General features: G+C 38.0%; 1 protein-coding gene and 1 pseudogene across 3 annotated transcripts; one reads left to right on the forward strand and one right to left on the reverse strand.

The window, feature by feature from the left end:
• Positions 1–4,405: 4,405 nt before the first annotated feature.
• LOC149748551 (large ribosomal subunit protein eL31 pseudogene) lies at positions 4,406–7,870 on the forward strand (annotated as a pseudogene).
• A 19,496-nt stretch (positions 7,871–27,366) lies between these two features.
• On the reverse strand, positions 27,367–68,348 carry ZC3H15 (zinc finger CCCH-type containing 15). 3 transcript variants are annotated; one of them, XR_016394098.1, is made up of 12 exons: positions 68,135–68,348; positions 60,072–60,173; positions 55,467–55,578; positions 54,660–54,812; positions 54,119–54,210; positions 52,840–53,022; positions 51,334–51,480; positions 51,067–51,168; positions 50,199–50,322; positions 47,999–48,374; positions 44,423–44,463; positions 27,367–34,866 (listed from the first exon to the last, which is right to left on the reverse strand). XR_016394098.1 is itself a non-coding variant. In XM_022567210.3 (10 exons), exons 1-10 carry the CDS (start codon positions 68,207–68,209, stop codon positions 48,184–48,186), a joined length of 1,281 nt encoding a protein of 426 aa, XP_022422918.1. In that variant the 5' UTR covers positions 68,210–68,348; the 3' UTR covers positions 47,562–48,183. The 3 variants fall into 3 exon arrangements, 1 of the variants encoding a protein (XP_022422918.1); XR_016394097.1 differs by lacking the exon at positions 27,367–34,866 and having other exon boundaries at positions 44,048–44,463; XM_022567210.3 differs by lacking the exons at positions 27,367–34,866; positions 44,423–44,463 and having other exon boundaries at positions 47,562–48,374.
• Positions 68,349–144,179: the final 75,831 nt, after the last annotated feature.

Here is a 144,179-nt window from a genome sequence, read left to right on the forward strand (position 1 = left end):
TCTTTTAGTCAACTAATGGAAAACATGCTATTACAAGCCCTTGAATTTGCTGCTGCCTCAAGTTAAAGTGTTTTATATATTGTACTGTATTTAACATTTACTTTGGAAATCTTTTTCTTTTGGTTTAGGCTGAAGGAAAAGTTTGCCAAGTTTTATGTCTTCCTGAATCAGCAAGTAAATTTCCCATTACTCTCCCAGTTGGGTGAGTCATCAGTCCAGTTTAGGGATGTCACAGTCCTGGCTGTCTGGGCAGGATGAGAAACAACATTACAGTCAATCAGTCTAGACAGCCACTTGGCCATTTATGGTATCATTTCCCCTTTATTACTGAGAGCCTAGAGAGCAAAGAGACGCTCCTGGGAATATATGTAGGGTTACCAGATTTAGCAAATAAAAATACAGGATGCCCGGTTAAATTTGGAATTCAGATAAACAATGAATACTTTTTTTAGTATATGTATATTCCATGCAATATTCGTAACCCACTTTCACTTGAAAAAAAAACTTTGCTTATCTGAAAGTCACGTTTAACTAGGCATCCTATATTTTATCTGGCAACCCTACAAACATGGATCTTACTTCATATCATCCACATTTTATTATCTGCAGAATGTCAGAGATATGAAAGTCTGTTTCCTGAGTTTTTGAAAAGAAAAGTTGAACCATTTTTCTTTCATCTTTTATTAATCATGTAATTACTGTCTAACATTATAGAAAGAAAAAAATTATCAAAGACAAGAATTCCTTCGAGCATTGATTCTCAGACTTTAATGTACATTTAGGCCATGTGGGGATCTTGGCAAAATTCAGATTCTAGTTCAGCAGCCTGAGGTGGGCCTGACGTTCTGCATTTCTAACAAGCTCCCAGATGATAGCAATGCTGCTGGTCCCTGGGCCCACAGTGGCAAAGTTTTCAGTGTTTCTCAAACTTTGCTGCACATTAGAATCAGCTGAGGAGATTTTAAAACTCTTGATGCCCAAACTGTATCCCATCCAAGTTAAATCCGAATTGTGGGTGGTGGGAGCCATGTGTCAGTATTTTTTAAAGCTCCTCAGTTGCTTCCAGTGTGCAGCCAGTGTTGAGAACCACTGTCTTTGATGCATCCACTTTGATGTTGGTTAATGTTTATTATCAACTACCTGGGAGGCAAAGCTTTTTTTTGTTTTAAATTGACATGGTGCTTTATTACACATTAACTGTAATCTTGAGAGACTGATGTGTGGAAGGATTGTCACCACAGTCTTTTCAATGTGTCCACTTTCAATTATGCTTTCTAAGCAACTGAGGAGAGCAATAGATTTTATTATTTTAACTATTAGATCACCAAATATTTTCCAAATTTGGAAATTTTATATCTGTAACACACATTTTCCCATGAGTCCAAAATAATTTATTTCTCTTAATGTTTCTAATGGAAACCAAACAGCCACCACCTCAGAGTCAGTCTGGCTTGGAAAAAACTGTAATTTACAGTCCATTACTCTTTGTGAGGCTTGGCTAGAGTCAGGAAATGTGACTTAGGGAAGAAAATCAAATCTTTAAGTTCTTGTTGTTTTTCACACAAAGATGTCAACAAAAATAAAAGCATGCCTTCAAAGCTACTACTAAGAATATAGCATGCATATAACACATGTTTACACAAAACAGACAGGTGCTGACATAACGTTAGCTGTGGGAAATGTCTATAAAAAGCCTTGCTTCTTAACCAAACACCCCCCTCTTTTTTCTTCTAATTATGTCATTTTAGTGTCATCAATTTTTATGCCATCTTCCTTAAATCACGGCCTTTTCTGCAGTATTGTTTAGCTCCAAGAATGCTTTTTGGGTTTCTTGTACCTTACACTGAATTTTTTACTGAAAGATTTTTTTTTTCTTTTTAAAACTTTATCCTGGTGGGTTTTTTTGTTTTTGTTTTTGCTTTTTGTTGCTGTTGTTGGGTTTTTTTGGTCCACTTGATTCATCATGCATTCTTTTCTCTTGTTCATGCCGAGCTTACACCCTCCATCACTTCTCTGCTCCATTCCTTCCCTTGGGCCCAAACATTCTAGAATCTGTGAACAGACCTTTAATTGACCTGCATCCCTCACCAGCTCCAGCAGTCATCACCATGCCCTGGGAAACAACCTTAAGAAGCCCACACATGCCCATTACCCTGGGTGGGCCCATTTGCCAAGATGAAAAGTTGGCTCAGAAGAAGTACAACAAGACAGTTATCGGGTGGGTGGCAAATTGCTGTGCAAACATTTAACTGTGGGTTCTTGGTGTGCCCTTTCAGAGAACTTTTGCCTGGGGAGGGAAAGGTAGAAAGTGGCTCTTAGGCAGCAGAAGTCTCCCATGAAGAGGAGGAAGTTAACCTGATCTGTCCTGCATACAAAGTAGCTACCTAAAAATGTATTTGTTCTAAATTATGGTAATTTACTCTTCCTGCCATGAAAGGCTTATATACATTTTCTTACAGAGCCCACAGTATAGCATTGCACTGTACAATATAATAATAACTAAGCTAACATTTATTAAGCACTCACTATGTGTTTTTATATGCATTAGACCTTTAAAGCTTTGTAACCACCCCAACAAATACTATCACTACTCCAATTTTAAAGATAAAGAAACTGAAGCTTAGAGAACAATGACTTGTCCATGGTCACACAGATAATTGGTAGTAAAGCCAGGATATGAAGCCAAACAAATCAAATTAGAGGTGAAACCCTGCATATACCTTAGCTACCATGTATTTAAATATATCCAGGGACTCCACTATGTGATACTGCCTCTTATGTGATACTTGCAGGGAATAATAGAATCCTAAAGGACCTTAATTTTAAGTATTAATGGTAGTAAATGCATTCACTGTAGTAGTTTTCTCCAAACTAAACCAATGGTTAAAGAGGTTATTTGAAGTGTTAGCTAAGTGAATCACAGTAAGAATTTTACTCCCTTTTCAATTTTCTTTGAGTCTTTCTGATTGTAACAAAAGTTAAGTCTCAGATTGGTGCTAATTTGTATTAATCTTCCTTTATTAACAAAGAAGGCAGGCCTTGGACTAGGGGAGACAACAGTATCTACTGAGAATTTAGTAACATTGCTTTGTATTCATTTCTAATGTTGCCTTCTACTTATGGCAAGTGATTCTGTTTTCTTTCCTTTTGTTTTCCATTTATGGTAGGGATATATATCCTCTTAAAATAAAATTTAAATACTTTTATAAAAAAGTACGTAGGGGGCTTCCCTGGTGACGCAGTGGTTGGGAGTCCGCCTGCCGATGCAGGGGACACCGGTTCGTGCCCCGGTCCGGGAAGATCCCACATGCCGCGGAGCAGCTAGGCCCGTGAGCCATGGCCACTGGGCCTGCACGTCCGGAGCCTGTGCTCCGTGGCAGGAGAAGCCACAGCAGTGAGAGGCCCGCGTACTGCAAAAAAAAAAAAAAAAAAAGTACGTAGTAGAGTTGATATGCAAATATGTCAAAAATCATGGCATTAGTACTGTGATGGCTAAAGTCTAGAATACTTTAAACAAAACAAGAAAAAAACCAAAAAGACTCTGCAGTCTTATTTCCATTAGCTGCATGAAAATGTCTGAATTAAGGAAGAAATGAAAAGTCTAACCCTAAAGAAAACAATGTTAACTGCTTTTGAATTCCCCTAGGCTCTAGATTCTAGAGTTCCAGACTATGGAAAAATTAATTATTCCTCATTCCATGCTATGAGGGTGTATTATATTGTAGAAAGAGCTCTTGATTCACTTTCAGAGGCTCCTGGTTGGATCCAACCTCTGCCATTCACCTTATGCAGGTCCTAATACCTTCCTTGAATTCAGTTTCTCCATCAAGAAATAAAAGATCAAATTAAGTTGTTTCTTCTAGCTCTTTTATTCTAGCTTTCTTCAATGTATCTGAAATGGTCTGCACATTTATTTGCCTTTCTTCCAAAGTGCTTATCTAGGTGAAGCTTTGTGTAGCCTGTACAACTCACATGTTTTTTGAGAGAATATAAGCCATGTTAATGCTTTATTTTGTAAAGCTTCTGTTTTTGTTACGAAAGGTTACCTAACTTAAAGGCTCATTTGGGGGTGGGGGGGAGGGCACTATTACAGGTCAGCTGCCTGTTACAACTTGATATCATTCTGGAAGAAATCAGGCTTCCACTTCCTTTGCACCATTTAAAGAAACTATTCTGAATTCCAAGAATGCCCGTGGCATTTACCAGATACTGCGCTTTCTCCTGTATGTGTCTATTTTTACACTGGGCACAAAGTACAATTAATTACCACTGGTCACTGGAATAGAATGTAATTATGGCCCGAAAGGGTGACCAAACTGTCTTCTCTAGTTGATGACTAACTTCAGACATTCTTCCAGAGCTGCTTATCTGTGTGATCAGCTTCACGCTGACGGCCCAGCTTAAGCTAGTGCCCTTGACTCTCCCAGGTCTGGTTCCCTGACAAAAAGTAAAATCAAATCACACACTCAAAACACAAAAAGCAGAAAACGCAAGGCCAGTCCTTGTTAGCTGTGTAAGATCACTTAAACCCCTAGGTGCATAATTCAGATTTTAATAAACACCTTTTCAGAGGTTCTAGCATATTTGGAAGAGAGGAGACACAATTTGCCCTGTAATCAGGATTAGTTAGAAAGACAGATATAGCGCGTTCATTTCACTACAGTTTAACATATGGCATCAACCACATAACTCTCACATTCTATTCTTCTTTGTGTTTGCTGACATTTTAAGCACTTTATGCATGAGATGGCTTTCATGAGACATAAGAAAAAGTGGGGAAGGAACAATATGAGTATAGCTGCATTGAGATCCTGGGAATGCAGAGATAAATACCTGCAAAATAATGCTAATCTATAAGAAGGGCAAAATGATAAGTTTTTATTAACAATAACCTTTATAGGTCCTTACACTGGAGACTGTATTACCGGAAGACAATGAAGTATTTGTTAAATGTCCAATACAACAAACCTCATAAGAGAAGTTTGATATAAAAAAATCTAGCTCCTTGACCTGGATATGGCACAGAGTAACAGTGTTTCCGTAATCTGGTTAGGGACAGTCCTCTAGAGCAATAAACCTGAGCAAACTCTCAGTTGTCATTGTTGTTCAGTTTGGGGTAATCATCTATAAAGAGCCTGTTTGTCAGGATTGGTGGAATAGTTAGGGAGAAGAAGAAGAGAGCCGACTGTAGCAGAATCTGAATAATGTAAACCTTTATTGGCTGAATGCTATCACTGGTATTGTCAGGATTCACCTGGGATTGATCTCTGACATGACCGTTGACACTTCATGACAGCAACAATTTGACAGGACTACTGCAAATCACCAAATTACCTTGGTGATTCTCTCCCTGCTAGATGCAATAGCAGCTTTGGTTGTCATGGTTGGCTCCTAGCAAACTAGAGAGACCCAGGGGTTGGGATCTACCAATATACCTCTCCCCCATAAAGGTGGCAAATTGACAGCAAGGAAGCTAATCCTAAGGGAAGGAGGGGAATTAGTAAAAAGCTAGCAAGATGGGTGGTAAACTAGGACAGGTTTTCAGTTTCCAGGATAAAGGGTCAAATATCATAGGCTAAATTTGGATATTGCAAATTCAGTCTCATGAAGCCCGGGTATGCAAAGTCCAAATCAAAGTCATAGTTTAGGGGAATGGAAAGAAGCTTTCAAAGTACAGAGCATAAATGATGGTCAAATAGGACACAGAGTCCAAATATTCTAGAAATGTCATCTGGAAACAAGGCAAAGCAGAGTGTGAAAAGAGGCCAGCCCCTGGAATGTAGTTTTGAGCAACCAGAACAAGTAGAATATGGCTCTGCAGCCAATAGGAAAACAGTGAAACTATCCCCCAAATATCATGCTTGGTGTCAAAGGCCTGAGAGTCTGGAAAATTCAAGTATGGGAGACACTTGAACAAAATTCATCCAAGTAAGTAAAACATACTACAGGAGTTCTCAGGGAGATTACCTGATGTTACACCTGGAATGGCCCATGTTGGACACAGGAGTGGGCTGAGACTGGCACCCAGGCTGTAGGAAATGCAGCAGACAGAGATACAGCCTCTAATGGAAAATGAAAATCCAGGCAGATAGTGCAAATGAGGTGTCATCAGAAGAGATCTGGCAAATAGACAAAACCTAGTCATCAAGCAAAAGTCTGGAATCAGGAATACTAGAGCAGAAGTTTTGAAATAGCAGCCGGGTAGTAGATCACAGAGAGGTGCACTGAGTGGCTGTTGGAGTAGAATGCAGTTGCTTTTAATAGGGTACCCAAGTTCTCATCCCTTAGCAGGTGGAGAGGGCGCCTCTCAGTGCCCTACATTTATTCAGTCCCAATTTAACTTTCTTCATGAAATAGCCTGGTGTGACAAAACTGAAAACATGAAAACTGTGAGTATTGGTAGGTTATGACATGTGTAATAATCATACTTGAATGTAGGATACTTTTCTAAGTATGGATTAGAATGGCAAGTAGATGAAAGAAAAAGTTGTGAACATCTGAAAATGGGCCCCTGTATATTTAAATCATGCTGCACCTATGCAATGAACTATGATGCTGGCATTAACAACAATAATCACAAAGAGTTTTCAATAACTTAAAAATGTTTTCCCTCTCCCACAATACCTCACTCTCTTCCTTTCCAACCTGCGCCTGGAGAATGGCTCAGGCAAAGAAGAATGGTTCTGCCATCAAGGAGGTAGAGACCAGAAGATATATCCTTGACATTCACCAGCTCATCCACGAAGTGGGTTTCAAGAAGTGGGGCCCTCAGGCACTCAGAGAGATCTGGAAATTTGCCATGAAGGAGATGGGAACTCCAGATGTGCACTTTCACACCAGGCTCAACAAAGCTGTCTGGGCCAAAGGAATAGGAATGTCCCATACTGTTTCCATGTGTGGTTGTCCAGAAAGTGTAACGAGGATGAAGATTCACCAAACAAGCAAGCTCTATATGTTGGTTATCTACGTACCTATCACTACTGTCAAAGATCTACAGCCAATGTGGATGAGGGCTAACAGCTGATTATAAAATAAAGTTGTAAAACCACAAAAAAGAAAGCTTTTAACCATTATTCAAAAAGACACATGCACCCCAATGTTCATTGCAGCGCTATTTACAATAGCCAGGACATGGAAACAACCTAAATGGCCATCAACAGATGAATGGATAAAGAAGATGTGGTACATATATACAATGGAATATTACTCAGCCATAAAAAGGAACAAAACTGGGTCAGTTGTGGAGATGTGGTAGGACATAGAGACTGCCACACAGAGTGAAGTAAGTCAGAAAGAGAAAAACAAATATCGTATATTAACGCATACATGTGGAATCTAGAAAAATGGTACAGATGAGCCTGTTTGCAAGGAAGAAATAGAGACACAGACATAGGGAACAAACATATGGACACCAAGGCGGTAAAGGTGGGTGGGATGAATTGGGAGATTGGGATTGACATATATACACTACTATGTATAAAATAGATAACTGATGAGAACTTGCTGTATAGCACAGGGAACTCTACTTAATGCTCTGTGGTGAACTAAATGGGAAGGAAATCCAAAAAAGAGGGGATATATGTATACACATAGCTGATTCACTTTGCTGTACAGCAGAAACTAACACAACATAAGCAACTATATCCCAGTTAAAAAAAATAGACATTAAAAAAAAAAAAGGAAATGAAAGCTTTTGCTGTGTTAGGTGGATACAGGAGATTCTTTATAGAATTGCAGATTTTATGTTATAAATTGTATTCAGCTGCTAGAGTACTAAAGAACTGAAATACTAGTGCTCAAGCAAGAGAGAATTTTGTATTCCTCTCACAGAAAATAAGTCCAGAGCTGGCAAGGCAGTTCCAGTCATCAGGCACCCTGTCTCTTTCTATTTATCATCTTCAGAGTTGGCTAAAATAGCTGCCAATGCTTTGGCTCTGGTGTCCACGTTCCAGGCAAGAAGTAGAAGTAAAGAAGAGCAAAAAAGCTGCATGCTAACGATATGTCCTCTTTTAAGGGGTATTCCTAGAAGTGTAACAGATGTGCATAACAACAGTGGCTTAAACATGATCAGAGTTTTTTTCCTTAGGGAGCTACACAGCCTAAGGTCATTACGGCAACCCTGCTCCAAAACACCCTCAAAAATTCAGTCTCCTTTTTTTCTTGTTGGATATCTCCTAGCGACTTCCATTCCAAGATCACCTCAAGGATCAAAATAGCTGCTCAAGCTCCAGCCACCATGTGATATTGTGATTCATAATAAGAAATATATATATTTGGTCTTCTTCCTGGTTTATGGCACAGAGCTCCTAAACCTTTGGAATTTCCTAAGTGATCAGAGAGATAAAGGTATCTTTGGTTATTCATAACAAGCACCTTTCAACTACATCAGAGTTTATATTAACGAGGTGACTTTGGAAAACCCATAACGATGGAAGCTGGTTGCCAGGGTAACCAACCCTGACTAGGTGCTGGGAGAGTGGCCTTTCCAGAGAAGGCATGGAAGCTCTTCGCCCCTTCCCACATACCTGTCCTGTGTATCTCTTCCACCTGGCTGTTCCTGCAGTGTTTCCGTTTATAATAAACTGATAATTTAGTAGTATACTGTTTGTCTGAGTTCTGTGAGTCACCCTAGAAAATTAATTGAACGCATGGAGGGGGTTGTGGGAACCTCTGATTTATAGCTGTCTGTCAGAAGCACAGATGACAACCTGGGCTTGCGACTGGCATCAGTGGGGGTGTGGGAGTGGCAGTCTGTGGGACTGAACCCTTAACCTGTGGGATGTGACGCTATCTCCAGGTAGTGTCAGAATTGAGTTATATTTTAGAACACACAGCTGGTGTCACAGAACCGATCGGCATGTGGAAAACCCACACATCTGGTGTTACAAGTGTTAAGTGTTCCTAAGTAGAGCATTGAGAGTTGAGAGACACAGAAAGAGTAATTAGGAGTGTGTTTTTTCAAAAACTTTACTTACTGTATCAATAATCTAGCCAGCTAAAAAAGAGAAAGAGATAGGAAAGAAGGAGAGGCAAAACAGCCTACACTTGCTGCCTTTTCAGGATGTCTTCTGGGAGCTTTCATGTAACCTTTCTGCTTATATCTCCTTTGCTAGAACTTAGTCGTATGGCCACACCTAGTTTCAAGGGAGGTTGAGAAATACAGTATTTTCAGGTAGGCACATTAATAAATCAAATAAAGTAAAAATCCTAATACTAAAGAAGCAGGGATCAGCAAACATTGGCCAGGCAGTTGGCAGCCTTTGCCACATCTGTACAATGATTTTAAAACATAACCACATGATTTTAAAACAGAAAAAGCCTTGGGGAATGGGACAAAGACATAAGGCATACATTTTGATTGGGACCAAGGTTGGAGACTTGGAGCTTGAGAAAGGGTATGGAAAGGCAGGCACTGTGAGTGTGGGGTTGTGGGAAAGTGTGGACATTCAGTGCAGAGGATGTAAAAGTGTTAAGAAGTTAAGGATAAGATGGGCTTCCCTGGTGGCGCAGTGGTTGAGAGTCTGCAGGGGACACGGGTTCGTGCCCCGGTCCGGGAAGATCCCACATGCCGTGGAGCGGCTGGGCCCGTGAGCCATGGCCGCTGAGCCTGCGCGTCCGGAGCCTGTGCTCCGCAACAGGAGAGGCCACAATAGTGAGAGGTCCACGTACCAAAAAAAAAAAAAAAAGAAGTTAAGGATAAGAAAGAAAATAATGAAGGGGAGTGTCTCAACTGAAACCAACGTGAGGACTAAGAGCCTGAACAAATGTCCTCCAAATATATATCTTTTATTTTTTTCTTTCTCTTTTGCTTGGCCTCCTTCACTGGGCACATCTCCTATCCTAGGCTCTCGTAGTTGTGACCATCTGTCTCTCTTTCGTAAGCTTACACCTATTTGTATAATATATAGATTGACAGTGTAGCTCCATTAACTCAGGCACACTAACCCTTTTTTGCCAGAGATTGTATCCCCATGCCTGGCGTGGTGCCTGGTACGTAATAAACAAGCAACAAACATTTGCTGAGTTGGAATAAATATGTAAAGATGCAGTGATAGGAAAAGAATGTTGATAGAGCACATAACAAGATAAGGTTTCCAGAAAGGTGCCTTTCAAAGATAAAAGATACATGAATTTGTGAGGCATCACATCTTTCCAGAATAGTCTTTGCTATGAACAATTACAAATTGGAAGTTATTCCATTATTATTGAAATGTTATTTCCATTATTATTCTGTTCTTTTCCACCCCAGATATATCTTACATATATTCTTTTACTTTATCTCTACTTAATTGAATCATCTTGTCTCTGCCTGACCCTGGGCTCCTTCTCCCACATCCCCTTCCAGTCCTGTGACGTACATGAATTACCAGTATCTGGGTGGAGTCCAGAAAAGCACACCAAGATTCACAAGAGGATGTGATATTCCTTCCCATTTTATGCTTACTGGTTGTGTGACCTTGCAAAATTTATTTAACTGATCTATGCCTCCACTTGCTGACCTGTAAAGTGGGAATAATAAACTGACAGGTCAGGGTTGGTGAAAGGATTATGTAAAACTTTTAGCAGTCATGGTCTCTAATGTGCATTCAACATATGTTAACAATTACTACTTGTCCACAGAACAGAATGTTAGGAGATGATGCTCACATTTTCCATGGGGAGGCAAGACACTTCCTCAACAATCAGTGCTGAGAGGAAGGACTCCAGCAGGGGTGGCAGTGAGAGAGGAGAAGGGGGAGGCAAAGAGAGGGTTTTCCAAGGTCCCACAACAAGTAAGGGGCAGTACCATGAGGTGGGAAGGTGGGAGAAGGTGATAGAATCCCAACTATACTGGCTCTTGGGGAACTTCCAAGGTCAGGTGGGTGGTAAAGAAAATCTGACTTGAAATTTCCTCTCAGGGGGAGCAACAACCTTGGCTGCAGCCATGTGAGTCATGGGTTCTGGAGAAGAAACAGCACTGACTCAGTGGATTTGAGACAAAGGGAGTTTCCTTAAGGACTAGCTCCTGAATCAGCCACTGTTTGCCTAAGAGAAAATAAACCACACTTGCCAGTTGCATTAGGTAAAACCAAAACACAATATTCTCAAACACAAACTAACTAAGAAAGGAGTTTACTGGCTTGCATAACTGAAAAACCCAGGAGAAGGAAGCTCTTGGCTTCTGTCTTTTTAATCTCCATATGAAGATTCATGTGTGACATGGTCATGCTCCATTCTAAGTCTCCCCTTGGTGACAAGAGAGCTGCAGCAGCCCCAGTCTCACAATGCTTCTGGTTGGGGTCCAGCAGGAAAGAAGAAGTCTGCCACCTTGATGGCTCCAACAAAAGTCCTGGAGTCTCATTAGCATGATTGACCTGCTTGTGAATTAGTAACTTGGCTCAGGCCAAGTATGGGTCACGTAACACCCTCCAGAGTTGAAAGTGGAATTATCTGCACGGGAACCACATGGACTGAGCGGGGAGGGGAGGTCAATCCCCAAACATAAATTGTGGGCTGTTACCAGAAGTAGGGTAAATAGATGTGCATAGCCAGAAAAAAATGTTTACTACACTACCCATTATTTTCTCTTGCCATGTGTTGTAGGCACTGTTGAAATGCTACTGTATTATACACAGTGGGAACCCTGAGAAACATACCCTTGCTTTGGCATTAAGTGTGAAACTTCCTTAGAGGCTAAAGGGCACTAGTAATTGTTCCACACTCCAGTTTAGAGAGTCTTAGCAGTACTGAGTGATCCTACTCATTGGATATAATTCAAACTACTTTTTAGTGTCAATGATGTTGTTCATATCAGCGCATTTGTCTCCCCGTTACCCCGCAAGCTGCTAGAAGGCAGGGGTCTAGCTGATTGCCCCACATAATGTCAGTATTAATAAATGATTTATTTACTGATTCATTCACTTAAGGGCTCTGTTTCCAGTCAGATCCGAAACAGTCAGAAGCGTTTGAGCTTCCACTGGCTTCAAAACAGGAATTATAATTCTTTTTGGCAAGTGTGAAATCATTGTAACTCGTGTTCTTTAGAAACACATTTGAACAACATCCTGCTGACTGGAAAAATGTATACAATCCTTCAACAGAACAATTGCTCATTCACCACTCCCATTTTAAATAGAAACAAAATTTCTAGTAATTAATTTTAATCATTTACCAGTCTGTTTTTTAGCAGATAGGCCCATACTATTATTCTTTTGGGCACAGACAATTTTTTCCAGAGAAGGACAGAGAATTTTTTTCCCTTTCAATTAGAACTAAGGTGTAAAGTCATCAATTTAAAGGTTGAGAAGTATCCATTTAAATCTGAGGCACTGAACTTGAGCTCTGATCCTCTGGCAGGAGCCTGTGTGTGTATTTGAGAGACAGAGAGATAGAGATGGAGGGACATATGGAAATTGACCAATTGTCTGGGAAACATGGAGGTCAGGGTGATAAAGACAATGCCAGGAAGCAAAATCAGAGTCCAGGGGCTTTCCTGGTGGCGCAGTGGTTGAGAGTCCACCTGCCAATGCAGGGGACGCAGGTTCATGCCCCGGTCCGGGAGGATCCCACATGCCACGGAGCGGCTGGGCCCGTGAGCCATGGCCGCTGAGCCTGCGCGTCCGGAGCCTGTGCTCCGCAACGGGAGAGGCCGCAACAGTGAGAGGCCCGTGTACCGCAAAAAAAAAAAAAAAAAAAAAAAATCAGAGTCCAAACAAGATATAAATCTAAGAGGAATAAGCAGAGAAGCTGAATTCTCTGAAGCTTGAATAGGCAAGAAGCAATAGGAAATAATAATAATAATAATAATAATAAATATCAGTGTAGCACTGACTATGAGGTAAGGACTAAGTGCTTTACACAGGAATGTGCATTCCCCTCTAGTCTAGACTACAGATTTCATGAAGGTAGGGACTGTGTTATTTTATTTCCTTCCTTGCTCAATAAATATTGTTGAATACTAATGACACTGTATATGCCAAAACAAAGCCAGTGGGATAAAGCATGGAAGGTTGGAGGCAGATACTGAGACATTCCCTAAGCAGCTAAGTGAAACCGTCACTCTTCCTAAGGGGTGTCCAAGGCCTCGACTATGGTTTAGGAAGGGCTGTTCAAAGACAGTGGGGCATATCAGTTTCTACCCAGCTTTTGTCTACGTTCCAAAGATAATTTAAACCTTGCTTTTCATTAAAGCAGCCATCAAAAGGCAATGCAATGACTGTGGCACTATAAAAATCAGTCCAGGGGCTTCCCTGGTGGCACAGTGGTTGAGAGTCCGCCTGCCGATGCAGGGGACACGGGTTCGTGCCCCGGTCCGGGAAGATCCCACATGCCGTGGAGCGGCTGGGCCCGTGAGCCATGGCCGCTGAGCCTGTGCGTCCAGAGCCTGTGCTCCGCAACGGGAGAGGCCACAGCAGTGAGAGGCCCGGGTACTGAAAAAAAAAAAAAAATCAGTCCAGGTGTGTTGCTCTCTTCACCTTACCCTGATTCCCCTCCCTACCCCATCCTACTCAGGCATCCTAGGGTATTCTGGGACTTCTCAAGTGGAGGCAGTCACATCCCTGCTTGCAGTAATGCTGGGCACAGTTTGTTATCTGGTGTTAGGCTTGTGTGCCAGTGTCTTTCTGGAGTTTCATACTGGTTGCAGCATAGGAGGCAACTGACCTCAATAACTGGGAGCTGTGGATACCTACTTCTTTTCATAGCACATTGCTCTTGAGTAGTGCTAACTCAGCAAGTCCCAAGAGACAATCAGTCTAGCCTGTCAGGTCTGCATGTAATCAGCAAGGAATTTTTCATTCCCAGGCTAATGCCTACATGCCACACAGTCTCTATCATGTGTTCTTAGTTAAGCGAAGTATCTTAGTAAACTGAACTTCTAAAAACCCAACACATTCATGTGCTGGAGAATGGGAGTGAGAGTAAAGAGGAGGCATCTCCAGACAAGAGATTTTATCACTTAAAGACACATTTTACAATGGAAAACCAGGGCAGTAAAAAAATAGAATGACTGGAGGATGCCTTTTGCTACTTGAAGGGCATCTAGATTCTGGAAAGCAATCTGGGGTTTCTTTATTGATGTAACCGTTTAACGGTCTGATCACACAATAACAGACATTCTTCATTTGCAGACTCCCAAACCAATGATAACCTAACTGTGACAAAGAGAAACTTCGAGTTATTGGAATTGCTGGGGGTAGGGAAGTGGCGTATGAGCTGGGGAGGTTTAGGTAGCACAGCAATATGAAAAGCGTCGTTAATATTTCTCGGCTTATAAACAGTTGGGTTCTAGAGGGAGACTGTGTTTGAATCCCAGCTTTACCACTTACTGGATGTGTGAGCTTGGACGAATTTTTAAACCTCTCTATATCCCAGTTTCTTTGTCTGTAGAGGGGAGATAACATTAGTACATTCTTTATAGAGGAATATTAGTACATTCTTTCTAGAGGCTTGGAACAATGTCCTAACTCATTGTAAAATTCAGCATATATTGCCCCCCAGCCCTCTCATTATTATTACTTTCATGTACCTCTCTAAGTTTCTCTATATTAAATCATTTTTCTTCTATTCCTTATTCCATAAATCTGGTTAATCTGGTTGGGTGTTAGTTGAAGATAGACTGTCCTTTCAGTTTTCATCGTTTCCTCAAGGCCAATCCTCAAGTTGTCATGTGGAGGGACTTCAACTGCCAAATACCTCAGGTCGCTGCCTTGTCACTCACTTCTCACCCTAGAGGGCTTGGGAGAAGGACCTGGGCTGTGTGGTCAGTGGATCTGTCATTGTGCCGACCAGATACATTCTGGTGTGGCTCTCCACCAACAGTCAGGCCTGGCCCTGTGGGGAAGATCTGAGTTTGTCTAGCTCTTCCATGACAAGGTAGATGATAAGTGTACTATTTTAGAGCTATGATATCCGTTATTTGGACCTATTTTCCAATCTACTTTTTAGCAGTAACAAAGCTTATATTTCTCCACCATATGACTAGGATGTCTTTTTCTCAGTTGGTTTTGACTCAGAGGGAGAATAATATTTTATTTATTGGGTCCCCAAATTCTCAAAACCTACTATGTGTAAGGTTCGCAGAAGTTTCTGTAGGTGATACATTAATGTCTAAGATAACTTTTTTTCCTCGGGGAGCTTGAAATCTAGTAAAAAGAATGATAACTTTTCATAAGTAACTATAACACAGGATGAATAATTAAAATAAGAAAAGCAAATTGTGGGGACTTCCCTGGTGGTGCAGTGGTTAAGAATCGCCTGCCAATGGCAGGGGCCACGGATTTGATCCCTGGTCTGGGAAGATCCCACATGCCACGGAGCAACTAAGCCCGTGCACCACAACTACTGAGCCCATATGCCACAACTACTGAAGCCCACACGCCTAGAGACCGTGATCCGCAACGAGAAGCCAATGCAATGAGAAGCCCGCGCACGGCAACGAAGAGTAGCCCCCACTCGCCACAACTAGAGAAAGCTCGCATGCAGCAGCGAAGACTCAATGCAGCCCAAAATAAATAAATAAATACATAAAATAAAAAAGAAAAGCAAATTTTGTGGGCAATTCAAAGGAGGGAGAAATCACTTCCTTCTGGAGGCATCAGGAAAAAAAAAACTCATGGAAGAGATAGTATTTAATGTGGTTATTACTTTGACAGATTGAATGGGGGAGGGAGAGAGCATTTTAAACACACAGCAATACCATAAAGGCAGAAAAGCATGAGTATGTGTGTCAGGAGAGGAAGGGTGGCAAGGAGATATCTGTGGAGAAACAACAAGTAATTCATTCTGGCTGAAACTTAGAGTATAAGTAAGTTGGGGAAGAGGCTGGACAGGCTTTGACCATACTGTGGAAACACATGGAAAATTTTTGAACAAGGTACTCACTTTAGAGTTGCTTTTAAAGAAGATGAATCAGGCAGTGATACATAAGGCAGTTTCAATTCAGAGATAAGGGAATGGGAATAACTGAGATGGAATTGAGATTCAATTCCCTATTTGTATGATTCTAAGCCTTGACTTATCTGATTAAAGCACATAAAAAAAGATTTGTGTTAGAAGGATAAAACAATGAGCTCAGACTTAGATACTAAGTTTGAGATGTTACTGGGACATTCAAGTGAATAACTCTAGTCACTTCTGGCTCCATTCTGTCCTTCAACTGGTAGGGAAATAGACTCCACCTCCAATTCTGCAAAGAATTTGTTGCCACCTTGAATGTACTACACCAATTTTACAATGTATTAGCCCTGTAACCTAGGGCTTTTACCTTAATCCTTCTCAGCCTTAGTTTCCTAACATTGCAAAAGGAAAACCTATGTCATAGACTTCCGAAGTTAGATAACATATGTACCTACCTTGCACAGGTCCTAACATGTAGTTGGTGCTAAGAAACGATAGCGATCACCATCATCATCACCCTTACAGAGTCAGGTCCAAATACTGGCTCTGTCATTTACTAGCTGTGTGATTAATCTTTTTAAACCTTCGTTTGCTCATCTTTAAAATGGGGGATAATAAGAATAACTACAACTATGGTTGTTGTAAAGACTTATGAGATGATCTATGCATAGAACTTCTTAAGAGGATAGCACTTGTAGCTCCCAAACAGAGCTCTTGTGAAGATTCAACAAGTTCTTGAATGTATTCAACATACAGTCAAGATTCTAAATGTTAGGTATTATTATTACAATTACATTGCTACTACTAATACTACTACTACAACTACATTGCATTAGGTAGATATTTGGTTGTTACCTCTCTATTAATTGTGGGTTCTTTAAAGAATTTTCTCAATATGTAGTTTACTTAGAAAATAGATAAGATAGATGGATGTTTTAAAATATAAATTGAAGATATCTAGAGGGCACTTTGCTCTGTTTATTGGGAATTTAGGATTTGGGGCCTTAAGGTATGGATTTTAGAATACATGCATAGAGACAATAATTGAGAACCTTGAGAGAGTATAGGGAATAAGGAGGCCTGATGAACCTTACCAGGTGTTTGCTCATTGAAGATGGGAGGAGGAAGAGAGGCCAGGAAGGGATTCATAAGAAAAGATGAGTGATGCAGAAGTAGAATGATAGCCGTCACAGTCCCAAGAAAGGAGGACACTGCAGGAAGGACAGGGATGTTCAACATTGCTAAATGGTACATAAAAGCTTGAGAAAAACTGTAGGCTTTGCCAATTATGGGGTAATTGGTGACCTTGAGAGAACAGTTTTAGAAAGAGAATCAAGAGTAGAAACCAGGGCTTCCCTGGTGGCGCAGTGGTTGAGAGTCCGCCTGCCGATGCAGGGGACGCGGGTTCGTGCCCCGGTCCAGGAGGATCCCACATGCCACGGAGTGGCTGGCCCGGTGAGCCATGGCCGCTGAGCCTGTGCGTCTGGAGCCTGTGCTCCACAACGGGAGAGGCCACAACAGTGAGAGGCCCGCGTACCACAAAAAAAAAAAAAAAAAAAAAGAGAGGTCCTTGGTGGAATAGGGACCCAGAGGAAACAGGGAAGAATGGGAATAGAGGCTAGGTTGAACTTTGTAAAAGCAGAGACATGAGCCTCTCTTGGAGGCCAGAGTAAAGCAAAGGAGTAGGCAGATTAAAATTACCAAGAGATACTAAGATGGAGCAAATGGAATTGCAAGAGGTCTCCATCAGCTATCTTGGATCTTACTGGTAAACAAGAAAGTGACTACAGTGTTCTGAGAGATTGCCAGAAGTGGGTGGGAACTGAAGGACAAGGAAAGCCGTATGGAAAGGCTGCTGTGCAGAGCTGACTGTAGCTGAATTCAATAACTTCTGGGGCAGTAGAGAGCTTAGCTGAAATTAGATAATTAGTTTAGTGCCATTGGTTTAATGATATCCTGTAGACCCAATCTATTGACTTTCCCTAGAAATGATCAATCTTCAGGAGGAAGAGTAGGGAAAGCATATTTTGCATTATATTAAACTTGATAATGCTGAGGCAGAAATGAGGGAACATAAAAATGGCAAGGGATGCCATGTGGTAATTAACAGTAAGTTACTAACATGGCTTGGTATATACCTGACATAACAAATGAACCCAGAACAGGGAGAATATATTGAAGAAAAGAAAGAGTTCAAGACACATATGGATACCATTAGGATTAAAAACAGGTTAGGTGATCATGAAGATATGGAAGGAATTGAAGTTGAGATTAGAATGTGGATTCTCAGGGGTTTTAAGATCTTAGAAGTGGAGCAACACCAAGTGAGATGAAGTCTAGAGGGGCCGTGTCAGGGGGGTCACCTCGTGAAGTGGAGCTCAGCTTCCAAAGTCCAGAAAGCAGTGAGGAAAGGTTGTGTAGGAATACGATCCAGTGGGTCAGTCAGAGTGGTCTGGGTTCTAAGCCCCAGCTCTATCACTCTTCAGTTGGGTGACCCTGTGCAAGTTACTAAACCTTTCCACATCTCTTTTCTCATCTGTCAAATGGAGGTCATATTGGTTCCCAACTTTTAGAATTGTTGGGAGGACTAAATGGGATAATATATGTAAAGTATCTCACATCTGACACCTGATAAGGGCTCAGAACATACTCTTATTAGTATTTAGTGTTAGCTTTCAGTATTTTCATGAATCGTACCTTAGTGTCTATCCTTGGGAGGATGACAGAGCTTAAAGTGGAGAGGAAGACTGTGGATGGAACACTAAAGTCAGTGAAAAAGATACTGTACCAGGTTTTAGAGGTTAGTGGATGATTGGGTAAGGACTGTTAGAAAGCCTAACTAAAAATGCCTTCAACAATACTGACTACCTCAAAACAACAAATCCCCAGGTAGAACTGCTCCAAAGTTTAGTGCCATTGGCTTAATGATATCTTGAAAGACCCAGATGCTTTCTCTGCTTGTTGGCTTGTCCCCTTGGACTATTTCTCAACATGGCCCCAATATCATGGCTGAAGCTTCAGGTACTGTTAGGCACTGAGTTTGACGGATCCTTAGTGGATCTCTCTACAGTGTGAGACGGCTAGCACCTACTGATTTCAGTTTGGGGAATAAGACAACAGAGAAATACCATTTAACATTTTGTTGCACAAATGATGCTGCAATGAGCACGCTTGTAGATGCCTCATTAGGCATATGTGAAGTATTTTGTAGGATGAATAGGGAGATGTGAAATTGTTTCCACAGAGGGCAACTTTTAAGTGTTGCAGAATCTTACAAATGCCATTACCACTTTACACACTCATTAGTAGTACAAAAAAAAATTTCCTTACTTCCTATCCAAAGTTTGATAAGATTAAACTTTTAAATATTTGTTAATCTGGCAGATGAAAAACTTATCACATTGCTTTTTCAGTGTGCATTTTCTTGGTTACAAATGAAGTTGACTAGCTTCTCAAATGTTTGAATTATTTGCACTAAATTTTCTATGAGTTTCCTGTTTACAACTTTTGCTTGCTTTTCTATTAGGTTGTTCATGTTTTCTTCACTTATAGAAATTCCTCATATAGTCTAGATACTATATAACAATCCTTTGATTGCCATTTATGTCTATCTTTTGTCTTTTAGCTTTGTTTAAGGTGTCTATTGTAGGAAGCAACTTTTAATTTGCACAGATTTTTTGTACTCTTAAGGTTCTTAGGTTGTTCTGCTGGCAGTAACTACGCAGTTGTTTAATCTCCAGGTCAACCCTGCCCAAAGTCAAGTACAGGAAGCCGTCTACACAGTGTCATTTAAATGATAAGGAGAGAAAGGCTCAACTGCTCAAATATATTTCAATCCATGAGTCTGATGCCATGTCTGAATTTTCCCACCTGAGTCATTCCCAAGGGACTTTCTGGGAACTTGGATTTTAACTGTGTGAAGGATGTTATTATCTTGTTGAGACAGGATATTAGCCTATTAACAATAACTGTGCTCTCTGATTAAATTTTGCCTTTTTTTTTTTTTTTTTTTTGCAGTACGCGGGTCTCTCACTGTTGTGGCCTCCCACGTTGCAGAGCACAGGCTCCGGACGTGCAGGCTCAGCGGCCATGGCTCACGGGCCTAGCCGCTCCGTGGCACGTGGGATCTTCCCGGACCGGGGCATGAACCCGTGTCCCCTGCATCAGCAGGCGGACTCTCAACCACTGCGCCACCAGGGAAGCCCGCCATTTATTTTTATCAGAGGGAATGAGATGTACAGGGAAAGTAAAGAATGTTTGAAACAGTGCATGGCTCATGTGCTTGAAGAAATTTTATGGAAGGATTCGGGTAGCAAGGAGGTAGCTTCAAGACAACTTTTCTCTTTCTCAGGAAGGAAGAAAAGAGAAAGACAAAAAGGGAATACTCTCAAAACAAACCTTGATTTTTTTTTTCTCCCCTTAGGCTAAAGTCCTCTAACAGTTGGGTTACTTGCTAGGTCAATATCAAAATGTGATAACTTTCCACTGAAAGTAGATGCTACTTTGATTATTTCCTTAATTAAAGCAAACTTAAATAAGCAGTTCCACAGTTATGATTCAATAAATCCTTTCAAACATTCCTCACGAAAGAGTCCTGTGATAAAGTCATTTCAGATGGAAAACAAGGGAATTAAAAAAGAAAAATGGCATAAAAGACTTCTCTTTTGTCATGTGTTAAGTTGGGGGAATTTTTTCTATCCTTGTAAGCGGTTTTTAGTCTCTGAGGAAAAAAACACTTAAAGAAAGCAGATGTTGATGAGTCACATTTAAGCTCTTATAGTTTGAAACATATTTTTTATTTGTATATGAAGCTGTGGTCTGGAAGATAACTGGCTAAAGTCCTTGACTTTAGGGTTTTAACCCTATGTTGTCAATACCAAAGAAGTTGGACTAGAAAATCTCTACGAATACTCCCAACTCTTGTATCCCACACTTTTTAATGAACTTTATGCTTTTTTTGCCTTTGCCCCAATTATGTAGCCACAAGATGATATAGCCCCCAGCCCCTTTTCTCCTCTGGCTATTTCTTTAAGTCACTGTCCAAGAATGAACAGTGAAGGAATTAGGAAGGAGGAGAAAACTTTCAAAGTGTGAGAATGGGAGCAGCGGTCAGTCACTGTTCAGTAGATTTTTACAGATTGCAACCCCAAGTAGACAGACTAGCCAAATGATCACAAGCGTGATTACAGCTGAAGATAAGTTTCTTTATAACAAAGGACTGAAGACCTAACTGAGAAGTCAAAAAAACCCACTTCTCTCAGGAAGAACCAACACCTGAGCAGAGATCTGAAGGAGGAAGAGGGGTGACAAAGTGAAAGAGGGGTGGGTTGCCTGTGGTAAGAGCATGCCAGGCAGAAACAACTAGCACCTACAGGGTCCTGCAGCAGGGGGCACAGTGTGTTCAGGGAAGTTGGAGGTAAGGGGATGTATCCCCAAGGTAGTTAAGGGAAAACAGACAGGATTTAGAATTGATTTGGATCACTGGAGCTAGTTCTCCCTCAGAGTCCTTGCTACTCTCTTCCTCCTCTTTCTCTCCTAGCAGATAAAAAAACACTTGAGCTAGGCATTGTTTTAAGCACTTTACACATATGAACTCAACTCTAACTGAACAATAACCCAATGAGTATATGGTAGAATATATGAACTCATGATCCTACCTGAAAATCTCTGCTTCACCTTTTTCTTCCATATATATATATCTTTAAGATAGCAGACTTTTTTTTTTGCTAGGGACAAGCTCGGGGTTATTTGAGAAAAGAAAACAAAAAACAATAAAAGGATGGGAGTATTCAAATGCGGTTTGGACATGCTCAATCCCAAGGCATGGGACTTAAGAAGAAAATTACAGAAAACTGCAGTCCATTCCTGTGTAATTTATTTAATTGAAATATATAATATCTATTGAGTGCATATTGCATCAAATACTACTCTGAACATTTTATATATTAGTTTATTTTATCTTCACACCTAACTCTATTGTGATGCCCATTTTACAAATGAGAACACCAAGGGAAATCTCCAAGAATGTACAGCTGATAGTAGTGAAAAGAGGTGGGTGCTGATCCTGGGCAGTCCGTCTTCAGAGGCCACACTCTTAAGCACTAAACATCACTTGCTCATCTGTATGAGTGCCCAATGCCTTGCTACCTCCTAAAATGGTTCTCTTCTTTCTTCTCCACTAGACTCCCTTATGATATATTAGGAAACAAAGGTCCTCACGACAAACATGATATAGTCACTGAATTAACAGAAAATAAAGAAACTGGTGGAACTCTATAAGGACAACTACCAAGACTGCTTTTTCTTCAACAAATGAGAATACGGAAATTATTTTGTGGCCAATGAACATGAAATACTTAAGATATGAGGCAAGCCGCCATGTAACTCTAGATTCCTGAAACTGGTAGTATAAAAACTGCTCTAAGGCTGCTTTTGAGCAGGGATTATAGTCAATCCTACACCACTAAAGTAATTACAGCAGAAAAAAGAAAGACCATTTTCAACAAAGCTGCAGAATTTCTCTGATTTGCATTAAGAATTTGTCATTTTCTTGGCACATGTTTCTCCTTTCATTATTGAACTCTATGAGAGATCATGTGTTTCAAGTCTGCCTCACTTTCATTTAGGCTCAAATCAAATTCCAGAATGTTCTTTTGGATGAAGGGGTTTCCCTAAAGCTAACTGGAGTTTCCTGCACTTTTGTTGAGATCTAAACTAGCAAGATTTCAGTACCTCAGTCGTCACTCATCACTTTAATCGTTCAGTTGTATATATCCTCAGCTTTCTTGCTACTTTATTCCTCCATCTTACCCTCTTAGAAGATAATAAAGCACTTCTGTTGTGTTTTCTCTGTGCCCTTCCCCTCTCCTCCCCTCCCTTCCCCTTGTCTCCTCTTCTTTCAGTGCTTAGAACTGTCCATCTATTCAATCAACAACACCCTCTGAGTATACGGCAGAGTACGTGGGCCCAGATGCAGGTAGGTTGAGAGACAGGGTGGTGGAAGCATGTAAAAGATCTCCTCTAAATGCTCCTAGTTTCTCTGTAAATGGGAAACAGACTATACTCATTTTACAGGTGAGGAATCTGAAGCACAGAGAGAGTAAGCAGTTTGTTCAAGACCACCTAGCTTCCAAGTGGCCGAACCATGATTTAAATCTAATCAGTCTGACTCCAGAGTGTATACTCTTCGCCTTCATGCACTGCTGCCAAACTCCTCTCTGGTTAAATTCAACTCTGTACTTCCCTGCCTGACCCACCAGGGTCCTTCTGACACTGCTCTAACAGCACTCCTCTGCACTCCCACCTGACACACTAGGTGCTATAGGCGCTAATTCAAGGAATTTCCTAACTTCTTGCTTCTTTCTGAAAGACAAACAGTTGGTAACTTTTGTGAATTAGGCTGTAACTACTTTATAACTAACATGTCCTGCCCATCATCTGTCAGCTGCAAGGTACTCTGGTGAGCCACCACTTGAGAGCTTTACATTTTAACAGATTTCATTGGCATAGCTCTGGGTGGCAATCCAGTTTTTTGAAAATGTGCTCAGCCATAAAGGCCCAAGTCCACGCAGCTGTGGCAAAGTTACAGTTCTGTGGTTTCATGTTAGTTACCTTATAGTTACTGTGTAATTAGTGCCGCTTAATGTATGTTACCAAAATAAATATATCTACCCCAGGAAAAAAAAAAAAAGCTGAACATAGCTGAAGACTAATGACCATGCTGATTATTCTCCCTTCAGATTCATGCTTTGGCACAGCCCTGAAAGCCTACTCTACTTTCCCAGTCAGTTCATTTCTTAATTACTTTACCTCTTACCTCTTTTCAAACTTTTGTTGCCACTTCTCCAGTCTTCACTCTGTAATGACTTGTTTCCCATTTCATTGAGAAAATGGAAGCAGTCAGAAGAGAACTTCCACATACTCCCCACACCACATCTACTGACCTACTTGCATTGGGCCCCATGTACTCTGCCTGACCTTTCACCATGGATGAATGTCTGTGTGCTTATCTAAATCCAGTAGCTCCTTATTGAGCACTGGATCCCATCCCCTCACCTTCTCCAGGATCTCTCTCTTTCAAATATACCCTCTCTTCTGTATCATCAATTTTCCTACCCCCACAAATCATTTCCCATCAGTAGACACATATTCTGTAATATTCCTATCTTAAAAACAAAAACAGACTTCTGGTTTCTGATCTGGCCTGTAAGGAGCTTGGCAATTGTCATTCTGTCTTGACAGCAAGTAAAAAGCTGAACAAATCGAAAAATCAACAATTTTTCTTAGCTCCATCAGAGAAGTGAGGTCATGGGCAAACCACTACCTCCCAAACTGGAGAGACAGGTAAATACAGAGAATCACAACTTACTGGAGCAGAAACCTTCATGAGAACGGGTGCTGGGATATGAAAACCTGAACTGTAATTGACAAATTGCTGGAGGCTCAGTGTGCACAAGCCTGAGAGTTAAAGACTCCAGGGGGACCCAGTCATCAGCAGGTCCCCACAATTTTGTGAGTTTTATCTCCAGGAGCTTGACCTGGTTCTTGCAGTGAATATCAGAGGAAAATTCGCTTGGGTTTCTGGAAGGAGGAGGAGAAAAGAAATCATTTTGAAATACATAAGAGCATTTTTTTCTTAACAAGTCCTGCCCATAAGAGAAACTATTTTACAGAGCCTAAACTACTGAGATTTTATCAGAAGGGAAATACCCAAGTCTAGCCCATTCTAGCTTTCCACGTGGGAGAAAGGAAATACCCAATCCCAATCCCTTTTAGCCTTCCATGTGAGAGAAGGGAAGTAGCTAACTCCATCTCCCTCTAGCCATTCTGTCCCACCTGGGGGAAAACACTGAGACACACTTGTGAAGTTCACAGTTCAGAGGCACAGGCTCTCTGAAAGACTGAGACCTGAGAACACTTTCCCTTCCCCCACACCTTACTACCACTTTACTAAAGGTCTATTTACCACAGTGCCTTTTAACCAATATATTATGTCTGGTTATAAAGGCAAAACATGCAGTTTGAAGAGACAGCAAGCACTAGAACTAGACTCAGATATTGCAGGGATGTTGGAATAATCAGACCAGGAATTTAAAACAACTATGATTAATATGCTAATTAAGGGCTCTAACAAATAAAGTAGACAGCATGCAAGAACAGATGGACAATGTAAGCAGAGAGATGGAAATTCTAAGAAAGAATAAAAAGGAAATACTAGACATAAAAAAGCTGTAATGGAAATGAGGAGTGCCTTTGATGGGCTTATGGGTAGACAGGACACAGCTCAGAAAAGGATCTCTGTGCTTGAGCATATGTTAATAGAAATCTCCAAAACTGAAAAGGAAACAGAAGACTTTAAAAAAAAGACAAAAAACCCCAGAACAGAATATCCAAGAACTGTGGGACAATGATAAAAGGGGTAACATACACATAATGGGAATACTAGGAGGAGAAGCAAGAAAGAATTGAAAGAAGGGACATCACAAAATATCCCATGAACATTTTAAGGATAATTATGCCCTTCACAAAAATTAATTCAAAATGTATCATATAGAAATGTAAAATATAAAAATTATAAAACTCCTAGAAGATAACATAGCAGAAAAGCTAGATGACCTCTGATATGGCAATTACTTTTTAGATGTAACACCAAAGGCATGATCCATGAAAGAAAGAATTATAAGGTAGAGTTCATTAAAATTAAAAACTTCTGCTCTGCAAAAGACAATGTCAAGAAAATGAGAAGACAAGCCTTAGAGTGGGAGAAAATATTTCCAAAAGACATATCTATAAAGGACGGTTTTCCAAAATATACAAAGAACTCTTAAAACTCAACAATAAGAAAATCAACAACTACATTGAAAAATGAGCCAAAGACCTGAACAGACACTCTATCAAAGAATACATACAAATGGCAAATAAGCATATAAAAAGATGCTCAACATCATATGTCATATGTCATTAGAGAAGTGCAAATTAAAATAACAATGAGATACCACTATACACCTATTAGTTGGGGCCAAAATCCAAAACACTAACAACAGCAAATGCTAGTGAAGATGTGGAGCAATAGGAACTGTCATTGCTGGTGGGAATGCAATATGGTACAGCCACTTTGGCAGACAGTTTGGCAATTTCTGTCAAAACTAAACATGTCTCACCATAAGATCCAACAATTGCACTCCTTGGTATTTACTCAAATGAATTGAAGAGTTGTATCCACACAAAACCTTGCACATAAAGATGTTTACAGCAGCTTGATTCATAGTTGCCAAAACATGGAAGCAACCAAGATGTCCTTCAGTAAGTGAATGGATAAATAAACTGTGGTACATTCAGACAATTGACTATATTCAGTGCTAAAAAGAAATAAATTATCAAGCCGTGAAAAGACATGGAGGAATCTTAAATGCATATTACTAAGTGAAAGAAGCCAATCTGAAAAGGCTACATATTGTATGATTCTAACTATATGCCATTCTAGAATAGGCAAAACTATAGAGACCATAAAAAGATCAGTTGTTGCAAGGGTGGGGTGGGGGTGAGGATATGAATAGGCAGAGCACTGAGGAGTTTTAGAGAATTTGGTTCTGGAAAAGGCAAAACTATGGAGAAGGTAAAAGGATCAGTGGTGCTAGGGTTTGGGGGAGAGAGGGATGAATAGGTGGAACACAGGATTTTTAGGGCAGTGAAACTACTAGGTATAATACTATAGTGGTAGATACATATTATACATATGTCAAAACCCAAAGAATGTAAAACACCAAGAGTGAACCCTAATGTAAACTACAGACTTTGGGTGATACTGATCTGTCAATATAGGTTCATCGATTGTAACAAATACAGCACTCTTGTGTGGGACTTTGATGGTGGGCAAGGCTGTATATACATGTATCCTCAGTAGACATGTGGGAAACGTCTCTATCTTCTGCTCAATTCTGCTGTGCACTAAAACTGCTCTAAAAATAAAGTCAATTTAAAATCAAAACAAAACAAAAACAAAATAAAAAAACCTTCCTGGACCTACATTTGCTTCCAGCTGCCACCTTATTTCTCTGCTCCCTTTAGAGAAAAACTCCTCCAAAGAGTTGCCTGTACTCGCTAGGTGTCTCTATTTCCTCTCTTCCCATCTCTCTTGGATCTATTCCCACCAAGCTTTTGCCCTCACTATTCCACTGAAATGTGGTCAATTCTCAGTCCTCATGTTACCTGAAATATGAGCAGCTGTAGACACAGTGATAATTTCATCTTTTTCAATAGACTGACTTCACTTGGTTCCTGGGACGTCCATTTTTAATGTCCCCCTTCTCCCCTGTGGGCCACTCTTCCTTAATCTCCTTCACTGGTTTCCCCTCATATCTCTAAATGCTAAACATTGGAGTGTACTGAGCTCAGTCTTTGTTCTTTGCTGTATCTACACTTACTTTCTTGGTGGTCTCATCCAGACTCATGGCTTTAAATACTATTGATAACCGAGGATGCCTAAAAAAGACAAAAAAAAAACACCAATTCATGGGGTTGTAATGAGGATTAAATGAGTTAATGCACACAGGCACTTAAAACTGTCTAGAACACAGTAAGTACTTTATATAATCAGCTAAAAACATGCTGGCTGTCTATTAGGCATCACAAACATCACGTTTAAAACCAAATTTCCCATTTTTCTCCCTTAAGTTCTCGCTCCTGTAGACCTTCCTAACATCTTTAACTCCTTGCTTCCTATCATATTCCCCATTTAGACTATGAGAAAATCCGGGGGGTTCTACCTTCAAAATATATTCAGAATTCAAACTTTCCCAGTATTTCATCACTATATCCTTGTCCAAGGTACTATTATCTTCTACCTGCTCTATTGAAAATTTGCTTATCTGTCTCCCGGGCTTTCTCTTATTTCCCTTTGGCCTAGTTCAACACAGCAACCAGAGTGAACCTTTTAAAATGTAGGTCAGATCGTGCCATTCCTTTATTCTAAATCCTCCAATGGCTGTGCATCTTACTCAGAGCAAAAGCCAATATCTGTGCAATGGCCTGGGAGGCCCTAGATTAATTGGCTGCTTATTGCTTCTCTGATTTCATCGCTTACCACTCTGTAGTTCACTCTGCTTCAGCACACTAGCTTCCTTGCTCTTTCTCCAGATATACCAAATACACGCCTTTCGCCATTAATTTTGCATTTGATTTCCCTCTGCCTGGAGTGTCCTTCCACCCGGCAACCTGCTCAATGTCTCTGCTCGTCCCCTCTTGCCTTCTCCAGTATCTCTCTCAAAGAATTTCCCTCTCCTGCATCATCAGGGCCACTAGGGGAGGACCTAGCCTGTATATTATGTAAAAACTTCAAAACCAAGTTCTTGATGACATCCTTTGAGCATCTAGATCAAGCCTGGCCTAATGATAGCCCTACTCCTGAGCTGTTATATGAGGCAACCATGCCCTTTAGAGCTTATTACAATATGTGGCAAATAACTTGGAAGGTGTTGTACATAAAAAATATCATCATCATTATTATATATTAATCATAATCTATTGTTCATATTTTAATGTGGTAGAATTGTATAATGAGTATTAGCAGAAGGAAAACTAAATAATTGTCTAAATGAAGGATGGAGAAATGTATTGCTGGATCTTTTCTTCTGGAGTCATTATTATGTTGTACAACATGAAGAGAAGAGAAAAGAGAGGGGAAGGAGCTGACAGTTATAAACTGTCAGGCTTTGTGCTAAGTGCTTCACATGCATTTTATTCTTCAAAAACTCAGCGTCCCCAGGACAAATCTTTTTCTCCACATTTTACAGATGAGGAATGTTAGAAGGTCAGGGTCATCTAGCTATTAAGGGGAATAGTCAGGATTTGTGACTAGGGCTGTGTTACTCCAAAATCTATTCTCTTGCCATTTTCACCATGCTGGGTTTGGTCTTTAAATCTTTCTCCAATAAATAAGTCCTGTTTATTGAGTCAGTGAGTGAAGCCAGAAACCAAGTGGAAAAAAGAATTCTCTTCAGTCTGCAAATGTCAAGGGTGATAATATGTAGCTGTGTTTTTACCATTGAGCTTAAAATCTTGCAACTCAGGCTTTGTAGAAATATGAGGAAGAAATTACCCATCAGCATTTCTAATGAATTAGAGAATGATAAAATGTTACGGCACAAAGTGACAACATCCCACTTATCTCCTGGAACTCATTCAATGATGAAGAAGGATATGAATCAACTATAAATAGAATATATCAGCTCATCTGTTCTTACCGGATGCAGTGAAATTTAATATCTAGGGCAAGGGTTGGTTTAAGGGTGCCTCTGAGCTTGCTTTTCAGTGAGCAAGTTTTTTTTGAATAGCATATGTTTAATAAATTATGATTAGTGGACTTCCCTGGTGGTGCAGTGGTTAAGAATCTGCCTGCCAATGCAGGGGACAGGGGTTCGAGCCCTGGTCCGGGAAGATCCCACATGCGGCGGAGCAACTAAGCCCGTGTGCCACAACTACTGAGCCCACGTGCCACAATTACTGAAGCCCGCACGCCTAGAGCCTGTGCTCTGCAACAAGAGAAGCCACCGCAATGAGAAGCCTGCGCACCACAACAAAGAGTAGCCCCCCGCTCGCCACAACTAGAGAAAGCCTACGTGCAGCAATGAAGACCCAACACAGGCATAAATAAATAAAATTATGATTATTTACTTTTACACTGTGATTTAAATAGTATAACATTAGAAACATTTAAAGAAAGATAATTTGATATTTGTCCCAAAAGAGATTGATTTTAAACTACAGTAAAAAATCTAGTTAATCCATTCAAGTCAACATTATTTATTAAGTGCCTATTTGTGTTCTGAACTCTGCTGGATACTAAGTACAGAGAGCAGGGTGTATTCAAACTAGTCCACAGCCCCTAGAAACCCTTGAGGAATCCTTCTTCTTTTTCTCCTTTGTGAGTTAGCAATGCAAAAGCTATTTGGGATGAGCTATATCCCGGGAACAAAGTAGTCATTTAAATGGTTGGCCAGTTCACCTCCTTCATGGAACAAGGAGAACTGAAATAAGGGCAGGGTATTCTTTGTCAATCCGTTTCATAACCAACCTCCATTTAATCCTTTAGATGTCTTCTAAATTAATCTGTCTCACATATTTTTATTGCTATTCTTTGAATCTATGCCAAAATACGTTACATATTCCCAGTACTGAGATACCGAGAAATGGATACAAAAGTTTTCCAATACTGCTTGTGAATACATATATATTTAAAAACTCTACATTTGGGGTTTTTGTTGGGACCACTGTTCTACCAAGGTTTATGGTTGATATTCTACCTGTATTAATTTGATATCCACTTTCCTTTTAGAGTCAATGTTCAGTTCATTTGTTGCTAAAGATGTCCTCATCCCCATGAGCATTTTACACTGTGCCAATCAAAACAATATTTTAATCTATATAACATTTGTTTGTTTCTGCTCTCCCAACAATTTGCAATAGCAGCCAATCTCCATTTGGGGCCACCAGTGTGTTATCATGCTTTTCCTTCATATAACAAAGAAGTTGTTCATGGTGTTATATCATACAATTAGAAGATTCCAAGAAAAAGTTTATTCAAGTCCAAATCAGCCACACCTTTCAATACACATATACAGCAGTGTCTGTAAACAGATGAGAAAAACACTTGGCAAGCAAGACTCCAGTACAGCTGGGGGAGGAGGAGGGATGACACACTGGCTATGAATTTTTACTTCTGAGGCCAAGAGGGCTCTTGTGCCTACACTTCTGTACTCTTCAACCCACTTTGGGTACAGATTCAAGAAATCCTTACTAGTTCTGGCAACCATGCCTTGCTTACATGGTTTCTGGCCATTGGGTGAGGCATCTGATGCTATGAATGTGCTTAGACATGAGGTAATTTTCAGGGACCCTAAGAAGCAAGGAATCATGACTTCTAGGTAAGCTTCTTCTTTCTTCTTTATCCAGTTTTGGGATATACAACTTTTGTCAGTTTGTGGTCTGTGCATAAGTATGGGGGCCAAGGATGGAGTTATGTAAGGAGAGAGAAACATTTCTTCTTTTTATGTTCAAACGTGGGACTCCAAAACATATGTATAGTAACACCTTCCAATCTGCAGGAAATATTAAGCTCCAATGTATTATTTTGCTATTTTTCAGAAAGAAAAACCTAAGGGAATTGTTGAAAGACTCACACAGTTGACAGAAACTAACTTGAAATTTGGGTAAGCTCTGAAAATAAGATATTTTTTCATTTTAATATTGAATATATGAAGGAATTCAAGAATAAATTTTGTATATTAATACCAGACATGTATAACTTAATCCATTATTTCAAATTTTTCACTTATCACGTTAATTAGAGATTATTTAATTTTTTTTCCTGGGTTATCTAATTAAATAAATATTAGAGAATTTAGTCAATGTAATTAAATCAAATCTAATTTATGCTCTAAATGGTCTAATGTCTACTGAATTATAAACATATTAGACCAAGACATTAATAATAACTATACTTGAAAGTTATTTTTGAGTAATTCATTAAGAACTGGAGGAGACTGGGGTGAGTGGGATATGCAAGTAAGGGGAAAAATCCACCATTTGGAGATCAAAACCTGTCTTTGATGGCATAACATAGTAGAATTAACTCGGCTACTGCTTGGGTTTGATTAAATTGACTGCTAAAGGAGATGACTATCTCTGGTAATATTCAGGACTCAGTACGCAGCAAAAATTTTTCAGCCATTTTAAGAAGCAGGAGGTGATGAGCTCTTTACCGTGCGGGCTCTTTCTCTAACTATCTCAGGTGTAAAGGCTCACTGTAGGCTTCATTCCCCTGCACAAGCCCCCTCAGTACCTCAGGACTTCAAATCTCACTTTCTAGCCTAATCTAAAGGCCAGAAGTACTAGTTTACTTAAGTCATTAAAAGTCTTAGAAGAATCCAAGAATTGAGCCTATAATATTCCCTTACTTTAAGCAATGTTATTATATTTGACTGTAAACTTGCTTTTGGATTTTTAAGATCCTGAATCTTAATTATGGTTTCCTATGCCTAGAATGCTTTCAACCATGAAATGAGAAATCTCCCACGACCCCTTTTCATGTTCCAATTGTACTGAACTATGATCCACGCTTGCTCACACTTCTGTAGATTTAGTTAAAGTATTATTATAAGAAGGTGTCTGTGGGATACCTTCTTGATCTTTCTCTTGAGTTAAGCTCTTCCCTCACAGGCTTCCATAGGGCACATGCCTATCTCTATTACAATGTATTCAATATTAAAATCATCCATTTATTTTCCCATCTTCCCATGATACTGGGGTCTCATGAAGACAGGTGGGTTGTTTTGTTTTGTTTCTACCTCTGGTATCCCCTACACCTAGTGTAGTGTATGCACATAGTAGCTGCATAAGTGTTTGCTGAATAAATGAAAAAGTTGAGATGCTTAACAAAGGCACAGAACTAGAGGGATTTGACTACTTTTTCCCCTCCATATTTGACTGAACTAAAGTCATTGCTAAGAAGACACAGCACCCAAGTGGTCCCTTCTCCTATAATGACTTTAAATGAATTACTCTGTAGCAACAAGTTGTCCATGTGAAGCAAGCACAACAGCTTCACACAGTAAATGCTATGCATAATGACAGCATGTCGTTCTAACTAAAAAGTTGTTATAAGAACTGTTGTGAGGGAAATGCCATGTGGAGAAGAAACGAATGAGGTCCAGGAATGAAATGAATAGATCCATTAAATGGTTAAGCTTTTGCTTCAGGAGTTCACTGGTATCACTGCATGATCATTTGGATCCCAGGGTTCAGTATTTATTCTGAATGGCTCTGCTGTGCCTTGGCCCAATTAATTCATCTTGCAAATCCATTGCCCAGAAGTAAGCCGTTGAATAGACTCAGATATTCTTCTAGTTAAATCATAGTAATGCTGATTTTCATATTGGTGATCACAATAGCCCCACAGTATATCAGCTATGGTTAAGAATAAAGAACTATTCATAAAATAATACCCTTAAAAATGACTAAGCTTTGATTCTGCTTCTGACACTTATTGGCTATTTGACCTTGGGACATTTTCTTAACCTCTCTGGAACTCAATTACCTTTTATGTAACATAGGGATAATAACACCCAGCTCACATGGTTGTTATGAGGAATATATGAGATGACCAATCAAGTTACAGACAATCAAGGGTACAGACATAAAAACAGATATATAGACCAATGGATCAGAATAGAGAGCCCAGAAATAAACCCTTACGTATATGGCCAGACAACTTGTACAAGACTGAAAAAAGGAAAAGGAGAGTCTCTGCAACAACAGTGTTGGGAAAACTGGATATCCACAAGCCAAAAGTGATTTGGAAGCTTACCTTATACCATATTAAAAATTAACTCAAAATGGATGAAAGACCTAAACCATAAGGTCTAAAACTGTAACTCCTATAAGAAAACTAGGGGAAAAGCTTCAGGACATTAAATTTGGCAATGATTTCTTGGATATAACATCAAAAGCACAGGCAAAAAAAGCAAAAATAGACAAATGGGACGATATCAAACTTAAAAATTCTGCACACCAAAGGAAATAATCAAGAGTGAAAAGGCAACCTACAGAATGGGAGAAAATATTTGCAAATCACATATCTGATAAAGGGCTAATATCCAGAATATATAAGGAACTTCTGTAACTCAACAACAAAAAGCAGATAATTTGACTAAAAAGTGGGCAAAGGACTTGAAATGATAATCCTCCAAAGAAGATATACAGATGACCAACAAGCATATGAAAAGATGCTCAATATCAATAATCAATCATAAAAATACAAATCAAAATCACAATGAGATATCATCCACACCCATTAGGATGGCCATTATCAAAAGAACAGAATAACAAATATTGTCAAGGATGCAGAGAAATTGGAACCCTTGTGCACTGTTGGTGGAAATGTAAAATGGTGTGGCCATTATGGAAAACAGTATGGAGTTTCATTAAAAAAAATAAAAATACAATTGCTATATGATTAAGCAATCCCACTTCTGGGTATATATACAAAAGAATTCAAAGCAGGATCTTGAAGAGATATTTATACACCCATGTTCATTGCAGCATTATTCACAATAGCCAAGAGGTGGAAACAACCCAAGTGTCCACTGACAGATGAATGGATAAACAAAACGTGGTATTTACATACAATGGAATATCATGCAGCCTTTAAAAATAAGGAAATCCTGTCCCATGTTGCAACATCAATGGACCTGGAGGACATTATGCTAAGCAAAGTCATCAGTCTCTCTCTCTCTCTCTCTCTCTCTCTCACACACACACACACACACACACACACACAGTATGATTCCACTTATATTAAGCATCTAAAGTCATCAAAATCATAGAAACAAAAAGCAGAAAGGTGGTGGCCCATAGCTTTAGGTAGGGGGAAGGATAAAAGAGGAATTAGTGTTTAATGGGTATAGAGTTTCAGTTTTGCAAGATGAAAAAGTTCTAGAGATCTGTTGCAAAATAACGTGAACATACTTAACACTATAGAACTGACGCTTAAAAATGGTTAAGATGGTAAATTTAATGTTATGTATTTTGTTTTTTCTTTTTTGCCACACACACAGAAAGAAAAAATCTGAAAGTCAAGGGTCTCTGTAATTACATTCCCTTCCTACTACAAACAACTACAAACATACTACATAAACACCATACTACAAAGACAAATATTGTTAACAGGTATACAGTTTTAAAACATTCTTTTTTTTTATTTTAAAGGAATATACAGATACACCCATACATACTTTTCAGTAGAGTTCTCATACTTGCCTTTTTTCTTTTTAAATACTCAATAGAATATCATGGTCATCTTTTCATGTCAGTAAATGGAAAAATCTACTTGATTCTTTTAAACAACTGCATAGTATTTCACTACATGAATGTACCATATTTGGCAAATGTAGTACCATAGTTCTCAGAGGCTTCATACATCCAAAAAAATGAGCCCTTTAATGATAAAAATTTTGAAAATTAACAAATATTCATTGACTAAAAGCACAGCACTGGGGTGTGGGGAAGGCACTATAATGAATGACAGAGTTCCTGTCCTCAAGCAAACAATGCTCTATTATGGAAGCAAAGATACACACACAAATAAACAAGGTGGAAAGACATATATATTAATCATCATGTGAATTTTATACCCCCAGTTTGCGGGGAATCAAAGGTAGTTTCAAGGGAATGCATCTTCGGAACATTCAAGGATAGGAAGGATTTAGGAATGCGGAGATAGGGAGACTAGAGAAGAGGAAGAGAATATTTCACAAAGTAGAAACAGGTAGATAAGACATACAAAACTACAGTATGTAATAATATAATAGCTACCAGTTCCTCAGTGCCTATGTACTAAGTACTTGGCAAGTACTAAATATCTATGTACTAAGCTACATTCTTTACATATAATACCCCTTTCAGCTTTATAACTGAGAAATAAACATTTTGATCCCCATTTTACTAATGAGGTAACTCAGGATCAGAAAAGTTAAGTAAATATTAACATTGTGAGTTACTTGACTAAAGAAATGATAATACTGCAACATGGATGACCTTAAGGGCATTATGCTGAGTGGAATAAGTCAGACAGAGAAAGACAAATACTGTATGATCTCACTTATGTGTGAAATCCAAAAAACCAAAAAAACCCAAACTCACAGAAAAAGAGATTAGATTTGTGTTTGCCAAAGATGGGAGGTGAAAAACTGGATGAAGGTGGGCAGAAGGTACAAACTTCCAGTTATAAGATAAATAAGTACAGAGGGTGTAATGTACAACACAATGACTGTAGTTAACATTGTTGTATGGTATATTTGAAAGTTGTTAAGGGAGTAGATCCTAAGATTTCTCATCACAAGGAAAAAACATTTCCCCCACTTTTTTTGGTATCTATATGAGATGATGGATGTTAACTAACCTTACTGTAATCATCTCACAACATATGTAAGTCAAGTCATTATATTGTACGTCTTTTTTTTTTTTTAATATTCTTTTTGGCCGTGCCACACAGCATGTGGGGATCTTAGTTCCCCAACCAGGGATTGAACCCATGCCCCCTGCATTGGGAACGCAGAGTCTTAACCACTGGACTGCCAAGGAAGTCCCTACACTGTACATCTTAAATGTATATATTGCTGTATGTCAATTACATCTCAATAAAACTGTAAAAGAAATAATAATGTAAGAGAAGGAAGCTGAGATCAGACTAAAGAAGACTTTGAAGAGCATGCCTGAACATTTAGATTCTATTTGGTAGGTAATTTAGAGCCACTGAAGAATTATGAAGGTGGAAGACATGATTAAAACAATGTTCTAAGAAGACAAGTCTGGGGACTAGCAATACTCATATCAGACAAAATAGACTTTAAAACAAAGGCTATAACAAAAGACAAAGAAGGGCATTACATAATGATAAGGGGATCAGTACAAGAAGAGGATATTACACTTGTTAACACACACACACCCAATACAGGATCACCTAAACATATGAACCAAATACTAACAAATATATAGGGAGAAACTGACAATAAGACAATAATAGTAGGAGACTTTAATACCTCACTGATATCAATGACAGATCTCCAGACAGGAAATAAGGCAAGTGGTCTTAAATGACACAGTAGACCAGCTGGACTTAATTGATATCTACAGGACACTACATTCAAAAACAGCAGAATACACATTCTTTTCAAGTGCACGTGGAACATTCTTCAGCGTAGGTCATATACTAGATAACAAAACAAGCCTCAACAAACTTAAGAGGATAGAAATTATATCAAGCATTTTTTCCAACTACAACAGTATGAACTAGAAATCAACTACAGAAAGAAAAACAGGAAAAGAACAAACACATGGAGGCTAAACAACATGCTAATAAAATCTAGTGGATCAACAATGAAATCAAAGAGGGAACCAGAAAATACCTTGAGACAAATGAAACTGAAAACACAACTTTCCAAAATCTATGGGATTCAGAAAAAGCACATCTAAGAGGGAATTTCATAGTGATAAAGGCCTTCCTCAAGAAACAAGAAAAATCTCAAATAAACAACCTAACCTATCACCTAAAAGAACTGGAAAAAGAAGAACAAGCAAAGCCCAAAGTCAGCAGAAGGAGGGAAATAATATAGATCAGAGAGGAAATAAATAGAGTTTAAAGAAAAACAAAAGAAAAGATCATTGAAACCAAAAGCTGTTTTTTAAAATAGATAAACAAAATCAATAAACCTTTAGCCAGGCTCACCAAGAAGAAAAGAGAGGACTTAGATATGAAAGAGCAGAAATAACAACCAATACCACAGAGATACAAAAAACCATACGGGAACACTATGAACAGTTATATGCCAACAAACTGGACAACCTAGAAGAAACGGACAGATTTCTAGAAACATACAGCCTGCCAAGACTGAGTCAAGAAGAAACAGACAATTTGAACAGACCTATCACTAGAAGTGAAATTGAATCTGTAATTTAAAAACTCCCAGTAAACAAAAGTCCACAACTGGACAGCTTCACAGGGGAATTCTACCAAACATATAAAGAAGAACTAATACCTATCCTTCTCAAACTATTCCTAAAAATTGAAGAGGAGGGAATACTCTCAAATTCATTCTACGAGGTCACCATTACCTGATACCAAAACCAAAGACACTACAAAAAAAGAAAATTACAGGCCAATATCTTTGATGAATATAGATGCAAAAGTCCTCAACAAAATATTAGCAAAGCAAATCCAACAATATATAAAAAGGATCACACAACATGATCAACTTGGACTCATTCCAGGGTCACAAGGATGGTTCAACATATGCAAATCAATGTGATACACCACATTAACAAAAGAAAGATAAAAATCACTTGATCATCTCAATAGACACAGAAAAAGAATTTGACAAAATTCAACATCCATTAATGATAAAAATTCTCATCAAAGTGGGTATAGAGGGAACATATCCCAATAATAAAGGCCATTTATGACAAACCCACAGCCAAAATAACAGTGAAAAGCTGAAAGCCTTCCCTCTAAATTCAGGAATAAAACAATGATGCCCATTCTCATTGCTTCAATTTAACATAGTATTGGAAGTCCAGCCACATTAATCAGACAAGAAAAAGAAATAAAATGTATCCAAATTGGAAGGGAAGAGGTAAAACTGTCACTATTTGCAGATGACATGATACTCTATATAGAGAACCCTAAAGTCTCCATCCAAAAAGTATTAGAACTAATAAATGAATTCAGCAAGGTTGCAGGACACAAGATTAATATACAGAAATCTGGTGTGTTTCTATACACTAATAATGAAATATCAGAATGAGAAAAAAATTTTAAATCCCATTAAAAATGCCTAGGAATAAATTTAACTAAGCTGGTGAAAGACCTATGCTCTGAAAACTATAAAATATTGATGAAGGAAATTGAAGATGATTCAAAGAAATGGAAAGATATCTTATGCTCTTGGGTTTGAAGAATTAATATTATTAAAATGGCCATACTATCCAAAGCAAGCAATCTACAGTTTTAATGCAATTGCTATCAAAATACCCAGGACATTTTTCACAGAACTAGAACAAATAACCCTAAAATTTATATGGAACCACAAAAGACCCTGAATTGCCAAAGCAATTCTGAGAAAAAAGCACCAAGTTGGAGGTATAACCCTCCCAGACTTCAGACTATATTACAAAGATACAGTAATCAAAACAATATGGTAATGGTATAAAAACAGACACATAGAACAATGGAACAGAATAGAGAGCCCAGAAATAAACCCATGTACCTATGGTCATTAATCTATGACAAAAGAGGCAAGAATATACAATGAAAAAAAGACAGTCTCTTCAACAAGTGGTGCTGGGAAAACTGGAAAGCCAAATGTAAAACAATAAGATTAGAACATTCCCTCACACCATATAAAAGAATAAACTCAAAACTGTTTGAAGACCTAAATTAAGACCTGAAACCATAAAACTCCTAGAAAAGAACATAGGCAGAACACTCTTAACACAAAGCACAGTAAAATTTACTTGGATCAGTCTCCCAAGGCAAAAGAAATAAAAGCAAAAATAAACAAATAGGACCTAATTAAACTTAAAAGCTTTTGCACAGCAAGGGAAACTATCAACAAAATGAAAAGACAACCTACATAATGGGAGAAAATATTTGCAAATGATGTGACAGACAAGGGCTTAATATCCACAATATACAAACAACTCATACAACTTAATATCAGAAAAACAAACAACCCAATCAAAAAATGGGCAGAAGATCTGAATAGACATTTTCCCAAAGATACACAGATGGCTAACAGGCACATGAGAAGGTGCTCAACTTCGTTAATTATTAGAGAAATGCAAATCAAAACCACGAGGTATCACCTCACAACTGTCAGAATGGCTGTCATCAAAAAGTCTACAAATAAACGTTGGAGTGGATGTGGAAAAAAGGAAACCCTCATATACTGTTGGGGGGAATGTAAATTGGTGCAGCCAATATGGAAAATTGTATGGACAGTCCTTAAAAAACGAAAAGTAGAACTACCATATGATCCAGCAATTCCACTCCTGGGTATATATCTGGAAAAAACAAAAACACTAATTGCACCCCAATGTTCATAGCAGCACCATGTATAATAGCCAAGACATGGAAGCAACCCAAGTGCCCATCAACAGGTGACTGGCTTACAAAAATGTGGCATATATATGCAATGGAATATTACTCAGCCATGAAAAAGAATGAAATACTGCCATTTGCAGCAATGTGAATAGACCTAGAGAATATTATGCTCAGTGAAATAAACTGGACAGAGAAAGACAAATACTGTATGCCAGCACTTATATATGAATCTAAAAAATAATACAAATGAATGTATATGCAAAATAGAAACAGAAAAATAGACATAGGAAACAAACTTGTGGTTAAGAGGAGAGGGGAGCAGGGAAGGCCAAATTAGGGTTATGGGATTAATGGATACAAACTACTATATATAAAATAGATAAGTGGACTTCCCTGGTGGTGCAGTGGTTAAGAATCTGCCTGCCAATGCAGGGGACAAGGGTTCGATCCCTGGTCCAGGAAGATCCCACATGCCAAGGAGCAACTAAGCCCGTGTACCACAACTACTGAGCCTGTGCTCTAGAGCCCGCGAGCCACAACTACTGAGCCCGCGTGCCACAATTACTGAAGCCCATGTGCCTAGGGTCCGTGCTCCTCAATAAGAGAAGCCACCGCAATGAGAAGACCGCACACCACAATGAAGAGAAAGCCCACACGCAGCAACGAAGACTCAACGCAGCCAAAAATAAAGTTCTTAAAAAAACAGATAAGCAACAAGGATATGCTGTATAGCACAGGGAATTATACCCATTATCTTGTAATGACCTATAATGGAGTATAATCTGCAAAAATATTGAATGACTATGGTATACACCTGAAACTAACACAATATTGTAAATCAACTATACTTCAATTTAAAAAAAAGAAGACAAATCTGGTATTGCTGTGGATGGATTTGTTACAGGAAGGAAGGAAATAAATTAATTAACTAGTGTACAGTGATCATATGCCGAAGTTTGCAAGGGACAGTCTGAGTGTATAACAGTTGTCCTAGTATAAGTGTTAAAAGAGCCTTCTTCACTCTCCATAATGTCCCTTTTACACTCCAAAGTGTCCTGGTTTGGAAGAGAAATAACCATGTGACTAAATATGAAGGGAGATGAGAATCTGAGTAATATAGGATAGTGGCAGTGTGAAAAGAAAGGAGGATGGATGTGAGAGAAATCTTGGCATGGTAGAATAATAGGTATTTTTTTAGTTCAAGTGGCCGGGTAAGAAAAAAAAATCTCAAGAATGGGTTAAAAAAGAGATTAAAGAAAAAGGAAGGAGAAAAGAGTTAGGAGAGAAAATGATGACTTTAGTTTGGAATCTGATATACTGGCAGGATATCATGTTGAGCTGTGTGGTAGCTTATTGGAAATGTGAGGCTGGAATACTGTTGTACATATGGAAATTATAACTGAAATCATGAGAGTGAATGAGACTGCCAAGGAATAGAGAATAATCAAAGATGGCAAAGAGGCCTGAAGGACCTCAAGGAATACCTATTTAGAAAAACTCTCATCTTGTAAATACTAAATGAGGTTAATAGACAGTTCTATAATTACTGATCATCTTGAGCCCAGTCAAAATTACCAACTGCCCACGTGGAATGCTGAGTTTGAAAGTAGCTCATCAGGAAACCAAAGGGCACCTTCACAAACTGTTTCCTGCTTTTTATCATTTCATGACATTTTTATCAACTTTTTTCTTTTGATGTGAACTCCTGAGTGTTATGTTATAAATATATTTTTAGCGCAGGACTACAGTGATTGATAAAAGAAGATTAAAAACAGCAGTAAGTGATATGGGCCACTCAAGTATCTACATTCTGTCACTCATTTTCCTGTACATTAATATATGTATAAGAATAATAATGTTATTGTTTCCTACATAACTTGCTGTAGATTGTCAAGCTGAGGGTTCTCCCACCGTTATCAGTGATGACATGAAGACTAAAGAACAGAATTAAGCTCTGTATTATTAGTGCATTCAGAACTATATGTATATTGACAAGTTGCTTAGTGTTCATACAGGAAAGCCCAGGACTTACTCTTTCACTTATATAGAGAGATAAATTTTACCTATGAAAGACCAGGTACACCTTAAAATTACTATACGGCACTGATAAACACATATAAAAGGGCATCTCAGTTTAATTTCAAGGCTGCTTTGACAAGTGAGAAAAAAGGTGCATTTAAAATTTTTACATTTTGAAAGGCAAATTCATATTCTTTTGCCCTTAAAACAAAGCCATATGAAAATACTTCAAATGCAAAACTCTATTTAACTGTCTAGAAAGTTGGAGTTAAACAGCAGGAGTACTGGCATGCTTTTTAAGCTTGTCTCCTTTTAAAAAAACTTTGATGTTTCAATAAGTATCAATAATATACATCATTTACTACAAGTCTAACTGAAAACAGTGACTTTGCAATTATTTAACTATCTTTTCCGTCATTTAACAAAATTCATTTTTGGAGGGAAAACAGTTTTAAAGTAGACCACGTATTTCTCCATCCATACATCTAAAAACAAATGGTACAGTGCACTGGAGTTATATTAAATTTATGGAGGAGAAATAGAGCAGGATAATGAATCTTTTCAAGCAATTTCAATAAATTTCAAACCTTAAACTACTGTCAGAAAGACATAGTGCAGCAACTCTATGATTCTCTGAAAAGTAGACAATGTGTTTTTAATACCTGCTTGGAAGAGAAACATGTATGTATCCAGTTAAAAATTCAGATTCTTTGCCAATATTATGAAATGAATTCAGGCAATATGGGAATCTGCAATATGCAATTTATTACTCATCAGTGCAACCAATTTTTCCAGGTTGGCATTGGGCCTTTCAAATGTAAAACTGATAATTTTTAATATGATCACCATGGGAAGCTTGCTCCTGATGGTAAAGCACATTCAATAATAAGTTGTAAACAGTCACTAAATGACTGGCTAGAATTTCTCTAGACAATACGCTGTTTGACATTATAAATGGATTCATCTTTGTTTTTTGAAAATGGACTGCAATATTCATGTCATTAAAAAAATTCTGTGAGGGACTTCCCTGGTGGTGCAGTGGTTAAGAATCTGCCTGCCAATGCAGGGGACATGGGTTCGAGCCCTGGTCCCTGAAGACCCCACATGCCGCGGAGCAACTAAGCCCATGCACCACAACTACTGAGCCTGCGAGCCACAACTACTGAGCCTGCGCTCTAGAGCCCGTGAGTCACAACTACTGAGCCCGTATGCCACAACTACTGAAGCCCGTGTGCCTAGGGCCCATGCTCTGCAACAAGAGATGTCACCGCAATGAGAAGACCACGCACCACAATGAAGAGTAGCCCCTGCTAGCTGCAACTAGAAGAGGCCCGCGTGCAGCAAGACCCAATGCAGCCAAAAAAAAAAAATTCTGTGACCTGTTTTTGGCAATATGCTTAGTAAATAGCCTGTGCAGATGCTGAGCATCCCAGGATGATTACACGGCTAAATAATTATGTGGATGATACGTACAGAGGTTGAGGTAAAATAAACTGTTATCCTCTATGTTCCCTGAATTTCTAGAGCATAAGTTTTAAAGTTAAGATCTTAAACAGGTTATTGTCACTTAAAATGTTTTCCCCATTTTTAGGGTGCTGTTAGCTTCAGTCTTCATCACCAATATATGGGTAAGTAAATGAACCAAGAAAACAAAAGTGGTCAAATGTATCCAAATATTTCTTGAACCAAGAAATATATATTTCTTTATAGTATATTCACATATAGAGAATTTCTACTCCGATACTTCTGGAACCAAAAGATCCAATTTAAAGCAACAGCTTTTAATTTAAACATATGGAAATGAAAACAAGACATAAAGATATATTTGTATCTTCTCTGAGAAGGTCATCCACTAAATATTTCAGCTTCTATAAAGTTCTATAGTTATTGTGGGTTTTACATAAAAAGCCTTGAGAATGAAAGAACAGTAATTTGGGGGAGTCTTCTTTGTTTCACAGAATCATTTTAAATACTGATATATCTCTTCAACAGTGAATTCAAAGAACTACGTAAAAGTTCATTTTCTCAGACACTTAGTAGACTCCTGAAGTTCTTTCCCTTGAAGTTCTTGACATTTATTTATATTACATCTGAGTTGCTTTCATGAGATTTTAATACTTTATACTATATTCACATATAGAGAATTTCTATTCCAATACTTAATCTTTAAAAAAGAATCTGGAAAACCAGATTTTCTGGGGAATATGAACATTCTTAATATTAGCAAAGCTATTTCTGTCAAGTAGATTTTTATGAGTAGTACTGACTAAAACCATAAGTTACCCAGGTGAACATAGGAAATGTGGTGAAGAATTAACTAGGGGTTTGGTACTTTGTGAACACCCACATTCTTAGCAGATTTTGTAGAGAAAATTAATCAGCTTTCATTTAAATATTTCCTGTATCAAAAAGTGGTGAAAATCTAAATTCAGATTTTACTTCTACTTCTGGCCAAGATGATGCAATGAATCAGATTTACCTCCCGCTTGAAACAATTAAAAAATCAGATGTAATATATAAACAATTGTTTTCAAGATATAAATATCAGACAATAGGCAATGATTTCTAAGAGATGGGAAACAAAAGTGACCCCCATGACTTTTCCAAGCTTACTGCCTGGAGTTTCTAGCCAAAGGATAGGAAGGGGAAACCCAGGAGGAGATGGAGTCTAGGGAAGCCAAGGCAGCTAGAATTTGCAAGGCAAAAGTGCCAGGGATAAGAGCCACACACAAAGTGAACTCTGGAGACACAAAGGGTCCCTCTTGTGTCTTCAACTGAGTACTACTGACTAGCCCATGCATGTTAGGAAACTACTTAAGGCTGGAGAAAAAAACCACTTGACAGTTTTAGAGAGAATAATAATAACAGAAATACCTGTTAATTGAATGAATAAAAGCTAATTCTTTCTTCTTTGCCTATAAACAGAAAGCAATGAACAGTGAAAGGGTAAACATACAACATTAAAATGGGTGGGGAGGGGAGTATTTGGAAATACATTTTGTACTAATGCCATTCAGGTTTATTTCTGAAGATGTCATGAAATTCTGTGGATGTTACTAAATTCTAGTTTAAAGTTAAAATGCTGTGGGCTTCTACTAATTTCAATCTTTGTAGTTTTTACTGAGAAACAAGGTATTATCTTTATTAAGAAAACACTGCTATTACCAATGGGATATGCACCAGAAAAAAGACAAAAACCCAAAACACAAGACTTTGGTAGTCCACCTACCTCTCATACAGTATTCCTTGTGATACATTCATTGCAACACGTATATGAGTTCATACGGTGCGAAGTGTTTTAATACCTGGAAGCTTTAATATAATATGTATCAGAATCACAGACCTGAACTTAATATATAGAGTGAGGAGTAGCCTACAGCTTGTGATCCTGAAAGTTCTTTATACGAAGTTCAATACCCAGAATACAAATGGAACTCATTCAGTAATACTATTAATTATCTGTATTAACTTCTGTCACAAACTCCCTCTGTGTACTTTGTGTGTTAAAACCTGAGGATGGATGCAATGCTTTCTTAATGATGTGCTATACCTAAATGTGTGATCCTGCAGCTTCATTTTTATCACATTCTAAATCACTTAATGATCAGAATGGACTAAAATTCAAATATATGGTACAACAATTACACAATTTGGTATCAGTCCATCCATGGTGGGCCTATTATGAAATCGTTTGTGCAAAAATAAACTAAAATTCATAATTTAATTATTTTGCATTAGAAATATTTTGGCAAACAAGGGATCATTATAGGTTGTAACTGTTATTGAGTACAGGATAAAAGTGTAGGGGTGATGTAATTCCTAGATGTTAACGAGAAAATAAAAAGTTCTTATGTTTTGGAAAATGATCTCATTTACAAATTATATGGAAATAGGTGCAAAGCCACAGTTCTCCTCCTGTAGAAGGCTTACACTGTAAGTTTCTAAATTTCTAAATCACAAATCTTTAAAAATGAAGCTAAGTCATCACATAATTAAAATTAGATTACAGAGACCTACTATGTTTACAATGGAAATTATATAAAAGAGCAATGTGTAAGAAAAAACTATTTAAAGTTATGTGTAAATGAGTTTGAAAAACAAGAGCCAATTTCAGATTTATTGTACTAAGACAGGGTAACTGCACTGTAAACAATATTAGGCATACCTCGGAGATATTGCAGGTTCAGTTCCAGATTACCACAGTAAAGTGCATATTGCAATAAAGTGAGTCACACAAATTTTCTGGCTTCCCAGTACATATAAAAGTTAAGTTTATACTATAGTCTATTAAGTATGCAGTAGTATTACATCTAAAAAAACAAACATTAAAAAACAGCATTAATTTAAAAATAACACTGTTGGAAAAATGGCGCTGATATACTCGCTTGATGCAGGGATGCCACAGATCTTCGTTAAAACTGCAATATCCATATTTTATTGTACTTCGCTGAGCAAGTCTATCGGTGCCATTTTCCAAGAGCATTTGCTGACTTTGTGTCTCTGTGTCACACTTTGGTAATTCTTGCAACATTGCAAACTTTTCCATTATTATAATATTTGTTTTAGTGATATGTGATAGGTGATCTTTGATATTAATGCAATGACGTCCTGAAGGCTGAGATGACAGCATTTTTTAGCTATAGCTTTAAATTAAGGAATGTACATTGTTTTTTGGACATAATGCTATTGCACACTTAATAGACTTCAGTATAGTGTAAATATAACTTTTACATGCACCAGGAAATCAAATAAATTCGTGTACTTGCTTTATTGCAATACTTCGCTGTACTCTGGTGGTCTGAATCAAACCCTCAATATCTCTGAGGTATGCCTGTATATGTTACTTTAGAAGCAAATTTACTTTTGATTTTTTCAGATTTAAACGTTTTGCATTCTCTGAGCATATATTGTTTTTCTAATGAAAGACACTTATAGGCTAGATGAAGAATTGTGGGTTTCAAAAATTACTTCCACAATGTAGCATTTTCCTTTTAACTCACTGATTAAAGAAAATTTGGTTTTCAAAATCACATGCTTACTATAAGGTAGTAATACTTTAAACTGAAAATGTTTCATTATTAAAGCATAAGTAACATTTAAAACTTTTTAATAAAAACAATGAAAAAAATCTTTCATAGAAAGTATTTAAGTATACTTCCACTGTAGATGGGAAACTTGGCTCACGACATTCTACATTTTAAAAATGTCAATTATGTTATAGTACTGAACAGCCAGGAACTCAATTTCTTTACCAACTTTGATGTTATCATTTGACAAAATTTACAGTCACGTTTTCTTAGGTTTTACAATTCAGAAGCACTTTAACTTCTCTATGCAGATGAAGAAACTAAGGTTCAGAGATTTAAAAATCATATAATTTATCTGAGGCAGAAATTAATTAGGGCCCAGGTCACCTGACCTTTTAGTGCTATTATCTTAAAATCCACTTATATTTGCAAATAACAAAACAAGCACTGTATTAATATTTGAAAATATACTTACATAAAAATGATAAAAAGGTATAACTAGTATTAAATGTTACTGGCAAATTATGTCCATTTTAAATGTATCACCCTAATTTTTCAGGGGATCTCAATGTCAAAGGCCCCCAGCCCAGTTTTCTTGTGGATTTGTTTACACTCTCTCAAACAGAGTAATCAAACTTTATCAGGTACTATTATAACACCATGGATCTCCACAATGATGCTTTAGTAGTATCTGGTTCAACTGTAGGTGATACTTAATTAGGTTGATGATCCTCAATTCAGTAATTACCCTTTCATATAACATCACCTATGGTCTCTTTCTGAGGATAAGTATTGGTGTTACTAAGCTCATAGTAGGGCTATCAGCACTCTACACAGTTCTATAATCAGTATTAAGAGACGCCTTTAGGTGTCTGTGCCTTCTGTGATAGTTAACTCTAACAGATATTTAGTTAAAATTCTCAAGCTAGAAATGGTAAGAAAACTTTCATAGAAAAATCTTAAAAAAAAAAAAAAAAGGCCCATACTTGGATTTTAATGTATCATGGTCTTTATTTACAACTTCATTGGCAAAAAAGAAAAGGAATAGTTTAAAACAGTTTAACACAGGGCACTGCAGCTGATCCTGGCAGATTAATGAAGTTTCATTTTAAATGTCCATCTAATTGTCCAACGATATACAATACTGAATCTGCATATGCAGTTTCCTTTATGAAGTACAGGCTCATATCTCAGGCAGTCTTTTAAACATATAAATACAAAGGAAATAAAATCACTCATTAAAAACTGCATTAAATGAAGGGTAATTTACATTTATGTTGTCCTTGTAATAACGCATGCCCAGTGAAAATCAAAAGCTGGAAAAGCAGTTACACTTCCTACTTGAGTGGACAGTTACAACAATCAATCATTTTCTGCAATGACCATTATATTTTTAATTTATCATGAACTACTCTGAACTTACTATGAGATGTAGCCAAAATCAGAAGACAAGATGTAGGGAGAATATTCCTTTTTTGGAGAGTAAGCCCTCCAGAATCAGCATGGGAAACAAACATCCTGTTGAAGAATTCTAGGTGGAAAAAAATTAATGTAGTCAATTTCAACTCATGCTGAGCTGACTTAATTTTTTCATTGACTTCTTTGGTGTCATTCTTCTAAATCAAGTGTGTTTAATTCTTCTTCTAGTTCATCCAAATCTTCCCCAGTAAAAAGATTTTCATCAACAGGAACAGCATCGATGACTCCATTTTCCTGTCCCTCCCCTTCGTTGTCCTCTTCCAAATCACTTCTTTCACCATTTTCAGCCCTACCTCCAGAAGCTTCACTTAATTTGTTTTCTAAAAATAAAAATTGAAATCAGTAAGGCCTAGAAAAAGAAAACACTAGTCCATTAGCAACGGACAGTCACAGACTGATGCACTTCTTTTCCTTTTTCCATGAAAGCCTTCCCTACGATTATTCCAACAAGAACTGCTCTTTTTCTGAGCTTATTTGTATCAATTATCTATACCTACTATAAAATATGTCTTTCACTGTAGACATGTAACTGCTTAACGGTTCATACATTTGAGGGCAAGATTTATCTTATACAACCTTGTGTTCTCTACATGACCCAACAATTAGGTTTTTAAACAGTCAACTTCCACATATTTTGTTTGAATAAATGATTATGGAATAAAAAAAACATTTATGATATAAGCAGCTACTTAGCTTTTGGTTTTACAAATAGCAGTTAAGTCACACTAGTTGTAATGCTGTAAATGAGTGAATGCAGAAATATTTCATCTTGTCATCAAACTGTGGGAAAAAAAAACAACAACCCTGGGGCTATGGAGCTACTTTTCCTTTCAGGCTATAATTATATGACTGAGAAAACAAAAATGCTGCCTTTTCTTGTTCAATGACATCAATACTGAACACACAGAATTTTTAATAGCCTAATTTAAAGTTATTTCAAACATCTCTAATGACAAATTCTTGGGAATTATAACCTCTGAGGTACTTGCAATTGTGCCTATTGTCACCAAAGCCCTACTTTTCAAAGGAGCAAATCAGTCTGCAGATTGGCATTAAGACAGTAGTCTGACAGCATTCTCAAATCTCAGGGGAACAGGCCAATTTTTCAAGTTATAACTTTTATTCCTTTATTGTAAAAACAACGTTTAGCTTTTTTTCCCTCAACTTTTGCATTGATCAGTAGTCTACCTTTTTCTCTCACAGCAACCTTGCCAAACTTTTACTTTTTTCTTCAAATCCTCACTCAAGGCACAATTAGATATAAATTGTATCAGCAATCCTTATTTCCAAATACACCTAGCCAGCCTCTCCTCCATTCTTACTCTTAACTGAACTCATTATTTATACTTCCAGATCTTGCTTCTATACCTGATATTGTTTCATTTTTAATTTTTCATTCTTTCCCAGATCCTTTTTCTCTGGCCAACAGATATATTTAGATTTCCCATATCCTAAAAGGCCCTTCTCATGACCACGTCTCCCCCTGAGAGTTCTTAAGAGTGAGTGATCTGTAGTCATTTTTTTCTCCTCATTCCTCATACCACTGCAGTCCCAATGAAAACTGTGTACCCTATTCCTACAACTCCTTCCCTAATCACAATTAAGGAATTATTTCTAATTCTCATCCTACTTAATCTTCCTGAAATTCTTCTTAATTTTTCTCTGTCCTTCTCAGTGTCTTTCCCAAGCTTTTTCTCTTTTGACTACTCTAAAACATTGATATTTTCTGCAGTCTGTTCTAGAATGTTTTCATCATATGTATCGTGCCTGGGTGTGTTCATTCACTCTCAGCTACCAATGCAGATGACTTTCAAACCTTTTCCTCCTGGTAATGTCTACACAGTATCCTAGACAATGCCACTTTTAATAACCAAAATATCTCATACTCATGAGGTCCTGAAATGAACTCATTAGCTACATCTCCAAACTCATTTTGTCCCCTTCTAGTTTGTTAATGGCTTCAATATCCAACCAGCCACCCATTTCCACAGCCTCCACTGTTTACTACTTTTATATACGGCCAAATCACATGTTTATATGTTACCAGTCAGATACCTGCAGTCATCTAAGTTTGCCAAGCCTGGCCTAACCCCCTTTAGACAGTTTCTGAATTCTCAGAATTACACAAAAGTCAGCATACTTACCATCCTTTTCTGAAGTATATGTGCTGAATCTTTCAAGACTGGCTACAGTAATACCTGTCTCATCTACATCCCTTGGGATGTACAGGCTTAAATCTATGTCATTTATGCTCACTGAATCATCAACCTTTAAAAACACATAGAAAAGAAAGTGTTACTAATAAGTTTTCATAAATTACTTGCCTTTTACCTCTGACATTTATCTTAATGAAATAAATTAATAATGCCAAATGAAAACAAATGACTATTGCCAAAATTCACTTTTCTAAACTTCTTGAAAAAGGAATAGCAATGCCATACTTGAAGCTTCTTCCTCTGACATCATATTTTTACATATATATTTCCATCTTTCAACTCAAAGGCAGAAGTCAGAATTTTATGATAACCGTATGAAAAATGAAAAGCTATTTGCTAATACTAAGTCTCTGTATCACCAAATAATTCTGCTGCTGTCTCCTGTTCCCTTCTCTGTACTTTTTAGTGTCTGTCTCATGATTTTTTTTGTTTAGTATAAAATATTAAACAAAACCCTTTTTTCTTTTAGAGGGAGAATAAAACATATTTTGCAGCTAATACACATAAGCATTTAACTATATATTAGGCACTGCCCTAAGTTCTATAAAGAACTGTAAATAAACATAAACTTATAAACTCATTTAATTCTCACAAGTACTCTGTGATGTAGGGATTATCATTATGTCCGTATTACAGATGGGGGTGGAGGCCTAGCGTGTAACTAATTTCCCAGGTTAGAGTCAGGATGTGAACCAAGGCCCCAAAGTTGGTACTCTTAACTATACTGCTCTACTGTCACTCTCTACTGTTTCTCTCAATCAACATGAGAAGACGAGGTGACAACGCTTCCTCTTACCTCATCACCACCTGTTCCCTGGGTATAATGGGTATCATCTGCTTCTTCATCATCATCATCAACCAATTCAGGACGAAATTCAAACACCTCACGACCACTGATCTATTCAAATACACACATCTATCAACTCAGGACAAAATTCAAACATTTCTTGGTCACTGATTTTAGACATACACATAATTAAATAAGGATAAAATCTTGCATAATACAAAAATTATAAAATGAAAGAAAGAATAGAGAATCTATTTGGGTGAGTTTGGGACATACCACTAATGCTTTCCCTGCTTTGAAGTCTGCTTTCCTTCTTTCCATATCTTGCTCAAGTTTATCAATCTTTTCTTGTCTTTTTCTTTTCTTCCATGCAAGAAAAGATTCTAGAGTGATTTTGGTAACATTTGGACCTAGGGCAGAACGCTGCAAAGATAAAAAAGTTAATTTTCTCCCCCTAAAGTCATCTATGATACTATGATCTAACAGTTTTCTCTTACTTCAATTAAGCCCTTGCCTATGACTGTTATGAAGACATTAAACTTAGAATAAACTGATTTATTTTCACTTTACATGGCAAGGAGCAAAATGCATGTCCAGAGATACAAACATTTCTAAAATATATTATCCTGAGCTAGATGTCTTTTCAAAATTGAAGATGAGTAAAACTTGTCACAAGAAATAGTTTTAAAATAAGTCAATTGCTGAAAACAATAAATACGAAAAGCACCATGACAATATCCAAGTTTCATTTGTGATCCTCAAGAGATGAGAAAACAAACTAAGCAAAAGGCACCATCTGCTTTCCTCAGGGCCAATAATCAAATAATAAATATACAGAAAAATAATACTTGCTGAACATCTGCCAGGTATTCAATGTTAAATACTTCATACACATATGCCAACACATCCATCTCCACAAATAAGCAAACAGAGGGTGATGGAAAATTTACCAAAGGTTATTAGCTAATATGTGGCAGAACCAGGATACAAATAGTAATCTCAAATATATCTGACTCCAAAGTCTACATTTTCTATCACAGTATATTGCCTATGTGAGACACCAAACAGTATGTCCTTTTAAGAACAAATGTATATAATCTCAACATTAGACATGTACACAACACATTTAGATTACCCAAGACAAGGCAAAATGGATACAGTTTGAAGCATACAACCCTAAATCTAGTATTTCCAATAATCTCAACATTTTTCATGTCAAGGCCAAGAGCCTATCTTCTAACTCAGTAACCCTATCTGCTAGCTCAAGAATAAAACTCTTGTGCTGAACCAGAGATGAGCAGCTGAAGAGTCTTTGAGTCCAGGAATGATAATAAAACATATAGCTGAAAAACTGTAGCGGAGTTGTCTGCTTCCACACGTTAAAAACTACTAAATAATTACTAAAATGGCAAAAAAATAAAGACACCAAGGAAAATATCTAAAACGTCAAGTTCAATCACTCTGAATACTGACTAAGCATTTTCACAAACTGATATACCAGTATATCAATCTTATGGAAACAGTTTATTTGATAAGCCAGCTAGTACTTAAAAAAAATTTCATAATCCTAAAATTAATGTCATGCTTGGCTAATGATTATGGCTAGGCTTACAGTTTAGACATACAAGAATAATCAAATAAAAAGTAAGGCAGCTTCGAGAAAAATTCATAATATTTCTTTCCTTTTCATAACAACATGCTATTGCCCCCAAGTGGTAAATATTAGAATTTCACAATAAATACTGCTTTAGTATTTTATGGTAGGAAAAAGATACTAGTTACCTCTCTTTCAATTAGATCTTCTAATGAAATTTCATCTTCTTTTTCTTCTTTCTTTTTATCTTTTTTCAAGACAAACCCAGGAGGAAGTGCATGACGATACATGCAAATATCACCCCCTCCAGGGCATACCCAAAACCAGCCATATTTGTTGTTTTCAATAGCTTCAAGGAAATGCTTGCACACCTATAGAGACAATATTCACAAGCAGTGGCTCAGTGTGGTCCATTTCCAAGGTAAATGCTTAGGTATATGGAACAAGTACACTCAATTCACATCTTTCTTAGGCTAACCACTTACGTACAGAGCACCTTGCGTGCAGAAATGTAAATATAAATTAATCTTAAAATACTTAATACAATGGTAAATTCCCTTTAGAGAGGATCTGTATAAAATTTCTATTTTTGACATTGCTCTAAACTGAATTATACAAAAAGGATTTGCTGCCATTTAGGCTTTGTAAATGTAATCCAGAAGTCTGGTTTTCAAATATGAGAAAATAAAAATGGTTACAAAAAAATAAAACCAATAACTTTGTTTTGATTTGATCTCTCCTAAAAACTAATCACATGCAGTAAAGATACTAACACTATTTGAATTACCTGAAATTATAGGCAATTTCTTACATCTAAGAAAGGAGCAAGGCACAAAAGAAACACAAAGGATAGTGACCCTTTAAAACATGAATGGGTGCAAGATGCAACTGTACTGAAGCCTTAGGTAAACACGCTTTACAAACAAGAAGGAAAAATTAACTAATAAGTATCATTTTTTTCCTGAAAAAATACAATAGAAGTAAGTAAAAACAATACTTAGAATTTTTCTAACACAGCAAGGTTTTTCATGGTAACTATACTACAGAATAAAAATTCATTTTGCAATTCATATGCAACAATATTTTCACCCTTGTGATTTATTAATGTCTCCCTACCATTAAAACAGAATATGTTATGAATTAAGTGGGTTAATTTAATAGTTCTACCTCCATTCATTTTGCGCAAAAAAATAAAGAATTCTACATGTTTGAGAAAGTAAAACCACCTCAGAAAACGGCATTTGAAGGACTTCAGTCACATGGTTTTCAAGTCACTTTTAAACAAGAAACAAATTTTGTATAACTTACACCTGTAAATTCCGAAAACAAAGCTTGATTCACCTAATCTTTATGAAAAGAGGCAATAACTTAAAGAATAATCCAGTAGAAAACAGCAGCAAATACCTTGCCACTTAATTCTCCCTAATGATAAATACCACAGCAACTCAATTCAAGAAAAGGACATACTATTTGAGTTTTTGGTTTTTTCTTTTCCGCCTCACCGTGCTTCTTGTTCACTACTTCTTCCAGTTTTTTCTCATCCCAATTATCCATAGTATCTAAATAAAAAGAGATATGGAGACTAAATACTGTAATTTTATCTACTGTCCCCAAAACACACTGCATATATCCTTACACAGGAAAGCTCTATTTTAAGACTCACGACCAAACACATTTCCTTTAAAACACCAAAGGTAGGAATAACACTGTTGTGAGATTATCCACTAAAATCTAAGTACTTTAGGCAAATGAGACAGTAGTACTGGAAGAATGGGTAAGAGACAAATACAAAATAATCCACTGTTTTTTAAACATCTTCATTTACTTAATCAAAGGGCATAATATGGTAAATTCAGATTTTATGAAAAACAACAACACACAACTATTCTTTAGGACAAACACAGTCCTACTAAGACTGAAATAGTCTTCAAGTTATTAAATATCTTATTGACAACAAACCAAAAGTAATATACATTTACTTTTAAGAGAATATATTAAAAAAAAATACCTTTTTCAAGCTCTTCATCTCTTGCATCAATGTAAACACTTCGTTTTTCACATTTTCTCTCCAGAGTCAAGTCATGAGAGAACTTACATTTATCTCCTTTAGTACACTGTCCTTGCTTGAAGAATGCACATACCACGGATTTGGGATCTGCACCTATGTCAAATAGCATATGGTATTTGTACTATACTCTGCCAGATCACAAAGTAGAGCTTCTATCTGAGACATAATTACTTTTGGTTAACTTGTTATTTTCTATTACTGGTGTGAGAGGAAATGCCATATATAAATGAACATAAGACATTTCTTCTAAGTTCTTTCTATAGCATTTTATATCTATTTTTGTTTCCTTTTTTCTTACCAAGAAGAAGGAGAGCAGGGGTGGGAAACCAAGCAAACACATAGGTTATTCTATCGTCACTTGTCTAGTTGGCGTCAACGAGGCAGGAGGCAAAAGAGAAATATAAATGCAGGTATACTGCCAACAGTTTGGGATTTACAGTTTTTACAACCATAGGTTTGCTTTGCCCACTACCAAAGATTGGATATTATAAATCAACTAGTAGACTGCCCCAAATCCTTAATTTTCCCTTAAGTGAGGGGCTAATGGCTGGTCTTACAGTTGTATGACACAGCTATGCACATGTATAAAGGAACCATAAGAAAGTCACTGACAAAGATAACTTTGACAAAGGGAGTATTATTTTCATAGCATACACAACTGGCTTATAATCTGAAGAAAACATATTAAGAGTGTTAAAATATGAATTACATTTGATAAAAATAACATTTCTGAAATTTAAAGTTTACCTTTACTTATTTTTTGAGCAGCAACTACAGGTTTGAACAACTCATTTAGCTCTTGCAATTCTTTCTTCTTGTCATCTTTCTTCAACTTCTTTTCAGCTTCACTTTGTGCTACCTATAATATTCCCAGGTATAAAATGTAAATTTGATTTCATATAATGAATTCTTTTTACTATACAGTAATATACAATATCACTGACATAAAGACAAGTGCATATTACATGTATATAGTTCTTACTTCTTAATATCAGTGTTACAATGGCCTTCCAGTATATATTAAATGGTGTGGTTAAACTATTAAATGAAATTGCTAAATTTTGTAGCAGCTGACTTTTACAAAAAAAACCCTATAAATGGTACCATGCCAAGTTAAAAGCATATTCAAAAGCTTATAGCAATAGTATTTATTAAGCATATGCTACATGCCCAGCATTTTTAGCAAATGGTTCTCACCTGGGAATTTCTTTTGTGACAACAACCCAGAAACAAGTAGGTGCATTTTGAAGATTAGAGATACAAACATCCTGAAATGCACAGTCCCACACAATAAAGAATTGTACCAACCCAAATACCTATAAGTACCCTCGTGGAAAAACACTGGGCTAGGTCAATGGGGGAGATCAAACAAAACAAAACATGACATATGACATAATTCCAGGCACACAATTTACATACCTAATATTAGAGGATTCATCCAAACATTTATATGTCAGGTCCTATGTTAGATGACAGGGAATACAAAGATGAAAAGACAAAGATGCTTATTTAAAGAAGCTCGGAATCTAGTGGGAAGACAGACATGTCAACAACTATAATATAATACATGGTGCTCTGGGAACAAAGAATGCCAATATGCCTAAGAAAATTAGACTGAGCTAATACTTTACGGATGAATTCTTTTGATGGGCAAGAAATGCAGAGAGTGTCAGTCAGTGCAAAGATATGAAAAAGGTACGAGAGACATCAATGAGAAATTTGGACTGTATCAACAGGTGACAGGATAAGACTCAAGGGTTTAAAGTAAGCCAGTGATACAATCAGATTGTATTTTATAAAGATCACAACTTTGCGAAGGGTGGACTAGAAGGAGCCCAAGAATGAAGGCAATAAAAATTAGGAAGCTAATGAAATTGCTGTACGCAAGAAAGCACAAGAGTTTTAATTTAAATAGGCATTAGTAGCAAGGATGGAGGAAAGGGGAAGGAGAGCTCTTAAGGAGGTAGAACTGTTAGGACTAAGTGACTGGACATGAAGTATAAGGGAGAGGGAGGAGTCTAGGATTATCATTTGCATGGTTAGTGCTGTTAAACAAGACAGGGAATATAGGAGGAACAGGTTTCAGGGCAGGAGGTGGGGATGAGCTCAGTTTTAGACATACTGAGTATGAGATGCTTACAGGGCATCTAGGTGGAGCTATTTAGAAGGCAGCTGGACATGGATCTTGATTCCCGGAGAGAACGTCTGCTTTGAGATAAAGATTTTAGAAATAGCTGCTTACAAATAAGTAAACTTTGGGTGTGTATCAGATTACGCAAGGACAGCATAAAAAAGTGTTAAGAGCAGAGAACAGTTCCCTGAAGAATACCAATATTAAACAAGCCAACAGAACCTAAAAAGCCCGTTAAAGGAACAAAGAAACATCAAAGAAAAAGAAATCCAGGACAAAGATGTATTAAAGGAAGAGGAAATTTTAGGGAAAGATTGGCCAAATACTATAATAGGGTTAAAGGCATTCTAAAGCCTGACTTTGACCACGTGGGTCAGATGTGTTTAAACAGAAAAATGGGAGAAGTTTTCTAAAAAGAAAACATTTAAGTCACTTTATTTTTAATAAAAAGTATTCTTTGCTCATTAGGCCCATCTCAGACATTTGTGGGACCCCAAACAAGAGTTCAGTGGATGCCTACAAATCATCTTTGTAAATATTTATAAATTAGAAATCAAACTAATGTTAAATAAAGTATGGTTTGTACCTAGTATGGTTTGTACCCCTACTTGACAAACATACCTTGTGACCTGGAAGGATAGTTTCAAATTTAAAACGCTTAGGCTCCATGGAGTTCCACACTGGAGCATGGTAGTAAAGTGAGAGTCAACCCCTGGCTCCTCCGCTTCCCACCCTGAGTTTCATCCCACCACATTTGTGCAGGGAGAAAGAAGGTGCAGAGGAGAACATGGAATGGATCAAGGCTCTGTCCATACTCCTAGCACATATCCTGCCTTTGACTACTTCAGGCATATTGGCAGTGTAGTATACCCTAAGATGGACTTGGGGTAACTGACCTTTGCAGGCCCTGAGCTGGTGTGGGGAGAGGTACATCTGGAGGAGACACAGAGTAGGGTCATCCTCGGCATCACAGGGTTTAGGGTGAGGCATCTCTTGCTTGGCTCCAACAGCAAGACTGCTGCTCATTTCCAATGTTAAGTATGGTGGTTAGATAACTCAAGTTCACAGATAAAAGGTCAGGTACCCAAGAAATTATCAAAAATATATTACTAAATGTACCATCAAGCCTAACAACCACAACACATTTTATGGCTTTCTCAGGTCTATAAAATTTGAATACCAGTCAATATACTTCCCACTAGAAGAAAAAACAGGGGGGAGGGAACATGTTTGAAATGAATTCTTATATTATGCCAGATGATTTACATTATCTTCTCTTTTAGTTAAACCACAGAAACCCTACAAGGGTAACTGCCCTTATACTGTAATACAAATTAAAGACCAGTGTCACTAAATAATTTAAGATCATGTAACAAATAAGATAGGGGGATGCATACTCAAGTTGATCTGATTCCAAGGCCTGAGCATGCATTTTTATGAAACCAAGCTATTAAGTCAGCAGTGTGGAAGATCAAGCTTTTGGCTTTAGAGTCAAACTGTGTAAGAGAAACAAAAGTGTTGGAGGCACTAATTTGTAGACAGCATCAGTGACAGAGGTTAACCATCTCACAAATATATATTCTGATATTTTCAGACGGAAAAAAAAAGTGTTTCCAAAGTTGAGGAAAAGGAGATAGGGTGGTGAAAAAAGTACTTTTTAAAATAAAGGTCCATGTCTATAAAATCCTGAACTCAATAAAGTGAAAGATCTATATAAAATGAAGAATTGAGAATACAGAGATGTGAAGAAAATGGAGCTAAATTTTTTTGAATAAAATGGTAAAACTGATGAATGATAAAATAATTTCAAAATTCATATGGAAAAATAAAACGCCTAAGAACAGCCAGGAAAAACAGAAAAGGAGTAACATCTTGGGGGGGGGAAGGACTTGCCTTAATAGCTAACAGAATATGTTACTAGTCACTATAATCAAAATCAATGTGATACTGGTTTAGGGAAAGACAATAAACAGAAAAGAAAAGAGAATCCAGAAATAGATCTGAACATATATGAGACTTTAATATATGTCAATATGGGTATTTCAATTCAGTGAGATGAATGATGCTGGTATAAGTGGCTATTCATTTGAAAAGAAATAAACTTAGTATCATACAAAATAAATTTATATGATAAAATTAGACTGTGCAAATAAAATAATTATAAAAAAATCGAGGAAAAACACACATAATCTCATGGCAGGGGAGACCTTTTAGCCATATAAAAGAAAAACTAGACATATCTGACAATACAAACTGTTGTACAAAATGTAACAGAAACATCACAAATTATCTATAATGTAGACAGAAGGTGTCTCTCATAAATTGACAATAAAAAGACAAATAACCAAAAAAGCAAAGGATTTGAATAGACAAGTCAGAGAAGTACAAACCAAATTAGCCAACAAGCTTATGAAAAGGTACTCAAACTCACTAGGAGTAAGGGAAAGAGTAAAAATGAGGTATCACTTTATACATAATCAGATCGGAAAACATTAAAAAGAGCTTTAGTACCTATAACTCACATACTGCAAATGAAAATCTCAAGTATTACAATCTCTATGGAGAATGATCAGGCAAATTTATTAAAAATTAGAAATCCATTTCCCTTTATTTAGAAATGTGTCACCAGACAATTTATGCTACAGAAATAAAAGCACAAATGCATGTAAAAACACATGTATAAGGATATTTCTTGTACAATTGTTCTTAATGTCAGAAAGCTGGAAACAAAATGATTACTTATAGTGAAATGGATGGATACTGTACATCCGCATCATAGTATGCAGCCATTAGAATAAATTAGAACTATAACAAAATGGTTTGGAGGAATATCTAAAAGGTATTGCTGAGTAACAAAGGCAAGATGCAGGAAAGTTTATAGAGTAGGATTCCATTTTGTTTTTGGTTTTGTTTTTGTTTTTTTGCGGTACGCAGGCCTCTCACTGTTGTGGCCTCTCCCGTTGCGGAGCACAGGCTCCGGACGTGCAGGCTCAGCGGTCATGGCTCACAGAGGGCCCAGCCGCTCCATGGCATGTGGGATCTTCCCGGACCGGGGCACGAACCCGTGTCCCCTGCATCGGCAGGCGGACTCTCAACCACTGCGCCACCAGGGAAGCCCTAGGATTCCATTTTGAAACACAATTACAATATCAAACATTTTTATCTGCAACGATGCTGTACTACATCCATATGAAGAAAATGAAGAAATTTAAGTTATTTACCTGACGTGGATTTTGTTGACCAAATTTAACTTGATGAGTGACAGCCTTGATAAACTTCTGTTGCTTTGCTCCTTTCTTATTCTTTAGACCAAAAGTTTTGTCCTAAATTTGAAAAATTATTGAGATATCTTAGCAATTTATATTAATTTCTTATCTATTTTTTCAGTCATGTCTAAAAATCATTCTTTCATTTATGCATTGGTAAGAAAATTATTCTTTCTTTATGCTATACACAGACATGCAAAACACTACAATGACAAGTCTAGGCAACATATGACCTCAAAACATCACCCAGGATTCTTTAGGATTCAATACATACTTATAACTATCATCAATAAGCTTGTTAGCCTATAATGCTTTTTCTGAATTGTGTTTTCAGAATATCAGTATTACAGGATGTGCAGAGTTGTTACACTAGGATAATTAGTTCAACAGTCAAATAAGTTTAGGAAAATGCTTATTTAACAGGGTTTTTAATTCTCAAGCACAAGATATGTGAGAGCCTTTACCAGAGGAGATACAGTAGGCAGCAATCCCAAATCTTATTTTACCTCAGAAAACATTTTTCTCAGAGTATCCTGAGGGATTATGCACTACCGAACACATTTTAGGGAATACTGCATAAGAAGATACATTAAGTTCTGGATTGGTTTTTTTGGGTAATAGAGCTATCCTCTCAAAACAATTAAATTTATAGAAACCAAACTACTAAAGTATATACACTACTAGCTGTTGCTAAAAAGGAAATATTAAAATTGAAGTATTCCTAACTAAAAAGCAACAATCTAAATTTGGAATATTATTAAATAGTAATTTGGGCAAGTTATTAATACAATAGCAGCTATCACTTATGGTATGCTCATTATGTGCAAGGCACTAACGGTGGTCTTTGACTACTTACTCATATTTAGTAAGTATACAGCACAAAAACATTTAGAAAGCACTGCACAACTGTGTGTGTGTTTGGGGGCTACAGTGGGTTGAATAGGGTCCTCCCCCCAAATTCATGTCTACCCCGACCTCAGAATGTGAGAATTTATTTGGAAATAGGTCTTTGTAGCTGTAATAAATTAAGATGAAGTCACACTGGATTACCGTGAGCCCTAAATCCAATGACTGGTATCTCTATAAGAAGAGGAAAGGACACAAACATAGAGCGAGAAGGCAATTTCGTGAAGAAAGAGGTAGAGAGATTAGAGTGATACAGCTACCAGCCAAGGAATGCCAAGGACTGCCAGAAGCCACCAGAAACCAGGAAAAGGCAAGAAAAGATTCTTCCCTAGAGTCTTCAGAGGGAGCACTGCCCTGCCTGTACCTGATTTCAGATTTCTAGCCTCCACATCTGTGAAAGAATAAATTTCTGTTTCAAGTCACCTGGTTTGTGGTAATTTGTTATGGCAGCCCTAAGAAACTAACACAAGAAGCTAGACTGAGTGAGCTTCACTCTAAGGTAAACGGGTGAAAAGGCTGTCAGGAAACCACCGAACACTGGTATCTGAAGTCTTTTTTCCTGTCTTTTCTGTTTCTCTGGAAAAGAATCTTCTAGCTAGGAGAGCAATAACCCTGGCTAAAGGACTGGAGAAGAGAGCAGGTGGGAGAAGGTGTCTCTTAGTTTACTACACAGACTCCTTCCTTAGTGGCCCTTTTCAGGCTCATATTTTAACCATGCTCCCCACATCCTTTGTGCCTAGTTACAGAAGCAGAGAGGCCTCCTGATTTATCCCCTCCACCCCCTTTCTTGCGAGGGAAATAGGTAAGAGCTATCAGCTACTTCTATACTTTTAACACCCAGTTTTCAGTCACTCGCCTTCTGCATTACCTAGTACCTCCCACTGTCAAGCTTTTGCAGACTTCTTCAGAGCAAACCCACCTGCTTCTCAATCGCACACTCCTAGGTGGGCCCTCAGGCCCAACTGCTCTGCTCTACTAAGCCAGTTAACCAACTCATCCATCTACTATCAATCTTCGTATGCTGAGGTTCAAAAGTACAACACCATCTACATATGTCTCATCAGAGAACAGCGTTTCTGGGGTTCAACTCATGCCCCACATGTAACTACAGAGGAGAAGCAAACTGTGAATAAACAAGGCCAAACGGCAAGGTAGATACTGATATATGAAAACTTAGGAAAGAAAAAAGTCCTCTAAGGGGATGTGGCCAGCTAGAGAAGAAAGTACTCATGACAACAGCTTCTGGTAGAGGTGTATAAGCTCCAGATTCCAGGAGAAAAAGTTTTTCAGGTTTAATTACACTGCTTTAGCACATAATTAACCAGTCTAAAGAGAATGAATGAGTTGTGTCTTGGAAGTCTCTAATTAGGTTAGAACTTGGAAATTGCTATTTTTTTCCAGAGATAAGGGATACTTATTTACCTAGTATTCACTAAACATAAACTTCTGAATATATACTTTATTGAATCCTCTTAACAATCATATGATATACTATTATCTCATTCTGTAAATGTGGATACTGAAACTCAGAAATCTTCAACAATTCTTTTGAAGTAACACTGCTAATAAGGGGCAGGCTGTACAATGTAATGATTCAAGAGTATAAGCTCTGGAGTCAGACTGGCCAAATTCTAATCCCAAACAGGACTGGGCAAATTACCTCCTTTGTCAGTTTTCTTATTTGTAAAGTGGATCTCACTCTAACCTCTTAGGGTTACTACAAAGAGGCGGAACACAGTGGTTAACATCAAGGACTCTGGAGCCAGAATCCTGACTCTGCCACTTGCCGGCTTAATAACCTTGGGCAAGTTATTTAACCTGTTTCTGTTTCCTCAACTGCAAAAAGGTACTTATCTCGGTGAGAGAATTAAAGGAGCTGTGTAAATTTATCACTTATAGATGGCTTGTTTCTTTTCCTTCCTTTCCCCAAAACACTGAGAACTGTGTCTGGCCCAGGTATATCTGACTCCAAGCAAAGCCCTTGTTCTTTCCACCAGGAAAAACTACTTCCCAGAGAAACTAGTTAGGTTATTGGGTCGGTTGGTACACAACGTTTTCTGAATATTACACTGTGGACCTGGGATACTAACAGTACCTCTTGAAAATAGGATAGTTAAAAATTCGGAATACTTCCAAAAGGCTTCCTTTCCCTTTTTCTTGAGTTCAGGACAGACCTTACCTAAAGATTAACCTGGATTTAGGGTCAGGGGATATGAGATGGGAAGACTGGAGGTTATACTCAACCCCAAATCATGGTTAAAATAAAACTAGGGAAACAGTGGTCCTCATTAAGTGATAAGGAAGGAAGAGTGTATGTTTCAGACTTGGGAAATTAAATACGAAGGAGTTTAGAGAACAGGCAGTAATTCTAAGAAAAGGACGACTCCCAGAGGTTCCAAAAGCCTTAACACTCAGTGAACTCCAGACTTCACTTAAAACTGACAGTTTCTCCCCCGTCCACTCTTCAGTAATCCTGCTTCTTTTACAGGACAGCCTCTACTCCTTAAATAAGATGTCTGAATAAAGGAAGGGGGCAGGAGTACAGGTCAATAATGAATAGTACTCCAAGATAACTGGAGTCCTCCTTTTGGGACACTAGTATAAACAAAGGCCAGCACTGTTTTACCTCATTAGTTTCTTCCCCAAATGCACTCCAGTATACTTTTGTTCTCTATCCATGCAATGGATATTCTGCAGCTGGTTAATAGAGCTTCAAGTAATCAACAGTTGACCTTAGCTGAAGTTTTTCACTGGCAACGAGAATCATTTCTTTCTCCATCCTTCACATACCTGGATCCTATCCCTATAGGTCTCCATTACTACTTCCTTGCTGCTACAAGGCCTTAGCTGGACATCCTTTATTTGCTTGCCCTAAACCCAGATTATCCCCCGGTTTCCATTAACAAACCTTCCATTTCCCAAAGCTGACTTCAGTTTATTAAATTTTATCCAAAGAAAGCAAATAGTGCATGCCATTTGAGACAACAGTGTGAATGTTTAACAGAACCATAACCCTTTTTTTTAAATAACCCTTTTTGATATACTCATTTCAGAAAGAAAATACTTATAAATGCAAATGAATTCATGAAATTTTGGGGAGTTTAAACAGGGAAAGAAAAAAAATGAAGGCACCATAAGGAAATTATTTCAAGTGATAGAAAGTAAGCACTGCATGACAGTACAGTTCAGTCTATTTCCCCTAACTAGTTTTTTATATTAATAAATTAACAAATGCCATTAATTTAACATATACCATACGTCAGGTACTTTACATGTCATCCACTGCTCTGTAATATAGGAATTAGCTCCATTTTGCTAATGAGAAACTGAGGTTCAGATAGGTCATGTAACTTGCCTAAAACTACAGAATTTGAAATATATATAAATTTATTTATTTATTCATTCATTTATTTATGGTTTTGTTGGGTCTTGGTTGCCGCGCACGGACTTTCTCTAGTTGTGGCGAGCAGGAGCTACTCTTTGTTGAGGTGCACAGGTTTCTCATTGTGGTGGCTTCTCTTGTTGCAGAGCACGGGCTCTAGGCACACGGGCTTCAGTAGTTGTGGCACGCAGGCTCAGTAGTTGTGGCTCGCAGGCTCTAAAGCACAGGCTCAGTAGTTGTGGCGCACGGGCTTAGTTACTCCGTGGCATGTGGGATCTTCCCAGACCAGGGCTCGAACCCGTTTCCCCTGCATTGGCAGGCAGATTCTTAACCACTGCCACACCAGGGAAGCCTCCAAAATTTGAAATTTTAATGTGAAATATGGGACTCAAATGCAGGTCTATCTCACCCCAAGCCAGTGCTTCTTTCATTAAATTAGGCTGTCTCTCATGCCTCTTTTTACTTCCTTTACTTGGAGTTCTCAAAAGCTACGTGTTGCTGTTGTTCTTCTATCGTGAGTGCCTATGGTGGTGGCAGTGGAAGCAACAGAGGTACAGAAGATGGGACAGGCAAGTAGTGCAACCACTTATTTTAAAATCTCTTCAAAAGTACTGCTTAAAAAGCATATGTTCTACTTAACTGTCAATTTTTGGTAAACTTAGAATTTCGGGTCATAGTCCTATAAAAACCTTCCAAAATTAACCAGACACTTAAATAAGTATTAGCCTTTTACAGGTCAAAGTATAGACTTTAAAGAAATATTTTTTTCCACAAATATTATGGTCATAGAGATAAACAACCAGTATGAGCCAGGTTCCAATTACGTTCATTATAAGTCTGTTGCAGAATATATTTTACATCGCTAAAAACAGAACTACCATATGACCCAGCAATTCCACTCCTGGGTATATATCCAAACCCCCCCCCCAAAAAAACACTAATTTGAAAAGATGCATGCACCCCAATGTTCATAGCAGCATTGTTTACAATTGCCAAGATATGGAAGCAATCTAAGTGTCCATCAACACATGAATGGATAAGGAAGACATGGTACACACACACACACACACACACACACACACACAATGGAATACTACTTAGCCATTAAAAGGAATGAAATTTTGCCATGTGCAGCAACATGGGTGGACTTGGAGGGCATTATACTAAGTTAAATGAGTCAGACAGAGAAAGACAAACACTGTATGATATCACTTATATGTGCACTCTAAAAAACACAACAAAGTAGTGAATGTAACACAAAACAAACTACTAGATACCAGTGGAGGGGGGAATATACAGGTGGAGAAGTGGGAGGTACAAACTATTGGGTGTATATAGGCTCGAGGATGTATTGTACAACACGCGGAATACAGTCAATATTTTGTAATAACTATAAATGGAAAGTAACCTTTAGAAGTTGTATATAAAACTTAAAAAATTAAAAAACATGTAGAATTCTTAAAAATATATTTTTTACTTCATCTTAACTTTTAAAGGCTTTGGTAATAAAAATCCTTTCTAGTATTCGAAATTATGCAAATTATACAAAAATTGATAAAGTGCTGTTCTGGATGAAATCTGATTGAGGAGCTGGGAGCTAAGCCTGCTGTAACTCTCCTCAACCCCTTGCAAGAGCCACTGAGATATGCTAGGGCTTTAGGTAAGTTTAAAAAAAAAAAAAAAGTCACTTATGATATTTAACAAAATGGAATATACTGTTTCCTAACCAGGATGAATATTCTCTATAAGTCTAGTTTCACAAAAAATGATATAACTTAACCTACAACTTAAAATATTGTCATTCCTCTCTGGTGGTAGCAAAGATCTATGCAGCACACTACCATTTAAAACAAAAAACAAAAAAACACACACTCATCATATATGTTAAATGTGAGGAAAAAAGGCTTAATTTCACCATTCTAATACTTTTGGCTAAAGAATACAGCTATTTTGCAATTTTCTTTTGTGAAGTCTTCATTAATGAAACTAAAGTCCTCTTTATCTTAAAAATAACCTTGTAACAAGATGAATGAATCCATAATATAACTACCATTTTTAGTTGATAGGATACTATAAGTAACTTTCATTTACAATTCCTTAAAACAAAAATATTTATTTAAAAACAGAAACAATCATATATAGTTAAAACTTGATAATGTGTAAAGTATACTTAAATTGTCATGTAACATTTAATTTCATGTCTATATGGGAGTTGTACTTGGCATCATGGTCTAACATGTTAATACAACCTCAGTAAAGGAAGTTAACAGGTAAAATGTCATCCCTAAAATGCTCCTGGTTTATTTACACAGCACTGAATGCCATCAGATCTCCATCCCCAGAGATCTACCTAAGTGCCAGGAGTCCAGATTCTTCAAAAAGGTACAGCAGACACAGGTGTGAAGGTGACAATCATTCTGTTTTCAAATCTCTGGTTATGCTACTCATGACAGTTCTAAATAGCACAAACTGGCAATAAGAATACAGGTTCTGTTTCAGTGTTGGAACTTGGCCCAGGCTACTAGAATTCTAAATAAGCATGTTAGTTAAACTCAACCAACAGACTAAAACTTCTGTGAAATTTGACAAAGTTCTGATTAGATTTATACAATGAAACCCTGGGGGCTTTCAATGCTATTTTTCAAGGCTATAAATACTAAATATTAAAAATAATAATCATTTATAAATAAACATCTCATTTCAAAACACGCACAACACGCATTTTGGTCGTGTTCTAATAAAAAGTTAACTATTCCACAAAAGGCTCTGCATTAATTATTCAGATATACCTCATGCAGGAAAAACGGTCATGGCTTTTCCAATTACTTCTAACGTACACGAGGAACTATTTAATTATGAGAAGGATTAATAACAGGAATTGAGGGAAGAAATATCTTGTTGGGGACTACACTACACGTTTATGGAATCTCAAATACGGTCCACTCTCTTAAGGAAACTCATTGATACAGTCGTTGGACTACAAACATAAAACATTTGAGAACGTCAACAACGTTCCTCTGCCATTAAAGGGCAACAGGCTCAGTGCACTAAATGAATATGTATAATATATAACAAATCCAGATACGGCACTGTACACAGCTAGTGACATGAGACCTAATCTCTCTTAAAACGTCACTGGATTTAACGTAACTCAGAATCTGTGACAAGCGCCATGTACAAGACGGTGGTCTACGACATGAAAGAAACCTCCTCTCTTTATGTAACTTCAAACAGTTTAGAGATGGATCGAGACGGCCATGAAGAAGTAATTTGTTGCTCTGAAAGAAGTAACCACTATTCCTAGGTGACGAGTAAAGAAACAAGGAACACAAAGGCTCGTAATGAGTCGGCCTCCCAGAAACAGTCTGGTCCGGGGCAGTTCAGCGTATTTTTTAAAACACTAGACTAAAAACGTCTTCAATTTCGGTGACCAGCGAAGGACACAACATTGTGTGGGCACTGGGGTAGGGGTCGTTTCGCACGCGACCCGGTGAAGACTGCCGTGTGGGCGGAGAAGCAAAGGCTGGGTGCGGGGGCGCCAGCGGCGTCACTACAGCGATGAGAGGCAGTGAGCGTCATCAGGGGGCTGGAGAAGGGGCTGTGGGCACACAGAACCAAAGGGAGGGGCACGTGGCCCCGGAAGACGCGAACAGGAGCCGGGGAGCGAGGAACCGGGAGACTTCTTTCCTGAGGACTCGCGGCGTGAGTGGGGGAGGGGGTGGGTACTCACTTCGATAATCTTCTCTTTCTTTTTCTGCTCCGCCTTTTTGCTGCCCCCGGCCTGAGCCTGTTTCTTGGGGGGCATTGCGGAGATAGGTGGCACCGGCCAGACTTAAGCGTAGCTGGACTCCCTCAGGGACTCTGGCCCCGCGACAGGAGGAGGAGGGAGACGCGCGCAGCCGTTGCCGCCGCACCACACGGAAAGCTAGTCGCTCACTCGCCGCCGAAACGCGGCCTTTGCGACAGTTCGGTGCTGCGGAGCATTGTGGGTAGCGAGGAGCGCGGAAGCGGAGGTGCGCGTGCGCTTCTGCAGCGGCCGGCCAGGATGGGGCAGGGACGGGACGTGGGAAAAAATGACCGGGCGTCACACGTGATGTCACTTACGCGCCTAGCATTTTCTTGGTTGCGGCAGGCCTCATAATGGTTGGGGCGAGCGGGTTGGAACACACTGCGCTTGAGTTCTCCCTGCGCATCCTATTCCGCTGAGGGTGTGCGACTCATGCCCATCTTCGCCTCGGGTGGAGGCTTTTTCTGCCTGCTGGATTAGTGGTCGCCTGTAGCATCCACAGCCTGGGTGATCACCGATTAGCCGCAGCAACTCGGGGATGCTTGAAGGTTCAGGGTACCCAGTTACCTTCTTCACGTGCCCAGGTGGGGCAGGGCCGGTCGGCCGGCGAGTGCAGCGTGCTTCAGGTTATTGTGAAGGTTTACGAAGAAGTAGACTTTGAAACTTTCTGCATAAGATAATGCCAAAGAATCCCGTGTGTGTGTGTGTGTGTGTGTGTGTGTGTGTGTGATGTATTTTACTTCATCTGGGATCCTATCCCTGGTTGATGGGTGGACTCCCCTGTCTTTTACTTATTTATTTACTTTCTTGTTTATCTTTTATTATTTTTGTAGTTCATGTCAGAAGACGGAAGGACCCCACCTTCTTCTCTATTCAGTATTATAATCTTTCTGATTCTTTGAGAATCTTCTCCTTTAAGACTTCCCGTGGGGGTGGAATGTATTTGCCTTGTTTCTCTTTTTAGTGCTCCCAAGGATAGCTTTGGGCCCTTTGATTTTTTGAAGAATTTTATCGGTAATCATTCTTATAAAACTGATGAATTATAAGTAACAAATATGGGGGCATTATAAAGAATCTAGAAACTAAATTATAGTAGTGGCCCCAGGTTCATATGTCTTAATTCCCTTCTACGTACGACCATTACTTTTGTTTCTGCCCCGCAGTTGTGATCCAGGCAGAGAAAAAAGATCCTGTCTTGCCTTAAGTGGAAAATATACATTTTAAAATATAGTACCTCCTCTGATAGCCCTCGTCCCTCATAGTCATTTCTTCATAGATTAGAAATAAGTCTAACTCATTGAATTCACTGTTTTCTGAGATAATTGCTTGTTTGTGGTATCCAGTAGCAAATGAAAGTAGGATTAGGAATTCAATACCTTTTACTCCTTTATAATTTAAACTAAACTTCCACAAAACAAAGTTTAAAGGTGTAGTCCAAGGGTTACAAATTCAAATGCCCCAGAAAGCAGGGATATAAACATGGGTGTCAAGATGAATGAAATACACTAGGGCAGCAGTCCCCAACCCTTTTGGCACCAGGGACCGGTTTCGTGGAAGACAATTTTTCCACGGACTGGGGTCGGGTGGTGGGGGTGGGGGGATGGTTCAGGCGGTAATGCGAGCGATGTAGAGGGATGGGGAGCGTGCTTGCCCACCGCTCACCTCCTGCTGTGTGCACCCCAGTTCCTAACAGGCCGCCGGTCCGAGGCCTGGGGGTTGGGGACCCCTGCACTAAAGAATAGTGGACCATCGTTAAACCTGAGGTAAATGCCCACCATAAAAGAGCTCAAAAAATAAAAAAGTTTAAAAAAATGTTGGTCCTGGCTGATTGATTTGGTAGACAGGCTGTGGATTTATTGCCTTGGATGTAGTCTGTTCCCTTAACTTTACCTCTTTAGAAGGCATCAGAATATATTACTTGGACCTGAGTCTCTAGGGAGTAGGAGATTTGGTACTGAAGAAGAAATTATTTCTTTGCTACCCAGCAGCCAGGTGCTTCCTGACTATAGTTAACAATATGGTAATATAGTATTATGAATCAATTATACTTCAATTTTTAAAAAGATGCATAATAAATTTTAGAATAAATAGTAAAAAACTCAATACTGTATTGTATACTTGAAAGTTGTTGAGAGTAGATTTTAAAAGTTTGCTCACACACGCATACACACACACACACACACAGTAACTTATGTGAGGTGATGGGTGTGTTAACTAACTTGATTGTGGTAATAGTTTCACAACATATACATACGTCAAATCACCATATTGTACACCTTAAGCTTACACAATATTATGTGTTAATTATATCTCAATAAATCTGGGGCGGGGGTAAGAGAAAAGAATAGAGATCTAAGATCCAAAACAAACAAAACCAAAGGTCCTTCCTGTGTGTGTGTGTGTGTGAGAGAGAGAGAGAGAGAGGGATAACCCATTACGTTAAAATTCCCACTTCAGAAACTAAAGGGGCAAGTTTCTCCCTTTCCCTTATCCCACAGAACCAGATTCTAGCTACATAATTTAGGGTTGGGCAGGCAGATCCTTCCTGCCACCTCCCCCCACCCCCATGTCTATGTTTTTTATCTCAAAGGAATGAGACAAGACTCAGGAAGAGTTCTGGAGTCTTTCAGGGCGTTAGAAGAATACACTTTATTACAAATCCAGGTGGTATGTCAGTGGCAGTATCTGCTTCACACTTTAATTACATTCTTTGCTATTATCTCTTGCTCTTTAGGTTTTCCCAGCCTGATTCTCCAGGCTTCTCAAGATTCTGGATATCCTAAGTTTACCAGATTCCTTAGATTCTGTGGGCAACATTTCATATATATATATATATATATATATATATATATATATATTAAATTGGGCTTGATTTTAGTTGTTTGCACCTAAAGACTCTGTTACGGGATGATTTGTGCCTCCCCCCACCCTTCCAAATTCATATGTTGAAGCACTGATCTCTAGTGCCCCAGAATGTGACTGTGTTTACAGGTAAGGACTTTAGAGAGGTGATTAAGTTAAAATGAGGCTTTTAGGTTGGGCTCTAATAGTGATACAATCTAACTGGTGTCCTTATAAGAAGAGGAAATTTCACACAGAAACATTAGGTATGCATGTGCACAAAGGAAATACCACATGAAGACACAGCAAGAAAGTAGCCATCTGCAAGCCAAGGTGAGAGGCCTCAGAAGAAACCAAATCGGCTGACATTTTGATCTTGGACTTCTAGCCTGCAAAACCATAAGAATATAAACTGTTGTTTAAGCCACCAAGTCTGTGATATTTTGTTATCACAGCATACTAATACACTAACTGATAAAGGACCAAACTATGCTGTGGGTGTTGTTACGGTGAGCAGAGGCAAGACTACTAGTTTATGTAAATAAATTCTTGTCATTAAGACAAGACTAATTTGACTGGCCATGTAAATTGCTGATTTATGGATTGAGGCAGTACATATTAGAAAGTATTTTGATTTAAATATTGAGGGCTTCAAAATGCTTCTGACACGTCGGCAGTTTCCTTAAGACATTTTTTCCTCTCCCAAATAATAAACTATTACAAAAGATGTGCCATTGTTTCAGTAGCGCATGTAAAATCTCTTTTAACTTGTCAGTTTGAGTTTCAATTCTATGAACCTTCACTTCAGCCTACGCTGATGTAAAGTTTTCTTAAATGGGTGACTTACATGTGTGACTTATTTGTTTCTATTTGAAATATTTCTTGGTGCCATTCTGATAAAATTATTATGGCATTTGTCAAGAAATCAAGATGTACAATTTCCAAATATTTTTTTGCTTCATTGAAGCTAAAACCATTTCTCATGATTCCCATCAATCACAGCATTTCCCTAGTACTAGCTTTCTGATGGTTTCCCATGTCCATTTGAATTTAATACAAGGGATTCCACTCTTTCCTCCACCCAGTTACGTCTGCTTTTTATCTTTTATTATTTCAGTTTATACTGCCCATTTTAGGCCAACTTTTCCTATCTCTCACCTCCACACCCCACCTATTACTCTCTACTGCCTCAGAGCTTTTCATAAATACAGCAGTCCCCCCTTATCCATCGGGGGTATGTATATTCCAATACCCCCAATGTATGCCTGAAACTGCAGATGGTACCAAACCCTATATATATTATGTTTTCTTTTCCTGTACAGTGCTAACGGGCAGGTAGCATATATAGTACGGGTACGCTGGACAAAGGGATGATTCATGTTCTGGATGGGATGTAGTGGGATAGTATAAGATTTCATCGTGCCACTCAGAACAGCTACTCAGAATGGCACACAATTTAAAACTTACAAATACAGTAAGTCCCCTACATACGAACTTTCGAGTTGCGAACTTTCAAAGAAGCGAACGTGCGTTCCCGTGTCCAGTCACATTAGTTCATGTGTCTGCATCTTCTGCAAGTGGTTGTGCTTTTGTGTACTTTACTGTACAGTACTGTATAGAGTACAGTAGTACAGTATCTTTATTTCAAGCCCAGGATGTCTGGAAGCAAGTGTAAAAGCAGCGGTGATGTAGCTGGTACTGCTAAGAAGCGCCAGGAACTGGAGGCCCAGAGAAAGGATGAAGAGAGACAGGAGGAAGAAGTAACTGAAGAACTGATGAGATTCACGACACGGGAAATGGCAAGAGGATTTTCTTTATTTGAGGAGGCACTGTTAGTGTTTGAGGCACAGGACCTGAATGTAGAATGGTACACGAAATTTGCAGCAGCCATTCAGAATGCAATCCAGTGCTACCGTGTCATCAATGAGAAAAAAAGAGCTACTACCCAGATATCACTGGATCATGTTTACAAGAGGGTAGATAGAATTGAATCCAGCAAGGAACCAGGACTTGTGCCATCATCGTCAGGTGTGAGTGAAATTACAGCTTGCCTTCCGTCTCCTATTGCTGATGATCTTTCAGCTCTACTATCTCCCACTTCCTCTCCCTCCTCCAGTCAGTAACTTTTCTTGCCTGTTCACTCGATGCCGGCCCCTGTATACCAGCTGTTGTACTGTACTACTGTACTTTTCAAGGTACTGTACTGTAAGATTAAAAATGTTTTCTTTACTTTTTGTGTTTTTCTTTGTATTATTTGTGTGAAAAGTATAATAAACCTATTATAGTGCAGTTCTATATAGCTGATTGTGTTAGTTGGGTACCTAGGCTAACTTTGTTGGACTTAAAAACAAATTGGACTAATGAATGCGCTCTTGGAACAGAACTCATTCGTATGTAGGGGATTTACTGTAGTTCATTTCTGGAATTTTCCATTGAATATTTTTGGACCAAAGTTGACCACAAGTAACTAAAACCATGGAAAGCAAAACTGTGGATAAATGGGGACCACTATAGTTTTATGTATATAACCCCAAACAAAAACTGCTATCTACATTCCATCTATTATAAATAGAAACTTTGGTGAGTCATCTTTGATTCCTTCTTCTACCTCCAAATCCAGTCAAGTCCTATTGATTCTCTCTCTTAAATATCTTTCAAATTATGCCCTTCCTACCTCACTACTTTATTTCAGGGCCACATCTCTTGCTTGGGCTACTGCAAGAAACTCTTTCTCTCAATTTCAAAATTTCTCCTTCACATTTGTTCTTTAAAAATGGGCAGGCTGCTAGCATTTTTAGTTAGCAAGTCATAAAACAAATGAACAAAGAAGAAACCAGCAGGAATGGATGGATAAAATATTTCATGTGACTAAAAGTGTTTTTTAGACATTCCAAATAATGTGGAGCTATTTATGTAAAATATAGTCTTATTTTCTGTTAGAAACATTAGATCTAGGTTTTTGGTGAAATTAAAGGTATCATTGTTTTGGTTATTACCCAAATAACACCACAACTTTCAGATGTCTGTTTTCTGAACACATTTCACAATAACTGATTTAATTAATCGAACACCATGTCACCTTCATAGCTGGATTTAGTGCCTGTTATCCCAGAATCTTAAAATCTTTAAAGTGGTACGTTTGTTCCTAGAGAGAACTGTCAAGTTAAATGCTTAATTTTTCTGTTATGAAAGCTAATTTTTTTACCTTTCTATGATATAATGTTTAAAAGATCAGATTTGAGAGTCAGAAATGTGTAGGTTAAATCTCATCCCTTCCACTTCATAGGGGACTTTAGGGAAATTGCTAAAAACCTCTAAGCTTCAGTTTCTTTATATACACAAGAGAAATAATCATACTGTTCATAACTCACAGGGCTATTGGAAGGATGAAATGACATAATGCATGTGAATCATTCAGAATGCATAACATCTGTTAAGCACATAATTAGTTTATGTTACTATAACTCCAGTTCATAGTGTAAAGAAGTAAAGAATTCATTGTTGACTTAATCTGGGGGAACTCATGCCAAGAAATGTTAAGATTGTAAAACTGGGAGATTGGGTGACTGTGTGTGGGAGCTGAGGGGGTAGAAGTCAGGAAATAGGAGAGGACTTCCAGGTGTCAAGCCTTGGCAAATGATCACTGATGGTGCTAGACAGGTTACATAGGCAATGCGTGGAGTATGTGGGCAGGGCAGGGAGTAATGTATCCAGTTTTGGCTCTGTTGAATTTAGAGTGCTAGTGGGACATCCATGTGGAGAAATCCAATGGAATATGGATATTTGACTTGGAAATTCGGGAGAGACTTTGGAACATATGGATGTCAATGGGAATGGAGAATTTTGAGGAGAATTGTACAGAGCAAAAAAAGAGTAGGAATGTAAGGGAAAAACATTTAAAAGGCAAATATAGAAGAAGCAGCTCAGGAAGCAAAGTGACAAGAGACAACTATGATAGGGATGCTTAGGGAGAAGAACCTTTCAAGTCGGAGGTTGTCACCAGGGTAGTTTTGACTCTGGAGTTGGCTTTAAAATGTGGCTACTCATTCAGAAATAGGGTGAGTCATACTGGACATCCGATTTAAGACATAGAAGTCTTAAATTAGTAGATATTTCAAACTATCTTGGCCTATATTTTTTTTCTTGTATATATGGATACTGCCGTCTGCTAATAACATGCATTTTTGTGATTAAGGTACTATATTTCGGGTATGGTCGCCCTTGTTCCCTCTTTAGGGTATATTCTTCTCCCAGATCTCCACATGGTTGGCTTGTTTTCACCCAGAGGTGTCAGCTCAAATGCTATCTCCTCGGAATGGCCAGCCCTGACCATTAGAGCTAAAGGGCCTCCCTCCCCTACTCCCAGTTAATCTCTATCTCATCACTCTCTTCATTTCTTTAATAGCATTTATCACAAGCTTTAATTACTTTGTAATTTTGTTTCTTTATTTCTTAATTGGGTGTCTCTTGCCCCAGCATATAAGCTTCATTGGAGTAGGGATCCTGGGTCTCTTGTGTACTGCTCCATTGATGGCCCCAACACAATCCGTCTCTTAGAAGGATCTCAATACATGTGTCAAAAAATAAGTGATGGGGGCAGAGTCAAGATGGCAGTGTGGCAAGATGTCGAGTTAGCGTCTCCCCACAACTAGGGCACCTGCTGGCCACTGGTGGGGGACGCTGACACCCAAGGAGACAGGAGGAACCTCCAAGTGAACTGGTAGGATGTGGGGGCACTGAGGGAGAAGGAGAAGTGGAGGCCAGACAGGACCGACGCCCCTGAGGCCAGGGGGATCAGGAGAAGCAGGTGGGAGGGACCCTCTGGAAAGAGCGGGAGAGGAGCAGAGGGCAATCTCCTGGCCCACTTGGGCCGGGGAGGCTGCTGAGCTCTCTGGCTAGTCCCCTGACCTCCAAGACACCCCGCCCCCAGCCGCATTGGTTCTGCGGGCATAGGAGGGAGGGCGGGGACAACAGGAGAGACCGGTGGGAAGGGCCCTCCAGGACCAGAGGAGCAAGAGAGGAGAGGAGGACGTTTGCCCCTCCACCTCGAGCCCAGGAAGCCTGCTGGGCTCCCAGGTGAGGTGCCCTGCCCTCTGAGACCAGGGACAGGGGGCATGCCTGGGCCCCTTCTGTTCCTTGAGCCTAAACCCCACCGCCCACAGCCCCCAGGGCCTTTTCCTGCTCTGTGGGTCCTAAGTATAGGCCCCGCCCAACACCCAAACCTCCCCCTTGCTTAGGCCCCACCCTCCCTCCACAGCCAAGGCCTTTCCCCCCCTTTTTTTTTCTTTCTTTTTTTTTTCCTTTTCCCTCCTCTTTTTTACTACTGTGGTACTCTGATGTACCTTCTGGTTGTTCATTCATCTGTATTTTTATTTTTATATTCTTTCTGACATATCTGTTAGTTTCCTAATCTAATTTTATTTTTTACTTTGTTATTGTTCTCTTTTTTTTTTTTTTTTTTGCCACCCCACGTGCCTTGCAGGATCTTGGTTCATGAGCCAGAGGTTGGGCGGAAGCTCCTGCAGTGGGAGCTCCAAGTCCGAACCACTGGACTAACAGAGATCCTCAGACACCAGGGAATATTCATCAGGGTGAGGTCTCACGAAGTTCCTCATCTCAGCACCAAGACCCAGCTCTACCCAACAGCCTACAAACTCCAGTGTTGGACGCCTCAGGCCAAACAACCAGTAAGACAGGAACACAATCCCACTCATTTAAAAAAAAAAAAAGAGACAACAAAAAAAACATTTCACAGATGAAGGAGCAAGGTAAAAACCTAAAGACCAAATAAATGAAGAGGAAATAGGCAATCTACCTGAAAAAGAATTCAGAGTAATGATAGTAAAGATGATCCAGAATCTTGGAAATAGAATGGAGGCACGGATAGAGAAAACACAAGAAATGTTTAACAGAGGTCCAGAAGAACTACAGAACAAACAAACAGAGATGAACAGCACAATAACTGAAAAGAAAAATACACTAGAAGGAATCAATAACAGAATAACTGAGGCAGAAGAATGAATAGTGAGCTGGAGTACAAAATGGTGGAAATAACTGCTGAGGAACAGAAAAAAGAAAAAAGAATGAAAAGAATTGAAGACAATCTCAGAGACCTCTGGGACAACACTAAATGCACCAACATTTAAATTATAGGGGTCCTAGAAGAATAAGAGAAAAAGAAATGGTCTGAGAAAATATTTGAAGAGACTATAGTCGAAAACTTCCTTAATATGGGAAAGGAAGTAGTCACCGAAGTCCAGGAAGCGCAGAGAGTACCATAAAGGATAAACCTTAGGAAAAACACACCAAGACACATATTAATCAAACTAACAAAAATTAAATTCAAAGAAAAAATATTAAAAGCAGCAAGGGAAAAACATAAGAAAAGAAATAACATACAAAGGAATCCCCATAAGGTTATCAGCTAATTTTTCAGCAGAAATTCTGCAGGCCAGAAGGGAGTGGCAGGATATACTTAAAGTGATGAAACAGAAAAACCTACAATCAAGATTACTCTACCCAGTAAGGATCTCATTCAGATTTGATGGAGAAATAAAAAGCTCTTCAGACAAGCAAAAGCTAAGAGAATTCAGCACCACCAAACAAGCTTTACTACAAATGCTAAAGAAACTTCTCTAGGTGGGAAACACAAGAGAAGAAAAAGACCCACAAAAACAAACCCAAAACAATTAAGAAAATGGTAGTAGGAACATACATATTGATAATAACCTTGAATGTAAATGGATTAAATGCTCCAACCAAAAATTACAGACTGGCTGAATGGATACAAAAACAAGACCCATATATATGCTGTCTACAAGAGACCAACTTCAGACCTAGGGACACATACAGACTGAAGGTGAAGTGTTGGAAAAAAGATATTCCATGAAAATGGAAATCAAAAGAAAGCTGCAGTAGCAATACTTGTATCAGGAAAAACAGACTTTAAAATAAAGACTGTTATAAGAGATAAGGAGGAACACTACATAATGATCAAAGGATCAATCCAAGAAGAAGATATAACAATTATAAATGCTTATGTACCCAACATAGGAGCACCTCAGTACATAAGGAAAATGCTAACAACCATGAAAAGAGAAATCGACAGAAATACAATAATAGTAGGGGACTTTAATACGCCACTTACACCAATGGACAGATCATCCAAACAGAAAATAAATAAGGAAACACAAGCTTTAAATGACATAATAGACCAGATAGATTTAATTGATATTATAGAACATTCCACCTCAAAGTGGCAGAATACACTTTCTTCTCAAGTGCACATGGAACATTCTCCAGGATAGATCATATCTTGAGTCACAAATCAAGCCTTGGAAAATTTAAGCATCTTTTCTGACCACAGTGCCATGAGATTGGAAATCAATTACAGGAAAAAAACTGTAAAAAACACAATTACATGGAGGCTAAACAGTGGGCTAATAAATAACCAAGAGATTACTGAAGAAATCAAAGAAGAAATAAAAAGATACATAGAAACAAATGACAATGAAACCCAACGACCCAAAACCTATGGGACACAGCAAATGCAGTTCCAGGAAGGAAGTTTATAGCAATTCAATCTCATCTCAAGAAACAAGAAAACTCTCAAATAAACATCTAACCCTACACTTAAAACAACTAGAAAAAGAAGAACAAAGAAAACCCAAAGTCAGTAGAAGAAATCATAAAGATCAGAACAGAAATAAATCAAATAGAAATGAAGAAAACAATACCAAAGATCAACAAAACTAAAAGCTGGTTCTTGGGCTTCTCTGGTGGCGCAGTGGTTGAGAGTCTGCCTGCCGATGCAGGGGACACGGGTTCGTGCCCTGGTCCGGGAAGGTACCGCATGCCGCGGAGTGGCTGGGCCCGTGAGCCGTGGCTGCTGAGCCTGTGCATCCAGAGCCTGTGCTCTGCAGCGGGAGAGGCCACAACGGTGAGAGGCCCATGTACCGCAAAAAAAAAAAAAGCTGGTTCTTTGAGAAGATAAACAAAATTGATATACCCTTAACCAGACTCATCAAGAAAAAAAGGGAGAGGACTCAAATCAATAAAATTAGAAATGAAAAAGGACAAGTTACAACGGGCACTGCAGAAATACAAAGCATCCTAAGAGACTACTACAAGCAAGTCTATGCCAATAAAATGGACAACCATGAAGAAACAGACAAATTCCTGGAAAGGTACAATTTTCCAAGACTGAACTAGGAAGAATTAGAAAATATAAACAGACCTGTCACAAGTAATGAAATTGAAACCATAATTAAAAATCTTCCAACAAACAGAAGTCCAGGACCAGATGGCTTCACAGGTGAATTCTAGCAAACACTTAGATAACAGCTAACACTGATCCTTCTCAAACTCTTCCAAAAAATTGCAGAGGCAGAAACACTCCCAAATTCGTTCTACAAAGCCACCATCACCCTGATACCAAATCCAGAAAAAGATGTCACAAGAAAAGAAAATTATAGACCAGTATCACTGATGAACATAGATGCAAAAATCCTGAACAAAATACTAGCAAACAGCATCCAACAGCACGTTAAAAGGATCACACACCGTGATCAAGTGGGATTTAACCCAGGGATGCAAGGATTCTTCAATATATGCAAATCAATCAATGTGATACACCACATTAACAAATTAAGGAATAAAAACCATATGATCATCTCAATAGATGCAGGAAAAGCTTTTGACAAAATTCAACACCAATTTATGATAAAAATTCTCCAGAAAATGGGCACAGAGGGAACATACCTCAACATAATAAAGGCCACATATGACAAACCCACAGCAAGCATCATACTCAATGGTGAAGAACTGAAAGCATTTCCACTAAGATCAGGAACAAGACAAGGATGTTCACTCTCGCCACTCTTATTCAACATAGCTTTGGAAGTCCTAGCCATAGCAATCAGAGAAGAAAAAGAAATAAAAGGAGTACAAATTGGAAAAGAAGAAGTAAATCTGTCAGTGTTTGCAGATGACATGATACTATACATATAAAATCTTAAAGATGCCCGCAGAAAACTACTAGAACTAATCAATGAATCTGGTAAGGTTGCAGACTACAAAATTAATGCACAGAAATCTCTGGCATTCCTATACACCAACAACGAAAATTCAGAAAGAGAAATTAAGGAAACACTTCCATTTACTACTGGAACAAAAAGAAAAAAATGCCTAGGAATAAACCTGCCTAAGGAGGTGAAAGACTTGTCCTCAGAAAACTATAAAACACTGATGAAAGAAATCAAAAATGACATAAACAGATGGAGAAATATACCATGTTCTTGGATTGGAAGAATCAACATTGTGAAAATGACTATACTACTCAAAGCAATCTACAGATTCAATGCAATCCCTATCAAACTACCAGTGATATCCTTCACAGAATTAGAACAAAAAATTTTACAACTCGTATGGAAACACAAAAGACCCTGAAAAGCCAAAGCAATCATGAGAAAGAAAAACGAAGTTGGAGGAATCAGGCTCCCTGACTTCAAACAATACCACAAAGCTACAGTAATCAAGGCAGTGTGGTACTGGCACAAAAACAGACATAGATCAATGGTACAGGATAGAATGCCAAGAGATAAACCCATACACAAATGGTCACCTAATTTACGACAAAAGAGGTAAGAACATACAATGGAGAAAAGACAGCCTCTTCAATAAGTGGTGCTGGGAAAACTGGACAGCTACATGTAAAAGAATGAAATTAGAACACTACCTAACACCATACACAAAAATAAACTCCAAATGGATTAAAGACCTAAATGTAAGTCCAGACACTATAAAACTCTTAGAGAAAAATATAGGAAAAACACTCTTTGACATGAACTGCAGCAAGGTCTTTTTTGACCCACCTCCTAGAGTAATGGAAATAAAAACAAAAATAAACAAATGGGACTTAATTAAACTTAAAAGCTTTTGCACAGCAAAGGAAGCCATAAACAAGACAAAAAGACAACCCTCAGAATGCGAGAAAATATTTGCAAATGAAACAACAAAGGATTAATCCCCAAAATATACAAACAGCTCATGGAGCTCAATGTCAAAAATACAAACAATCCAATTAAAAAATGGGTGGAAGACCTAAATAGACATTTCACCAAGGAAGACATACAGATGGCCAAGAGGCACATGAAAAGCTGCTCAACATCACTAATTATTAGAGAAATGCAAATCAAAACAACAATTGAGGTATCACCTCATGCCAGTCAGAATGGCTATTATCAAAAAAATCTAGAAACAGCAAATGCTGGAAAGGGTGTGGTGAAAAGGGAACCCTCCTGCACTGTTGGTGGGAATGTAAATTGATACAACCACTATTGAAAACAGTATGGAGGTTCCTTAAAAAACTAAAACTAGAACTACCATATGACCCAGCAATCCCACTACTGGGCATATACCCTGAGAAAACCATAATTCAAGAGAGACATGTACCACAATGTTCACTGCAGCACTATTTACAATAGTCAGGACATGGAACCAACATAAATGTCCATCAACAGATGAATGGATAAAGAAGATGTGGCACATATATACAATGGAATATTATTCAGCCATATAAAGAAATGAAATTGAGTTATTTGTAGTGAGGTGGATGGACCTAGAGCCTGTCACACGGAGTGAAGTTAAGTCAAAAAGAAAAAAAAATACCGTATTCTAATGCATATATATGGAACCTAAAAAAAAAAAAAAGGTGCTGGTTAACCTAGTTGCAGGGCAGGAATAAAGATGTAGACGTAGAGAATGGACTTGAGGACACGGGGTGGGAGGGGGAAGCTGGGGCGAAGTGAGAGTAGCATCAACGTATATACACTACCGAATGTAAAATAGCTAGTGGGAAGCAGCCGCATAGCACAGGGAGATCAGCTCGGTGGTTTGCGATGACCTAGAGGGGTGGAATAGGGAGGGTGGGAGGGAGGCTCAAGAGGCAGGGGATTTGGGGACATATGTATGCATATGGCTGATTCACTTTGTTGTACAACAGAAACTAACACAGTGTTGTGAAGCAATTATACTCCAATAAAGATCTGTTAAAAAAAAAAAAGTGATGGCCTGGAACTAAGGTGAGAGAGACAAGAGTTCTTTCCCATTTGCTCTGCAAGAGTGTATTTAGCTTTGGTATTTATCTCATCTATTGAATATGAGCTTAATAAAAGCCCCTGTGCCAAGATGTTATGAGGATCCAGATCCAACGGGGGAATTTTCCAGTAATGATGGGGATGCTATATGTCACTAAATGCCAAGATTCCACAAGAACAGGAAAAAATTAATAGATGAGACCTCTGAGGATATACATCTATAATTAGATGTACAGACACATTTATAGGCTTCCCTTCTTTCAGTTCTCCTGATGACATCTCTGCTGCTTATTACGGAATGTGGGTTTTTAATGGTGTGGTGGGGGTTGTGATGAATGGGGAACAGGCAATGTGGAGAAGGATATAAACGTTGGTAAAATATTTACTTGTGCTCTGGGCTTTAAATGATATTTTGCCTTCTTCGATGATGCAAGAGACAGGTAAGCCTCTTCCTGTAATAGGTTATTCTGGAATTCCTAGAGGGGACAAGTAGTGTCACTAGTAATCATATTTTCTGCATTAAAAATGGGAAGCACTCTGATAAATTTATTCATGTTCTTATGAGGACATAAAGATAGAACATTAGAAACTGAAACAGTTCTAAAAACATCCATGACATATAAGTGATGAAGATATGCCATCAGGGGTCTTCCCTGGTGGTCCAATGGCTAAGACTCCACACTCCCAATGCAGGGGGCCCAGGTTCAAATCCCTGGTGAGGGAACTAGATCCCATATGCCACAACTAAAAGATCCCACGTGCTGCAACTAAGACCCGGCGCAGCCATATAAGTAAAATAAAATTTAAAAAAATGATATACCAACAGTATATGCAAGATGATGTGAAGCCATAGTAGCTGAAAATGACTTCTCACCTAGGGAAGTCAGAGGGAGAAGCTTGGAGGAGGTTGTTTGAACTTGAAATATAAGAATTTACCAAGCAGCGTGGAGATAGTGGGTATGCCAGGCAGAGAAAAAGAGCATGTGCAAATATATGAATGTATAAAAGTACATGACATTTTTGGGGAACGGCAATGATTTGGGGAAGATGTGTTGAGACAGTGACAAGAGATGAAGCTAAAAACATATTTGGATCCGATTTTAAAGGGCCTTATATATCATTTTAAATGACTTGGGCTTTAAACTGAAGTTATTAGTGAGCCATTCAAGGTTTTTATAGAGATATATGATTTCAGATACATATTGTAGCCAAGATAAATCTGACAAAAGATAAATTAGAAAAAGGAGAGACTAGACCTAAAGATCAATTATTAAGCTAGTGCAGTAGTCTTAGAGAGAGATGATGACAACCTGTACAAAGATGCTGATGATGGAGAGAGGAAATAAACCGAGAGTTATTTAGGGGGCATAAACAACAAGGATAAATCTATAACAAAGATATAAGAGGCGAGGAGAGGTAGGAATTGAGGATGACTTCATGTTTTCTATCTTGGGTAACTGCATTGAAGATATAGAAGAGCCAAACTGGAAGCAAAGAGAGACGAGGACAAGCATTTGGTTTTGGTTAGGCTAAGCTGGCTTTCTAGGTGACGTGTGATAGGCCGTTGAAAATACAAATATGGGTTTTGGAAGAGAGATGAGGACTAAAATAATGAATCTCAAATAATGATTTGAGATTCAATATAGATGCGTATATTCAACAATATAGATGGCACTTGGAACCATGGGAGTAGTTGAGATCACCCAGGGTGAGTGAATAAAGTGAGATGGTGAAAGGACTGGTAAGATCTCTTAGTAACAATTCAAGAAATGAAATGAAGTAGTCTGTGGTAATTAAGAAATATACCACAAATTGATATATTTCAAGAGGTAGAGCCTAATTCCTCTCTTCTTCAGTGTTGGGATGAACTTATTGGCTAACTTCCAACAGTGGACAGTTTCAGAGAGGAGGGCATAAAAGGTACTGCAGCTTTTCTGTTTGTCTGTTTGTCTGTCCTTCTTTACTTGATCTGGGGGATGTTATCTGTCATGCTGTGAAGACACTTAGGTAGCCCGTGGAGAGACCCATATTGTGAGGAGCTAAGGCTTCTAGCAAACAGCTGGTGAGGAACTGAGACATATAGGACACATAGGAACTGGGGCCTTCTGCCAACAGCCATGTGAGTGAAACTTCATGGAAATGGATCCCCTCTCCCCGTTTGAGCCTTTAGATAATTGCAGCCCCAGTTAATGCCTTGACTGCAACCTCATAAGAGACCCTGAGCCAGAATGTCCCTGTCTCCCCAACCCAAGCTGCTCCTGAATTCCTGACCATCAGATACTTTGAGATAAGTAAAGTTTGTTGTTTTGATGCACTAAGTTTTAGGGTAGCTTCTTACATAGCAATACATAACTAATACAAAGACATTGAAGGAAAAAAGACAAGAAGTTATCAGAGAGGTAGAAGGGAAACAAGGAGAAAGACTAGTGTTGAAAAAGCCAAGAGAAGAAAGTTTTTAGGAGGAGGAGTTGTGTCAAATGCTATACGTAAGCACTTTTTGACCCTGTATTTATTCATCTTATTAATCATTTCCCTTATTTTGCCTATGTGTGCCTTGAGTCTTTGCTTTTCTCTACATGCTTTTTTTTTTTTTTTTCCTAAAGAGATCCTATTCTCTCTCATGGCTTTATGTAATTACTGCCTGTAGGTCGAAAATGATTACATGCAGAATTCTAGGTTTGGTTTCTGGAAGTAGCAGCTTGAACTAAATCAGTGAAATGTGCCAGAGAGTCTTAATGTGCTCAAACTTTATGATCTAGTTCAAATGGCAGTTACTCAGTAAAGCCTTCTCAAATAGAGTTATTTTCTTTTTCATAGTCCCACATGACTTTTTCTTCAATCTCCGCTATAGATATTATATACTATTATTTACCTCATTATCTCCCTCACCAGACTGATTTTCTCGAGTGTAGGGGGCCCACGTGAGATAGTCACATCTGCCTCTCCTTGGTACAATAACTGACACAAAGACATTTAGTATTTATTCACTGAATGAATAAATGAATGTTGAGCAAATGTTGACCACATGTACTTGTTCTCAGTGGCAGCATAATAAATTACCCCAGAATTCAGTGGCTTAACCCAAAAAACATCTATCATCTCACACTTTCTGTTTGTCAGAAATCTGGGCTTGGCTTACTGGGTCCTCAAACTGCAATCAAGGGGTGGCCAGGGCTGTGATCTTATCTGAAGTCTCAACTAGGGAAGGAGCTACTTCCTGCTCACTCAAGTGGTTGATATCCTTGTGGGCTGTTCAACTGAGTGCCTGAGTTTCTCGTGGACTGTGGGCTGGAGATGTCCCTCAGATCCTGACAAGATGGGCCTCTCCATCAGACAGTAACAACATGAAATCTGGCTTCTATCAGAGTGAGCCAGGGAGAGAGGAAGAAAGGGCAAGCAAGTTGGACGCCAAAGTCTTGTTGTAACCTAATCTTGGAAGTGACAGTCTGCCATTTTTGCTGCATTCTATTCGTAAAGCAAACCACGAAGTCCAGCCCACAGTTGGGGGCTGGGGTGGATTACACAAAGTTATGAATACCAGGGCAGGGGTCCTGAGATCATCAAGGGGCATCTTAGAAAGCACCTATCGCACAATCTGTATTGATTAAGAGCAATAATTTCACAGACAAACATGTGGACTGACTCATATTCCCTTCTACTTAATGAGCATGTACTTTTGATTTTACACATTAACGAAGATTAATAATGCTAAGATTTTAGTGTTATCCTTTGACTTGTGTCTGGTATTCTTTATAACACAGTTGCCAGATACTGCAGTGGTAATACAGTAATGGAGAAAGAAGAAAGAGACACTAGCAAAGAGGTGGGACTGAAATTTTTTAATTTGTCAGGTTTTTTTTTCAGCATCCTCTCATTTTTTAAAAAATAAAAACAAAGCCCCAAACAAAAAGGTGTCTAAAACCAGTGCTTAGAATACTACTTAGTACATTATTACAGTAAATGTTATTGTTATTATTTTTTCTATTTTTCTATTTTTCCAGTGATTTCTCCTGATTCTACTTTTCTCCTATTAGTACCACCAATCTTGGACTTGTCTTTTACACCACTTCTGCTGTAGTTCCCCAAAGCTAAGGCATTATTGACATATTTACTTTTCCAATGCCTTTTAAATTATTTTTCCTTTCTTCTATTGTAGCTTTTACTACCCTATGTTCCAGTTTTTCTTACATTATTGTTGAATGATTGCAAATGCCTTCCTACTGGTTTTCCTCTTCTAATCTTTTCTACACAAACTTGATTCTTGCATCCTGCTTAGTCTGGAGGTCTGTTTCTAGGTTAGGACTCATACATAAAGTTGCAGCTATTTGGTACTGAGTTGCCCATTTCTGCCAGGAGATAAGTGGGAGGTGTTTGCCAGTTCCTTAGTTCCCAGTACTTCAGTGCTGTGGATCAGATGTTCTCAAATCAAGGTACATAAACACTGGGGTGGGGGAGGAAGCCTCCAATCCTTTTCAGGGGGTCCATGAGGTCAAAATTATTTTCATAATGAAGTTGAGACTTTATTTGCCTTTCACATGTATTAACATTTGCACTGATGGTGTATAGCAAGGCAGTGGCACCCAACAATATTAGCAGTCTTTGTATTCTTTGTTGCCACTTACAGAAAAAAAGCAAGTTTCACTTTAGAATGTCCTTGATAAAGTAGTGTAAACTATGAAGTTTATTAAAACTTGACCCTTAAATACATCTATGTAGCCTTCTGTGTGGCAAAAATCAGAATTATTTATAAAGCTCTTCTGATGCATACTGAAACACAATGGCTGTCTCAAAGAAGAGCATTTGTGCAACTGTTTGGGTTGGAAGCTGAACCAGTTGCTTTTCTTATGGAACAGAATTTTTATTTAAAAGAGTGACTGATAAACTATGGTTATTTAGACTTGGGTATTTTGCAAATATTTTCTTGAAAAACAACTGAGTGAGACTATCACTTCAAGGAAAATTAATTGTTGCCAATGGTAAAATTCAGCCTTTCAAGCAAAAGTTAGAATTTTGAAAAACTTGTACTTGTCATTATGGGCTTGACAGCTTCATACTGTCTAAAGATTTTTCTGATGACATGGGTGGTGATATTAACAAATGTGATTAAAAAAATAATTTTATAATAAAAATTTGGAAAATCTATATAACTCATTGAACTGATATTTTTCAAAAGACCAATGCATGAGTTAACAGAATTATATGTGGGTAAAAGATCCACTCATAGTGCAAGATGGGTCATTTTATGTAACAGAGTATGAAAATTTATTGATATAATTTTGGATTCCTCATCTCAAAAAGAATTTGTATTACCTGATAGAAAGTAGATACTGCTTGTCAAAGAACTTATTTTCTTAGTTTTTATTTTATAGAGAGACCCGAGCTTCTGAAGAATATTTAGGGCAAAGAAGAGAGTTAAATTCCTTTGAGGGAAGTGAATGAGGAAAGAGAAATTCCCCAACACTGGGCCTGGAGGTTTATGAACTTCAAAAATAGTGGTGATCCACCCTCTATTCCCTGGCAGTACCTTCAGGAACTGGCAAGACATCTGAGTTGATCTGCTGTGTGGTGCTCCTAGAGAGACTGGACCGGGAAATGGGACTCCCAGCTTTGACAGAGATTCCAGTGCTCAGGTTTGACATAGAATGGACAGAGCCATCTGCCTTCAGGAACCAAGAGGCCTTGAAAAATAAGATACTAAAGGGAAATATGATAAAGCTGAGAGGATATCTGTGAACTCTAAAGGACCTAGGTTGAATTTTTTTGCTGGTCTGTGGAATGGGAACTTGGAGTTGGAATTAATTTGGTTTTAAAGAAATAATGGAGTTTAACATTTCCTGCACACTTCTTTGTAGTTGAAAATACAGTATATACCTATTATATCAGTTAGAATTCTGCAAAGAACTTGGGTGTGTTTGTGTGTGTATGAGTGTGCACATGGACATATATGTGTATTTATTTATTATAAGGAATTAGCTCATGTGATTTTGGGAGCTAGCATCCTGAAATTTGTAGGGCAGGCGGGCAGGCTGGATATTCAGGTAAGAGTCAATGTTGCAATCTTGTTACCATATTGAGGTGGCATTCCTTCTTTTCTGGGAAACTCTAGTTTTGCTCCATAAATCTTTTATCTTTACATTTACCTGTATATTTGCTTTTGTCATCATAGACAAAATAAAAAGGATATCAAAATGTCCAGGAAAAAGTAGAGGGAATAAAAATATCAACTTCTTTTTTAGTGCCAATTACAGTTCTAGTGTAAATTAAAATACTTTAAAAACAGATTAATTCTGAGAAATATGCTTCCACAAACACACTTTTTTCTTCTCTGATCTTACAGAAAGCTGTGTGACCATTTCATGTGCAATACATCTGACTTATTTCCATTCCTCTGTTCCTCTAATATTTTTAGAAAATCCTAATAATATTTGGTATTTGAAAAGGCTTCCATCAAACAGAAAAAGACAATTCTTATATATGAGAAGATACACAATTATACTTGGAATGAAGTTGGAAGTAAAAATTACATGAATTAATTGGTATTACAAAGGGACATAAATAGATTGTTTATGGTGCTTTCTTTCTACAGCCCTCCCACGGTCCTTTTGGTCTTCATAATAAGGCAAAAATAAAAGTTTACAAAAATAAAATGAGCTTAGTTCCAAGATAAGATTTAACCTTGGATTTGAATGATTCTATTGATTTGGTTTTATGAACCTGAGGCAGGATTGCATTTAAGGATTGGGTGTACTTTAGTTTAAAATTAGTGCTTCTTAAATTGTTGGCAAATAGACTGCAATTGCCAATAAACGTGGCTGAGACAGGCTCAAGCAATAGCTAAGTTCATACAGAGATAAAAACTGAGATAAATATAGAGTCACAAGATGTTCATTTAAAAAAAAAATTTCTATACTATAATTATCAAAATAAATCTTACCAGTCATGAGAAGTGAAGCTAACCAAAACACCTCAAGGGTACTCATGACCTTCAGTGTGGAAAACTGGAGCGTAGTTTTAATCTTTTTTTCCTATATCCTCCTTTTCACCTCTTCTCATTTTCTTCTTCTTGTACAATCTACAACATCAGCTTCACCTATAAGGAAGTGTCATTTTAAGCAATTTAAAAAATACTTGTTAAAGAAGTTCTGGCTCTGAAATCTTAGATAATGACAATTATCTAGTCACTGGGAACTGGAAGGGGAGGAAACAGTTGCAGTCTCATGCCTATTCCTCCCTCTCCTTTCCCCTCCCCCATTGGCTCAGCCAACTATCACTAATAGTAACCTTCCCATCCCTCTGCTAAAGCAATAAGCAATAAGCAATCAGCTATTGCTTTAGCAGAGGGATGGGAAGGTTACTATTAGTGATAACACAAGTTCATCCTAAATGTTTCATTTAAGCTAAGTTAGATAGTGTATTTTATTTTGTTTTGTTGTCTTTTAGAGATTAACGATGCCAGGTTGAATAAGGCATGGCCCCTGTCCTTAACAATGGTGGATATAGACATGAAGTAGTTACTATACAACTTGGTAAATTCTGTAACAGAAGTCGGCAAAGTATTCTGAAACCATAGTGCCAAGAACAATGAACTTTATATTATGGTGCTAAGAAATGTAATGGGATGTAAAAGTAGGTCTTATAGTATTTTGGAAATGTGTTGACATAGTAAAAATTAATTTAAGAAAAAAGGCCTCTTCCAAAAATCAGAAGTGAAAATACAAGGATAGTGAGAAAACAGACCCCACTGGCCTAATGCCAGCAGGCATTAGGGAGAAATAACAAGGGGACAGGTAGCTCCCTGTATTATAATATGCGAATAGGAAGAGGCATGGGTCTAATGTAATCCCGGGGGGGAGTGGTCAAGAGAGGAAACAAAGGGAGGAGGAGTTTTTGTTTTTTTGTATAAATATGTACACCCAAGCCTGTGCACCTGAGAACTCTTTGGGTACCGCAAACCTACAGTAGCCTCACTCACTGACTCTGATGAAATCAGTGCAGATACTAAACCACAAAATGGCCACTTAATCTTGTTGGCCACACTTGTTCTCCCAGTTGGACTCACTGAATAGAAGAAACATTTGACTGGGAAAAAAGTCAAAAGCTACCCAGGAAGTCAGCAGAAGGTAATGGGAAAGGTTCTCAAGGGAAGTGACCTTTTCCAGGCATAGAAGTAATGGAAAATTTATTCTAGGAAAAGCAAAATTTATGTGCAAAGGCTCAAGAGCATAGAAAAATTATGGTGAGTTTGATGAATAGTAGGTTGATCGGAGGAGCTAATGACAGCTGCCACCTTTAGACTCATTGGCAAGGCCACAGGGCACAGCTCTTCAAGTGCCACTCCTCTGTGAGCTAATCTTCGACTTGAGGAACTTGGGTCAAGACTATGCTATAAATATCGGGAATTCAAAGCGGCAGAGCGAAAGGTCTCTGATACTAGATGAACTTCTAGATGGTTAGGAGTTCTGTTTAGAGGCCCCAGCTTAGGTTAGGATTGGTTTCACCTCTCCATGTACCTGAATTTCCCTTTACTAGCACCCATTTGTCTCTTCACCATTAGAGGTCTAGTGACCTTAAGTGCCAAAACAGCACTAAATGATGAAGAAAAAGGAATGCATCACTGCTTTAAATTTAAAAGAGCTCTGGGCTGGAGCTACCATGATTTATATAGCAGCACAGCTCTAATGAGAGGTTTATATTAGCCTTTATATTATTTCCTTGTATTTATTTCTGTTTCCATTGTGCTTACCATGATAAAGTGCTTGCTACAATGAAGTTACAGTAAGTTGTATGCTATAATAAAGTTACGGTTATCATTGCTGATTTTGATTTCTTATGATGAATATGTCAGGTGAAAAAAAACCAAAAAACCTGAACTATAGTAATATAACACAAACAAGTAAAGTAAAAGACTCAAAGGCATAGTGTATTCATTTTCTATTGCTGCATAATAAATTATCACAAACTTTGTAGTTTAAAACAACACATAGTTATATCTTGCAGTTTCCATGGGTCAGGAGTCTGGGCACAGCTTAGCTGGGTCCTCTGTCTCACAGTCTCAGAAGGCTGCAATAAAGCTGTCAGATGGAGCTGCAACTCATCTGAGGCTTGAGTTCTCTTTCAAGCTTGCCAAGGTTGCTGGCAGAATTCGGTTTCTGCCATGTGACTCTTTCCACAACATGGCAGTTTGCTTCTAGCCCAACAGGAAGGTGTTTGCTGCTGCTCTGAGCCTCTTTTAAGGGTTCGTCTGATTCGTGCAGGCCCCCACCGAGCATAATCTCCCTTTTGATTAACTCAAAGTCAACTAATTAGGCACCTTCATTATATCTGAAAAATTCCTTCACCTTTGCCATATAGTGTAACCTAATCAAGAGAATGATATCTCACCATATTTGCAGGCCCTGCCTACACTCAAGGGGAGGGGATTATACAAGGGTGTAGATCATTGGGAGTCATCTTAAAATTCTGCCTACCACATATATCAATCTTAAATTACGGATATATTTCCTATTTTCACAAATGAGCTGAGAATTTCTGTAATACCTATATAATATCTAAGGCTTAGATGTTATCACAGCACTATCTAGTAGAAGTATAATGCAAGCCACAAACGTGAGTCACATATGTAACTTTAAAAATTTTAGTAGCAACGTAAGAAAAAGTAAATAGAAATGAGTGAAATTAATTTTAATATGTTTTATTTAATCAGTATATCCAGAATATTATCATTTCAACATGTAATCAATATAGAACATTATAGGTGAGGTATGGTATATTTTAAAAATATTGCCTTTGAACACCAAGTCTCAGTTTGGGTTAACAACATTTCAAATGCTCAATGGCCACAAGTGGCTAGTGGCTGTCGTATTGGAAGCAAACTACTATTACTTGCCTTTTCAACAATATCCACCAGGTGTCACAATGAGTTTACAACTCTAAGCCAGCGACGCCAGCAATTTCTTCTCTTGATAACAATTGTTCACATATATACGGAATCTGAAAAAAAGGAAAATGGTCCTGAAGAACCTAGGGGCAGGACAGGAATAAAGACGCAGACGTAGAGAATGGACTTGAGGACATGGGGAGGGGAAGGGTAAGCTGGGAAGAAGTGAGAGAGTGGCATTGACATATATATACACTACCAAATGTAAAATAGATAGCTAGTGGGAAGCAGCCACATAGCACAGGGAGATCAGTTTGGTGCCTTGTGACCACCTAGAGGGGTGGGATAGGGAGGGTGGGAGGGAGGGAGGTGCAAGAGGGAGGGGATATGGGGATATATGTACGCGTATAGCTGATTCACTTTGTTATACAGCAGAAACTAACACAACATTGTAAAGCAATTATACTTCAATAAAGATGTTAAAAAAAAAGATTGGTGGATTGTATCAATGTTAATACCTTAGTTGTGAAATTATACTACAGTTTTACGTAATGTCACCATTACAGGAAACTGGTTACAGTGTACACGGAATGGATCTCTCCATATTTCTTATAATGCATGTGAATCTACAATTATCTAAAAAATTTTAATTAACAAAACAAAATCTGCAGAATAGTTGAAAAATAAACATATGTTAAGGCAGAAATAAAAAAGAAAACAATTGTTAGTTCTCTTTGTATTCATGTATTTTTGACTTTCCATGTACTTGTAATATCCCTTGAATTTTTTGCCTAGATAATTAAGAAATCAAGCAATGTGGATTTTACTACTTAAACAAATGAGTCAGAACTCAAAATGATGTGTATATCAGACCCATTATTCCTTAGTTTTTGTAATCTCATCCTTAGATGGTCTGCCTGGTGAGAGGGTAAATAATTAATAATTACATGCACGTGCAATACTCAATAACATAATAACAATTATTTTAAAATTAGATCATTTCAAATACCTGAGCAATTTTCTCAACCCCAGACACAATTAAATGGTGTTCTTTTTACCTTCTCAAATTGTTAACACATTAAAAATAGAAAACCAAAGTTTTTTTTAGGTGACAAAATATTCTTTAATTTTCATAACATTACTGCAATTTACTAATTGCCAATAATAACTTCTACTTCTCACATACACAATAAGCCTCAGTGGGATTATGATGTTTGAGCTTATTAACACTTACTACTTTAGAAAGCAGCATCATTTAAAAATGTTCATTTACTTACTTGCAGGTTGTTTTAGGATTCCTTTAAAAGTGAGGGACAGGGCTTCCCTGGTGGCGCAGTGGTTGAGAGACCGCCTGCTGATGCAGGGGACGCGGGTTCGTACCCCGGTCCGCGAGGATCCCACATGCCGCGGAGCGGCTGGGCCCGTGAGCCATGGCCGCTGACCCTGCGCGTCCGGAGCCTGTGCTGCGCAGCGGGAGAGGCCACAACAGTGAGAGGCCCGCGTACCGCAAAAAAAAAAGAGGGACAAACTGGGCTTCCCTGGTGGCGCAGTGGTTGAGAGTCCGCTTGCCGATGCAGGGAACAGGAGCTCGTGCCCCGGTCCGGGAGGATCCCACATGCCGCGGAGCGGCTGGGCCCGTGAGCCATGGCCGCTGAGCCTGCGTCTGGAGCCTGTGCTCCGCAACGGGAGGGGCCACAACAGTGAGAGGCCCACATACCGCATTAAAAAAAAAAAAAAAAAAAAAAGAGTGATAAACTGCTTTTGTTTTAATATTCTGTGGTTTTAATTTTCACAGTCTTGTACTTTATTTCCTAGGTAAAACTAAATATACATATTTAGAGATTGAGGCATCTCAAATACCTTCTCCTTAACTTTTAGAAAATCACTAGTCTATAAAATATTAAAAAAAATACAAACAGATGTCATACAGAAGCACTCATGAGTAGTGAGAAGATTAAAATGTGAGTTTTTATCACTAACTTCCATAAAGTGAGTATAATTTACATGTACTCTAGTTTTATACCAATAATTATGCCTTCTTTTTGTCCTATTAGTCCCAACTATACGATGTCCATAAAATAAAAATAAACTTGATTCTAATGAAAAACAAGAATTATTTATCTCTTGAGGATTCACATTGTCAACTACCTTCAGAGGAAATGAATCAGCCTTGGCATCTTATTAACTAATATATTAAGGAGAGAAATGAACAGTGTTGTAGCCATAACTATATAAGATAGAAAAATGACCATGTAGAAGTACACAAGTAATATTTTTTTAAAAAATCCATAAAGCTTAAAGTTGGGATAATGTATACAGTACTTTTGTGTGTGTGTGTGCCTCCTGTTGGGATAAACCTCTTTTAACACATCTAGGAAAATTTAACCACATATATAAATATTTTAGAAACCAGATTTTTCATGAAATAATCAAGTATATGCAAATAACATTTTTTGCTGCTCAGCTCTTTACAATTTTTATTTCCTTCTTGAAGAAATATTAGCAATATAAGGCCTAATTTGTTTGTTGTTTTTGAAAGCATAAGGCTCATATAGTCCAGGAGATGGCAGCCAACACCTTTTGTAAAATAAATGAATTATGTTGATACTTTATTATGATAATTTTAATGTGATTTCTTGGTTTTAATAACATCAGCATTGAAGTGATCACTAAAAGAATAAAACTGTTGAAATTCTAAATGTAGATATCTCATTGTGTAAGTGTGCTTTAAAGAGATTCCTCAGAGTATTTTACAAGGCAAACTGAATACATTTCTTTCTCCTCTTTCCTCCTGCCCTCAGAGCATTGGTTTCTGCCACAATATTGACCTAGAATTACCTATAGAGCAGGAGGATTAAAGAATAAATTGTGATATTAATGAATATTTCAGAGGTATTCAAATTAAACACATAAAATATTAATAATATCATTTAGAAAGTATGTCAGAACCAATAACTGAGGTTTTTTTTTGAATACCATACTTTTCTGGTTAAATTCATAATTCATAATTCATAAAGCAAGAAAAGAAGGCCAATACAGTGAGGATTTTGCATTTGCATTTGTTTTAAGGGGCTATTTTAACCTATGAATACATTACTTTGTATAATATTAAAGCTGTTTTATTATGTGAGCCTACAGGGTAAGGAAAGGCATTACTCTGTCCCTTGTCCACACATCTAGTGCCCCAATTTTTATGGCTACTACCTGAGGGACAGGCTACAAATCATGCAGTTCTGATAGCCAACATAACTTGCATTTACAAGTCCCACAAGACTACAGCAAAGAAAAAAGCAGTTTTTATTTTTATTTATTTATTTTTTTGGGCTGCACCCAAAGCACGTGGGATCCTAGTTCCCCGAACAGGGATGAAACCTGCACGCCTTAACCACTGGACCACCAGGAAAGTCCCAAAACAGCAGTTTTTAAATGGGTAAAGAAGCACCCCCTTCCAACGCAGGCTATATACCTGGGCTCAGCCCTGGGGGAGCATGCCAAAATGCCCATCTCCCAGTTCCTACCTGGAAGGAGTTTAACTGCATACTTTCCCAGGTGCTGCTTGAGAGTCTGGCTTCTATCCAGCCTGCATCTAGGTGCTGACTTCCATCCTCCCCTTTGGGACACTGCTGGGTCTTGGCACACCCTTAACTACTAGGAACCATTAAGAAAAAAGATGGCAACTTGGACAATTAAAAAAGTTTGAGAGGCAAACAGGAGCTCAGATCAGGCTGATTGATGAGACTCAACTCCTACAGAAGTCTATCAAGATAGGGAGAGGTGGCTGTTTTATCTAATGTGCAGAAATCAACACAGAGAGTCAAGGAAAATGAAGAAACAAAAGAATATGTTTCAAACAAAAGAAGAAGACAAATATCCTGAAATCAATTTCAATAAAATGGAGAGAAATGCTTTATCCAGTAGTTCAAAATAAGGGTCATAAAGATGCTCACTGAGGTCCAGTACAGCAGTGCATGAACAAAGCAAGAATTTCAACAAACAGAAATGTGAAAAAGTACCAGACAAAATAAATAGATAGATAAATAAATAAATAAATAAATAAATTAAAAGTATGAAACAGGGACTTCCCTGATGGCACAGTGGTTAAGAATCTGCTTGCCAATGCAGGGGACTCGGGTTCAAGCCCTGGTCTGGGAAGATCCCACATGCTGCAGAGCAACCAATCCCATGTGCCACAACTACTGAGCCTGCACTCTAGAACCCATGAGCCACAACTACTGAGGCTGCGTGCCTAGAGCCTGTGCTCCACAACAAGAGAAGCCACCACAATGAGAAGCCCACGCACCGCAATGAAGAGTAGCCCCCGCTCGACACAACTAGAGAAAGCTTGCATGCAGCAACGAAGACCCAATGCAGCCAAAAATAAATAAATAAATTTATATTTTAAAAAGTGCCAAACAGAAGTCATAAAGATGAAGAATACAATAAGTGAATTGAAAAATTCAGTAGAGGAGTTCAACAAAAGGCTAAATACTGTAGAAGAAAGGATCAGCAAACTTGAAGACAGGGCAGTGGAGTTCATTCTATCAGAGGAACAAAAAAGAAAAAAAGAATAAAAAAAGAGTGAAGGTAGCTTATGAGACTTATGGGGCACCAATATATACCTCATAGGGGCCCAAGAAGCAAAAGAGAAAACGGTGCAGAAAGCTTATTCAAAAAAATAATGGATGAAAATTTCCCTAACTTGGGGAAAGAAATACATGTCCATATCCAGGAATCCCAGAAAATTCCAAAAAATGTATGTCTAAAGAGACCCACACTGAGACACATAATTGAAAGCAGCAAGAGAAAAGCAACTTGTTACATACAAGGAACCCCCATAAGGCAGTCAGCAGATTTTTAAGCAGAAATCTTGTAGGTCAGATAGGAATGGGATAATGTAGTCAACAGGCTGAAATAAAAAAAAACAAAAAACTGCTAGCCAAGAATTCTTTACCTGGCAAAGTTGTCCTTTAGAATTGAAGGAGGGATAAATAGTATCCAGACAAACAAAAGCTTAATAAGTTCATCATCACTGGATTAGTCTTACAAGAAATGTTAAAGATAGTTCTTCAAGCGGAAATGAAAGAACACTAATTTAGTAACATGAAAACATATGAAAGTATAAAACTCATTAGTAAAGTTAAATATATACTTAAATTCTGAATACTCTAATATTGTACTAGTGGTGGGTAAATCACTCATGAATCAGGTATAAAGGTTAAAAAACTAAAATATTAAAAATAACTATAACTACAATGATTTGTTAACAGATACACAAGATAACAAGATGTGACTTGTGACATCAAAAACATAAAATGGGGCAGGAGTATGCAAATAAAATGGACAACCACGAGAAAATGGGCAAATTCTTGGAAAGGTATAATTTTCCAAGACTGAACCAGGAAGAATTAGAAAATATAAACAGACCTATCACAAGTAATGAAATTGAAACCATAATTAAAAATCTTCCAACAAACAAAAGTCCAGGACCAGGTGGCTTCACAGGTGAATTCTAGCAAACATTTAGAGAACAACGAACACTGATCCTTCTCAAACTCTTCCAAAAAATTGCAGAGGGAGAAACACTCCCAAATTCATTCTATGAAGCCACCATCACCCTGGTACCAAAACCAGAGAAAGATATCACAAGAAAAAAAAATTATAGACCAGTATCACTGATGAACATATATGCAAAAATCCTGCACACAATACGAGCAAACAGAATCCAACAGCACATTAAAAGGATCATACACCATGATCAAGTGGGATTTATCCCAGGGATGCAAGGATTCTTTGATATATGCAAATCAATCAATGTGATACACCACATTAACAAATTAAGGAATAAAAACCATATGATCATCTCAATAGATGCAGAAAAAACTTTTGACAAAATTCAACACCAATTTATGATAAAAACTCCCCAGAAAATGGGCACAGAGGGAACATACATCAACATAATAAAGGCCATATATGACAAACACACAGCAAGCGTCATACTCAATGGTGAAGAACTGAAAGAATTTCCATTAAGATCAGGAACAAGACAAGGATGTCCACTCACACCATTCTTACTCAACATAGTTTTGGAACACCTAGCCATGGCAATCAGAGAAGAAAAAAAATAAAAGGAATACAAATTGGAAAAGAAGAAGTAAATCTGTCAATGTTTGCAGATGACATATAAAATCTTAGAGATGCCACCAGAAAACTATTAGAACTAATCAATGAATTTGGTAAGGTTGCAGGCTACAAAATTAATACACAGAAATCTCTGGCATTCCTATACACCAACAACGAAAATTCAGAAAGAGAAATTAAGGAAATACTGCCATTTACCACTGCAACAAAAAGAAAAAAGTACCTAGGATACCTAGGAATAAACCTGCCTAAGGAGGCAAAAGACTTGTACTCAGAAAAACTATAAAACACTGATGAAAGAAATCATTGACATAAACAGATGGAGAAATATACCATGTTCTTGGATTGGAAGAATCAACATTGTGAAAGTGACTATACTACCCAAAGCAATCTACAGATTCAATGCAATCCCTATCAAATTATCAATGGAATTATTCACAGAATTAGAACAAAAATTTTACAATTCGTATGGTAACACAAAAGACCCTGAAGAGCCAGAGCAATCTTGAGAAAGAAAAATGGAGTTGGAGGAATCAGGCTCCCCAACTTCAAACTACACCACAAAGCTACAGTAATCAAGGCAGTGTGGTACGGGCACAAAAACAGAAATATAGATCAATGGTACAGGATATAATGCCAAGAGATAAGCCCATACACAGATGGTCACCTAATTTATGACAAAGGAGGCAAAAACATACAATGGAGAAAAACAGCCTCTCCAATAAGTTGTACTGGGGAAACTGGACAGCTACATGTAAAAGAATGAAATTAGAACACTACCTAACACCATACCCAGAAATAAACTCCAGATGGATTAAAGACTTAAATGTAAGACTAGACACTATAAAACTCTTAGAGGAAAACATAGGAAAACCACTCTTTGACATAAACCACAGCAAGATCTTTTTTGACCCACCTCCTTGAGTAATGGAAATAAAAACAAAAATAAACAAACGGGGCTTAATTAAACTTAAAAGCTTTTGCACAGCAAGGGAAACCATAAAAAAGACGAAAAGACAACCCTCAGAATGGGAGAAAATATTTGCAAATGAAACAACAGACAAAGGATTAATCCCCAAAATATAAAAACACCTCATGGAGCTCAATATCAAAAAAACAAACAATCCAGTTAAAAAATGGGTGGAAGACCTAAATAGACATTTCACCAAGGAAGACATACAGATGGCCAAGAGGCACATGAAAAGCTGCTCAACATCACTAATTATTAGAGAAATGCAAATCAAAACTACAGTGAGGTATCACTTCACGCTGGTCAAAATGGCTGTTATCTAAAAATCTAGAAACAGTAAATGCTGGAAAGGGTGTGGTGAAAAGGGAACCCTCCTGCACTGTTGGTGGGAATGTAAATTGATACAACCACTATTGAAAACAGTATGGAGGTTCCTTAAAAAACTAAAAATAGAGCTACCATGTGACCCAGCAATCCCACTACTGGGCATATACCCTGAGAAAACCATAATTCAAAAGAGACATGTACCACTAAGTTCATTGCAGCACTATTTACAATAGCCAGGACATGGAACCAACCTAAATGTCCATCGACAGATGAATGGCTAAAGAAGATATGGCACATATATACAATGGAATATTACTCAGCCATAAAAAGAAACGAAACTGAGTTATTTGTAGTGAGGTGGATGGACGTAGCTTCTGTCATACAGAGTGAGGTAAGTCAGAAAGAGGAAAACAAATACTGTATGCTAAAGCATATACATGGAATCTAAAAAAAGAAAGAAAAAAAAAGGTACTGGTTAAGCTAATTGCAGGGCAGGAATAAAGAGGTAGACATAGAAAATGGACTTTAGGACATGGGGTGGGAGGACGAAGCTGGGGCGAAGTGAGAGTAGCATCGACATATATACACTACCGAATGTAAAATAGTTGGCTGGTGGGAAGCAGCAGCATAGCCCAGGGAGATCGGCTTAGTGCTTTGTGATGACCAATAGGGGTAGGATAGGGAGGATCAGAGGGAGATTCAAGAGCTAGCAGGGACTTCCCTGGTGGCGCAGTGGTTGACAGTCCGCCTGCCAATTCAGGAGACACGGCTTCGTGCCCCGGTCCAGGAAGATCCCACATGCCGTGGAGCGGCTGGGCCCGTGAGCCATGGTCGCTGAGCCTGCGCGTCCGGAGCCTGTGCTCCGCAACGAGAGAGGCCACAACAGTTAGAGTCCCGCGTACCGCAAAAAAAAAAAAAAAAAAAAGAGCTAGCGGATATGGGGACATGTGTATGCGTATGCCTGATTGGCTTTGTCATGCAACAGAAACTAACACAGTACTGTGAAGCGATTATACTCCAATAAAGATCTATTTTTTAAAAACGTAGAGCTTGTGTATATGTTTGAAGTTAAGTTGTTATTTTAAAATAGGCTGTTAAAATATACGACATATCTGATAAGAGATTAATATCTAAAATATATAAAGAACTTATACAACCCAACAGTAAAAAAAAAAACCCAGTTAAAAAATGGGCAAAGAACCCAAATAGACATTTTTCCGAAGAAGGTATACAAATGGCCAACTGACATGAAAAGGTGCTCAACATCACTAATCATCAGGAAAATGCAAATCAAACCACAACGAGATATCACCTCACATCTATTAGAATGGCTATCATCAAAAAGATCACAGATAACAGATTACGGCAGGAATGTTGGGAAAAGGGAACACTTATACGCTGCTGGTGGAACTGTAAACTGGTACAGCCACTATGGAAAACAGTGTGGAGGTTCCTTACAAAATTAAAAATAGAGCTATCATATGATCCAGCAATCTTACTTCCGGGTATCTATCCAAAGTAAGCAAAATTACTATGTTGAAGAGATAACTGTACTCCCACATTTATTGCAGCCTTATTTTCAATAACTAAGACATGGGAACAACCTAATTGTCTATTGATAGATGCATGGATAAAGAAGATGTGGTATAATTTTATATATATGATACATATTATATATATATAATTCAGCTTTAATAAAGAAGGAAATCCTGCCATTGCGACAACGTAGATGAAACTGGAGGGCATTATGCTAAGTGTGATAAACCAGGTAGTGTAAGACAAATACTGTATGATATCACTTATATGTGGAATCTAAAAAAAAAAAAGTTGAATTCATAGAAATAGAGAGTAGAATGGTGGTTGTCAGGTGGGAAATAGGGAGATTCTTCTAAAAAGGTACAAACTTTATAATTGAAAATTTTGCTAAGAAAGTAGAAATTAAGCGTTCTAACCAAAAAAAAAAAAAGTGAGATGATAGATGTGTTAATTAACTGAATGATGGGAATCCTTTCACAATGTATACTGCAATTTTGTCAGTTATACATCAATGCAGAATAAAGAAGATTTCGCTCATAACACTCCTCCCTTCACCCTTTTAATCCTTTAATATTAAAGCATTATAGTTTTATACTTTTAAATATCTTATTGTGCTTTATCAATGATTTTAGAGAGGTAACATTGATAATAGTATAATTTAAATGTTTTTTAAAGTGTTTATTATCTATATTATATTACGTGCCATATGTTAAATTCATGTAATCACTTTATTTGATATTCATAACAACTGCAGGAGATATTTTTAACTTAATTTTACAGATGAGGAAACAGGATCAGAGATGATAAGTAACTTTCTTAAAATCACACAAATAATAAGTGGTAGAGCATTATCTAAAGCCCCTGAGCGTAATATCAGAGTTATTTTGAATATATCATTCTTTATCACAACCATCTCCGGAAGTACAAGAAATCAAATTCTGTAAAAGCAGATTTTCTGACAAATTCTTGCCACATTTTGCTTACAATCTCACCTCTCAAAAGGTCAAAAGAGACTAAGGGGTATTGCTAGTCTGTGATTAATTCTAAATAAGAAAGTATTTTTTTTTACATCTTTATTGGAGTATAATTGCTTGACAATGGTGTGCTAGTTTCTGCTTTATAACAAAGTGAATCAGTTATACATATACCTATGTCCCCATATCTCTTCCCTCTTGCGTCTCCCTCCCTCCTACCCTCCCTATCCCATCCCTCTAAGTGGTCACAAAGCACCGAGCTGATCTCCCTGTGCTGTGCGGCTGCTTCCCACTAGCTATCTATTTTACGCTTGTTACTGTATATATGTCCATGCCTCTCTCTCGCCCTGTCACAGCTCACCCTTCCCCCTCCCCATATCCTCAAGTCTGTTCTCCAGTAGGTCTGTGTCTTTATTCCTGTCTTACCCCTAGGTTCTTCATGACATTTTTTTTTCTTAAATTCCATATATATGTGTTAGCATACGGTATTTGTCTTTTTCTCTCTGACTTACTTCACTCTGTATGACAGACTCTAGGTCCATCCACCTCACTGCAAATAACTCAATTTCGTTTCTTTTTATGGCTGAGTAATATTCCATTGTATATATGTGCCACATCTTCTTTATCCATTCATCTGATGATGGGCGCTTAGGTTGTTTCCATCTCTGGGCTATTGTAAATAGAGCTGCAATGAACATTTTGGTACATGACTCTTTTTGAATTATGGTTTTCTCAGGGTATATGCCCAGTAGTGGGATTGCTGGGTCATATGGTAGTTCTATTTGTAGTTTTTTAAGGAACCTCCATACTGTTCTCCATAGTGGCTGAACCAATTCACATTCCCACCAGCAGTGCAAGAGGGTTCCCTTTTCTCCACACCCTCTCCAGCATTTATTGTTTCCAAATTTTTTGACGATGGCCATTCTGACTGGTGTGAGATGATATCTCATTGTAGTTTTGATTTGCATTTCTCTAATGATTAATGATGTTGAGCATTCTTTCATGTGTTTGTTGGCAGTCTGTATATCTTCTTTGGAGAAATGTCTGTTTTGGTCTTCTGCCCATTTTTGGATTGGGTTGTATGTTTTTCTGTTATTGAGCTGCATGAGCTGCTTGTAAATTTTGGAGATTAATCCTTTGTCAGTTGCTTCATTTGCAAATATTTTCTCCCATTCTGAGGGTTGTCTTTTCGTATTGTTTATAGTTTCCGCTAATAAAGATAAAGATATCTTTATCTTTATCTTTGTGATAAAGAATGTGATTCCGCTAATACCAGTGTGATCTATCCAAATGCATCCAGGGGTAGCATACTGACAAATTCTCAATTAATGCAAGCATTTCTGAGCTTCTAGCAGGCAGCTCTAGGGTATTAAAAGCTTTAACTCTTTCAGCATGAAAAGAGCATAGAAGCTAAATGATTAGCGTATATAAAGGAGTTCAAATTTTTAATATTGCTTAAATGTAAGAAAAGTTGTACATTTTAAATGACTAGCCAGAGATAAAATAATAAATCAAGAGAAAATTATTCTTTTTCGGTGTGAATAACACAGTCTTAAAAAAACTGATGAAATATTGAATAAATATAAAAATATTTGTATTTATATTCATAGTGTTTTTATGAACCTGAGTATACATAAGTAAATGAATAATACAAGAATCTATTATGGAATTCATAATATAGACATTTACATTTATATATATTTTTCTCTAGCAACCTCCCTTACTCTTTTCTCACTTTCACAGCGAAATTTCTAAATTTCAACCTGCTTCAGTTATACTTACTCCCAGTTATACCACTGAAAATGCTTTTGCTTCAATTACCAATAATCTCATTATCACCCATTTCAAAGGACACTTTAGGACCTTATCTTTCTTGCCAAATCTGTTCAGTCTGATACTTTGGTCAGTCTTGAAATTTTCTTCTTCCTTGGCTCCTTTGACATCATTCTTTTCTAGTTTTCCTTCTACACTTTATTGGCTGCTCCTCAATTTTCTTTCCAGGGCCTCCCCATTAGCACCTTCAATGTTTGTACCTACTCTAAATAGTCTTCATGGAAAATCTCATCCAGCTTCAAATATTTCTGGAACTCATATGACTACTAAATCTATGTCATCAGTCCCAACAACTTTTCTGAAATGTATAATACACTCATACATCTATCAAACTACCTCTTAAATATAGTTCCTATTAGGAATTATAGTACGTATCTTAAAGTCTCATCAAACTCTACATGTCTGAAAAAGAGCTATCTTCCTCTCCTTGCCCCTCACTCCAACTTGAACACATCTGCTCCATATGTATATCCTACTTTGCTTGCTGTAGATTTTCCCTCTTTCACCTCCTCCCCCAATCCAATTATTGACCAAGGTAAATTTTCCTATTAACTATTACTTGAATATCTCCACATCTTTATTCCTATATGGTCCCTCTCAGCTAGTGTGGTGAGGAAAACAGAAACCATTTTAGGTGGAAGGTATTTGATACAGAAAATTAGACACAACACTGTTGGAAGGCTGAGAGAAGGAAGATCAGAAGAAAGTGTTTCTGGTAGTTAGGAAGTCCAGAAATGCAGGAATCACAGGGAAGTTGTGATTGCAATGCTGAAGCAAGTCCTAAGAGCTCTGCCCTCATTGTAGGCGTTGGCTTATCTTGAACATCCCTTGAAACTTTGTAGGATCAATTTCTGTGTATTTAGATGTCTTGTCTCTCTGAGGGCTTTATCTGGCTGTAGGGGCATACTGTATGTCGGACAGGCTATAGGTGGCAGGAAGTGAATGCCTCAGGAGCAACCCTGAGGGACAGCAGCTTCCCTGCCTTAAGTGGGACAATTAAGGCAATTTTGCCTTAAGTGGGACAACTTTGAAATGTTCTACCTAGTCCCTTGGAGGGTTTCCAGCAGGATTGAGCCCTAGTTGGCTATAGTTGTAATCCACATGCCAATGTCCTTTTATTGCCTTTCTTTCCTTTCTTATTTTACTTCTGCACTCTTTTCTCCTGCTTCTGGATCAATTCCAAAACAAGCTATTTGCACTCAAAGTCTTGCTCATGGCCTAAGACATGTTTTGTACACTGCTTCTGGAGGAGAACAATACTTTTATTTCTCTTCAATCTTCTATGTTTTCTGAAAGTACTCCTCTTTGAAGAATTTAAACCAGAAAATTGCCTGCAAAGTCTTCTGAGAAATGTATTTTTTAGGGTTTTAGTCCTTGTGGTAATGAGGAATGCTTTTTAGAAGGGCAAGAATGATGCTGAACATCTTTGATCACATATTCATGATACCACTAATATCTGTTTAAAAATATAATATGTTTTACATTCACATGACACTTGATCTTATATATTATTCTACTGAGTATCCACACACTATCTAGCACAGTCCACATCATCCAAATTTGAACTATACACATTTAGACAGTAGCAACTATATCATGCAGTATAACGCAACTATCCCTTGTGTATAAAAATATCCTCACTATTCCCCCTAAAAGGAAAAACACCAAGTATTTCTTAGAGATGATAACTTCTCTTCTAGCTTACTCACAGTCTCATCAGGATATCCTATAAACTAAATATTGAATTGAAACACTCCATTTTGTTAGATGTTAATCCTTAAAAAGGCCTACAGAGTCTTACATATTCTCTTCCTAACCCAGTTTTCCATTCTCATCACACACTGTGCTTTCCCTCTCACTGCCTACTGCAGACACAGAGGCCTTTGTTGACTCCAAAGTATTCCCCAAGCTTGCTCCCACCATACACATTACTTATGGTCTTCCTGAGGTTTCGAATGAATGTAACCATCTTCTTCTTCTAATTAACCCATACTCATCTTTCAGATTTTAACTCCAGGGTCATTTCCTCAGGAGATCTCCTCTGACCTTGTGATGAAGCCAAAATCCATTAGTGGAGTGTGTGTGTGTGTGTGTGTGTGTGTGTGTGTGTGTGTGTACATAAAGCATTTACATGATTTCATAGTTTCTATTTCCTATTTATTTATTTCCTATTTATTTGTAATTGATTGATTGACTGATTGACATGTTTCCTTGGTTAAAGTGTTTGTACCATGATGGCATGATCATTTATTTTTGCTATTTTTTTGCTTACCATTATACTTCCAGCACCTAGCACATGTAAGACCCTCAAAATAATTTTTTTAATGAATGAAAGCAAAGGATTGCTTGTGAGATGAGTTATAGTTTGCTGAAATTTGCATCATAAACTCTATCACGTTATTATTACATATTATATTCTTCTTAGAATTCTTTTCCTTTCCCAAGCAATGTTTGTTAGTTGTAATTTTCAGTAACTTCAGGAAGGATACTTTTACAAGTTCATCCTCTCTTAACTGTGATTTCTAAATTGCTGCTATTCTTGATTTTAAATTAAAAACCATGATATTTTGATGTCATTTTATCAATGATTTATCAATTTTGGGTTGCTTATTTAATCCAACAGTATGTAGCAATGCATACTTGCATCAACAAAAATATTACAGTATTATAGACTTTAAGGCACAGATGGATTCTAGTTTAAGATAACACAGTTATAGCTCTCTTGTTAAATAAGGTTAATAAATAGTAATGCTCCCCAAATTTGTTTGTAAGTCAAGAGTCAGGTAGATTGGCTATGGGTCATGTACCAGTAAAATTCAGAATTCAGAAAGTTCGAATTCAGAATATTTGATAGCTATTTCAGTTTGAGGGTTTAGGTTGCCTCATTCATCTTTGTATTCCCAAAGCCTAGCAAAAGTCTGGGCATTTACTCACTATGTCAGGTTTCAAAGGCTGGTTGAAGTTCATAGATTGGTACACATTATGAATCTACTTTGGATCATTCTCTTTGATTTTCTGCTGAATCAGCAATCAAGGTTGCAAAGAATATATATGAATGGATACAGTTCCTCCAAATTTCCAGTTTTTCATGGAGATGAGTACTTAGTTTGATGATCAATATCGTACCCATAGTGTAAGAAACTGTAGGCTTAGAGCTACATCAGCCAGGGAAGCAGCCAGGCCAGCACTAAATGGTCTACCTACTGCCTTATAAAGCAATACCTTGTTGCACACTCAAGTTTTATTTCTCTTTGTGTCAGGCCAGGCTATAGCACATCACACTTTCCCTAAAATCCATACAAGGTGTAGTTTGTACGACAGAATAGATTTGGGCAGTTTTTTGTGTAATGTAAATAATTAGGCAAAAGGCACTTTAGAAACAGATGAGGATCTATCATAATTTCAGCATGGTGCTGGACTGAAAATACGATATTGGTGGGACTGTTCTATTGAGGCTTTTTTAAAACAAATATTTTATTTATTTATTTATTATTTCTGGCTGTGTTGGGTCTTAGTTGCAGCATGCAGGATCTTCATTGCGGCATGTGGGATCTTTCGTTGTGGCACATGGGCTCTTCATTGTGGCGCTCGGGCTTCTCTCTATTTGTGGTGTGTGGATTTCCTCTCTCTAGTTGAGGTGTAGGAGCTCAGTAGTTGTGGCACGTGGGCTTAGTTGCCCCCAGGCATGTGGGATCTTAATTCCCCAACGAGGGATCGAACCTGCATCCCCTGCCTTGGAAGGCGGATTCTTTACCATTGGACCACCAGGGAAGTCCCTCTATTGAGCCTTAGCACAATTTTTCTTTGCCAATAGAATGTCATGTGGGTCAAAAATGTTTTTTGTTTTTTATTTTTAAGTTTTATTTTAAATGGTCTATATTGTCTGTTGTTATATACAAAATTGAGAGAGATATCATGTAACTTACTTTTCATTCTGGATCAAACTTTAGGACATAGTATTTAAAGCAAGAAAAAAATTGACATTTGTAGCTATCATTTGTGCTCCCCCAAAATGGTCTGCTCTAGAAGTGAGAGTTAATGTTTTCAGCAGCCTTTGATAAATCCTTCAGTTTTAAAAATACCCACTGAAGAAGACACCTGAGCAGTCATTACAAACAACCTTTTGTATTTGAGGCTCTACCAGGTAAAGAAAACATAGAGAATATCTTTGCAATCTTGATGTTAAAGATTTCTTAGACAAGACACAAAAAGCACACAGCATAAAATGATAAGATGATAAATAAGACTTCATAAAAATTGAAAACTTCTGTTTAGCAAAAAGATACCATCAAGAAAATGAATAAGCATTCACAGATTTGAGAAAATACATGCAAGAAAAACATTTTAAAACAATTTTTATCAGAATATATAAAGAATTCCTAAAACCCAGTAATAATAGCTTTTGTGTTTCTATCTATTCTCCTTCTGAAATTAATTTTTGAGCATTGTGAGAGACACATTTGAAGTTAGTTGGTTTTTTTTTTTCATATAGATATCCAGTTGTTCCAATACCTTTTGCTGAAATGACTTTCCTTTCCCCATTGAATTACTTTAGGCCTTTGTAAAAATCAATTGACCATATAACTGTGTGTCTATTTCTGGACTCTCTATTCTATTCCATTGATCTATTTGACTACTTTAATGATTACTATAACTTTTATAGTAAGTTTTTAAATCAGGTATTGTGAATCCTCCAACTTTGTTTTTATATTTCAAGATTATTTTGGCTATTCCACATCCTTTTAACTCTCATGTAAATTTTACAAACAGCTTTGTCAGTTTCTACAAAAAGGGGACTCTGGGCTCTGCCTGGCTTCCACATTTTTGTGCAGTGGTTCGGAAAGTGCTTCCAGACCAAAGTCTGAGCAATTGTGGGACTCACCTGATGAGTTTCCTTTCTCTCATGGATTACGGTTCTTCACTACCTGTCACCAAAAATGTGACATCTGATGCTTCATATATTTTGTTTAGTATTATATTTGTTTAAAACAAGATAGTTAATTTAGTGCCAGTTATTTAGTGATGGTTGGAAGCAGAAAACTTAGATAGAATTTTAACCTAGAATTCTACACAAAATACAGGAGAACATTACGTGGGAAATGTGACCATTCTTATTTTCTAATTACAAAATTGCAGAAATGTTGATTAGAACATAGGACATATTAGTATGTAACCAGGTAAATACTGTAAAAACAGAAGTTTAAAAAAATCAAGTGAATTTTTTGGTTGAATAAACTGATATTATTTTGTATGATCAAGATTTAATTTTTTGCTATTTGAATAGCTGAGTCAGTTAAGTCATTTCTCTTTGATTTAATTAATTAAAAGTAACCATTTCCTTTTTTGTAAAGCTTTGGAAATGTGTGTGGCAATTTGGCTAAAGTCTATTTTGAATTTGCTTTAGATAAATGCCCTGTTTTTTCTTGCGTTTAACACCAGTGACAGCAGGCAATTATTGAATGAATCTACCAGTTTGAGTTTGTAGTGGATGGGCCAGCTGGATAACAGTTTGTATGTTACTGTTGTAAACATGGGGGGGAATTCTCCCACTTGGGAGAGAAATTTAATTCCATCATTTGAAGCTACGAAATTAGATGTTTCCTATACATCATTTAAAATTGTATAATTTTAAAAGAAGAATATAGGGTTCTCTGGAATTTGCCCCTATTTAAGTTTTCATGACATCATTTGTATCAACACATTGAATATATTTAATGGTGTTAGGCATACACACAAATTTACCAACACATAAACACAAAGAGTTATGATGAGGTATCAAACATTAAGAAGTTAGTTAAAGTGGCAACTGATTTGGTTTGAAGTATGGTCAAAAAGGCATCATTTGATAGTGCTTAAAGACATGATACTGTAGTCAACTTAGGGAAATGATGAAACTTCAATGTATTAGAATAACTAAACGTAAAATATAATTGCATATCCAGTTATTAGATAATCCAGAACTTCCTATGGGTCACAAAAATACTATCCTAAGATTCTAATGATCATTTTATTGTTCACTTAATTTTGATAGTCAAATACAGAATCCAACCAGTGAAAACAAAAATAAACAAATGGGACCTAATAAAACTTAAAAACTTTTGCACAGCAAAGGAAACCACAAACAAGACAAAAAGACAACCCTTAGAATGGGAGAAAATATTTGCAAATGAAGCAACTGACAAAGGATTAATCTCCAAAATATACAAGCAGCTCATGCAGTTCAATATCAAAAAAACAAACAACCCAATCCAAAAATGGGCAGAAGACCTAAATAGACATTTCTCCAAAGAAGATATACATATTGCCAACAAACACATGAAAGAATGCTCAACCTCACTAATCATTAGAGAAATGCAAATCAAAACTACAGTGAGGTATCACCTCACACTGGTCAGAATGGCCATCAACAAAAAATCTACAAACAATAAATGCTGGAGAGGGTGTGGAGAAAAGTGAGCCCTCTTGCACTGTTGGTGAGAATGTAAGTTGATACAGCCACTATGGAAAACAGTATGGAGGTTCCCTAAAAAACTAAAAATAGAACTACCATACGACCCAGCAATCCCACTACTGGGCATATACCCTGAGAAAACCATAATTCAAAAAGAGTCATGTACCACAATGTTCATTGCAGCACTATTTACAATAGCCAGGGTATGGAAGCAACCTAAGTGTCCATCAACAGATGAATGGATAAAGAAGATGTTATTAGAGTAATATTGCTTTACAGTGGTGTGTTAGTTTCTGCTTTATAACAAAGTGAATCAGCTATACATATACATATATCCCCATATCTCTTTCCTCTTGCGTCTCTCTCCCTCCGACCCTCCCTATCCCACCCCTCTAGGTGGTCACAAAGCACCGAGCTGATCTCCCTATGCTCTGCAGCTGCTTCCCACTAGCTATCGGTTTTATATTTGGTAGTGTATATATGTCCATGACACTCTCTCACTTTGTCCCAGCTTACCCTTCCCCATCCCGGTGTCTTCCCACTACCTCCCTTCTCTAGTAGGTCTGCGTCTTTATTCTCGTCCTGCCCTTAGGTTCTTCATGACCTTTTTAAATTATTTTTTGTAGATTCCATATATATGTGTTAGCATACAGTATTTGTTTTTCTCTTTCTGACTTACTTCACTCTGTATGACAGACTCTAGGTCCAACCATCTCACTACAAATAACTCAATTTCATTTCTTTTTATGGCTGAGTAATATTCCATTGCATATATGTGCCACATCTCCTTTATCCATTCATCTGTCGATGGACACTTAGGTTGCCTCCATGTCCTGGCTATTGTAAATAGAGCTGCAATGAACATTGTGGTACATGACTCTTTTTGAATTATAGTTTTCTCAGGGTATGGGCCTAGTAGTGGGATTGCTGGGCCATATGGTAGTTCTATTTTTAGTTTTTTAAGGAACCTCAATACTGTTCTCCATAGTGGCTGTATCAATTTACATTCCCACCAGCAGTGCAAGAGGGTTCCCTTTTCTCCACACCCTCTCCAGCATTTACTGTTTGTAGATTTTTTATAATGGCCATTCTGACTGGTGTGAGATGATATCTCATTGCAGTTTTGATTTGCACTTCTCTAATGATTAATGATGATGAGCATTCTTTCATGTGCTTGTTGGCAATCTGTATATCTTCTTTGGAGAAATGTCTATTTAGGTCTTCTGCCCATTTTTGGATTGGGTTGTTTGTTTTTTTGATATTGAACTGCATGAGCTGCTTGTAAATTTTGGAGATTAATCCTTTGTCAGTTGCTTCATTTGCAAATATTTTCTCCCATTCTAAGGGTTGTCTTTTGGTCTTGGTTATGGTTTCCGTTGCTGTGCAAAAGCTTTTAAGTTTCATTAGCTCCCATTTGTTTATATTTGTTTTTATTTCCATTTCTGTAGGAGGTGGGTCAAAAAGGATTTTGCTGTGATTTATGTCATAGAGTGTTCTGCCTATGTTTTCCTCTAAGAGTTTGATAGTGTCTGACCTTATATATTTAGGTTTTTAATCCATTTTGAGCTCATTTTTGTATATGGTGTTAGGGAGTGTTCTAATTTAATTCTTTTACATGTTGCTGTCCAGTTTTCCCAGCACCACTTATGGAAGAGGCTGTCTTTTCTCCATTGTATATTCTTGCCTCCTTTAACAAAGATACGGTGACCATATGTGCATGGGTTTATCTCTGAGTTTTCTATCCTGTTCCATTGATCTATATTTCTGTTTTTGTGCCAGTACCATACTGTCTTGATTACTTTAGCTGTGTAGTATAGTCTGAAGTCAGGGAGCCTGATGCCTCCAGCTCCATTTTTCATTCTCAAGATTGCTATGGCTCTTCAGGGTCTTTTGTGTTTCCATACAAATTGTGCAATTTTTTGTTCTAGTTCTGTGAAAAGTGCCAGCAGTAGTGTGATAGGGATTGCATTGAATCTGTAGATTGCTTGGTGTAGTATAGTCATTTTCACAATGTTGATTCTTCCAATCCAAGAACATGGTATATCTCTCCATTTATTTGTATTATCTGTAATTTCTGTCATCAATGTCTTACAGTTTTTTGCATACAGTTGTTTTGTCTCCTTTGGTAGGTTTATTCCTACGTATTTTATTATTTTTGTTGCAATGCTAAATGAGAGTGTTTCTTAATTTTACTTTCATATTTTTCATCATTAGTGTATAGGAATGCAAGAGATTTCTGTGCATTAATTTTGTATCCTGCTACTTTACCAAATTCATTAATTAGCTCTAGTAGTTTTCTGGTAGCATCTTTAGGACTCTATAAGTATAGCATCATGTCATCTGCAAACAGTGACAGCTTTATTTCTTCTTTTCAGATTTGGATTCCTTTTATTTCTTTTTCTTCTCTGATTGCTGTGTCTAAAACTTCCAAAACTATGTTGAATAATAGTGGTGAGATTGGGCAACCTTGTCTCCTTCCTGATCATAGTGGAAATGGTTTCAGTTTTTCACCATTGAGGACAATGTTGGCTGTGGTTTGTCATATATGGCCTTTGTTTTATTGAGATAAGTTCCCTCTATGCCTACTTTCTGGAGGGTTTTTATCATAAGTGGGTATTGAATTCCATCGAAAGCTTTTTCTGCATCTATTGAAATGATCATATGGTTTTTATTCTTTAATTTATTAATATGGTGTATCACATTGATTGATTTGCATATATTGAAGAATCCTTGCATTCCTGGGATAAACCCCACTTGATCATGGTGTATGATCCTTTTAATGTGCTGTTGGATTCTGTTTGCTAGTATTTTGTTGAGGATTTTTGCATCTATGTTCATCAGTGATATTGGCTTGTAGTTTTCTTTCTTTGTGACATCCGTGTCTGGTTTTGGTATCAGGGTGATGGTGGTCTCGTAGAATGAGTTTGGGAGTGTTCCTCCCTCTGCTATATTTTGGAAGAGTTTGAGAAGGATAGGTGTTAGCTGTACTTAAATGTTTGATAGAATTCACCTGTGAAGCCATGTGGTCCTGGGCTTTTGTTTATTGGAAGATTTTTAATCACAGTTTCAATTTCTGTGCTTGTGATTGGTCTGTTTGTACTTTCTATTTCTTTCTGGTTCAGTCTTGGAAGGTTGTGCTTTTCTAAGAATTTGTCCATTTCTTCCAGGTTGTCCATTTTATTGGCATAGAGTTGCTTGTAGAAATCTTTCATGTTCCTTTGTATTTCTGCAGTGTCAGTTGTGACTTCTCTTTTTCATTCGTAATTCTATTGATTTGAGTCTTCTCCCTTCTTTCTTGAATGAATCTGGCTAATGGTTTATCAATCTTGTTTATCTTCTCAAAGAACCAACTTTTAGTTTTATTGATCTTTGCTATCGTTTCCTTCATTTCTTTTTCATTTATTTCTGATCTGATCTTTATGATTTCTTTCCTTCTGTTAACTTTGGGGTTTTTTTGTTCTTCTTTCTCTAATTGCTTTAGGTGTAAGGTTAGGTTGTTTATTTAAGATGTTTCTTGAGGTAAGATTGTATTGCTATAAACTCCCGTCTTAGAACTGCTTTTGCCGCATCCCATAGGTTTTGGGTCGTCATGTTTTCATTGTCATTTTTCTCTAGGTATTTTTTGATTTCCTCTTTGATTTCTTCAGTGATCTCTTGGTTATTAAGTAGTGTATTGTTTAGTCTCCACGTATTTGTATTTTTTACAGATTTTTTTCCTGTAATTGATATTTAGTCTCAGAGAGTTGTGGTAGGAAAAGATACTTGATACGATTTCAATTTTCTTAAATTTACCAAGGCTTGATCTGTGACCCAAGATATAATCTATCCTGGAGAATGTTCCATGAGCACTTGAGAAGAAAGTGTATTCTGTTGTTTTTGGATGGAATGTCCTATAAATATCAATTAAGTCTATCTAGTTTAATGTATAATTTAAAGCTTGTGTTTCCTTATTTATTTTCATTTTGCATGATCTGTCCATTGATGAAAGTGGGGTGTTAAAGTCCCCTACTATGATTGTGTTACTGTCGACTTCCCCTTTTATGGCTGTTAGTATTCGCCTTATATATTGAGGTGCTCCTATATTGGGTGCATAAATATTTACAATTGTTATACCTTCTTCTTGGATCACTTTGTAGTGTTCTTTTTTGTCTATTGTAATAAATAGTCTTTGTTTTGAAGTCAATTTTGTCTGATATGAGAATTGCTACTCCAGCTTTCTTTTGATTTCCATTTGCACGGAATATCTTTTTCCATCCCCTCACTTTCAGTCTGTATGTGTCCCTCGGTCTGAAGTGGGTCTCTTGTAGACAGAATATATATGGGTCTTGTTTTTGTATCCATTCAGCCAGCCTATGTCTTTTGGTTGGAGCATTTAATCCATTTACATTCAAGGTAATTATCAATATGTATGTTCCTATTACCATTTTCTTAATTGTTTTGGGTTTGTTATTGTAGGTCTTTTCCTTCTCTTGTGTTTCCTTCCCAGAGAAGTCACTTTAGCATTTGTGGTAAAGCTGGTTGTTGGTGCTGAATTCACTTAGCTTTTCCTTCTCTGTAAATGTTTTAATTTCTCCATCAAATCTGAATGAGATCCTTGCTGGGTAGAGTAATCTTGGTTGTAGGTTTTTCCCTTTCATCACTTTATATATGTCCTTCCACTCTTTTCTGGCTTGCAGATTTTCTGCTGAAAGATCAGCTGTTAACCTTATGGGGTTTCCCTGGAAGGTTATTTGTCGTTTTGACCTTGCTGCTTTTAATATTTTTTCTTTGTATTTAATTTTTAATAGTTTGATTAATATGTGTCTTGGTGTGTTTCTCCTTGGATTTATCCTGTATGGGACTCTCTGCACTTCCTGGACTTTATTGACTATTTCCTTTCCCATATTAGGGAAGTTTTCAACTATAATCTCTTCAAATATTTTCTTAGTCCCTTTCTTTTTCTCTTTTTCTTCTGGGGTCCCTATAATTTAAATGTTGGTGCATTTAGTGTTGTCCCAGAGGTCTCTGAGACTGTCCTCAATTCTTTTCATTCTGTTTTCTTTATTCTGCTCTTCAGTAGTTATTTCCACTATTATATCTAAAGGTCATTTATCCATTCTTCTGCCTCTGTTATTCTGCTATTGATTCCTTCTAGAGAATTTTAAATTTCATTTATTGTGTTGTTCATCATTGTTTGTTTGCTCTTTAGTTCTTCTAGGTCCTTGTTAAACGTTTCTTGTATTTTCTCCATTCTATTTCCAAGATTTTGGATCATCTTTACTATCATTACTCTGAATTCTTTTTCAGGTAGCCCGCCTATTTCCTCTTCATTTGTTTGGTCTGATGGGTTTTTACCTTGCTCCTTCATCTGTTGTGTGCTTCTCTGTCTTCTCATTTTTCTTAACTTACTGTGTTTGGGGTCTCCTTTTCACAGGTTACATGTTCGTCATTCCCGTTGTTTTTGGTGTCTGCTCCCACTGGCTAAGGTTGGTTCAGTGGGTTGTGTAAGCTTCCTGGTGGAAGGGACTGGTGCCTGTTTTCTGGTGGATGAGGCTGGATCTTGTCTTTCTGGTGGGCAGGACAGCATCCGGTGGTGTGTTTTGGGGTGTCTGTGACCTTATTATGATTTTAGGTGGCCTCTCTACTAATGCATGGGGTTGTGTTCCTGTCTTGCTAGTTGTTTGGCATAGGGTGTCCAGCACTGTAGCTTGCTGGTCGTCGAGTGGAGCTGGGTCTTGGCGTTGAGATGGAGATCTCTGGGAGATTTTCGCCATTTGATGTTATGTGGAGCTGGGAGGTCTCTGGTGGACCAGTGGTCTGAACTCAGCTCTCCCACCTCAGAGGCAGAGGCCTGATACCTGGCTGGAGCACCAAGACCCTGTCATCACACGGCTCAGAATAAAAGGGAGAAAAATAAATAAATAAATAAAATTAAGTTATTAAAATGAATATTAAAAAATAATTATTAAAAATAAAAATTTAAAAATAATAAAAGGAAAGAAAGAAGAGAGTAACCGAACCAGAAAACAAATCCTCCAATGTTAACAAGGGCTACAACTATACTAAAAACAAAAGAAAAAGCAAAAAAACCCCTGACAATCAGAACCCTAGGACAAATGGTAAAAGAAAGCTATACAGACAAAATCACACACAGAAGCATACACATACACACTCACAAAAAGAGAAAAAGCAAAAATATATATATATCCTTGCTCCCAAAGTCCACTACCTCAATTTGGGATGATTCGTTGTCTATTCAGGTATTCCACAGATGCAGGGTACATCAAGTTGATTGTGGAGATTTAATCCGCTGCTCCTGAGGCTGCTGGGAGAGATTTCCCTTTCTCTTCTTTGTTCTCACAGCTCCCAGGGGCTCAGCTTTGGATTTGGCCCCGCCTCTGCATGTAGGTCGCCGGAGGGCGTCTGTTCTTCGCTCAGACAGGACTGGGTTAAAGGAGCCGCTGATTCGGGGGCTCTGGCTCACTCAGGCCACGGGGAGGGAGGGGTATGGAGTGCCGGGCGAGCCTGCAGCAGCAGAGGCCAGCGTGACGTTGCACCAGCCTGAGGCGCGCCGTGCGTTCTCCTGGGGAAGTTGTCCCTGGATCACGGGACTCTGGCAGTGGCGGGCTGCACAGGCTCCCTGGAAGGTAGGTGTGGATAGTGACCTGTGCTCGCACACAGGCTTCTTGGTGGCAGCAGCAGCAGCCTTAGCGTCTCATGCCTGTCTCTGGGGTCCGCACTGAGAGTCGCAGCTCGTGCCCGTCTCTGGAACTCATTTAGGCGGTGCTCTGAATCCCCTCTCCTCACACACCCCGAAACAATGGTCTCTTGCCTCTTCGGCAGTTTCAGACTTTTTCCCGGACTCCCTCCTGTCTAGCCGTGGCGCACTAGCTCCCTTCAGGCTGTGTTCACGCAGCCACTCCCAGTCCTCTCCCTGGGATCCGACCTCCGAAGCCTGAGCCTCAGCTCCCAGCCCCAGCCCGCCCCGGGGGGGTGAGCAGACAAGCCTCTCGGGCTGGTGAGTGCTGGTCAGCACCGATCCTCCGTGCGAGAATCTCTCCGCTTTGCTCTCCGCACCCCTGTGGCTGCGCTCTCCTCCGCGGCTCCGAAGCCTCCCCCCTCCGCCACCCACAGTCTCCACCCGCGAAGGGGCTTCCTAGTGTGTGGAAACCTTTCCTCCTTCACAGCTCCCTCCCACTGGTGCAGGTCCCATCCCTATTCCTTGTCTCTGTTTTTCCTTTTTTCTTTTGCCCTCCCCAGGTACGTGGGGAGTTTCTTGCCTTTTGGGAGGTCTGAGGTCTTCTGCCAGCGTTCAGTAGGTGTTCTGTAGGAGTTCCACAGGAGTTCCACGTGTAGATGTATTTCTGATGTATTTGTGGGGAGGAAAGTGATCTCCACGTCTTAGTCTTCCGCCATCTCGAAGCTCCTCATACCTTGGGGTTAATAAAACCTATTTTATAATTTTATTGTGAGGATTAAATACGCTAATGTATGAAATAATTCTAATATAGGGTCTAGAAATATTAGGTACTCAGTAAATATTCATCTCTATTTCTAAATTTTCTTTATTTTTGCCTCTTAGTTACAAAGTATATTAGGTAATGGGTAAATCTAAGAAAATACATTACAATAGGAAAAGATTTTTGTGTAATTGTGTACCAAGTTAAGCTAGGCAATTTTGCTGATGGATGTTGTTTATTTAGGACTAAGGAATATCTCTAAACAAAAATTTATTTTGTGTAACTTCTTGACCAATTTTAGTATAAGAATCTCTTATTTTAGGGAAAATCATTATATAAATTATTAAATTTAATGTAGGGACCAAATGGTAGATAGCATAATCATCATCATCGTCATTATCATAAATCTCAGTGCCCTTATATGGGATATGAGATTTGCAATTCTCTTTAGCTCTCAACATTTCCTATTGTCCTGGTAGCCAGCTTCTCTCCTTTACATTACCTGAATGGCTCCTGTAAATATTTGTTTGCTGTCCATGATTTTAAATATTGAAATAATCCTCCATCCTAAGGATTTGTTATTAGGCAAGACAATTTCCCTTTCCTAAGTTGTGAGTTGAATGTGGAGATTACCGACTAGAGAGTTAGCAACTGTAATACAAACTCAGATACTTGTGTTCACCTACTATTTTCAAAAGCCAAAGAAACAGCAGCAACAACAAAAATAATACCTGATTATATCAAAAAAGAAAAACAAATTAACTTTGACCTAAATAGATAAAAATGATCCGCTCTCTCTTTTCAGCTTTAGAATGGTAGCATACTTAAAGCCCTTCCATAAATAACACTATTTTCTTTTTTTTAATTAAATTAAATTTAATTTTTTTAAACATCTTTATTAGAGTATAATTGCTTTACAATGGTGTGTTAGTTTCTGCTTTATAACAAAGTGTATCAGTTATACATATACATATGTCCCCATATCTCTTCCCTCTTGCATTTCCCTCCCTCCCACCCTCCTTATCCCACCCCTCTAGGTGGTCACAAAGCACCGAGCTGATCTCCCTGTGCTATGCGGCTGCTTCCCACTAGCTATCTATTTTATATTTTGTAGTGTATATATGTCCATGCCACTCTCTCACTTTGTCCCAGCTTACCCTTCCCCCTCCCCGTATCCTCAAGTCCATTCTCTAGTAGGTCTGCATCTTTATTCCCATCTTGCCCCTAGGTTCTTCGGACCATTTTTTTTCTTTTTTTTAGATTCCATATATATGAGTTAGCATTGCAGTATTTGTTTTTCTCCTTCTGACTTACTTCACTCTGTATGACAGTCTCTAGGTCCATCCATCTCACTACAAATAACTCAGTTTTGTTCCTTTTTATGGCTGAGTAATATTCCATTGTATATATGTGCCATATCTTCTTTATCCATTCATCTGTTGATGGACACTTAGGTTGCTTCCATGTCCTGGCTATTGTAACTAGAGCTGCAATGAACATTTTGGTACATGACTCTTTTTGAATTATGGTTTTCAACATGGCCCATTTTGTAACATACCTATACTCTTATAAATCAGGAATCTTAGAAATCTTAAAAATCAACAGTTTTAATTCCTGGCCCTCTGAAAATTGGTAGAATTCTGCTGAATTATTAATGTTAGCTTTGGAGATTGTACCTTCAATGGCAGGGCTAGCTTTTCTTAAACATATTTTCTTTCCTTTCAATTTGAAAAGAATATGTCCCCAAATGCTTTGATTTTTTATTGCAATTACTGTTACCCATTTAACAAAAAGTAAATGTTATCATAATATATGCTTAAGCATGAATCTAAAATTCAGGCTTTATTTGTTTTGCAAAATTGGCTTATATTACCTTACATTCTGATCATTGGATTTATAGTTAATATTTACCCAAGGTTAAACATACCATAATTGGATGATGTTCCAATTAAATACTAATGTTACGCATTATGTCTAGTCTCCTAGTGTTTACCAGTATTTATTTTCATGCTGATTTTACTATACATGTTTTTTTTTTCTGTCTTTGTATCTTCTTTCTAATCTATCTTCTTTTGCCTTCAAATAAGTAAGTAGATGGAGTATGGATAATAAAGTAAGGGGAATCTAGGTGCTTCAGTAATCTAAAGGGTATTAGATTCCAGTAACTTAACAACAACTTCATGATTTGGGATCAAATAAGTAGGATAAAGTTTAAAAGTGTTGACATGTTATTTAATCATCAGAATTATGAAAGAGCAGGTACCAGAGCAGTCCTAAAGATTCATTTATGTTGACACTTTTAGGACAATGGGGAGAAAGTGTGACTGTCTGCTATCTCATTTTGTTACCTATGTAAAAGATCTGCTGATTTTTTTCTGTGCAACTCAAGAATCACTCTAAAATTTTCCTGGCTCCAAACATTGCCCTGGTATCATGCAACCACCTCCAACTATATTTTTCCTTTATTCTCCAGTTATGTGATTTTCCCCAAGATATTACAGGTTTTCTTATCTGATTAAGTAGTAATAACATTCATAAATAAACATGAAATAATTTTATTCCTTCATTCACCTAAAACCTGTATGTTGAACATTCCTCTATTTTCTGAAGCAGGTACTGGGGATGCAAAATCTAATAAAATATGGTCCACAGACAAATATACAAGGTGAGAAGTTCTGATAATGATGAGTAAAGAGATAGGGAGTTGAAGTAGGATGATATTCATATCATCTAGGGCAGTAGTTCTTAACTTTAGGTGCACATTAGAATCACCTGGAAAGGTGTTAAAATTCCTATGCTCAGGTGGCAGCCCAATCAATTAAATCAGAATCTCTGAGGGTAGGTCCCAGGCCTCAGTTTTATTTTTAAGCTTTCCAAGGGATTCTTTTTTTATTATTAATTTTTTTATAGGCTTGTTTTCTTTTTTTATAAATTTATTTATTTATTTATCTTTGACTGCATTGGGTCTTTGTTGCTGAGCATGGGCCTTCTGTAGTTGCGGCGAGCAGAGGCTACTCTTTGTTGCAGTGTGCGGGCTTCTCATTGTGGTGGCTTCTCTTGTTGTGGAGCATGGGCTCTAGGGCACAGGCTCAGTAGTTGTGGTGCATGGGCTTAATTGCTCTGCGACATGTGGGATCTTCCCAGACCAGGGCTTGAAACCATGTCCCCTGCATTGGCAGGCGGATTCTTAACCACTGCACCACCAGTGAAGTCCCAATTATTATTAACTTTTACTGGAGTATAATTGCTTTACAATGTTGTCTTAGCTTCTGCTGTACAGGAAAGTGAATCAGCTAAGTGTACATATATCCCCTCTTTTTTGGATTTCCTTCCCATTTAGGTCACCACAGAGCATTGAGTAGAGTTCCCTGTGTTATACAGTAGGTTCTCATTAGTTATCTATTTTATACATAGTAGTGTATATATGTCAATCCCAATCTCTCAATTCATCCCACCCCTCCTCCCCGACCTTGGTATCCATATGTTTGTTTTCTACGTCTGTGTCTCTATTTCTGCTTTGCAAATAAGTTCATCTGTATCATTTTTCTAGATTCCACATGTATAAGCTTTCCAAGGGATTCTAATGTGCAGCCAACTTTGAGAATCAGAGACCTGGATATTTACAGATGGGGTCCCAGAAGAGTTGAGACTTGAGTTGACATTTTATTTAGCTATATGAAGAAATGGGGGATGTCACAATAGGAAGAAGGGGCATTTTGAAGAGGCATTTGAAAGGATTATGAAATAACATGAAGGTTTAGGCGGTTCACAAGTTATTCAGTACAGCAGAAGGAAAGACAGTGAATGGAATGTTCTAAAGTTTGAGGGAGAAGTAGGTGGAGAACTAATCATAAAGAACCTTGACCTACTTATTTCCAATAGAAATGATTGTCATTGTCAGTGACAAACTGGCATAGGAAAGGGGGAGTGAGATTAGAATGAAGTAGAAGAATAAAGATGGAAGACTAGGAGTGGATGGCTATGAGGAAGAAAGGAATAAACCAGGTTGGAAAGGCTCGCACCCTCTGGAAGGAGCCAGTAACTCACATGGTCAAGGGCAGAAGGGCTGGTAGAGTCACAGGGAAAGAAAAAGTTTTGATTAGTGTAGGTCAGGTTTGTTGAAACCAGGCTTAGTAAATGTTTGTAGGCAATTGTTACCTCTTGTGGACTTTCAAGGTGTGGATCACGGAGGGTAGTGCCTAGGAGAGGGGGTAGAGGGAACTAGGTAAGATGGTCCATGTCCTCTGTTACCTTGCTAGAGGGACCAGGATTCAGCTATTTCAGGCATGGAGAATCAGAGACCTGGGCTGAGGAGCAGATAGTGAGGTTGCTACTTAATGCTTACTTTAACATCCCAGGGTTAAAATGTTCTGGTTGTATCAGCAAATTTAGGACCTTCGGGTATCTGTAATCACATACCCTACTTTACCACTTGTTACAATGGATCCACTCTCTCTGCTCCTATTAGGGACAACACTTCCACCTGTATACTGGATCCCACCCTGTTAAAAGATTTTGGTTCTGCAATTACTCCCTTTTCTTCTTTACTAACAGTTTCCTTTTTCCTGATGGACCATTGCCAACAAGACACCAATATATTTGCTGTCTTTAAAGTAACTCTCTCTGTCCTTACATTCTTTTCCATGTACCGATCTTATTTTTCTTATCCTAATTATCTTAACCTATTTATTATCTCCATTTTTCTTAACCCTTTCAGAAGGGTTATCTATCTTCACTCTATCTCCTTCTTTACCTCAACTTTCTCCTGAGCACACTCCAACAGGATTTTCATTTTCTCTATTCCTCTAGAATCTCTCTTGTTAAGGTAATTATTGGCTTTCAAATTGCCAAAATCAATGGCCAAATCTCAGTTCTCATCTTACCTGAATTTATTTGCATCATTTGGCAACAATTAGACCCAATACATTGAACACTGTCTTCCTTTGACTTAGGATACTATTCCTTTTTGGGTTTACCCACACCTCACTGGTCACACATTCTCAGTCTCCCTTGCATTTATTTCCTCTTCTTAACTTTTCTATTGCTCCTTATTCCTTCTCTAGCTACACGCATTCGCCAGGTCATCTCATCCAGTGCCACGGCTTTGATTTCCACCAGTGCACTTGACTCATAGTTATATCCCCAGCCTCTTCTATGAGTTCTAGACTGATTTATCAAATTGTCTTTCAAAATCTCTACTTGGAGTTCAAGTAGATACCTTACACCTCAAACAGAAATCCTCCATTCAATCCTATTTCTTCCCCAGTGTTCCCCTACCTCAATAGTTGAATTACAATTCTTGTAATTGATAAAACTTGTATGATTTTCTCTTGGCTAGTTCTTTTACCTGTGCTTTTTTGCTACTTTTCCTCTCGACTCACCGTATTGGCCATACTGATTTCCTTGCTGTTTTCTAAGCATCCCAGGCACACTCCTATCTCAGGGCCTTTGCACTTGCTGTTCCACTCCCTGGAATATGTTTCCCCCAGATATTCACGAGGCTTACTCTTTTACTTCATTCAGGTCTCTGCTCAAATATCATCTCTTCAGCAAAGCTTTTCTTGTTCACTATAAAAGTGAAAGCTTTCCTTCATAATTCTCTATTCAATTCTAGTTTTATTTTTCTCTGAAGAAGTTATCACTGTCTGATATTCTGCTATTTGTCTATTTACTTTTTGCCTGTCTTTCTTACGAGACAGAAAGCTCTAAGAGGGCAGAGGTTTTTGTCTGTATTGTTTCCAGCTTTATTTTCAGCATCTAGAATAGCACAAAGTAAGGAGCTCAGTAAATATTTGTTAACTGACTGATCTAGTGAATGAACCAGCTGTTAATGAACGTAGATTCTCCTGAGATAAGAATTAATCATCTTGTGTCAGAATAATCTGGTATAGTTTCTTATTATTAGAAAACTTGTTAACTATTATATGGAAAAGTCATTATTTTTAGTTTTGTACCTAGACTTATCTTGATATGTCCTCTTAAGTGAATTTCCAAGCAATGTGGCAAATTGTTCTTAGTCTTATTCTAATAATTAATCTGGTATTTGAAGTAAAATAGGAAACATTAATTTTCCTTTGTTTTCTCAGAGTTTGACTTTATAATATACCCAATAGTTTTTCTCTTCCCCCTTCTTTTTCTACTACCCCTTCATCATAATAATGACACATAAAATACAAAGGAGAGGGTGGGAGCAATTAGTTAGACTCCAGTGATACATTCTATGTTCTACATCACATCAGTGGATAAGTCTTTTTTCTTTTTTTTATAAATTTATTTTTAGTTTATTTTTGGCTGCATGCGGGCTTTCTCTAGTTGCAGTGAGCGGGGGTTACTCTTCATTGTGGTGCGTGGGCTTCTCATCGCGGTGGCTTCTCTTGCTGTGGAACACAGGCTCTAGGCGCGCAGGCTTCAGTATTTGTGGCTTTCGGGCTTAGTTGCTCCATGGCATGTGGAATCTTCCCAGACCAGGGCTCGAACCCGTGTCCCCTGCATTGGCAGGCGGATTCTTAACCACTGTGACTCCAGGGAAGTCCCATCAATGGATAAATTTTAAGTGGAACACAAGATGAGCTGTATTCCTCCAAAACTGACTAATAGGTTGAGCTAATGCAAGAAAAATGATTTGGCACACACTGTAAAGTTTAGCTGACAAAGCAGATGGTTGAAATGTTTTTAAAAATTTTTCAAGATGTCACTTTTAAAATTAATGCTATACATAATAAAATTCTGAGTTCGGAGGCTTATCTTTTTCATGAAAATCTGAAACACGAGCCACTTATTTCTACAATTGTAAACATAAATCGCCACGGCACATAGTATGTTAGTAATCAGAAATGGCCCTTTGAATAAGTGCTCATGCATCAATAGACTTTGAGAAATGTGTTATTTGTGTATTTTCCCTGATAAAGAGGACAGGTGACAAGGAGAACTAAACGCATGAAAGTGAGTAAAACTTAGAAAATAGTAAAAACATTTACAACAGGAAAACAATGACTTATGTTGTGCTTACATTTCTAGTTTGTATTTTCAGATTTATAAGGGTACGGTTTTATTTCCAAATTAAACAGCAAACACTGAGTAATGTAATATAAAATTGATTTCATTCATCAGCTTAACTGGGAGGTATTAGAGGTGCCACATTGATATATAGCATTTAATCAAAAGAAAAGCACCCAATTGCTGATTTCTATGGCTCATATGATAATAAATCCTCAATCCATGCTAGAATTTTATGTTCCTAAGCAACAGTAGTCCTCCAGTGACTTCATTATGATCACGTTAATGTGTGTTTTTTCTTAAGGGTAGTTTGAGACACAAACTATAACTACTATGTATACTGGAATTACAGGGGAAAATCCCATATATGTTATTATTTTGATATTATAAATAGTTCTACCGATAACAACAAAGTAGATGAGGTTTACAATAATATCTAGGGCTTGGGGGTTCTTTTGGTATTGTAATTCTTGAGCTTTCTAACCCCAGGCTAGGGACATATTTGTAATTTACTTCATTTCTTGTAATTCATTTTAGGCTGGAAAGACTCTCAGGGTACACTTTCAAGGTTTCACAGGTATAATAGCTTGTGATGTATTTGCGATTCTGGTGATGACTTTAAATATTAAAACTGCAACTCTCATGGTGTTAACACTGATCTGGAACTAATAGCTACATAAGGAATGGTAGCTGCCTGCTTATAAAAACACTTGCTATAATTTAATAGTTGATATCCAGTTAAAAAATCCAGTCTTAAAACATCTTAATGCCTATACAAAGCTCTTTACTTTCTACTGATGAAACCCACAAATAGTAAAATATACTTCAGTGTAAATACTGACAAAGTAATGAAAGAATTTAGAAACATCAGAATTTCTATATTCCAGTGAGTACTATTTTCTTAGCAATTTGTATACTTATTTCAATGAGTCTGCCATTATTCAAAATATATTAGCCCTGACTAAAGAAATCCTCTTTTTTTCTTTTCTTTTTTAAATTGTGGTATAAAATACGTGAAATCTACTTAACTTTTTAAGTATACAGTATTATCGATTTTAAACACAACGTTATACAGCAGATCTCTAGGACTTTTTCATCTTGCATGACTAAAAATTTACACCCATTGTTCTGTGTATTAGTTAGGGTTCTCCAGAGAAACAGAACCAATAGGGTGTGTGTGTGTGTATATATATATATATATATATATATATATATGAAATTTATTGTAAAGAATTGGCTTAGGAGACTATGAAGGCTGAAAAATCTAAAGATCTGCAGTTGGCAAGCTGGAAACTCAGGAAAGCAGATGCGAAGGCTTGAACATCCAAAGTATTAATATTTTCTTGTTAAGGATTTTAGGTAACCACAAAGGAAGGAAATGTCTCATTACACTAAGATTAAATAATATCTGTCAACAATTCCTGGATAATTTCTTTCAGTCTGTATGTTTCCAGGTATTGTTATTTAAAATGTGTATACAATACCAGTTATGTATTAGTTTTTAGATAGCATGGCTAATTTCTAGACTATCATAAAAGGAAGATACTTTTTTAAAAATCCAGTAATAGATGGTTAGGAAAATTATGGAAGCAAGATTTAAGTTAGATGTATTTCTCTAATCTTCCAACTATACGTCTTCCTTTTCTCCCCTACCTACCATAAATTATAATTTTTTATAAGTAAGTATTGTAGTGCTATTTGCCAACCCTTGGTATATTTAGTATATATGACCCTGAACTTGCTCAGGGAGAAATATTATATCTTACAGTATCTGTCCATAAGGGGAGAGCACTCTCTACTGTACATCAAACTTGTCCTGTGAACTGTCCCAGAGTTTCAAGCCCTCAAAAAAATCTATCTTTACTTGAACATATTAACTAGCATGGATACTCACTAAACAGCAGGAGAAAAATTCTACTTTTTAAATGTACAATGTCAGTGAAATTAAGAGAAATTTAAGAAAGAAAAAAAAAATGAAAAAGTGGTACCAGTAGTTTCTTCATGACTCTGGAAGTCTTAATATATAGTAATGGCAATCAATACATATTTATTTGTTAATTGGTTGAAAATAATTTTATAGTTCAAGTTGAAGTAAAATAAAGAACTTAGAGCTATGGATGAAATCTGAAAAAAAAAAGACTAGAGTGAAAGTGCTGAAGCATGAGCAGTAATTGAAATACTTCAGGAATGCTCTACTACTCTGCTAATTTGCATATGTGCATATGTATGTGTGTATATATTTGGGTCTGTGTAACTTCTTATACTTGTAAGAACGTACTGTTACTTTTCTCTGCTTCATTAAAAATGTTATGTTCACACTAGGGTGGTAAATAATAAAAACACATTTTATTTTAAATATTAATCAATTTGTTTGTTAATAAAATTAGAACATGATTCTCAAAGTGTGGTTTTTTTGGATTACAGTAGCATGACCACCATCTGGGAACTTGAAAGAAATGTAAAATCTCAAGCTTCACCCAAGATCTACTGAATTAGAGCCTTTATTGTATAATCATATTAACAAGACTGTCACATGATTTACATGCATGTTCAAGTTTGACAAGTAAATTTTTTTTATTGTATTTTGTTATTATTATTATTTTTTTCACACACACACACTGTATTTTATTTTTCCAAGAGATAAATAGACTGACACCAAGCATTGTAAATGGATGACCACAACAAAAGCAACAATGATTGCAATTACCAAACACGAAACACACTCATACTATGTCATAATATTGACATTCAGTCCAGTAATCCTCCACTGTAACAGCTCCTTTACTTTGCAGTGAAAATTGATTTGTATATTTTTTGCCTCTGAGTCCTGTGGGATTTTTTTTTTAAATTCAAACAGAAAGTCACAAAAATTATAATCATCCTCATCAGTTCATTCAGTCACATGTAATTAATTTTTTTTTATCTTGATCTTTTGTTAGCACTTTTATAAATTCATCAGTTTTCCATTAGAGTTCTAAAAATGCTTATTTTACATTTTAGGACATTTAATTTGGCAACAGGGAGAAGGATGGTGATGAGACACCTTGGGTGGCTTCTTGGGTGGGTCACAGTCTAGATAAATGATACTGAAGGTCTGAACAGCATAGTGATAGTGTGAAAAGGGATTGATGAGAGCTATAAATTAAAAAAATAATTCTCCTGTGGGGTCCACTCTCAAATATTCTCTTTCAGTGGATCTGAGGTGAAGCCTAAGTATTTTAAAAAGCTCCCCTGATGATTCTAAATGTGCAGCCAAGGTTGAGAACCATTGCTCTATGGATTGGAAACTTTAAAATAAGCACGATAAAAGTAAATAAAGATGTGACATGATAGTAACACAGAAGTATATTAGCTTCTTAATTATACAAAAAAACCCCTACTTTATTAAAAAAACTTTAATTTAGCTTTTATTTTATTATTTTTTTAATCAAATAGTTCTTATTCATTTGGGTCAAATTATCAAATAAGATTTGTCTTCTTCAGATTTTCATAGTATGTAATTTTGGCTCATGCTTTCAGCCTTTCATGCCTTAAATTAATTTTCTTAAATATATTGCCTGAGTTTTAAAAAACTAATACAGAATAAATTGTTTTCTGTGGGGAATCACAAGGCATGAATATTATGTATCTAATTATGAAGTTCAAACTTCTTGTTAACAAACATTTCATTAGAAAGTGAATAGGGGACTTCCCTGGTGGCGCAGTGATTAAGAATCAGCCTGCCAATGCAGGGGACACGGGTTCGAGCCCTGGTCCGGGAAGATCCCACATGCTGCGGAGCAACTAAACCTGTGCTCCACAACTACTGAGCCTGGGCTCTAGAGCCCGTGAGCCACAACTACTGAGCCCATGTGCCACAACTACTGAAGCCAGAGAACCTAGAGCCTGTGCTCCAAGACAAGGGAAGCCACCACAGTGAGAAGCCCGCAAGCTGGAACAAAGAGTAGCCCCCGCTTGCTGCAACTAGGGAAAGCCCGTTCACAGCAACGAAGACCCAACGCCGCCCAAAATAAATAAATAAAATAAATAAATTTATTAAAAGATGTTAATTAAAAAAAGTGAGTAGGATGTAAGAAATATACTTAGGCAGCTGATTCATGCAGAGTCAAATAATTTTAATTCAAAAGTTTTTTTTTTTTTTTTTGCGGTACGTGGGCCTCTCACTGTTGTGGCCTCTCCCGTTGTGGAGCACAGGCTCCGGACGCACAGGCTCAGCGGCCATGGCTCACGGGCCCAGCCGCTCTGCGGCATGTGGGATCTTCCTGGACCGGGGCACGAACCCGTGTCCCCTGCATGGGCAGGCAGACTCTCAACCACTGCACCACCAGGGAAGCCCCCAAAAGTATTTTTCTTGCTCATTTTAAGATTTCGATTTATTATAAATTGTCAATGTTTCTCAATGTTAATATTGGGGCTCAGTATTATTACCGTCTTTAAATATCTTGCTGCACATTTCTCAAACCCAATTAGTACATATCAGCAGGCACTTAGGTTTAGCATTGCTCAGAGTTTGAGTTTGTAGGCTACAAATTTAGAATTTCTTGGCTATTACTTTCACAGGGTACAATTGTTCACAACGGGTATTAGCAATATCAAGTAGTTTTCAGGCTCCAGAGCTTCAACCAATTCATTTTCTCCTCCTCTGGTTCTCAAATAAACTTATGCTTTTTATTTATTTTGTTGTTCAGAGAAGAAAGAAAAGAGCTATTTTTTTCCTTTGAACACATACTACTTTGTCAGACATTGTGCTGGCAGCTTTACATACAAACTACCTAATTCTTATAACGAATTTACCAGGTAACATTAAACTCAGGTCTGCCTGACATCCAGCCCATGCACATTTGATTAACTGCATAATCCTTCCTTGTTTAACGTCACGGAGCTCAAGACAGTTGATATTTAACAGTATTTAGCAGAAAATCCTTTTGCTCTTACAAAACATCTTTCTTCATGTTGCCTAAGTCATATTGTAAAACCCCTTTTATAAGTTTATACTTTCGTTTATAATCCTCTAGCCCCTCATTGCCTTCTTCGTGTAAAGTCAAGAGAAATCTTACTGTCAGGTTCCTGCCTGTATTTGCAGATTCTTCTTCGGCGCACCCACACCCACTTTGGGTCCTGTCAAAACAAATCTACTTTAGTTCTCTGAATCTGCCCCAGTTCTTCTCTGTTCCCCTGTATATGTTGTTTGCTGTGTGCCTTGAATGCTATTATCCCTTCTTAATCCCATGACAAATTTCTACACTCTGTATTAGTCTGGGTTTTCCAGAGAAATAGAACTAAAGGAAATATACATATAAAGAGATTTATTGTAAGAAATTGGCTCATGTGGTTACGAAGGCTGAGAAGTCCTGGGACCTGCAGTCAGCAAGCTGAAGACCTAGGAGAGCTGGTGGTATAGTTCTAGGCTGGGTCCCAATACCTGAGAACCAGAAGAGCTATGGTATAAGTTCCAGCTGGGGTCCAAACGTAGGAGAAAACATGTCCCAGCTTGAAGACCATCAGGCAGAGAAAGAATTCTCTTTTCACATTTTTATTCTCTTCAGGCCTTTAGTGAATTGGATGTGGCCCACCCGCGTTGGGGAGGCAATCTAATTAGTCTACCGATTCAAATGTCAATCTCATACGAAACACTCTGACACACCTAGAATAATGTTTAACCAAATATCTGAGCTCCCCTGGCCGAGTCAAGTTGACACATAAAGTTAACCATCACACCTTCCTATAACATTTAACCCAAAGGTGCTCTGTGCCTTCAAGCCTTTTCTGAGCATTATAGGCTGAGTTAATTGCTTTCCAGAGCACCTGTGGCAGAGATTGTTAGCTGTTCAACCAATCCATTTTCTTTTCCTGCTGGGCGCTCACCTAGAGTACATTATCCAAACTCCCTTGTGCTTTGGTGTGGCCATGTAGCCTTACACTTAAATTTCTCCCACACAATCTGCTCTTCTTTCTTCTCTTGTCTTAGTTTTTTGCTTATACAGACAAGTTATCTTTGAAAGCCGTATATTGAAATGCCAGAGCCTGTCAACTGGGTTCCTGAATGACGGAAGGAATACATCTGCCACTCTTCCATCCTAACTCAGTCCTACAGTCCTATTGATTGAATTTTGTGTGAGAAATAAAATTTTATTGTATTAAGTCACTGAGATTTGGGGATTTATCTGTTACAACAGCAAGCCTTACTTTATCTAATACACACGATGTAACATGTTCTTAATGCCCCTTCCCATATTGTTACATCCTCAGCTTTGAGCTACCTGCACCTGGAGTAGAGGGTTTCTGGCACACTGACCACTTCGCATCTTAAACATCTTCACTTCTCTGCTTCAAGGTCTGGCACCACATGAAGCTCGCCAGGCACAGTGGCAACTCAGAAGAGTGGGAGAGAGCCTCGGCCAATAGGAGACAGATGTCAAGTGCATACAGTGCTTCAGCTTTTCCATCTACTCGTGGGGCAATTGTGAAGTATGTTTCATATGGCTGTCAGCAGGTCCACAGTGGGATTTAGCCCCAGTGCCCATAGTGATAACCTGCTTTCCTTTTTTTTTTTCGGTACGCAGGCCTCTCACTGTTGTGGCCTCTCCCGTTGTGGAGCACAGGCTCCGGATGCGCAGGCTTAGCAGCCATGGCTCACAGGCCCAGGCGCTCCGCGGCATGTGGGATCTTCCCAGACCGGGGCACGAACCCGTGTCCCCTGCATTGGCAGGTGGACTCGCAACCACTGCGCCACCAGGGAAGCCCTGCTGTCCTTTTTTTAAAAAAATATTTATTTATTTGGCTGCACTAGGTCTTAGTTGCAGCACGTGAGATCTTTTTAGTTGTGGCAAGAGGGATCTTTTAGTTGCTGCATGCGGGCTGTTGGTTTTGGCCTGCGGGATCTAGTTCCCTGAGCAGGTATTGAACCTGAGCCTCCTGCATTGGGAGTGTGGAAAATTAACCACTGGACCACGAGGGAAGTCCCTAACCTGCTTTTTTTTTCTTTTAGGTTTTTTTTTTTTGATGTGGACCATTTTTAAAGTCTTTATTGAATTTGTTACAATATTGCTTCTGTGGGTTTTTTTTTTTATGTTTTGATTTTTTGGCCACGAGGCATGTGGGATTTTAGCTCCCCAACCAGGGGTCAAACCCACACCCCCTGCACTGGAAGGTGAACTCTTAACCACTGGACCGCCAGGCAAGTCCCCCTAACCTGCTTTTTAATGCACCTTTTATATTGGCCTTTCTACTTTCGCTGTCTCACTTATGCTTCCTGGTTCAAAATAGACTGCACTCAAGGTCTTCTATCTGGGTCACCTTTTGGGGGACCCAAACAGGTATACACATCTAATATAGCTCATCTCACATTTCTTTAAACTGTTGGTCTTATGTCTATGTCTTCTACCAGATTATAAGAGCCTTGAGGTACTGTGGTATGTAGAGTTCTGAGGCAGCTCCCAAGGTTCCTGCCTCCTGGTGTACTTGCTGTGAATAATCCCCCTCATCTTGAGTATGGGCAGGACCTGTGAATATGAGGGGGTAGTCACTCCTTTGATTAGATTACATTATATGGCAAGATGATAATTATGTTACATTGTATACAACTCTGCCTTAGCTGACTGCATTCAGAAGTTCTCCTGCTGAATCTTGAAGAACCAAACCACCATGAGTTCTACAGATGCAAGGAAATGAATTCTCCTAACAATCAAGTGACTCTAAAAGAGGATCCTAAGCCTCAGATGAGACTCCAGCCCTTGCCAACACCCTGACTACAGCCTTCTGAGAATCTGATTATGCAGCTAAGCCATACCCTGACTCCTGACCCATGGAAACTGTGAGATAATAAATGTATGTTGTTTTAAGCCATTAAGTTTGTGAACAGCATAGAAAACTATTACAGACATGTATATATTCTTTAAAAAATTACATAATATTTCAATATACAAAAATATTGGAGAATAATGTAACTAGTATCATCTATGCAGTATGAAGCTTGAACATAAAATTCATAAAATTATGGATAATGTTGAAATCTTCTGTGTAGTCTTTCTTAATTCTCGTTCCATTACTTCCTCTTGAGAACCCACACTGTCCTGAAGATAGTGTTCAGCATTTCTGTGCATTTTTAAAAACTTTATTTCACTACATATGTCTGAAAATAACATACTATTGTTTCTTTTTGCTTGACCCCTCCTTCTCTAAAAGAAGTGAATTAACACTCATGATTTTTTGGGTTAATTTTCCTTTGTAATATTGTTCAATTTTACATTGTGGACAAACTAACAAATATTTTGTTAGTTGCTACCACAGAAACATGTAACACTTACTGAACAAGCATGTACTCCATCACACCTGCTAGGCCCTAGCAGTTGGGTCATGCCATGTGACAAATTCTGGTCAGCTGCCTATTAGTGGAAGTCAAGTGTGTCATTGCTGGGCTAAAGTACTGAAGAACTTCTTCAGGACGCTCAGTTTATCTGTTCTCTGTCTTGGTAACCAAGGAAGCTGCCTGTTGAGATGATTGAGCCCAGGATGGAAACAGCCTGAATTTCAGGCTGTACAACTTGATGAGTTTGGAGATATACACCTGTGAAACCATCACCAAGGCCATGAACTCATCCATCCTCCAGAGGTCTCCCCTCATCCCCTTTTATTAAAAATTATTTTTTTTTTGTGATAAGAGCACTTAAGATTTACCTTCTTAGAAAAAATTTTAAGTATACAATTCAATATTGTTAACTATAGGTCCTGTGTTGTACAGTAGATTTCCAGAATTTATTCACCCTGCATAACTGAAACTTTGTACCCTTTGACTCACACTTTCCCATTTCTCCCTGCCCTCAGCCCCTGGTAACCACCTGCTTTTATGAGTGTGACAATTTTAGATTCCTCATAATGTGAGGATCATTCACTATTTATTCTTCTGTGACTGGCTTATTTTATTTACTTAGCTTATGTCCTCCAAGATCATTTGCCATGTAAATGGCAGGATTTCCTGCTTTTTTTTATGGCTGAATAATATACCATTATATGCATATAATGGAATATATATGTATTATATATGTATAATGGAATATTTATATGAATTTATATTTATATGAAGGATGAGCACTTAAGTTGTGTCCATGTCTTGGCTACTGTAAACAATGCTGCAATGAACATGGGGTACAGATTTCTGTTCAAGATAGTGATTTCATCTCTTTCAGATATATACTCAGAAGTGGGACTGCCTGATTATATGGTAGTTCTATTTTTAATTTTTGAGGGACCTCATAGTTCTCCATTTCTTTAGGGTCAGTTATTGGAGCGTTACCGGATTCTTTGCGATCCTTGTACCCTTGCATTCTTGCTTTGGTATCTGTGCATTTGAGTAAGTGGTCGCTTCTTCCAGACTTCACAGGTGCACTTCAGCAAGGACAGACCTTCTACAATCAGCTCAGTTTAGGGTACTGGATGAGTCAATTGGTAGCATCTGGAGGCAGATGGGGCCTGCTATTCGGTTTCTTGTTGGGTGAGGACACTGCCCTTGCTCTGAGGTGAGGGGATACCACTGGCTGGGCCCCGGGTAAGCTTGCGAGCTAGCCTTTGTATGTATGTGGGGCTGCTGGGTGGGCTCCCCGGTCAGGTTGGGGCCACTAGCTGGGCTCCGCGAACATGTCAGGAGAAGTTGCAGGCCGTGTTCCCTTGCAGGGCGGGGCCACGGGCTGGATTCTGCCTTTGGGCAGGGCTCGGGGCTCCGCGCTCACTCCTGGTTGGACGAGGCGTCAGGCGTACTCCTTGATTGGATGACGCGTATGGCGGGACGCTGCGTTCAGGCGGGGTCACGGGCCGGCTTCTCGGTTGGCGGCGGACGCAAGAGCTGTGCTCTGAGATCAAGTGGAAATGCAGAAGGTTCCCAAAGTTGTGCAGAACCACAGGCGGGGCTTCGCAATCAGGTGGGCCATTGTCTGTGCTCCTTTTGTGAGCGGGGCCGCTGTAGTGCCTCTGTAGCTGGGTGGGGCTAGAGACTGCTCCCCACGCAGCAGGCTGGGTCCTCGTTCTGGCCTAAGTGTTAGGTGCGGCCGCAGGCCTTGCTCCAGGATTGGGCGGGGTCACAAGCTGGGTTCTCTATTCCAGCGAGGCTGCAGGCTGCGTTCAGCCATCTGGCAGGGGCCCAATGCTGGGCACCGCTGCTGGGTGCGGTTGTAGGCGGGGCGCCCAGGCTGCTCAGGGGCACTGTTCAGGCCCCCTGGTTAAATGGGGCCAGAAGCCATGCTCGACAGCTGGGCCTGGCTGGTGGCTTGGCTCCCTGCCAGGGTGGCAGGATGTGCGCCACAGCTTCCAGGTGTGTCCCAGAGGGGTGGGACTGGAGACTATGCGCTGCAGTTAGGCAGACCTATGAATCTGCAGTGTGGTCTAAGTGTAGCCGCTCCTCTTACCCTTCCAGTGCGGCTCTTCTTGGTCTCCGTGGTCCATGGGAGTGCTTCAGCTTCTCCCTGACGCTTCTGAGATTTTCATAATGGTGTCTTGTCTATGGATGGTTACTAGGAGGTCTTCTTGTGAGGGGCACTGAAGTCGGAACACCTGTGTCTCCATTCTGAGGATGTTACAGGGACATAAAGTTGTGGATTCAAACACTACCTCAGTTGTTTAGTAGCTGTGTGGGCTCTGAGGCTCAATTTAAAAGGGGGATATTTAAGATGGAGATAATGAGGCTACCTTAGAGAATTATAATAAGATAAAGGAAAGTGTCCTGTGGCACATGGCTCTCAATAAGTCATAGCTTCCAAGGAAAGTTGTATTTAATTTGAGTGACTATCAGTCAGATGGAAGAGAAAGAGTTGTTTAGCTATTTAAAAGTCACTCTCATTTTGCAGATGAAACTTTACAACTCAGAGAGATAGAGTAACTTGCTCAGGTTACTTTCTCACAAAGCTTATAACTGTGACATAGATGTGAGAAGTTGAAAGACATGGGTATGTATTTCTAAGCTGGAAGCCCCTAAAGGAGGCAGTCAAGGGGGGAAATAAACTTACTGATGGGGGAGAAATGCCTGATTTGATGAACATGATCATTTCTGTCAAGACTCTCAAGATCCCCTGTGTGGCTGGGACTGTGGTTCTTGACCTTTCTTTTCATTACTGAGCCTTTTGGGCCAGGCTTTGACATGTTCAGATGGAACGAACATGAGGGAAAGAAGGAGATGTCAGGTGAGGCTAGAAGTGGGCCTTGAGGCAGGTCATCTAGGATGCTGAAGGTCAATCTCATTAATCTGGGCTATTGAAGATTTTTGAGGATGAATGGAAATGTTTCTGATTCAGCCAGCACTATGTTTCCATGATAGAGACATGACTCTGGAAGTGGAGAAATTGTGCTGTTATCTTCCCCTACCCCAGAGTCCAGACTGTTCTCTCCCAGGAGCTCACTGTCCCACCTGTGCACCGGCAGTTTCCTTCTCTGACCTTTGCACTAAATGATAAACACACTTCACGTGTGAGCTTTTACAGCCTTGAGGAAACATTTTTAGCAGAAGATGATGTCCTGTGATGGCTGGAAAGACTGGTGAAGTTTTGGTCATGATTTCTTAGGATCAGTGATCCTGGAAAAGCCTAGCTGGGTGGTTCTTGCTTGGGGCATTTCACGAAGCTGTATTCAAGATGGTGGCAGGGGCTGCAGTCTCTGAAGGCTTGGCTGGGGTTGGTGGATCTGCTTCCAAGAAGGCTCCCTCATATGGCTGTTGTCAGGAGGACTTAATTCCTCACCATGTGGCCTTTCCACAAGGGCTTCTCACAACATGGTAACACACCTTCCCCAGAGCAAGCAAGTGAACAAGTGAGAGAGAGGTGATAGAAGGTTTTAAAAGACTTTTTTTTTTGTCTTTTTCTCCGATGTGTTTTTTCCTTTAACGTAGAGTGGTTTGCAAATGTTTCTCCCTGGCTCCTTGATCCCGAAGATTATTTTATTAACAGGGTGGGGCTCCTTTTTTGTCACATTGAGGATATTGTATGTTGGTCACCCAACCTGTAGGTGGCTTGACTCATCAGTAGTCAACAGTCTATCCTCATCCTCTTCCTCCTAAGATCAGTGTCACAGAGGCCATAGGGTCAGCCAGTGTTTTGGAAGCAGCTTTTATCAGCATCATTTTATGAATAAGAGAGTATCATCTAAGTCTCTGTCTTCCATCAGGAATTTTGGGTACACTACCCCACTTAGTGTTAAGTTCCAACGCACCCATGTGCTCTTCCAGTTTATGCATTAGCCATTCTTTGTTTCGAAAAATCCTTTCCAGAATTTCACATGACTTTTTGTTTCACCTCTCTAGAGAAGCCTTTCTTGACTGTTTTACCATTTAAGGTAAAACACTTCTGTTCTGTTATCTCTCACCAAAGTGTAAATTCCATGAGACAGGGGCTTTGCAGGGTTTCTGTACAACTCTGTTGCCCAGTGCAATGCAGAAAAACTGATCCGTAGTATATACTTAATACTTTTAAAAATAAATGAGTGACTGAAATTATGGCATTATATGTAATAAGGTTGTATGTGCTTGAAAAGGGAGAAAGGAGGAAGGAAGGAAATTAATACTGGTTGACAGACTATTATGTGCCATTCATTGTACTGGGTACCTTGAATATATTATCCCATTTAATCTTCATATACCTATGAGGCCAAGATCAAAGTCATACTGCTAATTGGTGACAGAGATAGATTTCAAGGTCTGAGTATACTGAATTTATATAGCAAATACTTTTGAGTATACAAAGATCACTGACTATTTAAAGTAAGAAAGCAGTAAGTTCTATTGTGTTATAAATAATACTTTATGGACTATGTTTGCAAGCTATAGACATGGTCCATTATTTAGTTTTCAACATTCAGCTACCAAGAAATAGAATCTTGGAAATGTAGATGGTACATGGAGCCCATGCTGGGACAACTCCTTGCCCTCGGTCTATTTTTTTTTCCTTACAGGACCAGTCATAGGAACCACAAACAGCCCTTTGGGGCTGAAAACTTCTTTTGATCAAGTGAATTACTGCTGCCTTGAATTTATGTTCTTTGTAATAAATGAAGAAACAAATTAGCCATCCCATCTTCAAGATAGCCATCAAAAATCCTGGTAGAATTCCCATTGTTCTCTGAGCATCAAGACTTTAAAAGTGCAAATGTTTAAGTGTTTAGGGTATTTAGTTATATACCTTCTGGGAAAATATATCAAAATGAAGTTGTCAGAGGCCTCTAAAAATCACTAGTGAGCAAATAATCCTCCAAGGCTGTCAGGGTCTAAGGGGATTTTTATTCAGCCTAGGGAGTTATCTTGTTGACAAGGGGCTTACTAAACACTGAACAGAAGAAAACCCATTTACAAGAAATGGGACAGTTGGTGCATCAAATCAGTGGATAATCTAAACCTAGCACAGAAACACATGGCTTGTGTTAGCTTAGTAGAATGCACATGGGTCATACATTTTCTTTCTCATTTGTTCCGATCACAAACCAGTTCAGCTCCATGGACTGTGTAGTGAAGAGAAATTGAGAAATACTGTGCAGAAAATTTAGATTATATCATCTATTTGGGGAGATACTTAAATATAGCAAATTGTAATTGAGCCCTCTGCACTGCTTTAGCAATTGGAATATGAATTAGTTTTCTTTATGAAAAGTTATGAAAACTTTGGCTATATGTGTATTATTTTCAGCACTCTGAAAAAGTAATTATTGAATTTGAAATTTCAAAAATTTTATTAGAAATCGAGAATATGGTAATCACTTAAATATGAAGTAATATTTGGACCTTTTGGAAAGGCAATGCAAATTGAACTCAGTTATGCCACTAATGAAGAGCTCTGCATGGAGAAACCTTGGCTTGGAGTGGGGAGAGCTCAAGTAAAAGATTGAGGAGCCTTGAATTCCAGCCTTCGTTTTCTCAAACTCTCGTAATTTGACCTGGGTTAACTCACTTCATTTTTCAGGACTCAATCTCCTTGTCTGTGAATGGGGATTTACACCAGATCTATAGTACAAGTTTTTCGGTTTCAGATCTTTCTTCAAAATAATTTATTAAAGCATTATATCTAAGCCTAAAAGAGAAAACAAATTAAAAAATAGGGCTGCTTTGTTTGTGTTTGTAGCAGAGTGGTAACTGAGGCCTTACACTTCCCTGGCCCTAACTCATGTTCCCTTTGCCAAGGGGGTATCCGTGGAAGACAATGGAAACATTTTATTTTTGGTAGATAGTTTCTAAAGTTCTTTCTAGCTCTAATGCTTTGAGATTCTGTGCTTTTTAATAATGACAGACTCTTTGGATCAGATTTTGATTTTCAATTATGTAAAATGATCTCTTTGTTCCACAAATATTTATTGAGTTACTACTATATACCAGGTGTTGTTTAGGTGTTAGAGAAGTGAATGAACAAACAAGCAAACAAACAAATATTCTTATACTCACAGAGCCTGTATTTAATGAGGAATGACAAAATAGAAAAAAAAAGTATGTCATATAACAGATGATAAGTACTATAAAGAAAAATAAATGCATGAGGGGGCTGGGGCTTCTGGGTTGGGGGCTGTATTTTGATTTCATATAGGGTGGTCAGGAAAGTCCTCACATAAGTGAAGTAGTGGTGACTAAGGCCTTGGTTTCAATGATGGCATTCAATAGAAGAAAAAGCGTTAGTACAGTAAATTTTTTGATGAGTTTTGCTATAAAGGTGAGCAGAGTAAAGGTCATATGTGGTAACAAGAAGTTATTTGTAAGATGGAATATATTACTGCATATTTGTGTGCAAATGATGGGGATGATGCCTTAAAGAGAGGAGTGTTCCTAGAAGTTAAGTGGGTAGGTGGAGGATAATGGGATCTAGGGCACAAGTGTAGAGGTCAGTCTAAGATTGGAGAGAAGGTGGACTGTTTTGGCAGGGATGCAATATGGGCATAGGTGTGGTGATGGGAGCCTGTGGGAATTCTGTTTGCTTCAGATATCTCAATGAAATGGAAGCCAGGTCATAATTTGAGGGTGGAGGTGTTAACGGTTTGAGGAAAGTGAAAAAGCTGTGAAATACTCACAGGAAAGTTAATAAGGTAGGAAAATATACTGTGATTGCTTGGGCAAAATAAAGGGCCTAATTGAGATTAATGTTCTTGAATTTAAAGTGAGACCGGTCAGCATGGTTATGTGTTTTTCTCCAGCTACTTGTACCCGTGTGAATATAGGTGCAAAGAAAACATGGGGTTGAATTTAATCACAATGGGCAAAATGGTTGAGATGAGATTGTGAAGATGGACTGCAGAATCTGAGGTGTGTAAGGAAAGGGGTTAGAATATAATGGGGACAGTAAACTGTGAAAAAAATCAAGATTGTAGTTTCCAGTGGGTAGAAGAAATATTGAAAATCTGGTACCAGAGGGAATGGAGAAACATGTAATAGGGGGTGGTGATAAAAGAGAATAATGTTTCAACCTGAGATTGTGAAAGGAATGCAGTTTAGGGCAGTGTGTGACTTAAGAAGGGTGGAGATCAAAGTTACTGAAAGAGTAGAGGTCAAGGAACTGCATGAATATTGAAATATATGAAAATATATTGAAAATCACCAAGATTGAATATATGAAAATCACCAAGAATGATGATAGCAGTAGAGTTGGAGAAAATGATAGTGACTATATCTCAATTACGTTATCAAAATCATGGTGTTTTTTAATTCAACATTCAAAATAGTTAGGAATTAAAATAGAAGGACAAAAGTCTTTATAGAGCAGTTTTCACTGAAAGGATAAATTAAAAATCACTGCTCCAAACTACATTTTATTGAAAAATGATTTTACATCTCACAGGTTGTTTGGATGGAGAAACTTAGTAGAAATGACTTCCATACATATACCCTCAGGGCTCCCACATCTTTGTGCTTGGCCATCACCTCTCACATGACAAAAAGTTACAGAATCCTATTGTGCAAAGAATTATTTAAAAAGTCGAATATTTATTTGAGGAGCAATTTCTGCTAACAAACCATTTATTTCATCATTCTAAATGGATATATTTCAAGTTTACCTGATTTTTCTCATAAAGTAGATGAATCATACCCATAAGACATAAATATTTATTTTTAGAATTAGACATAATCTGAACAGTAATATATATACTGACTATGCATTTCTTTTTTTTTTTTTTGCGGTATGCGGGCCTCTCACTGTTGTGGCCTCTCCCGTTGCAGAGCACAGGCTCCGGACGCGCAGGCTCAGTGGCCATGGCTCACGGGCCCAGCCGCTCCGCTGCATGTGGGATCTTCCTGGACCGGGGCACGAACCCATATCCCCTGCATCGGCAGGCAGACTCTCAACCACTGCACCACCAGGGGAGCCCCTAACTCTGCATTTCTTGAATTTAATTTTTCAAACAGTTATAATTGGACCCCACAAGTGGAAGATAAATGTCTGTGGTGGTCTGAGTTTGACTTGGCCCTGGTGATAACAGCAGAGACATTTAAACTTTGACCTTCCTACTTTTCAGCTACTTTTTGAGGGAAAAAAGAAAGGTCATTTCAGATTTTGGCATGCAGAAAAACTTCAGAGATATCACTGGGGAAAACTCACTGTCCCAAGAAATTACCTATTAATGCAACTTGGACAAATTGCCATTCAGCATCTGTCTTTGGCAGTAAAGATTATATGCTAAATTGGTCCCCAGTAAAAGCAATAAACAGGCCACATCTTGTGGTCCTGTTTCTCCTGCAATTAGTGTCATTGTCTCACTTTTAATTTGTCTCAATTAGTGTCATTATTTCACCTTCAAATTAGAGAAGAACGTTCTAAGCTGTAGCTCTTTGATTTCAAAGCATTTTCTACTTGGAAGTGATCCTAGAATTCAGTTCAAATCATCTCATTTTACCAATAAGAAAACTGAAGACCAGGAAAGCACAGTGGTCTGTTCAAGTTCACATTATTAATGGGAGTTTGCAATGAGAAATACAGATCTCCTGTACCTACTATATCCAATTGCCATTCAAATGTTAGTTGTAAATAAAAGTCGACAAGTTAACAACTTGACACTTGAAAATGTTAATGATTCTTTACCTTAAAAGAGCTTCCTAAATTTAGACATATTCTGTTCTGTAACCACAGCACTATAGAAGCATAACTGGAGTCTGGGGAATCTAAGCATTAACAACTATAACAGAGACATTTCTAAATAAAATCTGATTGCAAGTTTCTAAGTATGTTGATAATTATGATATAGCATTACTACTAGAAATATGTAAGGTTCTTTTTCTAAAATATTTGTTTCTATTCTCAATTATAAAAGTATGAGAAGATGCGTTACTGCTTTTAGAAATTCATACTAAGGCTTTTTTCTTTTTTCTTTTTTTTTTGCGGTATGTGGGCCTCTCACTGCTGTGGCCTCTCCCGTTGCGGAGCACAGGCTCCGGACGCTCAGGCTCAGCGGCCATGGCTCACGGGCCCAGCCGCTCCGCGGCATGTGGGATCTTCCTGGACTGGGGCACGAACCCGTGTCCCCTGCATCGGCAGGCAGACTCTCAACCACTGCGCCACCAGGGAAGCCCCATACTAAGGCCTTTAATAGTAGTGATAATATATTCAAAGGTGAAGTATAATACTTCCTTGTAAATAAAAAAGAAGGAAAACTGTATTATGAGTTTCTTGATTAACTTTTGTCCTGTTACTCTACATCATAACTCTGATATTAAAACCTTTCAATTTCAAAGGAATACCTCTTTTAAAACATTTTCAAGTTTTATTTAGTTAAAATTTACAAATAAAAATTGTATGTATTTAAAATATACAACATGGTGTTTTGATATAGGTATACATTGTGTGAAATGATTACCACAGTCAAGTTAGTTAACATGTCCATCACCTCACATACTTGCATAGTTACTTTTTTTTTTTTTTGGTGAGACTACAAGATCTACTCTTTTAGCGAATTTCAAGTCTATGGTACGGTATTACTAACTGTAGTCACCATGTTGTACATTAGATCTCTGTGACTTATTAATCATGGATAAATTAAAATTTATACCCTTCAACCAACATCTCCCCCATTTTCCCCACTGCCCCAGCCCCTGGCAACCACCGTTCTGCTTTCTGCTTTTATGAGTTCAACGTTTTTAGATTCTTTATATGTGAGACCATGCAGTATTTGTCTTTCTGTGTCTAGTTTATTTCACTTAGCATAATGTCCTCCGGGTTCATCCATGTTGTCACAAATGGAAGGATTTCCTTCTTTTTAAAGGCTAAATAATATTCCGTTGTGTATGTGTGTATATATATATATATATATATATATATATAGTCCAGAGTGTGTATGGAAACATTTAGGTTGTTTCCATATATATCTTGGGTATTGTGAATAATGCTGCAATGCACATGGGAGTGCCTTAATCTCTTCAGGATACTGAGTTCTTTTGCTTTGGATATATCTCAGAAGTGAGATTGCTGGATTGTATGGTAATTCTATTTTTAATTTTTTTGGGGAACCTCCATACTGTTTTCTATAGTGGCTGTACCAATTTACATTCCCTCCAACAATGTACACGGCTCCTTTCTCTCCACATCCATGCCAATACTTGTTATCTGTTGTCTTTTTGATAATAGCCATTCTAACAGGTGTGAGGTGATATTTCATTGTGGTTTTGACTAGCATTACCCTGATGATTGGTGATTGGAGCATCTTTTCATACACCTGATCGGTTAAGTTTTATGAATGACACAATTTCTAACAGCCTCAGATGCTTTCCAGAACCAGGTTAACTTGTCTTGAATGAGTTGGTGATTTTACCCACAGGCAGAATGTTATATTCAGTATATCCAAGGGAAAAAGGATATTTTTATTAATAACATATGGTCAGTGTGCTTTGACAGCAGTAGCAGTGGTAGTTCAGGTAGGCGTGGCTTTTCTGTTCTCTATATTTGTCACTCTGCTTATTAAAGGGGATTCACTATAAATATTCATTAATGATTTTTTGCTACATGGCAAAGCAATAAACAAAAAATAGTCTTCTTTTCTCCATAGATGTATTCTTATCATCTACCACAGTTTTAATATATGTTTATTGAAATAAATTAAACCCTTTATGTCCCTGCTCTCTAAGATCTTAAAGCCATTTTCTTTCTTGGGGCAACATTTGCTCCCCAGTGGCCTCCTATATCATACACTGCATCTGCTAGTTCCCAGGTTGCTTCCGCCTTATTTGTTCATTACTTTTATTACCACATGCTTTTTAAATTTGGCATTATTTGCTCATTACCACAACAGTTTTGTTTTTATCTTTCACACTCTAGATACTAGTGGTAGGGACTGGGGAGTTTCTTTCCCAGTTCACTACTTTATGCAATTTGCTGATCTTACAGTAACAAACCAAAAGAAGATATTAACCTCTCTGAACTGGTTAATCTCTGTATGTTGACTACTCTTGGGTACAAGTCCTTTGTGCCTTCACTAAAGCTTCTCGTACCTCATGATAGTCTAACTACAGAACCGTCCACCAAACAAGAACAACAACAAACCAGGAAACACAAACAAAACAGTCACACAAAAAGCA

This window comes from Delphinapterus leucas, chromosome 8 (genome assembly GCF_059928025.1).
Source record: "Delphinapterus leucas isolate spDelLeu-1000000601 "Yukka" chromosome 8, BTC_Dleu_Yukka2, whole genome shotgun sequence".
Lineage (NCBI taxonomy): Eukaryota > Metazoa > Chordata > Mammalia > Artiodactyla > Monodontidae > Delphinapterus > Delphinapterus leucas.

Coding starts and splice junctions, on each gene's coding strand:
- ZC3H15 (XM_022567210.3), bottom strand. CDS start 68,209: ATGCCCCCCAAGAAACAGGCTCAGGCCGGGGGCAGCAAAAAGGCGGAG. Junction 51,481..52,839: donor AAGATCTAATTGAAAGAGAG/GTAACTAGTATC, acceptor TTATCTTTGCAG/CGTTCTGCCCTAGGTCCAAA. Junction 48,375..50,198: donor ATATACTTCAGAAAAGGATG/GTAAGTATGCTG, acceptor TTTTATTTTTAG/AAAACAAATTAAGTGAAGCT.